This window comes from Hypanus sabinus, chromosome 16 (genome assembly GCF_030144855.1).
Source record: "Hypanus sabinus isolate sHypSab1 chromosome 16, sHypSab1.hap1, whole genome shotgun sequence".
Taxonomy (NCBI): domain Eukaryota; kingdom Metazoa; phylum Chordata; class Chondrichthyes; order Myliobatiformes; family Dasyatidae; genus Hypanus; species Hypanus sabinus.
In genome coordinates, this window is record NC_082721.1 from 25,734,492 (window position 1) to 25,840,213 (window position 105,722).

General features: G+C 44.3%; 2 protein-coding genes and 1 long non-coding RNA gene across 9 annotated transcripts; all 3 read left to right on the plus strand.

The window, feature by feature from the left end:
• The first annotated feature begins 21,916 nt into the window (after positions 1-21,916).
• Positions 21,917-60,968, plus strand: lsm4 (LSM4 homolog, U6 small nuclear RNA and mRNA degradation associated). Of its 7 annotated transcripts, XR_009516068.1 has the most exons (8): positions 21,917-22,017; positions 41,866-41,907; positions 43,460-43,558; positions 49,280-49,475; positions 50,622-50,727; positions 53,378-53,509; positions 60,440-60,499; positions 60,594-60,968. XR_009516068.1 is itself a non-coding variant. In XM_059991349.1 (6 exons), exons 1-5 carry the CDS (start codon positions 22,015-22,017, stop codon positions 50,711-50,713), a joined length of 432 nt encoding a protein of 143 aa, XP_059847332.1. In that variant the 5' UTR covers positions 21,917-22,014; the 3' UTR covers positions 50,714-50,727; positions 60,594-60,964. The 7 variants fall into 7 exon arrangements, 5 of the variants coding, with proteins under 5 accessions (XP_059847332.1, XP_059847331.1, XP_059847333.1 ...); XR_009516067.1 differs by lacking the exon at positions 60,440-60,499 and having other exon boundaries at positions 60,594-60,966; XM_059991349.1 differs by lacking the exons at positions 53,378-53,509; positions 60,440-60,499 and having other exon boundaries at positions 60,594-60,964.
• A 14,489-nt stretch (positions 60,969-75,457) lies between these two features.
• LOC132406120 (uncharacterized) lies at positions 75,458-78,061 on the plus strand. Its single transcript, XR_009516069.1, has 2 exons — positions 75,458-75,645; positions 77,093-78,061. It is a non-coding gene; the product is annotated as an uncharacterized LOC132406120 (long non-coding RNA).
• Positions 78,062-78,756: 695 nt separating this feature from the next.
• LOC132406118 (transcription factor JunD-like) lies at positions 78,757-80,575 on the plus strand. The gene has a single exon (XM_059991346.1). The coding sequence runs from the start codon at positions 78,891-78,893 to the stop codon at positions 79,767-79,769; it is 879 nt and encodes a 292-aa protein (XP_059847329.1). The 5' UTR covers positions 78,757-78,890; the 3' UTR covers positions 79,770-80,575.
• The last annotated feature ends 25,147 nt before the right edge of the window (positions 80,576-105,722 follow it).

A 105,722-nucleotide genomic window follows, 5' to 3' on the forward strand; every position in this document is an offset into this window, starting at 1 on the left:
GGGTGAGATGGGACAGATAGGGAGAGTGAGGGGAGAGAGGAAGGGAGGGGAGGAGGGTTGAGAGGGGGAAGGAGTATGGGGAGGGAGAAGGAGGGGGAAGGAGGGGAGGAGAGGGAGAGATGAGGAGGGAGTGGGAGAGAGAGGACAGAGGGGATAGAGTAGGGGAGAGATAGTTGAGTCAAGGGTTGGGGACAGTGATGGGAACAGAGAAGAGTGTGGAAGGAGGGAGGAATGGAAAAGGGGAGAATGAAGGGGACAGTGTTGGAGAGGGGGAGAGCAGAGAGAGCATTTCAGGTCAGTGGGTGTTGGGAGAGGGATGGTTAAAGCACAAGAGAAAGGAAAGTGGAGGCAGAGGTTAGGCAAAGAGGGCAGGGGGCAAGAGAAGGGGAGAGTGAGACAAGGTGGGAGATTGACAGAAGGAAGGGGGAGAGAGAGAGCATGAGAGAGGGAGTGGGGTGAGAGAGATGGGGAGAGTTGGGGAAGAGGTAGAGAGGGGAGGGGGAGAAGTGTGGAAGAGTGAGAGAGACGGAAGAGTGGGAAAGTGAGAGAGGGGGTGAGTGAGAGAGAGGGGGAAATGGGGAGAGGGAAGATATGGGAGAGTGAGTGGGGAGAGAGACAGTGAGAGATAGGGAGAGAGTTGGGGAAGTGGTAGAGAGGGGGAGGGAAGAAATGTGGAAGAGTGGAAGAGAGAGTGAGTGAGGGAGGGGAGAATGGGTGGAGATGCAGGAGAGACTGAGGGGCAAAAGTGAGAGGGGGAGAGTGAGCTAGATGGGGAGGGGGAGTGGGGGCGAGGGAGAGAGGGGGAAATATGGGGAGAGATGGGGAAGAGTGAGAGTGGGGGGAGTGAGAGGGGGTAGTGAGGGGAGAGGGAGAGTGAGAGGGGGAGATTGAGAGAAGGGGAGAGAGTGAGGAGAAGGGAGAGAAAGGGAGTGAGGAGAGAGCATGAGATGGGGAGAGGGAGAGAGGGGGAGAGATGGGGAAGAGTGAGGGGGGAGAGAAATGGGGAATGAAAGAGGGTGAAAGAGGGAGAGTGGGTGAGAGAGCAGCAGAGAGTGAGAGAAAGAGAGAGGGGGAGTGAAAGGAAAGGGTCAGAGACAGTGAGAAGGGGTGAAAGTGAGAGAGAAAGAGAGTGGGGGCAGGGTGAGTGAGGGAGAGGAGAATGGGCAGGGAAGTGGGGTGGAGAGGGGTCAGGGAGAGGGGGAGAGAGTGGGGGTGAGTGGGAGGGAGAGAGATGGGAAGGTTGGGGGGAGAGAGAGGGTGAGAGAGTGGGGGAGAGGGAGGGGAGATGGGGAGAGTGAGGGAGATGGGGTGAGAAAGGGGAAGAGAGAGGGAAGATAAGGGAGAGTGAGTGGGGAAGAGAGACAATGAGAAAGATAAGGAGAGGAATGGAGGAGAGAGTGAGAGGGAGATAGCAAAAGAGAGGGGCAAGAGTGGGGGGAGAGACTGAGAGATGGGTGAGAGTGAGAGAGGGCAAGATTGAGAGGAGGAGAGAGTGAGATAGATGGGGAGAGTGAGCAAGAGAGAGTGGGGGGGGTGAGAGGGGAGAGTGAAGACAAGGGGGAGATTGAGATAAAGAGGGGGTGTGAGAGAAGAGGAGGGAGAGCATGAGAGAGAGGGAAAGTGGGAAACAGAGAGAGAAAGGGAGTGAGGAAATGGGAGAGAGTGATGGGGAGGTTTGGGGAGAGAGGGTTTGGGGTGAGAGGATTGGAGAGGGGAGAAAGTGAGAGAAATGGGGTGTAAGTGGGGGAGGGAAAGAGGGGCAAGAAGAGAGAGGGAGGGAGATGGGGAAGAGTGAGAGTGAGTGAAAGAGGCAGGAGAGAGAGGGCAGAGAGTGAGAGAAGGAGGGAGAGGGGAGTTGCAGTCAAGGGGGAGATTAGAGTTAGGGAGAGAGAGTGTGAGCGAGATAGGGCGAGAGGAAGAGGGAGAGAGGGGAAGGGGAGGGAGAGAGCACGAGAGAGGAGAGAGAGAGATGGGGAAGGGTGAGAGTGAGATATGGGAGTGAGAGGAGAAAGAGTGAGTGAGGGGGGAACGAGTGAGATAGATAGGGAGAGAGTGGGTGAGTGAGTTAGATGGGGAGAGAGTGGGGAGTGGGAGCAAGGGAGAGAGGGGTATATGGGGGAGAGGAGAAATGGGGAAGAGTGAGAGGGGTAGTGAGAAGCACAGAGAGGGGAGGGGGATAGAGAAGGAGAGTGAGGGAAGAGATTGAGAGAGGGAGACTGAGAAGAGAAGGGAGAGTGGGAGAGAAAGGGATTGAGAGAAAGGGAGGAGAGAGCATGAGATGGGGAGACAGAGAGAGGGGAGAGGGAGATGGAGGAGTGAGAGTGAGAGAAATGGGGGAGTGAGGGAGAGGGTGAGAGAAGGAAGAGTGAGAGAAGAGAAGGGAGAGTGAGTGTGGGGGAGAGAGACAGTGAGAGGGATAGAGTGATAGAGAGGGGCATGGATGAGGGGGGGAGACTGAAAGAGGGTGAGAGTGAAGGGGAGAGTGAGATAAATGGGGAGAGTGGGCAAGACAGAGAGGGAGAGGGGAGAGTGAAGACCATATAACCATATAACAATCACAGCACGGAAACAGGCCATCTCGGCCCTCCTAGTCCATGCCGAACTCTTAATCTCACCTAGTCCCACCTACCCGCACAGCCCATAACCCTCCACTCCTTTCCTGTCCATATACCTATCCAATTTTACCTTAAATGACACAACTGAACTGGCCTCTACTACTTCTACAGGCAGCTCATTCCACACAGCTATCACTCTCTGAGTAAAGAAATACCCCTTCGTGTTTCCCTTAAACTTCTGCCCCCTAACTCAAATCATGTCCTCTCGTTTGAATCTCCCCTACTCTCAGTGGAAACAGCCTATTCACGTCAACTCTATCTATCCCTCTCAAAATTTTAAATACCTCGATCAAATCCCCCCTCAACCTTCTACGCTCCAATGAATAGAGACCTAACTTGTTCAACCTTTCTCTGTAACTTAAGTGCTGAAACCCAGGTAACATCCTAGTAAATCGTCTACACTCTCTCTAATTTATTGATATCTTTCCTATAATTCGGTGACCAGAACTGTACACAATATTCCAAATTTGGCCTTACCAATGCCTTGTACAATTTTAACATTAAATCCTAACTCCTGTACTCAATGCTCTGATTTATAAAGGCCAGTGTTCCAAAAACCTTCTTCACCACCCTATCTATGTGAGACTCCACCTTCAGGGAACTATGCACTGTTATTCCTAGATCCCTCTGTTCCACTGCATTCCTCAATGCCCTACCATTTACCCTGTATGTTCTATTTGGATTATTCCTGCCAAAATGTAGAACCTCACACTTCTCAGCATTAAACTCCATCTGCCAACGTTCAGCCCATTCTTCTAACCGGCATAAATCTCCCTGCAAGCTTTGAAAACCCACCTCATTATCCACAATACCTCCTACCTTAGTATCATCGGCATACTTACTAATCCAATTTACCACCCCATCATCCAGATCATTTATGTATATTACAAACAACATTGGGTCCAAAACAGATCCCTGAGGCACCCCGCTAGTCACCGGCCTCCATCCCGATAAACAATTATCCACCACTACTCTCTGGCATCTCCCATCTCGCCACTGTTGAATCCATTTTATTATTTCAGCATTAATACCTAACGACTGAACCTTCTTAACTAACCTTCCATGTGGAACTTTGTCAAAGGCTTTGCTGAAGTCCATATAGACTACATCCACTGCCATACCCTCGTCAACATTCCTCGTAACTTCTTCAAAAAATTCAATAAGGTTTGCCAAACATGACCTTCCACGCACAAATCCATGCTGGCTACTCCTAATCAGATCCTGTCTATCCAGATAATTATTAATACTATGTCTAAGAATACTTTCCATTAATTTACCCACCACTGATGTCAAACTGACAGGTCTATAATTGCTAGGCTTACTTCTAGAACCCTTTTTAAACAATGGAACCACATGAGCAATACGCCAATCCTCCGGCACAATCCCCATTCCTAATGACATCTTAAAGATCTCCGTCAGAGCTCCTACTATTTCTACACAAACTTCCCTCAAGGTCCTGGGGAATATCCTGTCAGGACCCGGAGATTTATCCACTTTTAAATTTCTTAAAAGCGCCAGTACTTCCACCTCTTTAATTGTCATAGGTTCCATAACTTCCTTACTTGTTTCCCACATCTTACACAATTCAATATCCTTCTCCTTAGTGAATACCGAAGAGAAGAAATCGTTCAAAAACTCTCCCATCTCCCTCGGCTCCACACATAGCTGACCACTCTGATTCTCTAAGGGGCCAATTTTATCCCTCACTATCCTCTTGCTTTTAATATAACTGTAGAAACCTTTTGGATTTACTTTCAACTTATTTGCCAAACCAACCTCGTATCTTCTTTTAGCTTTTCTAATCTCTTTCTTAAGATTCCTTTTACATTCTTTATATTCCTCGAGCAATTCCTTTACTCCATGCTGCCTATATCTATTGTAGACATCCCTCTTTTTCCGAACCAAATTTCTAATATCCCTTGAAAACCATGGTGCTTTCAAACCTTTAACCTTTCCTTTCAACCTAACAGGAACATAAAGATTCTGTACCCTCATAATTTCACCCTTAAATGACCTCCATTTCTCTATTACATCCTTCCTATAAAACAACTTGACCCAATCCACTCTCTCTAAATCCCTTCGCATCTCCTCAAAGTTAGCCTTTCTCCAATGAAAAATCTCAACTCTAGGTCCTGTCCTGTCCTTCTCCATAATTATATTGTAGCTAATGCTATTGTGATCACTGGACCTGAAGTGCTCCACAACACATACATCTGTCAGCTGACCTATCGCATTCCCTACAGGAGATCCAACACTGCCCCATCTCTAGTCGGTACTTCTATGTATTGTTGCAAAAAACTATCCTGCACACATTTCACAAACTCTAAACTATCCAGCCCTTTTACAGAATGAGCTTCCCAGTCTACATGTGGAAAATTAAAATCTCCCACAATCACCACCTTGTGTTTACTACAAATATCTGCTATCTCCTTACACATTTGCTCTTCCAACTCATGCTCCCCATTAGGTGGTCTATAATACACTCCTATCAGTGTTACTACACCTTTCCCATTTCTCAATTCCACCCAAATAGCCTCCCTAGAGGAGCTCTCTAATCTATCCTTCCAAATCACCACCATAAGATTTTCTCGGACAAGCAATGCAACACCTCCTCCTCTGGCCCCTCCTACTCTATCACACCTGAAGCAACTAAATCCAGGAATATTTAGTTGCCAATCACACCCTTCCTGCAACCATGTTTCACTAATAGCTACAACATCATAATTCCAGGTATCAATCCACGCTTTAAGCTCATCCACCTTTCTTACAATGCTCTTAGCATTAAAATAGATACTCTCCACCTCCTCCTCTCTTTTCATCCCTAACAATGCATTCAAATTTATTATCCTTTTCTTTCTTCTCCCCTACATCTTCAGGCTGAGCGCATCCCTTCTCCATCACCTGCCTTTCCTCCCTTACACACTGTCTACTTACTTGCTCTACTGGTGAACTAACCTCCTCTCCCATAGTTTCCTCAAATTGATTCCCGCCCCCCCCCCCATCTTACTAGTTTAAAGTCTGCCCTGTAGCCCTAGCAAACCTCCCCGCTAGGATATTGGTTCCGCCAGGATTCAAGTGTAACCCGTCCTTCTTGAACAGGTTACGCATGCCCCAGAAGAGGTCCCAATGATCCAGAAACTTGAATCCCTGCCCCCTGCTCCAATCCCACAGCCACGCATTCATCCTCCACCTAATTCCATTCCTACTCTCACTGTCACGTGGCACAGGCAGTAATTCCGAGATTACTACCTTTGCGGTCCTTCTTCTTAACTGCCTTCCTAACTCCCTATACTCTCGTTTCAGGACCTCTTCCCCTTTCCTACCTATGTCATTGGTACCTACATGTACCACGACCTCTGGCTCCTCACCCTCCCACTTCAGGATATCTTGGACGCTATCAGAAACGCCCCGAACCCTGGCACCAGGGAGGCAAATTACCATCCAGGACTCCCGATCACCTCCACAGAACCGCCTGTCTGAACCCCTGACTATTGAGTCCCCTATTACTATTGTCCTCTTTCTTCTATCCCTACCCTTCTGAGCTACAGGGCCATCCTCTGTGCCGGAGACCCGGCCACTGTCACTTCCACCAGGTAGGCTGTCCCCCCCAACAGTACTCAAACATGAGTACTTATTGTCAAGGGGTACAGCCACTGGGGTACTCTCTAGTACCTGCCTCTTCCCCTTCGTAACCGTGACCCACCTATCTGCCTCCCGTGGCCCCAGAGTGACCACCTGCCAGTAACTCCTCTCTGTCACCTCCTCACTCTCCCTGACCAGGCGAAGGTCATCGAGCTGCAGCTCCAGTTCCCTAACTCGGTCCCTCAGCAGCTGCAGTTCAGCGCAACTGGCGCAGATGTAGACGTCCGGGAGGCTCGGAGACTCCAGGATCTCTCACATCCGACACCGAGAATAACAAGCTGCCCTCACACTCGTACTTCCCGAATAACTGAAAATAACAAGAACTAAAAGATAAGCCTACTGTGCCCTCTTCTGCCTAAGCCCCCTGAGCCCAAGCCCTACACTCTGCGCCCGGCTCACTCCGCTGCCCGCTGCTTAAGGCTGCATTCTTTTTATATCTTCCCTCCTTCCCAGGCCTCCTTCACGCGCCTGCGCAGTCCCGCCTCTCAGAACTCCAATCTGAGACACAATTGGACAATTTGAAAATGAAAAAGACAAGGGGGGAGATTGAGATAAAGAGGGAGAGAGTGAGACAAGAGAAGGGAGAGAAAGTGGGAAACTAAAAGAAAGGAAGTGGGGAGTGATGGGGAGGTTTGGGATGAGAGGAGAGAGTGGGGGATAGAGAGTAATAGGGAGAGAGAGACAGAGGGGAGGAGAGAGAGTGAGAGAAATGGGGGAGGGAGAGAAGGGAGGGGGATGAGTGAGGGGGAAGTGAGTGAAAGAGGCAGGAGAGAGAAGGAAAGAAAGAGGGAGAGAGGAGTGAGTGACAGGAAAGGGGGAGATTGAGAGTAGGAGAGAGTGTGAGTAGAGAAGGGAGAGTAAGAGAGGGGAAGAGAGATAGGGTGAGAGGAAGGGGGAGAGAGAGGGGAGGGGAGGAAGAGAGCACAAGAGAGGGGAGAGGTAAAGAGAGGGGTGATGGGAAGAGTGAGAGTGGGAGTGAGGGGGAAGTGGGAATGAGAGAGAGATAGGGGAGAGGAGGAGAGATTGAGTGGGAGAGAGAGGGGAGAGTGAAAGAGAGAGGATGGAGGGAGAGAAAAGAAAGGAGAGAGAGAAAGGAAGGGAGCGTGAAATGGGGGGAGATGGTGAGAGGGGAAAGAGAGGGAGAGGAATGGGAGAGAGAGGGATTGGGAAAGAGAGGGTGTAGGAGAGATAGAGTAGTGAGTGAGTGCAATGAGTGAGAGGGGAGAGAGGGAAAGGGAGTGAGAGAGTGAGGGTGAGTGAGGGGGAGTTTGAGAGAGGAGAGTGAGAGACAAAGGTAGGAGAGAGAGAAAGAGATGGGGAGAGGGAGGGGAGAGGGAGGGGAGAGAGATTGAGAGAGGAGGAAGGAGAAGAGCTGAGTGAGGGAGGGGAGAGTGAGAGAGAGGGATTGGATAAGCGAGGAGAATAAGAGGAGGTAAAGAAGGAGTAGAGGTAAAGGGGAGGGTAAGGTGGGAGTAAAAGGAAAGGGGTAAAGGGGGAGTGAGGAGAGGATGGGGTTAGGGGGAGTAGGTAAGGGATAAGATAATTGGGAGGGTAAGAGGTGGAGGTAAAGGGGGAATGGGGAAAGGGTAGGGGTAAAGTGGGGAGGGTTAGGGATGGAAACAAAGGAGGGAGTGTGTAAAGGATGGGAGTAAAGGGAGAGTGGGTAAGAAAATAGAGTAAAGGGGGAGTAAGTAAGAAATTGGGTAAACTGGGAGAGTGGGGTAAGGATTCAGGGTAAAGAGGAATGGGGCAAAGGGGAGAGTGGATAGGGGATGGGATAAAAAAGGAGTGGGTAAGAAGTGGGGGTAAAGGGATGGATATGAAAATGGTGGAAAGGGGTGTGAGTAAGAAATGGGCTAATGGGAAAGTGGGGTAAGGGGTTGGAGTAAAGGGGAATGGAGTGGGATAAGGGGTGAGGGTAAAGTGGGCTGGTGAGTAAGGGATAGAGGGTAAAATGGGGAGTGGGGTAAGAGATGGGGTAAAAGGGGAGTGGGCAATGGATGGGGTAATGGATAAAGGGATGGGGCAAATGGGGAGGGATGGGGTAAAGGGGATGGGAAGGGGTGGGGTAAAGGGGTGAGAGTAAAGTGGGCTGGTGGGTATGGGTTAAAATCAGAAGTTGGGTAAGAGATAGGGATAAAGGGGTGTGGATAGGGGATGGGGTAAAGTGGGAAGTGGAATAGGGATGGGGTAAAGAGGGAGTGGGGTAACGGAGAGGGGTAAAGGGGGAGTGGGGATGAGATGGGGCTAATGGGGGAGTGAGTGAGGAATAAGCTAAGTTGGAGGGTAAGAGGTGGAGGTAAAGGGGAGGGTAAGGTGTGGGGTAAATGGGGAATGGGGTGATGGGGTGGAGGAAGGGAAGAGGGAGGGGAGGGGTGAGGGTAAAGGGGGAATGGGGTGGGGTTAAAGGGGTAATGGGTAAGGAATGGGATGAAGGGTTAGTGGGTAAGGGATGGGATAAGGGGAGGGTAAGAGGTGGAGGGAGAGGGAGAGGAGTGGGGTAAATAGGGAGGGGATAAAGGATGGAAGTAAAGGAGAGAATAGGCAAGGGATGGCAGTAAAAGGGGGTGGGTAAGAAATGGGGATAAATGGGATAGTGGGGTAATGGGTGGGGTAAAGTGGGGGAATGGGTAAGGGATGGGGTAAATGAGGAATGGGGTGAGAGATGGGGCTAAATGGGGAATGGGGTAAGGGATGGGGCTAAAGGGGGATTGGGGTAAGAGATAATGTAAAGGGAAGAGTGGGTAGGGATGGGGTAAAAGGGGAGTTGGGTAAGTGTTGGGGTAAAGGATAGTGGGTGTAAAGGAAACAATGGGTAGGGGTGGGGAAAATGGAGAGTGAGGTAAGGGATGGGGTAAATGGGGAGTAGGTAATTGATGGAGGTAAACAGGGAGTGGGTAAGGTGTGGATGTAAAGGGGGAATGGGTTAAGGGATGGGGTGGAGTGGGCTATGGGATGGGGTAAAGGGGGTAGTGAAATAAGGGATGGGGTTAAAGGGTGAGTGGCTTAAGGAATGGCATTAAGGGGGAGTGAGTCAGGAGTGGGGTAACAGATGGGGTTAAAGTGGGGAGGGTGGGTAAGAGATGATGTAAAGTGTGTGAGTGGGGTTAAGGATGGAGGTAAAGGGAGGAGTGGGTAGAGGGTAGGGGTAAAGGGGAGTAGATAAGGATTGGGGTTAAAGGGGAAGTGGGTGAGGGATGTGTGTAAAAGGGGGAGTGTGGTAAGGGATGGGGGTAAAGGGGAGAGTGGGTAGGGGGTGGGGTAAAGGGGAGAGTGGGTGGGGATGGAGTAAAGTCGGGGAGTGGGTAAGGGGTGGGGTAAAGGGTAGTGTGTAAGTGATAGGGTAAAGTGGGGAATGAGTTAAAGGATGGGGTAAAGTGAGAGTGAGGTAAGTAATGGGGTAAAGGGGTTGGGTAAGGGATGTGGTAAATGGGGGATGTGGTAATAGATGGGGTAAAGTGGGGTGAGAAAGGGATGATGTAAAGTAGGGGAGTGGGGTAAGGGATGGGGTAAAGGAGAAGGGGTAAGGGATGGGGTAAATGGGGAGTGGGTAAGGGATGGGGTAACTGGGGAGTGGGTTAACAGGATAGAGGGTAAGAGCTGGTGGTAAAGGGGGAGTGGGTAGGGGATAGAGGTAAAGGGGAGTGGGTAAGGGATGGAGGTAAAAGGGGGAGTGGGGTAAAGGATGGTGGTAAAGTGGGGGAGTGGTATGTGGTGAGGGTAAAGTGGGAAGTGGAAATAAATGGAATAAAGTAGGGAATGGGTAAGGGATGGCTGTAAAGGGAGAGTGGGTAAGAGATGGGCTAAGGGGAGTGGGTAAAGGATGGGGGTAAAGTGGAGGAGTGGGTCAGTGGTAAAGGAGGGGAGGGTAAGGGTGGGAGTAAAGGATTGGGTAAGGGATAGTGGTAATGTTGGGGAGTGGGGTAGGAGATGGAGGAAAAGTGGGGGAGTGGAGTAAGGGATGGGGTAAATGGGAAGTGCGTAAAGGATGGGATAAAGGGGAGTGAAGAGGTGGGATTAAAGTGATAGCGTGGGGTGAGGGATGGGGTAATGCAGGGGTGGGATAAGCAATGGGGTAAAGTGGGAAGGGGTGGAAAGTGGGTAGAGGAAGGTGGGGTAGAGGTAAAGTAGGAGATAGTGGGAGAAGGGAAGAGAGTAGGCTGGGAGAGTGGGAGGACAGTAGGAGATGATGGAGGGAGTGAGGTGAGGGACAGGGAAAGTGGAGGTGGGTGTGTTAAGAGGAGGGTAATGTGGGAAAGAAGCAGAAAGATGGAGTGTACAGGGAGGGTAGAGGAAGGAGGAGAGTCAGTGAAGAGTGGGGGAAGAGGATAAGGGGTTTAATTGGGGAGTGTGGCTTGGAGGGAAAAGTGTAGGGGAGACAGTGAATAGGAAGGGAAGGGTGGGAGAAAAAGAAAAATGGATGGGGATGGTGTACAAAGCGTGCTGGGGGACAGTGCCTGAATAAAAGGTGGGCTGTTGGTGGGGGAGAGGAGTGTAGGAACAGTACAGAGGAAGTGTGATAGGAGGGAGAGAGGAGGTAGTGTAAAGAGAAGGGTAATTGAGGGAGAGTGGGAGAAGAGGTAGGTGGAGTGGATAAGGGGGAAGGGAAGGGAAAGGGGAAAGTGAATTATGGAGTGACGGGATGAGGAGAATAGAGAGTGGGGTGAGGGGAGCATGTGCAAGGGGAGACGGCAAGCGCAACGTTGGAGCACAGGGGTGGAGAAGGAAGAGGGAGAGACTGGGTGGGGCCAGGAGTAGAGTGGGAGGGGAGAGGGACGGAGTGGGGTTGTGTTTATGTTGTAGCTTTATCCAGCTCTGTTGGGCCATTTCTGGATTACTCAGTTCTGATCACTCCATTGTGGGCAGAGTGTCGAGGCATCAAAGAGGATGCAGGCGGTTTGCCAGGATGCTGCCTGGATCAGAGGGTATGTGCTGTGAGGAGAGTTTGGACAAGCTTGGGTTGTTTCCTCTGGAGCTGCGGAGGCTAAGGGGAGATCCCATGGAGGTGTGTGGGATTGTGGGAGGCATAGGTGGAGGAGAGCCAGTTTCTTTCCCCTTGAGTTGAAATATCTAATACTAGAGGGCATGCATTGAAGGTGAGGGGTGTGGGGAGTAAGCTCTGTGGAGATGTGTGAGGCAAGTTGTTTTTTCCATAGAGAGTGTTGGGTGCCTAGAATGGCAGTAGAGGCAAATGCAACAAAATTGTTCAAGAGGCTCTTAAATTGGAAGCTGAATGTGTAGAAAAGATGAATGGTAGTGTGGAGGAGCAGAGGGATCTGGGGGTACATGTCCACAGATCCCTGATAGTTGCCTCACAGGTAGATAGGGTAGTTAAGAAAGCTTATGGGGTGTTAGTTTTCATAAGTCGAGGGATAGAGTTTAAGAGTCGCGGGGTAATGATACAGCTCCATAAAATTCTGGTTAGGCCACACTTGGAGTTCTGTGTCCAGTTCTGGTCGCCTCACTATAGGAAGGATGTGGAAGCATTGGAAAGGGTACAGAGGAGATTTACCAGGATGCTGCCTGGTTTAGAGAGTATGCATTATTATCAGAGATTAAGGGAGCTAGGGCTTTACTCTCTGGAGAGGAGGATGAGAGGAGACATGAAAGAGGTATACAAGATATTAAGAGGAATAGAGTGGATAGCCAGCGCCTCTTCCCTAGGGCACCACTGCTCAGTACATGGACATGGCTTTAAGGTAAGGGGAGGGAAGTTCAAGGGGGATATTAGAGGAAGGTTTTTCATTCAGAGAGTGGTTGGTGCGTGGAATGCACTGCCTGAGTCAGTGGTGGAGGCAGACACACCAGTGAAATTTAAGAGACTACTAGACAGGTACATGGAGGAATTTAAGGTGGGGGGTTATATGGGAGGCAGGGTTTGAGGGTCAGCACAACATTGTGGGCCAAAGGGCCTGTAATGTGCTGTACTATTCTATGTTCTATGTTCTAAAATGGAAGGATATGGACATTGCGTAGGTAGAAAGGATCATTTTAATTGAGAATTTATTTACTGATTTAATTAGTTTGGCATAGTACTGCCAGCTGAAGAGTTGGTTCCTGTGCTGTATTTCTCTATGGAAGTGGGACAGGAGGTTGGGACAGTGCAGAGGAAGGACAAGGGAACAGAAGGGGACGTAGAGGGAGTGAACATGTGGGGAATAGGAACGCAGCAGAGAGAGAGGGAGGCGTGCTGAGTGAGGAAGGGAGGCAAAAATGGAAGAGCTGGGTAAGGGAGAGAGTGAGGGAAGAAACAAGTGGGAGGGACGACGGAGAGAAATAATGGTGGGGAATGAGGAAAAGGAGGTGTGGAGAGGAAGACTGAAAGACAGCTGAAAAAATTGGGGTCTGGTGGGAGAGGGAGAGAGTGGTAAGAGAGGGAAGAGTGATTGGAGAGGGGGCCAGGGTGAGTGAGGAGAGAAGATATGGGGGGGGGAGGAATGAGAAAGGAAGAAAGGGGGAGGTATAAGGTGTTGGGGAGGAAAGTGAAGGAGAGGGGAGGGAAGACTAGAGGTGGGAAAGGAGGGATGGTGAGGGAAGAGGTGAGATTAGAGGAGAGAAGCAGTGGGAAAGGGAGAGGGAGGAGAAATGAGAGGGAGAGATGAATACTTTGCTTCAGTATTCACTACGGAAAAGGAACTTAGCAATTGTAGGGGTGACTTGCAGTGGTCTGACAAGCTTGAGCATGTAGATATTGAGAAAGAGGATGCACTGGAGCTTTTGGAAAGCATCAAGTTGGATAAGTCACCGGGACCGGACGGGATGTACCCCAGGCTACTGTGGGAGGTGAAGGAGGAGATTGCTGAGCCTCTGGCGATGATCTTTGCATCATCAATGAGGACAGGGAGGTTCTGGAGGATTGGAGTGTTGCAGATGTTGTTCCCTTATTCAAGAAAGGGAGTAGAGGTAGCCCAGGAAATTATAGACCAGTGAGTCTTACTTCAGTGTTTGGCAAGTGGTTGGAGAAGATCCTGAGAAGCAGGATTTATGAACATTTAGAGAGGCATAATATGATTAGGAATAGTCAGCATGACTTTGTCAAAGGCAGGTCGTGCCTTACGAGCCTGATTGAATTTTTTGAGGATGTGACTAAAGACATTGATGAGGGTAGAGTTACAGATGTAGTGTATATGGATTTCAGCAAGGCATTTGATAAGGTACCCCATGCAAGGCTTATGGAGAACGTAAGGAGGCATGAGATCCAAGGTGACATTGCTTTGTGGATCCAGAACTGGCTTGCCTACAGAAGGCAAAGAGTGGTTGTAAGTGTGTCATATTCTGCATGGAGGCCTATGACCACTGGTGTACCTCAGGGATCTGTTCTGGGACCCCTACTCTGTGATTTTTATAAATGACCTGGATGAGGAAGTGGAGGGATGGGTTAGTAAATTTGCTGATGACACAAAAGTTGGGGGTGTTGTGGATAGTGTGGAGGGCTGTCAGAGTTTACAGTGGAACATTGATAGGATGCAAAACTGGGCTGAGAAGCAGCATATGAAGTTCAATCTAGATAAGTGTGAGGTGGTTCATTTTGGTAGGTCCAATATGATTGCAGAATACAGCATTAATGGTAAGACTCTTGGCAGTGTGGAGGATCAGAGGGATCTTGGGGTCCGAGTCCACAGGACACTCAAAGTGAGGTGGGGGAAGGAGAGACAATGGGGGTGCAGTAAAGACAGAGGTGCTGAGGGAGGGCAGAGAGGAAGAAGGTAAGAGGAAGGGAAGGGAATGGTGAGAAGGAAGAGGGAGATGCAATAGTACAGAGAGGGAGTGTGAGTGAAAGATAGGAGTGGGGAGGGTGATAAGACTATAAATCATAGAGGCAGAATTAGGCCATCTGAACCATCCAGCCTGCTCCACCATTCAATCATGGCTGATCCTTTTCTTTTTCTCCTCCTCGACCCCAGCTCCCGGCCTTCACTCTGTAACCTTTGATGCCATGTCCAATCAAGAACCTATCAACCTCTGTCTTAAATACATCCAACAGCCTGGCCTCCACAGCTGCACGTGGCAATAAATTAAACAAATTCAACACCCTTTGGCTAAAGAAATTTCTCCGCATCTCTGTTTTCAAAGGGCGCCCCTCTATCCTGAGGCTGTGCCCTCTTGTCCTAGACTCTCCCACCAACTCTGTCTAGGTCTTTCAACATTCGAAAGGTTTCAATGAGATCCAGCGAGTACAGACCCAGAGCAATCAAACGTTTCTCGTATGACAACCCTTTCATTCCTAATAGGAGAGGGCAGAGGCAGAGTACAGAGAAGGTGGAGTGGAATGGGAGATGGAAAGGGAGAGGAATGGGAGAAAGAGAATGATGGAGGAAAGGGAAGGACTAGAGAGGGATCAGACAGAGAGTGAGGAGAGAGGGAAAAGGAGGGAAGGGATTGAGATTGGAGGAAATAGTGGGGAGGGGATGGAGAAGGAGAGGTGAGAAGGCAAGGGAGAAAAAGTGGGAAGATCTCTTCCACTCTCTTCCCCCACCTTCTCTCTCTTCAGTTGGGAGTTGCACAGAGAAGATGGGAAAATGAAGGTGAGATTAGAATTAAGAGGGAGAGTCATTGGGGGAGCGTTTGAGCCAGGGGAGAGAAGAGAAGTTAAATTGTGAAGAGGGAGGAATATGGAGAGGGGGAAGGAAGTGAATGAGAAGGAGAGTGGAGTGAAGGGGCAGGGGTGAGAGTGGGGAAATGCCAGAAGGACAGGTGCTGAGGAAGGACTGAGTGGTGAGATATGAGGAGGAGGGGAGAGAAAGAAAGTGAAAGGGGAAAGAGGTAGGTTAAGTGGCTAAATGGGATGAATGGAAGGAGAGAGAATCGGTTTAAGGAGAGTAGCACAGGTTATGAGAGGGAAGGTGAAAGAGGTGGGCCATGAGGAAAGCAGGAAGGATAAGGGAGAGGGAAGCTGAATGGTGATTGCTTGGAAGGAAGTGGGAGGGAAGTGTAGGGCATGTGAAGACAGGGTAGAAGATAGAGAAGATTGGAGCAAGGGAATAGTGAGAAGATTGGGAGAAAGGAAGGGGTGGGGAGTTGGCCATAAATATAATCTCCCAGGATGGTAATACCAGGTATCAGTAATGGAAAGACCAATCACCCCTAATCCAAACTACCACCTCCATCCTGTCTGGTCCCTAAACAACAATGACAATAGAAACACTGATTCAGGAAAATCTAATTGAAAGACTCAAAGACCCCACAAAGAAAACTTTGTTCTGGCAGCATCTCACAACCTGGCAATTCCCAGCCGATAGTAGTTTTCAAGTCTGCCTAGAAGATCACTATGAGTAAAACTTTGACTTGTCCTCCTCCCATTGGCTACAGGAAAACACTAAAAAGGGATAAACTAAGAAATTGCAAATAGTTTAAATTCAGTTATGGGCAAATTATTGAAATCAATTTTGAAGTACAGAATTCATATGTCATAGAGAGGAGCACAGAATTACAGTGTACATGTATAGAAAAGGTCTGGAGGATTCTGGGCCAAATACATGCTCAGAAAGACATCCTGATTGGCATGGACAAATTGGGCTAAAGGACCTTTTATTGTGCTCAATAACTCTATAACTCAACAATAAATTAATTAACAACTGTCACCCTGGAGTTTTGACAAATGATGATGACTCACTAATTTGATAGAAATGTTTCAATGAGGGAAGAAGGAATGTCAATGAGGACAGTATGTTTGAAAGAGTCTACACTTGGTAAGAATTTTAATACATGTCAGGCTGTTCATAAAAATTAAAGACCACGGTGTCCAAACCATTTTGGATCCAAAATTGGTTAATATCAAGAAGCAAAGGCTTGTGATTGAAGATGATTTTACCAGAGGAAGCCCATCACCAACAGGGTTCCATAGGACTCAGTACTCAGCTTTTTGTAGTATATATTAATGATTTAGAATTTAATCGCTCTGTCATTGGCAGTTGTGTCTTCCATCTCCTGAAGTCTTAAATGCTGGAATTTCCTCTTTCTGCTTCTCTATTTTTTTCCTCATCACAGAATCTCATGGCAATATCTTTGCCCTTGAGTTAGCTTACATTTTTATTTGATGCAGTTTCTCTCACAATTTGATGGGGAAAGCAACTGAACAATGCAGACAGAGCAAACAGTTTTCAACTGTCCATAAGACAATAAGACATAGGAGCAAAATTAGGCCATTCAGCTCATTGACACTGCTTCACCATTCCACGATGGTGATTTATTATCTCTCTTAAATCGATTTTCCTGCTTCTCCCCATAACCTTTGATGCCCTGACTAATCATGAACCTATCAACCTTCACTTTAAACATACCCAATGATTTGGCCTCCATAGCCGTCCGTGGCAATGAATTCCACAGATTCATGACCCTCTGGTTAAAGAAATTCCTCTTTATCTCTCTTCTTAATGGAAGTCCCTCTACTCTGAGGCTGTGCCCTCTGGTCCTAGACTCCCCCACGAAAAGGAACATCCTTTCCACATCCACTCTATCTAGGTCTTTCAATAATCAATGAGCTTCAATGAGATCCCCACCTCATTCTTCTAAACTCCAGTGAGTATAAGCCCAGAGTAATCAAACAGTCCTCTCTTTCAGTCTTTATATTGTGTATCTGAAAAAACAGTATCCTCTCTTATAGAACTGGTGAGCTTATCTTCAAATTTAATCGCTTCTCTCCTTATCACATTTTAGTTGCCTTCTATTGTTTTTAAAAGCTTTCTAACCCTCTAACTTCCCACTTATTTTGGCTATACTATATGCCATCCCTTTTGTTTTTGCGTTTGACTTCTCTTGTCAGCCATTGTTGCATCATCCTCCCTTTGAAGTGCTTCTTCATCTTTGGGATGTATCTCTACTGTATCTTCCAAATTACTCCCAGAAGCTCCGACCAGTGCTGTTCTGTTATCATCCCTGCTAGTGTCTCCTTCCAATCAACTTTGGCCAGTTCCTTTCTCATGCCTCTGTAATTCCCTTTACTCCACTGTCACTCCATCTGACTTTAGCTCCTCCCCCTCAAACTGCAGGATGAATCCTGTCACATTATGATCACAGTCTGCAAGTGGTTCCTTTGCCCTAAGGTCCCTAATCAAATATGGTTTGTTAAACAACATCCCATCCAGAATGTCCTTTCCACTGGTGGACTCATCCAGCAACTGCTCTAAAAAGCCATCTTGTAGGCAGTCTACAAATTCCATCCCTAGGGATACAGCAGCAACATGATTTCCCCCATCAACTTGCATATTGAAATCCCCCATGACTATCATAACATGCCTTTGCTATCTCCCGTTGTAATTTGCATCCCACTTCCTGACTACTTTTTGGAGGCCTGTATATTACTCCCAGTCTTTTTACCCTTGTAGTATCTTAACTCTGCCCACAAGGATTCTATGTCTTTGTCACCTCTTTCTAATGATTTGATTGCATTGTTTTACCAACAGAGCCACTCCACCCACTCTGCCTACCTAACTGTCCTTTCAATACAATGTGTATCCTTGGATGTTAAGATTCAAAGAACATTTGTTTTCAAAGAATCTATAAATTATACACCTTGAAATTTGTCTGCTTATAGGCAGCCGCAAAGCAAGAAACTCGAATAACCCAATTTTTAAAAAGACCAAATCCCACTGTGCGGTGAAAGAGAAAGAAACACACATCTTGTGAACAATAGAAGCAAGCATCATGAACCAGATAGAGTCTCAGATCCGTTCCCAGAATAGGCCCAAGGCAAGTCTCGGTCCCCAGTTTTCGCATCAATAGGGCAGGAATACACTGCAGCTGGCTCAATTCACAGCCTCAACTTTGTGGAGAAAGGAATGAACATTCGCAGGAGAGCGAACAACATCAGCCCAACCCCACCTCCATTCCCGACTCTTCCCGATGTTTAAATTGTTTAAGCACTGAGTAGTGCCCCATTCCAGGCATTCCGATATGCCCGGGCTGCCCGCCTGAAGCCATTCACGATCGCTCGGGGTGATCCAACCTCACACTCAGGTTAGGTGGACGGGTATCGAAGCTCTTCCACACCGACTCCTCCCCAAATCGCTCACTCCGCCTCCGGCAGCGATACAAATCCGTCTGCTTCCCCGGTGGCTCGAACACGTAGGGCCTCGCGATGCCCCGGCATGGCTCATCCCTCCAACCAGCCTCGCCTCCGCCTGCCTCCTCACTGTCTGCGGTGATAGTTCACCACAATTTGCTTCAGGAAAGACGTCATAAGTACTGTTTTGAGTCGATTCTCTCGCTTTGTGATCTATCAGTAAGCTGCTGCACATCTTTGGCAGGGCCACTTAAACTGGATCCCAACTATGAGCTTCTTTCAGTTATCACTCAGCAATGCCCACAACTTAATACCTACCAATGTCTAACAGTGCTGCATCATCTACCTTATTCCGCATACTACGTGCATTCAAATATATCACCTACAATCCTGTATTCATCACCCTTTTTGATTTTGCTCCCATATTACATTTCAACTCATCCTACTGTCTGCAATTTTGCCCTATTGTCTGCCTGTCTTTCCTCACAGTCTTACTACACACTGCTTGTGTACCAACTGGCCCATCCTCAGCCTTATCACTCCAGTTACTACCCCCTTGCCAAATTGGTTTAAATCAGGTACATACACTCATGAGGAGGAACCAGGAAATGCCCTGGATGGAGGTGAGGAAGGTTTGCCCTTTAAGGCCCCACCTCCACTGTTAGCTGGTCTGGAGGCTCTAATTGTGCTTCTTTATATGGAAGATGTCGAGATTTACTGGTACCTACCACATTTCATCCTCTTCAACTTAATGCCACACTGATGCTATGGACTGTTCGTAGGGACATTTGCTGAGACTTGATGAAAGAAATGTTGTGGTCCATCCCAAACCTACTGGTCTTCCAGTAAAAAGGAACTGTTTGTGCCTGAATATTGCTGATGAGCACAATTCAAGACCCCAGATACATGGTGTGTGATACATTAAAATGAAACTCAAACTGTGTATAGGTCCTATGGGGCAAAAGTATTGGGTGATGCCCTCTATCACCATCAGCACCAAACATCCTTCATGAGGTGTACAGGGAACCAGAGAAAAGAGCAAAATAAAATTGTTGACAGTAATATGGGAATGTATTGTGTCATGTGTATGACTTAAATGTGTATGTATTTTAGTTACGTGGTGTGTCATATTCCGTGGGCAATCATGGTCTTTCCATGACTGTCCTCGGCAAATTTTTCTACAGAAGTGCTTGGCTTTGGTTTCTTCTGGGCTGTCTCTTTACAAGATTGGTGACTCCAGCCATTATCAATACTCTTGAGAGATTGTCTGCCTGGCATCAGTAATCACATAATCAGGATGTGGATAGGCTTTTCCCATTGAGAACAGGGGAGATTCAAACAAGAGGACATGAGTTGAGAGTTAGGGGGCAAAAGTTTAGGGGTAACACGAGGGGGAAATTTCTTTACTCAGAGAGTGGTAGCTGTGTGGAACGAGCTTCCAGTAGAAGTGGTAGAGGCAGGTTTGGTATTATCATTTAAAGTAAAATTGGATAGATATATGGACAGGAAAGGAATGGAAGGTTATGGGCTGAGTGCAGGTCGGTGGGACTAGGTGAGAGTAAGCGTTTGGCATGGACTAGAAGGGCCGAGATGGCCTGTTTCCATGCTGTAATTGTTATATGGTTATATGCACCAGCTGCTCATACAACCACCAACCACCTGCTCCCATAGGTGCAATCAATTGGGGGGGTGGGCTAAGCAGGTGCTACACCTTGCCCAGGGGTGACCTGCAGGCTAGCGAAGGGAAGGAGCGCCTTACACCTCCTTTGGTAGAGACGTAGTGCTACCCCGCCACCCACAGCATTACACTAACCACTTCAGTACTGATCGGTCCCTTTATCTAAAAAGGCTTTAGTAGCATTGGAGACCACTAAAGAAGATTCACAAGGCCAATTCTTGAGTTGAGAGAATGGATCTATTAAGAAGCTAGGCAGTTTGAGTCTGTATTCCTAGTAATGCAGAAAAACAAAGGGTTTTCTTATTCAAACATATTGGATGGTAGTGCAGGGCAGGCTGGAAGGGCCTGATGACTCATGTCAAGGTTACTGATTTTACAGCAACTTTACAAGTTTTTTTTCGTATTTTATTTCTTCCATCAGCTGCATGTGGCCAGGCTAAACGAGATCAGTTTAATTCACTGGACTTACAGCCATCATTGTTACCTGCTGAAGCCATTTTCACCAAATTTCCACATCTGTAATTAAATCTATGAACTTAAATAGCACAGAGGCACTCAAAGTAAGTTTAATATCAAAGTATATATGCAACTCTATCCAACCCCAAGATTCATTTTCCTGTGGGCATACACAATAAATCCAAGAAACATGAAAGAATCACTGAAAGACCTCACCCAACAGGACGGGCAAACAACCCATGTGCAAAAGACAACAAACTGTGCAAAGTATGAAAGAAAAAGAAATGCACTAAGTGAAGAACAGGAGATAAAGAATCCTCGAAAGTGAGTCCTTAGGTTGAGGCAAAAGTCCAGTGATGGAGTGAGTGAAATTACTTCCTCTGGTTCAAGAGCCTGATGGCCGAGGGGTAATAATTTTTCCTAAACCTGGTGACGTGGGTCCTGAGGCACCTGTACCTTCTTCCTCATAGCCGCGAGTAGAGAGCATGTCCTTGATCCTTGATGATGGATGCTGCTTTCCTTTGACAACACTTCACGTAGATGTGATTGATAGCAGGGAGGTCTTTACCCAATGGACTGGGTAAGATTTTGTATGATTTTCCATTCAAGGGCATTGGTGTTTCCATGACAGTCCATGATGCAACCAGTCAATATACTCTTCACCACACATCTATTGAAGTTTGTCAAAGTTTTGGATGTCATACTGAACCTTCACACACATTTGAGAAAGTTGAGGTGCTGCGGTACTTTCCTGTGTTTGTAACCCCTTCCATCTCTGATACCTTGATGGATTGGTGGGATTTGAACTTGTGTCTCAAGTGATCGTTCTAAAACTTTAGCTGTCCTTAATATGCACTTAAAACCGTAAGCCAGGCAACGTACACAAAATGCTGGTGGAACACAGAGGGCCAGGCAGCATCTATAGGGAGAAGCGCTGTCGACGTTTCGGGCCGAGACCCAAGGAAAGAACAGGAGATGAAGAAACCTCGAAAGTGAGTCCAAGCCCACGGGTCTCGGCCGAAACGTCGACAGCGCTTCTCCCTATAGATGCTGCCTGGCCTGCTGTGTTCCACCAGCATTTTGTGTGTGTTGTTTGAATTTCCAGCATCTGCAGATTTCCTCGTGTTAGCCAGACAACGTAGATTGCTTTAAACTTAATTAGCTTTATCTCTTGTGTTGCCAGAATTCGTGCACAAAGTTGGCTTCTACGTAAGTTTAACCCAGAGATTAAAATAATATCCGGATTCTAGGCTCTCACCATCTTTATATGCTAAACCAACAAGAACACATCTCCCTTTCAGCTGATTCCATTAATCCTATAAAAATAAAATTCAGGCTTTTCCCCTTCCAGTAGGCCTTACATTACGACAACTCCACTTTCCCGCCACCGAAGCAACCACAAATACAATCTACGGCGCTGCTCAACCAACCAACCAAACATGTTCCGTTCGCTGATTGGCTCCTGTCTTAAGCGTATCATCGATGAGGCGATACGGCGAGCGCATTCGCTGATTGGTGCATTCGGCTGTCACTCAGGGAGAAGGTGGACTGAGCAAGTTTGGTTGGATCCGGTCCGGGATCACAGAAAGAAAGAGAAAGAGAAAGAGAAAAGCGGCAGGAAAATGGTGAGAAAAGCAGAAGAGAAAGAGGGGAAGAAAGTAAAAGGAGGAGGGTGGAAAGAGAACGTGGAGGATCGGATGGGGTTGTTGCCGTGGTTGTGAGAAAGGATAGATCGTACTAGTGGGATGCTCTGCTGCTTAAGTTGTACTTGCGTTGTTATTTTACAGCCCAATGCCTTACATTTAATTACATTTGTCTCGTCTCTGTGCTAGCAGTGGAGTGAGGGTAATAAGAGTGGGAAGATTAGACGATGGAAGGGGGTGCTAACAACCTCCACGTGATTATGGTTGGGTTAGTGCTCCATGATCTTGCTTGAGGGAGAAAAGTGAAATATGGGAGCAAGAACAGGCCATTCAATCTTTTGAGTTGAGTCCGAGCCTCTATTAATGGTTGCTTGTCTTTTACAGTGGCATTATTAACACACCTATACAAATGTTTTATTGCATACTTTTACCAGCAGTTCTTCAGAGTACAGGTTCCTGCAAATGTTTGCTGAGTGTTCAGTGCTTGCAAGTACTTAATTGCTACAAGTAATGTTCATCGTTGTTGGCAGTGAGATTTGAACTTTGCTTTAAGATTGATAGCCCTGTGCTCTGCTTACTGGACCAGTATCTCATAACCGTACCGTGTCCATTGTGTCTTTTGTTGTCCTCAGTACAAAACCTGAAGTTGCTGTTGGCAGGTAGGTGGGTAAGGTACATTGCCATATCAGTGGGTGCAAATCCAAAACTGAGATGGTTTGGTGGAGGTGGAAGACTCGGCCGTTATTCTAGCACAGGTGGAATTTACCTAATGTACTGTGCGGCAAAAGAAAGTTGGACCATTCCCACTAGGGTTCTGCTAGCTGCTGTTATTGATAGAGTTCAAAGAAAATTATTATCAAAGTGTATAAATAACACCATATGCAACCCCGAGCAAAGGAAAATCTGTAGATGCTGGAAATCCGAGCAACACACACAAAATGCTGCAGGAACTCAGCAGGCCAGGCAGCATCTATGAGGGATAAAAAAGTATGTTTTGGGCCAAAACCCTTCAGCAGGACTGAGATTAATTTAATTGCGGGCATACTCAGCAAATCTATAGAATGGTAACTATAACAGGATCAATGAAGGAACAACCAGAGTGCAGAGACAACAAACTGTGCAAATGCAAATATAAATAAATAGCAATAAATAATGAGAACATGAGATAAAGCGTACTTAAAGTGAGATCACTGGTTGTGAAAACATTTCAATGATGAGTGCAATTGTCCCCTTTTATTCAAGGGCCTGATGGTTGAAGGGTAGTAACTGTTCTTGAACCTGGTGGTTCGAGTCCTGAGGCTGCTGTACCTTCTACCTAGCAAGAAGAGAACGTGACCTGGGTAGTGGGGATCTCTGATGATGGATGCTGCTTTTCTACATTTCATGTAGATGTAGAGGCATTGGAGCAGAAAACTGCACCACGGCCATTTGATGACCCAGTCCAAGGTTGTGTCTTTGGACTATCTGTGTATTTTTAAGGATGATGACCTTCATTATTCCATTCCCTTGGCTCACATCTGGACCAGAACCAGCTAACTCACAGCCACCACTAGTGCCAAAATAATTCATGCTTAAGCTCGGTTTTGAGCCCAAGTTATCCTTCAGTGTCATCTGCTGTCTTCTCCAATGCAAGTAACTAGCATAACTAGCAAGTAACAAGTAACCCAACTGCTCAGCTCCAAGTATAGTGCGAGTGTAATGTACATAATAGTAGCAGCAGCAATCACAAAAGGGAAGCACAAAGGTGAATATTTACTGTCATATGTTTGAACTATATCTATTGCTGAAGATTTAATTGCTTTGTTCAAAATTTTTTCTTGTCATGCCAGAAGGGTACTAATAGGGTAACTAATAGGAAGTCAAAATGGGAACCAAGTTGGTTTAGGAAAATTTGGCTTTGTTTATTATGAGTGAGGTGCCTTGGCTATTGTAGAGAGGTTTCATTGTGTTCTTTGAGTGCTTTCCCATAATGCTACAAAGGAACACTCTTCCAAATTTCCTACTGTGCTTGCATTGCATGATGCATCAACATCACTTCAACAAACTAGTGTTTAAGTAATTTCAGTTTCTCCACATGAGTTTGTTTTTAAGTTGAAGGCCCCTTTGCTAATGTAAAGTTATCTGTAATTAGAAAGCTAACCCTGAGGGTTAAATTATAAGGATAGGTCACACATACTTGGCTTGTTCAAGGGATTGAAATGTGATCCAGTTGATGTATTTAAAGTGATTCGAGGATTTGATGGAGTGAATGGAGAAGCTGTTTGATTCAAAGGGAATCTTAATTTTATGCTTAGTGGAAGAACATTTGGGAATGAAATCAGGAAGCACTTTATGTACAGTCAAGTTTATTGTCACTCAACGATATACTGTACTTGTATGCCACTAAACGAGATGCCGTTTCTTCAGACCAGGGTGTAGTACACAGTGTGTAAGCACAGTCGTACACATAACACAGAATAATTTAGGAAAATAAGAATTAAATCTACAAATGAGTTATGCATAAGTAAAGTGCATGTATTAAATATTGTAGGGTACAGTACAGATTGTCCGGTGACAATTCAAATGTGATATGGCAGCGAGTTCAGAGGCCTAATGGCTTGTGGGAAGAAACTGTTTCCCACCTGATTGTTCTTGTCTTTATGCATCGGAGTCTCCTGCCTAATGGTAGAAAGTCAGAGAGGATGCTGGATGGTTGGGTGGGATCATTGATAATACTAAGAGCCTTGTGTACACAGCGCTCCTGATAAATGTTTCTGATGGACAATAGGGAGACCCCTATGATCCTCGACCATTCTCATAGTCCTTTGTAGGACTTCCTGTCCGACGCTTTGCTGATCTCGTACCAGATTGGCGGGGGGGGGGTGTGTAGGACACTCTCAGTGGTGTTCCTGTAAACTCAGTTAAGGTGGTCGATGATTAGAAGATGCTATTTGGGTAACCACTGACCCACACTACTGTGCAGGGTAGGTGATGTAGATATGTTTGTGCTGTTCTGGGATTAAGGACAAACACTTGGGATAAGGGTTTACAACAAAATAATTTTGAGGCTGGCTCTGTTATTTGATAAGATCATGGCTGATCTGTTATCATCTCAGCTTTCGTCCTCTTAAATGGAAGGTGTCTTTTACTTGTGTCTTAAAAATATTCATTTGTTTCTGTTTCCACAACCCTTTAAGGAGAGTACCATTAGATAAATCAATTTACTCCATCTGTCTCAAAAAGAGCAAACCTTTTATTTTTGAGAGTGATCTCTGTTCTGGAATAACATCTCCACATCTGACAGCAATACCCCTTAGGATTTTGTGTTTCTATCAAGTTCATTCTCACTTTTCTAGACTCCAGTAGATATGTTTTATCCCTCCACTCCTTCCTCATAAGACAACCTTCCCTTTCCATGTATTAATCTAGTTAGCTTATTGAGATGGGTGTGGGAAGGGGGGGATACTGATTTTTGTTTGTTGAGGAATGTGAATTTTCCAGAAGTTCACTCTCTTGTGTCACTAAGTAGATTCAAAGCTGAGTAAGATAGATTCTTGAGGAATCAAAGCAAGATGATCAGACAGGATAATGAAGTTTTAACTAATATTCAGCCAAGAAGTCTATTGGATGACCGATCAGGCTTCAGTGTCCTGTGAAAATGTTTCTCTCCTCCCCCCATTTTTTTGTGAACATGGTATTAAGTGTAACATGGGCATTTAGGGTTAATTTTAAAGATGTAGTCAGAACATTACTTATAATGACATTGAAGTGTGATAGCAGTAATGTATTGTTTGAGGAATAGTGTAGTGAAACTTGCATTTATTTGTAGAAAGATGAGTTTAAAGCACAGTATGAGTAAAAACTGGACAGCATACTTGTAAAATGCAGATGCAGGAAGATTTCCAGCTTCTCTACAACCTCTTGTCTTCGAGGTAAGAATCACATTTAAGCTAATAACGAGGTATTTACATAATACTTCTGTTTGGGGGGGGGGAAATGATCATAAATGCATAGCGAGTCTAAAAAGGTGCAAGGCTCTTCCACTGAAATCAAGTGCAGGTCCTCCCCAGCTAATAAGCCCATGACGTGTTTGCAGCCCGTACATGTGAACGATTAGGTGACCAGTGAGATGAATTTGCTGGCTCTTGTGGGGCTGCTGGCATCTTCTGCCTTGTAACTCGGATCATGGCTATATTTCTAACTTGCAAACCTTTCTTGGGAATGGATCGCTGTCGTAACCTGGGCGGGATGTGTAACTGCACAACTGAAAGTGAACGAATCACAAGTAATCAAATGCAAAATAACTGATGGCTTTCACAATTTTTGGATTACCTGCTGGAATGGATCATAAAAGGGAGCCCAAAGGAAATGCCCAGTATTCTGAAGGCATTGCATTTCCTTGAAGTATTGTGTGGATCTTCATGAAAGCAATTGAACTGCAATGTTGATAGTCATTAAAATAAGCTTGCAGAAGAATAAAGAACAAATGGTCTGACCAGGATTGTTAATAGCAATATGGTTGCTTGCAGCCAGCTGAGGTGCCCGATGCAAACCACAATGGTAGTGTAGGAGTTCTGCCCCTTTCCTCACTCCCTATACCCCCTTCCACCCTTTGCCTGTCCGAGCTTGCATTGTGCAAAGCTTACATTGAGCCAAGACTCCATTATCGCAATACTGGAAGCAGTACAAGAACTAGCCAACCATATTATGTATATTAATCAGTACAGATCCTGATAAACAAATAGTAGATTTAGCATAGCTGCTGGAAATTTAAATCTGTCACCGGAACTCCATCCTTGACTCCACAACAAACCACAGCCTGTGCTGTATCTTATTAAATCTTGTGTTGGATTGGCAGGGAGGGACAGGAGAAGGATGTATGCCTATCACAGGCTTATGATATTAGCATAATAAGATTGTACAAGGGATGAGTCACAGTAAAAACTCACATTGTGTCCCTGTATGAAATTCTCTTGGCTCTTACCCATCTATTCTTTCTTCAAATGCCCTATCAATATGAATCCATGTTTGTTCACCATACTCAGAAATGGCTTCAAGAGTTTTCCCACTGCCATGTTGTTTTTAGTGTCTCCATCAAAGCAGGATCTTAAAACAGACTAGCAATCTACTTACCACAACTGAAGTTCTGGCTCTGCAAAAGTTTCCATCCAAGGTGGAAGGTGGACATTTCCATTTTCCCTCATCATCTCGAGAACCTGTTAAATAAGCTAGAAAGCTGGGTTGAATGTTTTGTTGGTGCAGGCACAGAGTTGGCATAATTGTTCAATCTGGATGTTGCTTTGGGTCAACTCTTATAGAGCTGAAAGAGTTGGGGTGGGGAAAGACAGCGTATTTTAATTTCAGAGTGGGGGTAAGAATAAAGAGAACAACTGTTGAAACAGAGCTGATCTGTCTGAACGAGTATGAATGAGGGAATTAGCAAAGGAATATTAAACATCAACGTGTTGAAGTTGTCTGCACATCGGTTCCTGGAAATAAATGCTCATGATCACCAGGTCAAGTAGCATTTGTAGAGAAAAACCCAATTACTATTATAGGTGTATGATCTTTTATTAGAACTGGCAAATTCTGATATAAACAGGAATGAGTAGTTATTTGAAATTTCTGTATTCAGTATTGAGTACCAAGGACTGCAGAATGCCTGGATAAAAGGCAAGAGGCTGTTTCTTAAGCTTTCTTAGAAGGCAGGAGTTGGGGGTGAAGAGCTGCAGTAACCAGCATCTGGAAGGTCAAGTCACCTTGTGGACTGAATGAAGATGTGCTACAAAGTGTTCACCCCAGTCAGACGGTGGGTTCTTCAGTGTAGTAGAAGTTGTTGAGAGCAATGAAAGCAAACACTTGGAAGTATCAAAGGATTGCTGCTTCACCTGGAAAGATTGGATTCCTGGATATTGGGAAGGGTAAAAGCCTTGATACTGTTTTCTTGTTGCATCGGTAAATCCCACAAGGAAATGAGTAGTGATGGAAGAACAAACCAGAGAATCTCAGAGGGAGAGGTGAAGCTGTATCTAGTGGTGGAATCTCGCTGAATCTATACTGAAATGTTGGACAAATTATGATTAAATTTTTGTTGAATGCGGAGCCAAGAACAAGAGGAAGGAGTAAGAGCTGGATTGTAGGAAGTAGAGGCAACATTACTGTGAGCTTTCTTAATCGTGACAGGCTCCTCAGAAGTTCCCCTTTATTTTCAAAGAGGCCTTGAGTTGTTTTACATGCAACTAAAATGGCAGATAGGACACATCCTGAAAATGGTATCTCAGATTGTGCAAATACTCTTTCTGCACTGAGCTAAAGTATCAGCCTGGATTTTATGGTCAAGCCACTAAAAGAGGGCTCAAATCAGTGATCCTCTCTGTGATACTGTTCACATTGCTTTAGCACAGTCAGTTGCTGTATTGTTCCTGCCAGGGCTTTGTCAATCTGCACCGTTGAAGTTAATTGGACTGCCATATTTGATATCTCCATTTTAAACTGCACCCAACTTTTTCTTTGACACCAGAGATTTTTTTTGGAAACCTTTATAATGTGCTCTGTCCATTTTAAATATCCTGGGCTGTTATGCATCCTCTGCCAGTGGTGGCACTATTTAGCTATGAAAGAGTTTGTGTTGTGAAAGTGAGCTGTGAGAATAAGGTTGTAATGTTTTTGACAGGTCCTGGGTTTGTAGCAGGCAAAATGTTTTCCATTTGTTTGAAGTGTGTTTTTATCTTGACTGGACTGACAGTAATTCCAAGGCCGGTACTCCTAAATGTTATTCAATGATTGATGGTTGTAGCTTATTTCCAAATTGCTGCATCGTTATGTTACGCATTGGTTTGGAGAAATTTATGGCTCTGCAGAATGGGTTAAGGAGCACCTCAAAATATTTGGGTGATGTTACCTGAAATGTTTTAATTCAGACAAAGATAAATTATGCACACTTATTTTAGTGCTAAGCTACTGTAGCCAAAAATAACTGCTGATTTATGCAAACTTTAATTGTAAATACTTTCATTTCTGTTAAAGGTTACAAGAATTTCTGGTTATTTATCTGGAGGTGTGGAGTAGAAAATCAGGGAGGTTACTGAAATATTTAAGTATTTAGCAGGCCTGAGGTTGGGAGGATTGTGTATGATGTTATGGACTGTACAGAAAGACTAGCAAATAATAGGAATGATGTTTGCCAGGAGGTGTTGATTAAAGTGAGGAATGCAAACTTAGGGCCTTCAATTTGTGATTACAAGGTGATGGAGTGACAAGAGAATTGTGTTTGATTATGGCAAGTTACGACCAGGTATCAATCTAATGCTTCAGTGGTTAAATAGCACAAATTTAAATCTTTCTACTAAATAAGGAGGAAGATGGAAATTTTACTTTATCTTGAAGGTGGGTGGAATGTAAATTTCAGTGCCAGCGACTACACAGACTGAGTACTGATTAAAAGTGAGTGGAAAAGCTAAAAAGTGGGGCATGTAAAGGAACAAAGCTTAGGACGTGGGTGAATAAACAATTCAACCACTTGAGTACATTCAACTATTCAGTTAGATCATATACTGTTTCTTAACTCCATCCACGTTACACTCAGCGGCCACTTTATGGGGTTTTTCCAGTACCTAATGAAGTGGCCACTGAGTGTATATTTGTGGTCTTTTGCTGCTGTTCCCCTTCCACTTCAAGCTTTGTCATGTTGTGCATTCAGAGATGCTCTTCTACACACCACTGTTGTAACCTGTGGTTATGTGAGGTACTGTCACCTTTCTTTTAGCTTGAACCAGTCTGGCCATTCTCCTCTGACCTCTCATTTACAAGGTGTTTTCGTCCACAGAACTACAACACACTGGATGCTTTTTAGCTTTCACACCATCCTTTGAAAATCCTAAAGACTTGTTCATGAAAGTCCCAAGAGATCAGCAGTTTCTGAGGTGCTCAAAGCACTCCATCTAGCCCCAACAATTGCTCCGTTGGCGAAGTCACTTGGTTCACATTTCTTTCCCAATTCTGATGTCTGTCTGAACAGCAACTGAACCTCTCCATCATGTCTGCATGTTTTTATGTACCGAGTTGCTGCCTCCTGATTGGCTGATCAGATATTTGCACTAATGAACATGTGTACTTAATAAAATGGCCACTGGGTAAATATCCTTTCTATAGCCCTTTGCCCTCTCCAATAAAAATCTGCGCACAATACCAGAGGAGCTCAGCAAGTCGGGCAGCCTCTACGGAGGGGAATAAACAATTGATGTTTCCCTGGTATCAGCCCAAAACAGCAGCTATTTATTCCCTTCCATAGATATAGGCTGAGTCAACAAAAATTCATTACTTGCTTTGGAACTTCCTGGCCAACCCTACAAGATTAGGGATAGGTGGCAGCACCTCTGCCATGATTATTATCAACATCGGTGCTCCGCGAGGATGCGTCCTGATACCTGTAATCTACTCCTTGTACACTCATGACTGAGTGGCCAGATTCTACTGTAACTCCATCTATCTATAACAATTGGTTTGTTGATCATTGTTGTACTTCTTGCTGTCTCAGTCAAACAGGCAGCATAATCAAAGACTGCCCACCACTAATTCCAAGGGCTGCTCATTTTCTGCTGTTGTCATAGACTATTGAATGGTTCCCTACTTCTATCTCCCAGCGTACGGTACTCTGCGAAAGTCTTTGGCACCTATATATAGTTAGAGTGCCTAGGATTTGCACAGCATTGTATTTGTTAATGTGGGAGCAGAGAGCGAGTTTGTAAACCTGGCATGAGAAAAGGAATGTTGAGAATGGCGAGGGTGGAGCGATGTGGGACAGGTGATACAAGGACTACCAGGGCTGGGGGTGGTGGTGCAGTTGCAGATGCACCCACCCCTGAGACACTAGGCAAGGTCATTTGATTCCAACCAATTGTTTTATTGATCATTACAGAATGTCTCTCTGGTGCTTCCTGCTCCCTTCCCTCCCCACTTCCCCTTTTCCCAATCATGATTCCCCTCTCCCTGCCCTCTTCCCACTCAGCCCACAACAGAGACCCATATCAAAATCAGATTTATCATCAATCATGTGTCATGAAATTTGTTTGTTTTTTGCAGCAGCAGTACAGTGCAATATATACAATTACTGTAGTACTGTGCAAAAGTCACCCTAGCTCGGGGGTCGGCAACCCGCGGCTCTGGAGCCACATGTGGCTCTTTTACGTCTGTGCTGCGGCTCCCTGTTACTTTGGGAAATAATTGGTTGTGGCGACCCTTTTCCTGGCACATCCGAACCGACTCACAATTAGATAGCCTACGGAGGTTTGCGAGCACAGAGCTTTGGAGCCTCTGCGCCATGGGGGGCAGGTTGAGGGAGGCTTAAAAGTGAGGCTGAAGATTTCGAATAAGGTTTTTTCCTTCGACTGCAGTTACCGACTCCGTGTCGTAATTTTAGCGCTGCGTGTAGCACACCGCTACATGGTCAGTATTTAATTAAAATGTATTTTATGTTAGTTTGTTAGTTTTTGAAATGTAAATCTAAATTTGAAGATTATGGTGATCTTGTACAATCTAAATAAGATGTTGTGGCGACCCATTTCCTGACACATCCGAACCGGCTCACAATTAGCCAGCGTTCAGGCTAAGGGATATAGCCTACGGGGGTTTGTGAGTACGTGTCTTTTGCAACATCCGCGCCCATGGGGGGCGGGTTGAGGGAGGCTTAAAAGCAAGGCTGTTTAGTTCGAATAAAGCTATCTTTGACTGCAGTTTACTGACTGCGTGTAGCAACCGCTACGTGTTTTTATCGCTGGCTGTCCAGAGGGGAGGTGCTGAAACGCTTTGTCGCGTGTCTGGAAGAAGTGAAAACTTTCCTGGGCAGCAAAGGGCTCAACTTTCCTGAGCTGGAACAGCCAGAGTGGCTGGAAAAGCTACACTTCATGGTAGACATGACAGCGCACCTGAACACGCTGAACACAGCTCTTCAACGGGGTAAGGACGTACAGCCCTGCACATGTTGGAGGATGTTTTGGCATTCGAGCGCAAGTTGACGTTGCTTGCCAGAGATTTACAGAAAGGCACATTGTCTCACTTGCCCAATTTGAGAGAGTTCAAACAATGTCACGACATGATAAATTCGGAGTATTTACATTCTGCAATCATCGCAATGCAAACATCGTTTGGGAAACGCTTCTGTGAGTTCAGAGAGGAAAAAAACACATTATCCTTCCCGGTCACTCCCCTAAGCATCGATCCATCCCTACTGAATACGACTGCATTGTCAGGTGTGAGTCAACCTGAACAAGTATGATAAATATTTTAATTGCCTATTATTTTACGTATATTCATATGTTTTCATTGTTCAGTGAAATAGTCCTTTTATTTTTCAGGCTGACAGCTGGCTGATGTTATTTTTGATTTGCTGCTGGCGGCAAATTTAAGTTTGGCGTTTTTCATAAATACAAGGACTCAAATAGACGTTGAGTATTTTACTTAAAAGTAACCTTTAACCTAACGTCTTTTTTTCGGAGTTCAAAATGTTTCTGTTGCATGCAGAAATGTAATTTTGTTTTCTCTGCAGGAGTTCATCAATTTCATAAATGCAACACATTATAGTTTGTTTATACATAGCATAAAGGCAAAACAAAACGTTGTATGCAGTGTTATTTCATTTTAAATGTCAAACGGGTTTTGCGGCTCCCAGTGTTTTCTTTTCTGTGGGAAACGGGTCCAAGTGGCTCTTTCAGTGGTAAAGGTTGCTGACCCCTGCCCTAGCTATATATATATGACTTTTGCACAGTACTGTACCTTGTTATGATGTTGAATCTTATTGTCTATCTTCACTGCGCATTCCCTATAGCTGTTACACTTCACTCTGCATTCTGTACCTCACACTACCTTAAAATACACTGGGTAATGAATTGATCTGTATTAACAGTATGTAAGACAAGTTTTTCACTGTTCTTTGGTACATGTAACAATAATAAACCAACTCCAATTCTTTAGGTTGATCCCACCCCCTTGAGCTTCAGCAGTCCTTTGGGAAGAGAGAAAAAGAGATTGGTGCATTTTAGTGTGAAGATGTGCATTCCCAACTTGCTTTGGTTTTAAGATGATCATTTGTGTGTCATCTTCCCCCTCTTGATTTTATCTCTTTTAACTGACAGTTTGTTTACAGGAAGAACAGAAGGGTTACATTGCTAATTTGTTTGCTGTATGATGATTTTTTTTCCCGCAAGTGTGTCAAAAGTTTCAGTGTACCTGGTTTGAAACTATCCATATTATTGACTTGGGTGAGGGACTGGAGTGTAATAAGTTTGCTGCTACTACAAACCCCGATGGTTTATAGTAGACATAAGATATTGTAGTAAGCAGGAATAAGGTATAATGAGGTTTTTAACAACATCTTTCAAGCCTTACGTAAAAGGACAGAACAGCAGGTTCATGGGAATACCATGAACTCCCAACATGTCACACATTATCCTCACAATGGGATATGGAGAAGTGAGCAACTGGCAATGTGAATGTTGTGTTGACTTTCAGAATCCAGGAGTAATGAAGTTGTTAACTCTAGTACTAGTTGGTAGTGAGACAATAACTGGAGAGTTGTGAGCAGCTCTAATTTAATAGAAGAAGGATTAAATTTGTCTAAGATTCTCCAGGTTAATTCATGGGTTCAGCTGGCTGTCTCATGGTGTGAGATTAAGTCAGACAGGTTTATAATTCCTTTTTATCAATCTTTTTATTAATTAAAGAAACTGCATGTATATAAACAAGGAGAATTATTTCAAGTATCTACATTTTTAATCATATAAAAGAAAATAAGCATTATCGAGATCATATATAGTATTAATCAGATAGTATATAATAAAAATAAGATAATCAATTCCCCTCATCATTCCATAAAAAGATAAAGAAACTTTTATAATTTTTATATACATAAAAAACCCCGCTAAACAAAAAAAAAACAGAAAAGGAGGGGGGAAAGCCCATACTGAGAGTAAAAGCAAGAAAAGAGAAACCTTATGATCAAATCCAAAGTTTCGAGAAAGTAACTGGAAGATCAATAAATCAAACCACATGAAAATATTGAATAAAAAGTTGCCAGGTTTCTTCAAATTTGAAGGATGTATCAAATGTCCGACTTATTTTCTCTAAACTTAGACAGGACATAATGGAGGTAAGTCAATAAAAAACAGTAGGTGGATTTGAATCCTTCCATTTAAGCAAAATGGCTCTCCTAGCCAATGAAGTTGTAAAAGCTATCATCCATTGAGCGGAAACAGGAATATATCCTGCTTCCAGTGGAGTGATCCCAAAAATTGCTGTAAAAATAATTTGGTTGCAGGTCCAAATTCAAGACTTTTGATAAAGTTTTAAAGACATCTTTCCAAAAATTATCTCTCTTGATACAAGACCAAAACATATGAGTTAAAGTAGCCAGCTCAATATTACATCTGTTACAAATAGGATTAATATTGGGAAAGATAGGGGTTAATTTATCCTTTGACATATGTGCCCGATGTACTACCTTGAATTGTATCAAGGAATGACAGGCACAAATAGATGAAGTATTTACCAGATGAAAAAATTTATCCCATTGCTTATCTGAAAGTGACTCTCGACATTCCAATTCCCACGCAGCTTTAATTTTATCGTTAGATACAATTGGCAAATTCAATAACCATTTATAAATTATAGCTAACAGTCCTTTTTGAAATGGTTTAACCTGGAAAAAGAGTATCTATCATATTGGGTGAATAAGCAGAAGGAAAATTTGGAAGTAAACTACGTAAAAAATTCCTAATTTGTAAATATCTAAAAGAACTGTGCATTAGATAAGTCATATTTGTTCACTAACTAAGTGAAAGACATTAAATAATCCCCCATAAACAAGTCTAGAAAGTTATTATTCCTTTGGTTTTCCAAATTAAAAAGGTCTGATCAAAAACTGATGGTTTAAAAAAAAAATTAAGATGGATTTTATTAGAAAGAACAAAGTTATTAAACTCAAAAAATCTACGAAACTGAAACCAAATTTGTAATGTATGTTTAATAATGGGATTGAGGTCTCGACTACCAATCGTAGAAAGCAAAAAAGGAAGAGGAGCTCCCAGTAAAGAGGCCAAAGAATACCCCTTCACCAAGTTTTTCTCCAAATCCACCCATAAAGTACAGTCATGTATGTCTGAGTAATGAATCCAAAATGAAATATATCAAATATTAATTGCCCAGTAATACATTCTAAATTTTGGCAAAGCCATACCACCATGCTTTTTTAATTTCTGTAATAGAGGTTTACTCAATTTAGGAATTTTATTATTCCAAATATAAGATAGAATTTTAGAATCTGTTCTATCAAAAAAAATTTGGGAACCAAAGAAGGGATTGCTTGGAATGCTTACAAGAATTTTGGTAACTCTTATCATTTTAATAGCATTAATTTGACCAATTAATGATGATGTCATGGGAGACCATTTAGAAAGTATTTGTTGTGTATATTCAATTAATGGAAGGAAGTTATATTTATACAGGTTCTTAATTTTTTTGGTAATTTTAATACCAAGATAAGTAAAGTTATTTTTAGTAATGCTAAAAGGAATTTGATCATATTGATCCGTAGTTATTAATAGGAAATAACTCACTTTTGTGCAAATTTAATTTTAATCCAGAAAAACTACTAAATTCAGAAAATATAGATAACATAGAAGGAATAGATTTCTTAGGATCTGAAATATAAACTAACAAGTCATCTGCATACAACGAAACCTTATGCACTTTATCTCCTCTCTTAATACCTTGAACATTGTTGGAGTCCTGAAGAGCAATAGCAAGAGGTTCTAAAGCCAGGTTGAATAACAGTGGACTAAGAGGACAACCCTGCAGGGTACCTCTGAATAGCCTAAAATAAGGAGATTTTTGATTGTTAGTTATAACTGCCGCCATAGGAGCCTGATAGATCAGCTTAATCCAGGAAATAAAACCTGGACCAAAATTAAGTCTTTCTAAAACCTCGAATAATTAAGACCATTCTACCCTATCAAAGGCTTTCTCTGCATCGAGGGAAACAACACATTTGGATTCTTTAGATGGAGAGGAATGAATAATGGTCAATAATCTCTGAATATTAAATATCTATTCTTAATAAATCCAGTTTGATCCTTAGAAATAACCTTAGGTAAAATATAATCAAGACTGTTAGCCAAAATCTTAGAAAGAATTTTAGAATCCACATTTAATAAGGAAATTGGTCTGTAAGAGGCACATTCAGATAAGTCTTTTTCTTTTTTGAGTATTAATGAAATTGATGCCTCTTCGAAAGTTTTCAGGAGGGTCCCAGAAGATACAGAATCAGTGAAAATTTGGCATAAATGAGGTGTAAGTATTTTAGTAAATGTCTTTAAAAAATTCTACTGTAAATCTGGTCCCGGAGCTTTACCTGATTGAAAAGAGGATATAGCCCTTGCTATTTCCTCTCGTTTAATAGGCTCATCTAATATATTCATATCTTGAATAGAAATTTTGAGTATATTTTGGCAAGAATCTATTCATAAAAGTAGTGTTGTCTGGAAAATCAGATTTATAAAGGTTAGAGTGAAAATCCAAAAATACCTCATTAATTTCCTGACAATCTGATGTTTCAGTTCTATCAGTTCCTCGTATTTTCAAAATCTGCCATCTAGCCGTAGTTGCTTTAAGTTGACAAGCCAACGATTTACCTGACTTATCTCCATGTATATAAAATTGACTTCTAGATTTCAAAAGTTCCTGCTCAATGGGAAAAGTTAAAAGCAGATCATGCTGCGTTTGAAGTTTCACCCTTATATAAATCTTCACTAGCTGTTACTGAATCTTTATCTATTTCTTTAATCCTGTTAGTAATCACTAAAAGCTCCACTTTAGTTTTCCTCCTTAAAGCTACTGAATATGAGATTATCAGTCCCCTAAGAAAAGATTACATTGTATCCCAAATAACCAAATTTGACATACCCTCAGTTGTATTTAATTTTAAAAATAGAGAAATTTGCTCTTTAATAAAAATTACAAATGCTGAATCATGCAGCAGGTTAACATTAAATCTCCACTGAGATGCATTTCGTATATTATCAGGGAACTTCAGTATTAGTTTCGTGGGCACATGATCCGACAACGCAATAGCGTCATATGCACAGTCAGCGATAAAAGGCACCAATCGCATATCCAACAAAAAATAATCAATTCTTGAATATTTATGATGTATACGTGGGGGGAAAAAATAAATATCCTTGTCTTTAGGTTGGAGAAATCTCCAAATATCGACCAAACTGTATTCTAGTAAAAAAGAATTAATACAGGTCACAGCCTTATTAGGAAGCTACAGATTGGTTGATGACCTATTAATTGAAGGATTGAGACAACAGTTAAAGTCACTGCCCATGATCAACTTATATTCATTTAAATTTGGCAATGCAGAAAATAACCTCTTTAAAAAACTCAGGAATGTACGTTAGGTGAATACACACACACACACACACACACACACACACACACACACACACACACACACACACACACACACACACACACACACACACACACACACACACACACACACACACACACACACACACACACACACTCACACACTCACACTCACACTCACACTCACACTCACACTCACACTCACACTCACACTCACACTCACACTCACACTCACACTCCTTCCTTCCTTCCTTCCTGTAGCAATTAAGTATCTTCCACTTGAATCAGTGATGTATTACAATGTACAAAAGGGATTTTAAAATTAATAAAAATAGATACCCCTCTAATTTTAGTTACTGATGAAGAATGAAACTGAGAGCCCCTCAAAAATTAAAAAAAACGGTTTTCATCTTCCCTAAGGATATGGGTCTCTTGTGCAAAAATAATATCAGCTTGGAATGTTTTTAATTTCTTAAAGATCGTTATACGCTTAATAGGTTGGTTCAAGCCATTCAGGTTCCAAGAGATTATATTAATTTTATTAACATCCAAAATAAGGGTTTAAGTTGAGATTTTATAAAATAAGTTAGTGCACTGACACAGACCAACTCCGCAGGGAAGAACAAATTATGGATTCGATCAGAGAGAAAATAAACATGATTGACAAGAAAACCTCTCAAGACTGCCCAGTCGAAAAAGCCTAAACTAATAGCCCTGCCCCTCTCCCCACAAAGCCCAAAAACCCCAATAGGTGGACAGCATGCTAAACTAAACTCCCTAAACCCCTTGTCTCCAATAGGCAGACTCTTTTTAAAAAGTTATATGCTGACACCACTGACTAAAGACACAACAACAGATAGATAAAGAGATAAACAAATTCCAAATATTTTGATATTGTGTATAATAGAGGTTAGAATGTAGTTAACAGCGGCTATCTTAAATTCATTTAATAAAAATTCATCATATATTCACAAGAAAGATAGATTCAACCAAATAATATGTTACTACTGCTAGTGGTAAACTCTCACAAATCCTAAAGGAAAAAATAAAACAGCGAAAGCAATGTCTGGACAGACATAGAACGTAGATTGAACTTTCAATGATCCAGCTACAAATGACTCTCGGCTAAGGATTAAGTGTTTGAGTTGCTTGCAAGACAGGGTTAAGCTCCTTTATAAATTTCCAAGCCTCTTCTGGGGAGTCAAACTGTTTTGAGCGAGCATTAGGCGGGGAGATTCTCAGATGAGCTGGATAACTCAGAGGGCTGACAGTTCTTAGAAAGTTCAGCCATCACATCCTGATTTTTAATTCTTTCTGCATAAACCTCAGGGGCAAAATCTTCAACTGTACGAATCTCTACTCCATTATAAATTAGCTTCCCCCACTTCCTAGCATCTCGAAGAATTGCTTCTTTAGTAGCAAAGTAATGCAAACATAAAATCACCGGGTAAGGTTTCATCTCCACCGAAGGCTTCAGGCGGGAGATTCGGTGAGCTCTGTCTATCAACGGAGGAGCTTCGAGTATCTCACTAAAAAGTGAGTGTAGCATATTCATAAAAAACTTCAGTGGCTCACTGGTTTCCATGTTTTCAGACAAACCCAGTATGCGTAAATTTATCCTACGACTTCTGCTTTCAGGATCAATCATTTTCTTCTTAATTATTAATAATTCCGAAGAAACCTCAACAATTTTCTTTTCCATAGTAGATATCTTTAACCACTTGATTCATTGTCTCCTGTTCTGATTCTATTAGTGTCCTTTTTAAGTGTCTGATACTGAAATTCCAGATTCCTCAAACATTACTGGAGAGCAGAGACAGTTTTTTCAAGCTTTTCATTAGAGTTCGTCAGTTTATCAATCTTAGTGTCCAGCTTTCCGATCTTGGTGTTAATATTTTGCATCAAAAAAAACATTCTTTCTGAAGTAGAGACTTCCACTGCCTGCTTAGTTTGTTCAGTTTCAGAAACAATTTTGCCATCTCTTAATTCGATTGCAGTTTGGGTTCCAGCCATCGTAATTAAATTGTAAATCCTTCACTAAAAGTAGTAAATCTTCAAAGTTTAAACAAAACTAGCAGTGGAAAGTAAGTTGTAATGGGTATTTTACCTTTCACCCTTAACCTATGACTTCTAGCTCTAGTCTCACCCAACCTCGGTAGTAAAAGTCTGCTTGCATCTACATTCCTCATAATTTTGTATACCTCTATCAAATCTCTTCCCATTGTCCTTTGCTTGAGGGAATAAAGTCCTAACCTGCTCAACCTTTCCCTGTATCACAGGACCTTGAGTTCCAGCAACATCCTTATAGATTTTCTCTGTATTCTTTCAATCTTAGTGATATTTTTCCCATAGGTTGGTGACTAGAACCACACAATACTCCAAATTTGGCCTCATTAGCATCTTAGAAGACTTCAAAATAATGTCCCAACTCCTGTACTCAGTAATTTGATTTATGAAGGCCAATGTGCAAAAAGCTTTCTTTATGTCCCTCTACCTGAGACGCCACTTAAAGGAATTGCGGATCTGTATACCCAGATTGCTCTGTTGTTCCACACTCCTCAGTAGAGTTATAGAGGAAGAGCTCAATGAAAGAAGCTATTCTTTAAGGGGCTTGAAAATACTGATACTGAGTCAAGAATTAAGAAGTCAGCCATTTAGGAGCAAGATGAAGAATTTCTTCACTCGTGTTTTAGACACAGTTCTTAAGGCAGATTGATTTGTGGAATATTGTTATGGACAAGAAATTGGTGTTAGGGTTGAGGATCTGCTGTAATGTCATTAAATGGTGAAGCAGGCTTAAGGGACAGAATGGCCTGTTAGAGATCTATTTCATTATCATTCACTTCTGCTAGATTAGCTACCCCCAAACACCACCAGATTAAATCAGAGTAAAAAAGTACATCAGAATCATTCTGTGGAGTCCATTTGGCCTATTGTGCCTATCTGGGTGTTCCTTTGAAAGAGCTCTCCATTGGTTTAAATTGATCACAAAATCCTGTAACCTTTTAACAACTTCAGTTAGATCACCTTTAATTTTCTAAATTCAAAGAAATCAAAATTGATCTGTGAAACGTGTCTCATGGAGATTAAATGGACCAAGTTTTATAATTCCTGGAATTAAGAAGAATGATCTCAATGAAAGAACTGATTCTTAAGGGCTTGAAAAGATTGATTCGGTTAGGAAGCAAGAACCTGTGTGGGTCTCAGTGTTGTTATTGATGGATCTCTATCTGCATGTATGGGGTGTCTAAGGAGGAGTAGCACCTCTGGTGGGGGGGCCTGCCGTGCCCTTTTCAGGGCAGCACGTCCACCTTTGGTCACCACCTGGCGCTCAGCTCTCACCAGTGGCTCCAAGTAGCTGTAACACGCCACATCCCCGGTAAACTGTCACAGCAGACGGGCTAAACCAGGTGAGGGTAGCTGACAGGTCTTCGACCCTCAGTTAAGTAGGGCATCTGTCTATCCCAGCGTTTGAAGTCTGTCCCTGGCAGATTGAGTGGAGGAGACCGATTAATGGTCCAACGGTCAAGAAGGCAGGCCAGCAGGTGTTGTGGAGCGCTAAGAGCACGACAAGACACTTAGACGTCCTGGTCATCCACTGCAGCAGGAGAGGTGTCCAGCCGTAACGGTTGTCTGTACCATTGGATCGAGAACTCTTCTGCTGAGAGAGTGGGATTGCCCCTGTGCAATGGCTGTTCCACTTAAAACTCCATCACGCGTAGGTTTCTGTGTCTTCTTCGAATCCGAAGGACTACCACTACTGTCTGTGCTCCATGGCTATTTTTTTCACTTCCCTCTACTCACTGCCCAGAACTGAATGCAGTAACTTCAGGTGGCTTCTAACTAACTAATATAAATTATAGCACAAAATTAAACCTTTTTGTATTGCGGAGGAGCAAAACCTATTTATGTGTAACCTCTTTGCATTATCAGATAACCACCATTTCTTAACACCGGCTTCGAGTTTCTGGGAAACTGACAGGCAGTTGTTTCTGTTGCACTAGTATCAATTATACTCCATTAAGAAATGTAACACCTACTGATACTTCAAGACCATCAAAACCAGCCATTGTGCTAGGGACATCCTGATTCTTCGCTGCTACGCTCCAAAAACAATAAATATACTTGTGTTAATTGGCCATCTTTCTGTGGAGATATGGTTAACGTATTGATTTTTTTGTGTGTGTGTGTATTTTCCAACTTGCAGATGCATGTAAAGACAGCTTGTTTGTACTCAGCGGCGGTTTCTGTACTATTTTGGGTGGGATCTGCACTGGTTATCAGAGCTTGCCTTGTTATTAGTTACCCTTTAATTAGGGGAGCTGCTGAGTTTTCGGGGGAAATTTTGTGGGAGGTTGTATTTCAGTTGCAAATTTTGATTATGTGAAGCAGATCCTTCTGTAAGATTTAATTTTGTTCTTGTTTCAGCTACCCCTCTCATTACTGAAGACAGCACAGAATCATCCCATGGTGAGTCTGGTTAAAGCCATTAACAGGTATTGATAATTTTGTATGCTAGTCATGCCCCTTCACCCACTTGCAGTGGCATCTGGAGAACGTCCTGTGGAACCCACCAACAAGCGGCTTGGTATAATTTTTGACTAGGTTTCTGAGAAGTCGCCTTGCACTTTTTTTAGTGAAATCCAGATGCTGTAGAAAAGTAAGTTGTTCAAAGAAAATAGAACACTTTTTTAATGCCTTAAGATCCTCCCCAAGTACTTGCTCATGTTATTCAGGGGTTTAAATTTTAATTTCTGAGAACTCTGGCATTGATGACCTTGTAAGGTTTACCAACTGAGTAACTTGGGGATTGAGAGCTCAGGAGCTGACTCCATCATCTGCCTGGTATTAAACGGCTTTGTGTAGATGGCAAGCTGTGCTGGTCAAAAATGGTTTCGAATTTGTAGAAAGCTTTAATTCAGGCACTAAAACACCTCAGACCAATCTCCCAATTCCTGTTTCTACCAGACTGTCAGGCTCTTTGATTGCACTCAGACAGCTGTCTGCACGTTCCAGTTTTCTATAGCATGTCTCAGTATCCACACCCTTGGTGATATGTGGTAGGGTTTGACGTTGCCGAGCCTGTCTGGAGAGCTTCTGTTGACAAATGTTTGTTTGTGGAACAGACGCAGTCAGGCCGCCTGGTGCCTGTCTAGGTTGAGTTAATGCACAATTTCAGGAGCTAACATTGCTGAGACTACTTTGCATTCCATGGAACCTCTTTATCTATTTACACCTCTGTTTTATTTCTGATGCGTATCAGAAAAGAAAAAGGGAGAGAAGCAGAGAAATAAAGGAAAAACAGCAATGGGGAAAATTGGGATCCTTTTGAGATCTGCAACTGTAAAATGTTGAAACACTTCACTCCCTCGCTAATTTTGCTTAAGCTTTCCCAATCCCTGAATATTCTGTGCTCTGGTCTTTGCTATATGTGATGGGAAAACCTCTTGGGAAATCCAGGAAGGGATTTTTGAGTCATTGTATCATCTTTCACAACCTTGACTTTGCAGTGCCCAATGCAGCCAGATTTGTTCTCTCACCAGTCGCCCATTCCCAGCTGCTGCAGACTGGATGCATTTAGAGCTTCACCGTCCTGAGAATTGCTGGATGCTAAAAGTGCTCTTTTATTATTTCAATGATTTGTTCGTGGGGCAAGGCTTTGATGTGGAGCTCTTCATCCCACTCTTAGCTTGCCTTTGAGTAACAAATGTTCAGTGCTTTCCAGGCAGTCTCAAATTGAGGTTGCTGGCTACACATTCTCTCAGGGACCCAGTTTGTTGCACTCCAGCATCAATGTTGGGCTACCCTTAACACTCCAGTTATAATAGCCCGTAACACTGCTAGTGTCATGAGAAAGGGCAGACCTTGACAGGAGCTGATTACGGGATTAAATTCACCTAAAACAGTGGAATTAATCTCTTGGAATGCAGGCTGAGGACTATCTAAAGAATGCCAGAGCAAGGTCATGGCAATATTTCAGAAATTATGTTCCATTGAATAAGATGTGTATTTTGTTTGACAGCTGGTGGAGTTGAAGAATGGGGAGACGTACAATGGTCATCTGGTCAGCTGTGACAACTGGATGAACATCAACCTGCGGGAGGTCATTTGCACATCTCGGGTATGTGGCTGTCAATCAGCATAGCTTTTTAAAGTTATTCAGGCTGTTCACTGAACATTTGAAAGCAAGACCTCAAGGTATAGGGAACATATAAATTGTGGTATGGAGTGAGGTTTCAGTGACGTGATTTGTAGACGGAGGAGGGGGTTGAGTAAAACAGGGCAATGGAAATATGATTCTTTCCATTCCAAGGATTTGGTCCTGGGGGTTGGATGAACTGAGAAACTCAAAATGGGTGCTTCTTTTGTGGGGTAAATATCTCAAGGGGAATGAAGTTGAAATTAACACTGGCCATTACGTGATTGAATGGGGAAGGCCTTCTCCTGTTTGTGTTGTTAACAAGATTGTGTACGAAAATGATCTTTGAGAATCAGTTTAGTGAAACCCATGATTTGTGGAACATGAGCAGGTAATAAAATATTTTGAGCACAATTATTTTGTGGCAGATCACAAAGTCTATCAGCGTTGCCACAAAATACTACTGGCATCAGGTTCTGTATGAATACTAATGGTGTCCTGTCACTGAAGCATTAGGCTACGGGGAACACTAACCACTACTGGCTTTGATGATTTTCCATTCGACTTGTTTGCTTTGATTTTTGTCGAGGTTATAAAGGAGACTCTGTTGATTCTAAGTAAGAATGAGGAAATGTGCTGCTTAGACTGTGGATAGGAACTGGGTAGTCACTCCACTAAGCCTCTTAGATTGATTATTTCAAAATAAAGATGTTGTGTAAAAATATTTCCTTAATGACTAGTGTGCCCAATTTAATGTCATTTAATCTAAATTTTACAAATTCCTCTTCAGTGTTTGGCACCTTTGATCAGATTCTTTCACAGGCTTCATTCACAGTACAGAAATAGACCATTCAACAGACATGTTTCACTGATTCTCCTTTACCCTATCATCTTGCTCTCACTATGTTCTTTAGAGAACAAAATCTTCAACCTTACCTTGTCTGGGCCACATGTCACCGTAGACCCACCAGTGATATAGTGGGTATGGTAGTTAAAAAACAGATCTGCCAGTGACCTCCACATCCCATGAATAAATAATTAAAACCTGTACGTTAGCTTGATTCAAACACATTTCTGCCAATTATCTTGATGGTGAGTTCTACTCTCAATGCAAGAACACTGCACTTCCTAATGCATTTATTAGTGACCATTTTCTAGTTTTGGATTCTTCCACAAGTGGAAACATATTCCTTGTCTATGTGCCAAGGTTCCCACCTCGTGGCTGCTTAGTGAGGGACCTTCATTGTCTCCAGTTCTCCACCCTCCTTAGATTCTAGAGATTGCAGTTTCAGTCTGTTATGAAAGTGAGACTTTCAATAATAGTAATGTTTTCCGTGAGGACTGTTACTGGAACTCTGGGCTGCTTGGGGGTGTAAGCTTATCTCCCTCTTATGCAAAACCTTTGCTTCTCATACACAGTCATTGATACGGGTGCAGACTCCGAGCCCATCTGGCCACTCGTGCCCAGCTTGTCTCCTAGCTAAAACCCTGAATTTCCTCAATTTGTTTCCTGTTCAGTCAGAAAATTATACACCACCTAAGGAGATCCACAGATTTTTATTGTTAAGTCATTGTTCCAATTCCTTTTTGAAAAGTTTCATTGAAAGTGCTTCTGCCACCCTTTGGGCAGCTTATTCTGGATGACGGCTCTCTGCAGGAAGAGAGTTTCTCCTCTTCCCTTCTCTGGTTTCTTTGCTTTCTTCCATTATCTCCTCTAATGTAGTTATTTAATCAACTGTAAAATATCACAGCTGATTTTTGATGAGGTGATAATTAGAACAATTAATTGATAATCTTTTGTTTGTATGCCAATGACTGCAAGAACCATGACATCAGGTTTAATTGTTACCTGGAAAACCACCAGCAGCGAAGAGTCTGTAGATGTACCCACTTTGCTGTGATTGACTCCCATAATGGAGGCACATTCAACTATCTCAGTGCAGGAAGTTTAGGCTACATCCACACTACGCTGGATAAATCCATAACCGAAGCTTTTTTTCTTCATTTTTACCCTCCATCCATACTAAAATGGCATTTTACTCCCCTGAAACCAGAGCTTTTCAGAAACGCTTTCCAGGGTGGGTATTTTTGAAAATGCTGCTTGGGCAGATCAGTGTGGACAGGGTAACCGGAGACTTTTGAAAACACTTATCAGATGGCAGTGCACTATTTCGTTATTTTCTTGAACGCAACCTAACAATTTCAGAACAGACGGCAAAGAGACTGAAGCCAGAAGGGTTAGAAATGTACTCACCAAATACTTTGACCCATAACTTACTGAATAAATAAGTATACTCACTTTGCCCTGTTTTCTGTCCTTGCATGTATAAAGGTGGTTTACTTATTTATGCAAGTACTTCTCTGACAATAGATGCGTAACAGCCTAATGTAACATTGTATGGAAATACAAGATAACACTGATGCAGACATGTTTTATACATTTAACAAGGTGCTTTATTAATGCAACAGAGTTAGTCAGTTTTTCAATGTTCGTCATCAGCCGGGTCAGTCTGTCCGTGAACTTCCTGTTGGTTGCCACCGTACGCTCCAGTATTTGTTTTTTTAGTTTTAAGTTCGCTTGCACGAGAGCCAACAGCTGTCCATTGTTTTAAGTTTTTCTAGTCTGTAACTACACAAATGCGCACTTTTACGGCAAGATTTGACATCGGTAGATGTGTCCTGCGCATGCGCAAGAGGAGGAGATTTGCCGAAATCCCCATTTCAGTGTGGATAGAGATATTTTCAAAAACGCATAGTGTGGACGCCTATCGTTTTTACACAAAACAGGTGTTTTCAAAATTATCCGGTCTAGTGTGGATGTAGCCTTAGTCTATATTATCTGGAGTATAAAATAATTACAGGAAAGGTGGTCATTTGGATCCCAAAACCAAAAGGGTCATGCAAGCCCTTTAATCCCACTGCCCCAGGGAATCTGCCTCCGCACTTAGCATTGCAATGGATTCCTGACTCTATCTGCTGACAACACACACAAAATGCTGGTGGAACACAGCAGGCCAGGCAGCATCTATAGGGAGAAGCACTGTCGACGTTTCGGGCCGAGACCCTTTGTCAGGACTAACTGAAAGGAGATATCTCTTAGTATTTTTCCTTTCAGTTAGTCCTGGCGAAGGGTCTTGGCCCGAAACGTCAGCAGTGTGTCCTGACAAAAGGTCTCAGTCTGAAATGTCAACAGTGCTTCTCCCTATAGATGCTGCCTGGCCTGCTGTGTTCCACCAGCACTTTGTGTGTGTTGTTTGAATTTCCAGCATCTGCAGATTTCCTCGTGTTTGCTCTAACTGCTGACTATTTTTTTAAATAGACTTTCCTCTTTTCACTTTTTTGTGCATTCATTCTGTGTTGTATGGTTTTGAACTCTTCTGCCAATAACAACTTCTCTTTATCTGTTCTCTTCTTGATTTGTTTTTTTAAAAAATAACTTTTGTTACTTCTTCTCAAAACCTGCCCTGGTCTAAGAAGAAAACCACAACTTCTCCAGTTAATCTGCATTACTAAAGATCTTCATCTCTGGAATAATTTTAATTTCTTTTGTGACCTTGTAAACCCTTTTCATCTTTCTTGTAAAGTATTGAATGTAGGACTCCACTTCATTTGTAACCATGATTTGTAATCATGATTTATTTGTTCTGGAAGCTCATCCCTCTATTATAAACATTTGCTTAACTGGATGCATGTATAAGAAAGGTTTGCAGGAATATGTGCCAAACACAGGTAAATGGGACTAGCTTAGCTAGACAGCCTTGTCTACATGGATGAGTTGGGCTGTGCTGTATAACTATGACTCTCAAGCACAGGATAATTTGTGCTTTCCCAATCTGCCCTACTATTTTCAAAGAACTTTTGCACATATGCCCTTAGACCTTTCTGTTCTTGTACCCTTTTTAAAAATGTATCTTTCTAATTCATTTCTTTGTTCTTTCTACCAAAATGCAAGAAAACATGACATACATTCACCATTAAATCTCCTCTGCTAATTATTCCCCATTCTGCAGTCTTGTCTGCATTTCCTTGAAGAATGTAACTATCTTTCTCAGAATCTACATGGTTTTTTTTTAATTCATTGAGAGACTTGTACGAAAATTCACCCTGCAAAACCAGCTTCCTTTTTGGTTGCTAAGGCAATGCACAGGAACTTAGGATTTGTGAGATGCTTTGGAGTGTTTGTGAACAGTGTGTATTGGGTCACAGTAACTTACCACAATAAGTCATCTGCAGGCATATCTCAGAGGGCAGGTTAATGTACCATGTGGATTGTGAACTTGTGGGAAGGCTGCCAATAGCTGGAGCTCTGCCATGTCCATGAGCACCCATCTCTTAGTCTGCATTACTTGGGTACTTCCTTGAACACGACTTCTTTGTGTCGGTTATGCTCTGAGATATTACTACCTCCTGGTGTAACCACTGGGTGGCAGAACAGGCTTTGCTCTTGCTGTGGAACCAGTCAGATGTATTTCTTTTCAGCAGCGCTGTGGCCTGTTGACTTGGCATCAGTATGCTCCATTGGACTGGACGCAATTTATGACTTCGTCATAGGCTCACAGCCTTTTGCAATATCCTGAGAATGTAAAAGGTAACATTGTAAATCCTAAGCCAAAGTTAATTTTATTTCTCATTTTAGCTATTTCTTTCCCACATTACGCCAGTGTATAACACTGTTTTAGTGCTGATGGGTCTGACACTATTATCGCACTGGGATCAAAGATTCAAAGTACATTTATTATCAAAGTATGTACAAATTATACAACGTTGAGATTCGTCTGCTTACAGGCAGCCACAAAAAAACAGAAACCTGAAAGAACCCAGTTTAAAAAAAGATCAATGCGCAGGGTTGGGGGCGGGGGGGGGAGTATTTATATTTTTTAAAAAAACACAATAAAAGCAAGCAACAGCATTCAGAATGAAATGCAGTCCATAGACCCAGATCCTGGAGCAGCTGGAGTAGGTCCATAGCGGTCTCAGTTCATCACACAGTGGGGCAAATCGCCACAAAGCTCGCTGATACAGAGCCTGGTACAGCCTCAGCATTGTGGGGAGAGAGAGAGCATTAAATGTCGTGGAGGAGTGAGCGGAATAAGCCCTACCCTTGCCTCCCATCCTGACAACCTGCCTTTTCAGTCCAAACGCTAGGTCATCCCCCGGCATGAGGACCTGGGCCCCACTGCAGCCATACACTCCAGGCCTGGACCTTGCTACTCAAACTGTGGCCGGCCCATATGCAAACTGTCCAAATTGGCTTGGTGCTTAGATCAATCCAACCTCACTCTTGTACTGGTGGAAACGGGTCAGGCAATACATGAGACTGAAGAACATTATTAGGCAGAGATGTATCTGTGCTGAGTATCATAAAAATTCAGCATTGGTGGGCACAGAAATGCTTTTCTTCCCTCAGTTAGTTATGGCTATGTGTTGCAAAAGAACTAGCGACACCACGTAAAGTTCTAGAATTTCCACCCATTAGTTTGGTGACATGCTGTGTAATAACTGTACTGTGTTGGTGTAGCTCCTTTATATTCTTAGTTGATTATGTTCCTGTATGTGGAGTGAAATGCTGACTCATGAAGATGCATCATAGCCCCCATCCCCTGATCAAAAAGATTGCCGTTCCCCAGCACACACACCCCATACCATCACCCACCTCTCCACTGGTCTGATTTGTTTTATTTTCCTCTCTCCCCTGCTCCACAGGATGGTGATAAGTTCTGGAAGATGCCAGAATGCTACATCCGTGGCAGCACCATCAAATACCTCCGGATCCCTGATGAGATCATTGACATGGTAAAAGAGGAGGTGCTTTCAAAGGGTAGAGGTCGAGGTGGCCTCCAGCAGCAGAAGCAGCAACAGCAGCAGAAGGGGCGAGGCGTTGGTGGCGGGGCTGGGCGAGGTAAGTTCTCAGCTTGATATATAATGGCAGTGGCAGACCTGATCATAGCCAAGGTCATGGACTAATGGTTAGATCAAAAGCAGTGTTACGCAGTATAGTACTGCTCTTCACTGTTATTAACTCCAGCCACCTGTGACGAAAGACCATCCCCCGGCTGGGAAGCATCAGTCAGACCCCACTCTGGGCTCAGAGTGAAGGGGGAAAAAATCCTCATTCAGCCAGAGCTTGGGTTCTCCACTCAAAAGGCCTAATTGGTTTATCATTGCTATTAAGGGTAGATTTGAACTCTTATTGCTGTTGGGTTGGGGGAAGCACAGAAATTATAGAGCACCCAGTATTCCTGATCACTTTCCAATACCCCCCCCCCCCCCCCCAGGTTTTACAGTCTTAGAATGTATCATAACACCTCATAACCAATGCCATCATTATCATCAAAATACATAAAATATGCAGTCGCTTCCCACAAACCCCAATGAACAGTTTACATTTTTAGTAATGTTCTTGGAAGGATAGGGATTGGCTTCCAATATAGCCAAGCTAAGCCACTTGCTGTTTACAATAGTACCATAAGCTGTTTGATGTTACCTGAGAGACAAGGCCTCAGCTTAATATCAAAACAGAAAATGGTAGAAATATTCAGCATGTTGGACAGCATCTCTGAAGAAACAAACACTTGTTACTCTTTATCTCTCCCAGCTGTCTGGCCTAGTTATTCATAGAATTTTTTTTTGTTTCACTATTTCAACATCTGCAATTTTATTTTTGCCTTTCAGCTCTGTTTAATGTCCTGAAGTTGTATTGCCTTAATAACTGATATGTCATCCTGGATTACTGTCCTGATTCTTTGAATTGGAGAGGATATGGGATTTTCTGATTCCTATAAGTTTTATGACTAATACTCAACTAAAACTTGGGCTGGCTGGGACTAATTCCTCAGAGAGAGAGAGAGAGAGAGTGGGGGAAATCAGGGGTCAGTAGGGCCAGTTTATCATCTAACCTGTTGTGGGGGGGGGGGGGACCCAGCACCCCAAATCTGCTGTAGGTTTTAGTGGGATCCACTCCTCTGGCTGAATTTGTTTTTACTCTGGGTGTTTTGAAGGTTGCAGATTGAGCTCAGTGTAACCCAGTACTTTTCGCTGTCAACAGGAGTGTTTGGTGGCCGTGGTCGAGGGGTGGGAGGAACAAACCGAGGACAAGAGAAGAAACCGGGAAAACTATCGGGAGTGAAGAAGCAGTGAGGAGAACAACAAGTGTGCGTGCTTACGTGTGTGTGTGTGAGAGTGTGTGGGTGTGTGTGCGTGCGCCCATCCACTAGCTTCTGACGGTATTTGCTTTCTGTATAAATTGTGTAAATGAGTAACAAATCCACGACTGGAGATTGGTTACCTGGGTTTTGTAAATTATAAATAAATTGTGTTTGAAGGAAGTCTAAGGAGCAGACTTCTTTACCAGCAGTTTGCAGCTTAACCAGCAGTAACACTTCTTTGAATTTGAGAGACTGGAAAATAGTTTTATGTAGTCCAAGGATGGAGGCTGGTAGTCTCTCTCTGAGCAATGGGGCATTTGATTTGAAGTTCTGATATGTGTGCAGGGAGAGCTTGAAAATGTTCTGGTGTCTGGGTGGCCCACTGGGAGTGTTAATCCAATAGCAAAGCTGTCAGTTGTTGCTCTGTTATTATAGCCTCTCCCATGGATCAAGCTGCACCTCAGCCCACTGTCACTATACATGCTCTGTTTATTCAGAGAATTTTTAGTCAGGAGCAGTTGCCAGGCCATGATTCATCTGGGTGTGTTCTTGTATTTATTCTCCGAGATATGTCAGCTTGGAATTGCTGTTCTGCTTCGGATTGAAAGCAGGAGCTTGCATTTCTGAACCCCCACCCCAAGCCTGCCAATCACAATGATGTGTCACCTGCCAGCTGCTTCCCATCACACTCACTGTCCCCAGTATGCACTCTTCATGGACGTAACACCCCCCTGCTTAGCCATTTTCCAAACTCTTAATCCATGCTCTGACCTTTGCCCTTGCAATTGGTGACACAAACGGGAGTAAGTATGGAGTTTGGTGTTGGGGGCAGATTGGGGGGTTTGGAATTGTTTTCGTGGGACAGTTAAGCTTATTTTCCCCCTCCACCCACTTCTGAGATGCTGAACGTCCACCCCTATCTCTCCCACTCGTCGGGGTAATTCATGGCTCATGTAGACACTCAACAGCTGCCTTTATTTACTGTCAGTATTTGATTTATTGAATCTTATCCCTTGTGTTCTGTAAACACTAAGCAGTGAGCAAAGAGGGAAACCCTCAAAAGTGACATTTCTTTAAACAAAATAATCAAACAGTGAAATGCTCCGCATTTATGAGTTGGTTTTGCACAATTTCTGCACAGGCTTTGGACATATACTACCTGGAATGGTAGGGTTTCCTGGAGACTGGACTATCCAGTTCCAATTGGTTATCACTGCTTTTGGTTAAGTATCTGCGAGCTTGGTGTGGATGGGAGCAGAGTTTGTCAAATCATTCTTGGTTAATAAGGAATTTCAAACCTGTAGCTAGACTTTTGTGTGAGGTACGTATAAATTCATATTGCACCTACCAATCCAAGTTGTTTTTTTGGTCAAACAGTATATTCCACCCATTAAACAGATAAAGGAAAAGCTGTCGCCAAGTAACTTGAACACCACAGCAACACAATATCAACAAGATTGCTTTGGAGGATCCTGGAAGGGAAGGATGTATGGTCTCTGAGGACTCTGTTTGAATGGGAGGTGGATCACTGAAAATGGGAAAATATCAAAATGAGGCAACTTGTCTGGCAAGCAGTTCAACAAAGTAGCAACCATGCCCCAAGGTAGACCAGAGATCCTCATCTTGGAATGCTGCCTGTATCGCTGTTCCCTGGACTCGAAATACTGTGTGCAAACCCTACTAGAACAACCTGAAAGACTGACAACTCCTTTCTCCCCCACAGATGCTGTTTGACCTGCTGAGTTCCTCCAGCAGATAGTTTGTTGCTCCAGATTCCAGCATTTGCAGCCTCTTGTCTTCAGCTGGGGAATTTAAATTAATTAAATAAGTCTGAAATTTAATTATACTAAATCACAATAGCTATGAAACCTCTAACATACTTTGAATGGGGGAATGGGGGTGGAATCTGTTAACTTAACCTAGCCATATGCAACTCCAAATCTCTCAAAGTGGTTTGTTCATGATTGCTGCTGCTTTTAATGGATAATTACGGATGAACAATAAATGCCAACGTGCAAACCCCTTGAATGGATAAATAATAATGATAAGAAAGACAGAGTTCTTCACTGTGCTTATATTGTTTAGATTTGGATTAGTAGACAGTGTGTCACTATGTCACACAATGACAGAGCCAGTGGTCTTTTGGATGCCAGGGACCCCACCTTCACTGTGCCCATGTTAAACAGTGATGAGCTTGTACCCAGCAATCTTGTATCTTAATCTCACAAACGATAGTATTATAGAGGAAGAGCATTGACTTGGTTTTTCTCCTTCTAAGTTTGCTGCCTAGCCTGATCGCTTAGAATTTTCTTCTTTCCAATTTCCAAAAGCTGTGGGGGGGGTTTTTTGGCATATAGTCCATCCTGTCCTCACTAGTCCCTTATCCCAGGAGTTAGCAGGACAGGTCTGTACCACAAGTATTGAGCCCCTGTGTTGCACGTGATAGATCTGTACTTGCCTGGATTGGACCCTAGTGTTATAGTAATCCAACTTTGCACAGTGACATGATTACACTAATACTGATCCAAGCCTTACACATCATGAATTGAACTGGGCAGGACAAGATTACATAGGTAAATGATGTTTCTCCATGTTCTCTTCCCTGTAACCCTGTTTCTCATTTTGAAGTAAATTTGCATTTTGCATTTCTCACCAGTTGGGTTTGTCAAGTGAAATAATGTGTTGATGGTAGTCACACCCCAGACATCAGCTTCCGGGCAATTTATCTTCCATTTCTGCTCCAGATAAACCAGTTGGGGCAGATTGTTCATGCCCGGAGAAGTCGGAGGTGGGTAATGACTAATAATAAGAGTCTCAATGTTTAGTATGATGATATGAGTCTGATCAGCACTTTCTGTCTCTGGTTGAAATGATTGGTGTGTAATTTAGTGTCTGATAAAGAGAATAAGTTCAGCTTTAAAGACTTACTGGGTCTAGACTTCTAAAGGCCAAAGACCACCTGTACTTTCAGATGCAGATGGAGCTTTGAATGTTTCACTCAGTGCCCAATTCAGGCTGTGTGAGAAGATGTGTCCATTTGTCAAAATCGGGTTATTTCACATGCTGGGCTGATGTTTCTGACATTTACTCAGTTCAGTCAGAGCCAAGTAATTTCCCTTTTCTTTTTAAACTGTTCCGGTTTTTTTTGGAAAGAGGAAGTGAGAATTTTAAAGTTTGTAATGTGATCCTGGTTGCTTCCCTTAACTTCGTGTACTTTCCAACCCACTTTGAATTTTCTCACATCCTGATGTGTGCACTTCTTTGCCAGGTTAATCCATTCCTTTAGGTGTCAGTTAGGATACATTTATAAACAGTTTAGTAATCCAAGGCATAGACAAGAAGTTGGCTCTTGTACAGCTCCATCCCTGGTATGGGACAGGAGGATGACTGCTAAGGTTGAATAGAGTGATATTACTCTGGTGACACTAACAGGTGCAAAACAGCCAGCTGGGTAAACGTGTCTCATTAAGAATTGTCATGATAGAATCTCTGTCTTGATCTTACCTTAGAAACTTTTGAATTAAAAAAAATGTGCATTTATAGAGTGCTTTTCACCACAAAAACACTTCACTAGAGGTTATGTTTTGTGGAAGGTTATAAAAACTGCAGCAGCTAGTTTGTACACAGCAAAATACCATAAAGACCAAAAACAACAAACTGGTCAATCACAGAAGATGATTTACATGTGAATTTTATAACAAATTTCCAGGTGAGAATTATGCTGTACCTGATGAATTTACATTAGGCAGGAAACTAGAATTGAGTGACGATTTTATTCAGGTTTAGCAGTGCTTTCTGAACAACCAATTGCTTTACCAACCAATGATTAGCTCAATCTTGCTGCTGTCCTTCCAAATATACACTGGCCTGTAATACTTTTCTCTCCAATATGGCAGCATGTGTACTGGCACTGGACAGTGCCAACTGATGTCTTTAAAAACAAATACTGGAAACACTTGGCAGTTTAGGAAGCAACTACAGAAAGCGAGTCAGTTTATTCAGTGTCTGGGCCAGGAATCTACATCAGAACTGGAAAAGAGAGAAATCAGGTTGGGTTTAGGAAGACTAGAAGGGAAACTAGAAGCCACCAAAGGTGAATAAAAGAAAAGGAAAGACAAGACCCACTGGAGATCAGAGGAAAACTTATTCAAAGTTAGTATTCCTGAAAGCGAAGTTGACAGTAAATGAAAATAAAACAAGTACGATTGCTAGAAATACTAAGCAAACCAGGCAGCTTCGGGGGGGGAGGAAAGAAAGTTAATTTTTGGTTTCAGGTCCAGGATTCTTCATTAGAGAGAGAATGAGTTAGTTTTCAGGTTTACAGCAACTACAGTTTGTTCTGTATCACAAACCCCTGACCAGGATTGGCTGCAAAATCATCACTGCTGCAGGATTTCAGCATGTGGGGAGTTGATAAAGGTAGAAAACAAAGACCCTGCATTCCAGCTTCAAACTGTCCATCCAGTCTAATTCCTCACATTTTTCTCCCTCCACATCTTCCTCATTCACAGCAATATCCTAGAGATTTACTGTATCAATAATCCCTATTCAATTGGTAACTGCAGTTCTACATCTGTCATGCCTGTACAGGGAAAGGGAAGGAAGAGGGAGGAGTATGAGGGGAATGTTGGCTTAAGTTTTATTTTACCATCCACATACTAATCAAATCCAAGGATATGCAGTTCGTGCAGAAATGGCATTTAGATGAAATATCAGCCTTGATCTTGTTGTTGGAGCTGGCTGGCCTAATGCTTCTGTTCTTGATGTGTTCACACAGTTTTCAGTTCCAATCTGTGCTTCTCTTTAGCTGCCTTACTGAGTGGGATTTCCAGCCTCTCTCAACCCCTGCTGCAGACAACGCAGTCATCAAAAGATGTCAGTGTTGCCATGGTGTTAGATGCTGGCTTTTCTGTCATAGGCTGCTGCTGATGCAGGCAGAGCTCTAAGGTAATAGTCTCCAGGCCCAGATTATTTTTAGCTTTTGTTCAGAAATGGCTCTTTGTCAGATGACGTCTGAGTCTGACGCACTTGATGACGTCTGAGCCTGATCCATTCCTAGGACGTGTCTGGAGAATGATGTGGAGATCAGGGCACAAACGATCAGCCATGTCTTTATTCATGTAACTTCTTTACTATGAAAACTGGCTGACTCAAAGTTCAGCCTGACATTCTCCATTTTTGCCACTGAAAGTGATTATTGGAAGGGGGGGGGGGGCAATAAGAATCATGAGGTTTTAATGTGAAGTCAGAGGGCTGGCCGGGAAGTAGCAGAGGCATTATGTTCCACTGGAAAAGTGAGGGTACGGGTTGTTCTTTTGTAGGGAGAATAGAAAAGCAGGAAATCCTCTAAATGGTATGAGAGGAATGAATGTTCGGAAATACCAGGCTGTCCTTGATCAAAAAGCACAAAATTAGTGTGTCTGTACATCTTGTACAAAGGGAAGCAAATAGCATGTTTGGTCTTAATTGCAAGATGAATAAAGTACAAAGACTTGCTACAACAGGGCCAGAGTGAACTCACAAATGGAGCACTGGTAATAGCTTTGATCTCCTTGCTTGAAGTGGCTGGTTCATCTGGAAAGACTGAACAAATTGAGGCAATACCCTCTGGAGACCAGAAGAGCAGCAGGATGCTTTTTGAAAATGATTTTGAGAGGGTTTAACAGGGTAACACTGTATTTATTTTTTTTAAAAAAATAAATAAATAAATGAACCCCCGGTGCATTAGACAAGACATAATTTTAAAGGAAAGAGCTGAGGAAGGAATTGCTTTCTGAGTTTGAAATTTTGGAGTTCTCCACCCCAGAGAGCTGTGAAGGATGAATCACAATGCTTTCAATCCGGTCTCAATATAGATGACTGCCAAAAAAGGCCGAGTCAGTGTCCCAACACTGTGCTTGATCTTTCTCACCCTGCTGCTATATACTTCACCTCCTAGCCTGCTTCCTACTGGTGCGGGACTGTACTACAGAACAAAAGGAGAAACTTCAAACAAGTCACTTCCACTCCACCTCAACTTAGGCTGTACTGTGCGGGCAATGCATGAACATACACATATTTGGACCCATCACTGGCTCATCCATTGATCCAAACAAGTGCAGATCTCATGGTCTATCGAGCAACAATGATCCCTGCACTCGTTTCAGTGGCTTGTGGAGACCCCTGTTCTAAAAAGGGATGAGGAACATTCTGGGAGGCAATAAATTTTTGAGTTGGAAGAATACACAAACCAATTATAAATGGCTATGGGAGCACCCACCTTCCAAGCTACCCATCCTGCCAAGATTTCTTTCTCCAGCTGTGGAAGAGTCTTTGTGCCAAACTGGCCTTATCAGTCACCTCAGAACTAATTAAATCAGACTAGAAGGGAGCTCTTTGATCCTGAAGTACTGCCTAAGAAGATATAAAAGGGTCAGTTGTTGTCAATGGAATTGGTGCTCTACTAAGAATTGAAAGTTTGTGCAACCTAAATCTTAACAAGAGTCTTTAATGCGGGGGTTCCCAATGTTGTTATGCCATTAGCCAAGGGGTCTGTGGACCCCATGTTGGGAACCCCTGCTTTAGTGAGAGTGTAAATTAAATAGGGACCCTTCTACCACACAGTGAGAGCCCATATCCCCGAAAGAGTCTCTAAGACCATAAGGTACAGGAGCAGAATTAGGCTGTTTGGCCCATCTAGTTTGCTGTGCCATTTTATCATGGCTGACCCAATTATCCTCTCTCCCCGTATCCCGCCATGCCTGACCAATCAAGAAACTATCAACCTCTGCCTTAAATTTACATAAAGATTTGACCTCCCCAGTTGCCTGCACACAAAATCCCACAGATTCACCACTCTCTGGCTAAGAAATTCTCACCTCCGCTCTAAAAGTATGGCCCTCTATTCTAAAACCGTCTCTGGTCTTAGACTCTTCCACCATAGGAAACATCTCCTCCACATCCACTTTATCAAGGCCTTTCACCATTCGATAAGGTTTCAATGGGATCGCCCATAATTCTTCTGAATTCCAATGAATACAGGCCCAGAGCCATCACTCTTCATGTCCTGAAAGTTTTGTGAGCCTCCTTTAAACCTGCTCCAGTTTCAGTACATCCTTTCTAAGATGAGGGGTCCAAAACCTCACTCAATACTCCAATTGAGGCCTCAGCAGTGCCTTATAAAATCTCAACATTACATCCCTGCTAGCCCCCTATTCTGCTGGGGAATATTCTAGTCCCCTTGAATGCTAACATTGCATTTGCCTTCCTCATCACAGACTCAACCTGCAAATTAAACTTTAGGGAATCCTGCACAAGGACTCCCAAGTCTCATTGTGCCTCACTTTTTTGCATTTTCTCTCCATTTAGAAAATAGTCAACCCTTTCATTTTTTTTCTACCAAAGTGCAAGACCATACTGACTTCCTGACACTATTCCACTTCTGTATTCTGCTATTTCTTTGCCCATTCTCCTAATCTGTCTTGTCCTTCTGTAGCCTCTGTACTTCCTCAAAATTATCTGCCCTTCCACTGATCTTCATATCATCTGCAAACTTTGCAACAAAGCCATCAATTCCATCGTCTAAATCATTGACATATAACTTAAAAAGAATTGGTCCCAACAGAGATCCCTGTGGAACACCTCTCACCGGCAGCCAACCAGAAAAGGCTCCCTTCATCCCCACTCTTTGGCTCCTGCCAATCAGCCTCTGCTTTATCCATGCTAGAATCTTTCCTGTAATAGTATGGGCCTGTGTCTTGTTAAGCAGCCTCATGTGTGGCATCTTGTCAAAGGCCTTCTGAAACCCAAGTACACAACATCAACTGATTCCCCTTTATCTATCTTGCTAGTTATTTCTTCAAAGAATTCCAACAGATTTGTCAAGCAAGATTTTTCCCTTGAGGAAACCATGCTGACTACAGCCTATTTTATCCTTCCTCATGTGCCTCCAAGTATCCTGACACTTTATCCTTAATAATCGACTCCAGCATCTTCCCAGCTACTGAGGTCAGACTAAGTGGCCTATAGTTTCCTTTCTTCTGCCTCTTTCCCTTGAAGAGTGGAGTGACATTTGCAATTTTCTGGTCTTCCGTAACCATTCCAGAATCTAGTGATTTCTTGAAAGATCATTATTAATGCCTCCACAATTCTTCAGCCACCTCTTTCAGAACCCTGGGGTGTATACCATCTTGTCCAGGTGATCTACCTACCTTCAGATCCTTTAGGTTCCCAAGAGCCTTCCCTCAAGTTATGGTAACTTCACACACTTCATGACCCTTGATACCTGGAACTTCCACCATACTGTTAGTGTCTTCTACATTGAAGACTGATGCAAAGTAATTATTCAGTTCATTTGCCATTTCATTGTTCCCCCATTACTACCTCCCCAGCATTATTTTCCAGTGGTCTAATATCCACTCTTGTCTCGCTTTTACACTTTATGTATCTCAAGAAACTTTTGGTATCCTCTTTAATATTATTGGCTACCTTACTTTCATACTCCATTTTTACCTTCTTAGTGACTTTATTGCTTTTTTTTTAACCTCTAACTTCCTACAAATTTTTGCTCTTATTATATGCCCTCTCTTTGGCTTTAATGTTGGCTTTGACTTCTCTTGTTAGCCATGGTTGTATTACCTTTAGAATACTTCTTCCTCTTTGGGATGTATATATCCTGTGCCTTCTGAATTGCTTCCAGAAATTTCAGCCATTACTGCTCTGCCGTCATCCATGCCAGAGTTTTTTTCCATTCATTTCTGGCCAACTCCTCTCTCATGCTTCTGTAATTCCCTTTACTCCACTGTAATACTGATACATCTGACTTTAGCTTCTCCTTCTCAAATTTTAGAGTGAATTTGATCATATTATGTCTCCTCTTTCTAATGACTTGATTTAATTCTTTTTACCAACAGAGCAACACCATCCCCCTCTGCCTTCCTGCCTGTCCTTTTGATACAATCTGCATCCTTGGACATTAAGCTCCCAACTATAATCTTCTTTCAACCATGAGTCTGTGATGCCTACAGTATCATGCCTGTCAATCTGCAACTGTACTGCAAGTTCATCAACCTTATTCTGTATACTGCGCGCATTCAAATACAACACCTTCAGTCCTGTATTCACCTTTTTTGATTTTGTCCACCTTTTACATTGCAGCTCATCCTGTTAACTGCAATTTTGCCCTGTAGTTAGGGCCTCTCCCTTGCTACACATTGCCTCTATTTGTAAACCAGCTACCTCATCTTCTGCACTATTATGCCTCCATGACCTCTCCACTAACTGTTCTGACACTCTGGTTCCCATGCCCCTGCAACTCTTAAGTTTCATACTGAACTGAGACCACTGGACAACAAAGATTTTGCTTCCTGAATACCTTTAGGTGTATCTTATAAATTTTGGGCTACTGACCATGAAAATCACCATGAAGTTTCCCTATCACGCACCTTTTTTTAAATAAACTTACGTTTATTATTTCAATTTGTAATTCAAGTCAATTAAAATATTGCCTACAATGTAAGCTGGAGAGTTTCCTATCTTGTCCAGGCATGCTTGGGCAGTATGGCTGCTGCATGGCAGGACAGGTTTTAGTAATAATTATTCAGGACTGTAAGGATGGAATCTGCTATCATCAGGCACAAAAATTTCTATGAAGGATTTTGATATTTGAGACAGATTGCTTCCCAGAATAACTGATGCCAAGATTAAGGAAAGCATTTTTGTTGGTTCACAAATCAAACAGGTCATCAATGACAGGCAATTTGAAGAATTTCTAGTTGGACTGGAGAAAATCACATGGAAGGTATTCATGCAGCTGGTTGAAAGCATGCTTCAAGCTTATGTTTCAAGCAAATCCAACATGTCACTAAAGATTCATTTTCTGCATTCCCATTTAGACTTCTTCCCTGCAAATCTTGGTGCTGTCAGTGACAAGCATGGTGAAAGGTTTCACCAGGACATTGTGGTCATGGAGAAAAGATACCAGAGCAACTGGAATCCATCAATGCTGACAAATTATTGTTGGACATTTAAGCAAGAAGCCTCAGACACTGAGTACAAGTGAAAATCATTAACAAAATATTTTTCACTTAGTTGAACTATTGCAAAGCATCAGCACCATTATGCAATTAAATGCATTATATTCAATAAAAGTTAATTTGCTGTTTCTCTAAATTTCCACGTGATACAAGTATTCTGAAATTATATTTGTGTTCATCTTCAAGCAGTCTATCATAAACAAAATAAAAATTCTCAAAGCAACACTTATGAGAAAATTTGTTGTCCAGTGGAATTAGTGTTTATGGGGCCTGCATCTCAGTGAGTGCATCTACGGCAGGGTGATTGGTCAATCCACATTCTGACAAACTACTTCTGAGAAGAACTTATTAAAACTTCTGCGCTGTTTAAATATATTCAATTTTGCTTATTGTGTGGTTTTGCTAATAGCTTGGTTAATTAGTCAGTTTGAATGGTCTTATGATTGGTAATTAAATTTGGCAATTAACTCAAAAATGTGCACTTGTACCCAAAATGCATAAACCATTTACTGCCATTGTGGAAGTCACTGACTGCTTTACTGTAACCACATACATCAGTAGAGTGTGAAGTCAATTTCCTTTTTAACCCCTTTCTGACCACAGTTAGTTAGGAAATTAAATTAAATCCTTGTCAGAGCCAGTCAGGTACCACAATTTAGTAGATATCTTGATGAATTAAAGAGGGAACTTGATTTTGAATCCCGTGGAAGCAATATGCCAATAAAAGTCAACATGTACGGAACCAGAAGACAGTGAAAATATAGTTAAGGTAATAGCATTTTGTATTACCACAAATCTCTATTTGAATGCAAGTTCAGTAATAAAAGGGTTAAACAAGATTGTAATATGCTGCGCCCATCAGGCCTGCCCAGTGAATAAATATCACTCCACCCCCAGTCTCTGAGTGGAAATATATCAGAATGTGAAACAGATGTTTGGGAATCCCCAAGCCAATTAGCATGGAAACACAGATAATGTCAAGCCTTCTTGAAACTTTGCCACAAGGTCCCATGTTAGGGTGTGTGACAAACAAACTATCCTTCCCACAACTACGTCAGTTTTCTGTACCGCAAGGTTGTGAAATCTCTCAGTTCCAAGCATGGGTCACAACAACATTTGAAGAATTAAACTGCACGGAAGTAACAATGGAGCACGCAACACCATAATTTGAAATGATCTCTCTGCTGATCTAAAATTACCTGAGAATTTAATGACTGTTCTGTCCATTCACAGTGATTAAAAGAAAACTGCAAATGTGCTATTAATGAAAAATGTATAGTTTAGAGCAACAGTGCATCAGAAAGCATTTAGGAGGTTAGGCTCTGAATTAGTATTTGCTTTCACTGAGCTAACACAATAGATGCTGCCACTGTAAACTAATGCACTGTTTTTTGGGATTTGTATTTTATTGTTATATTTATGACTCTGATAAAATTTTTGGGATCATATTACATTTCCCTTAAGTTATAAGCTCTCTTTCCTGGGCTGGTTTAGGGTGGGGATTCCCAACTTGGGGTCAACTTTCCTGTTGCATTAGACTCATTCTTTGCTGCTGTGTACTAGTACTCTGCCACCCAATGGTAATACTTAGAGTTAGTATTCTTGCCTGGGATTAGTGTTCTGAACATCCGAGGTGGTGCTCTTTTGCTCTTAGCGTACACTGTTTTGCCTCAAGCTCATTTTTAATTGCTATGGGTTTGTATTCTGCTTGCCCTGTAACCCCAATGTTTTCTGTGCAGTATTGGAAAAAGTACCTAAATTACTTGTGGGTTTCAGTCACACACCCATATACATCTGCGTTACTGTTGTGTTTCCACAGGTCTAAGAACAAAGCAGGGTTCCCATGCAGTTTATCAGTGAAGATTATGAGGGTGGGGGAGAGACACACAAGGCAAGGAACAACAACATCATCATTTTTTTTACAGCAACTTTAAGTTGTGGAGAGAAGCACTACAAGGGTTTTACACAGGAGTGTATTCAAACAAGAAATTAATTCCCTGTCACTTAAGGCAATAATATGACATTTATGATCAAAAGACTGATTAATGTGGTGTTTAAGGATCATTTTCAGAAAGAGGGGAAAAAAGGGGGAACTGAAGACCAAGTCAGATGAAGACATCGGCACTAGTCAAGGAAGAATTAAATTTGGGTCTGATTCAAAGTGAGGGGTTTGGAGATCTTTAGGAGTTGTAAGAGTAGAGCAACTTGCAAGGGACGGGCACAAGACAATTGAAAAAAAGAAGAGAATTGTAAACTTAACTAATCAGGAAGTTCAGGGATGGTGGGTGAATGGGACTTGACACAACTTGGGACATAGCAACAGTTTAAAATTACCTTACATTTACTGAGAATAATATCAAGACAGCTGCAATACATAGACAAGCCTGGAGATAACAATGCCGGAGTTAAGGCTTTCAGCAACAGGTGAGAAAATAATACTGGGAAGGAAAATCAAAGGAACTGTAGATGCTGGAGATACTTGGCAGGTGAGACTGCCTTTGTGGGAAGTGGGACAGGGTTAAAGTTTCAGATCATAGACACTTCATTGGAACGTTTTGATGAGGATCTTTGACCTGAAACACTGGCTCTATTTCTCTTCCTGCAGATGTGGCCTAATTTGTTGAGTATTTCCAGCATTTTCTATTTTTGTCTGAGGGCTGTACCAGCTTGGGTGGTGAGTGATCAAAGTGAAAGAAAATAATGGTGACAAAGGCAGGAGTAGATGCAGCTATACAATCAATAAAAATGTGTTAAATGGAGTGAATGTTTTGAAAGAGTTGTAAGAAATGACTGTATATCATTTAAGGAAGACGAGACAGGGCTGGCTGGAGGTAAGGGGAAGACTGAAACAAGAAAAATAATATAAGAAATAGGAGTGGAAGGAAGCAGTTTGGTCTTGTGAGCCTGAAATGCCATTCAGCAAGATTGCAGCTGACCTTTCACCTTAAATCCATTTTCCTATCCAAAACAGATGTCAAAATAGCATCTGTTATCCATAAATCTAATGATACTTGTGATAATATGGTCACAGAGAGAGAACCCATACAGTACTGTTGGATAAAAAAATTCCAAACATCCTCAGACCTCCTGAGTGAAGAAATTTATCTTCATTGTTCAAGAAAGGGAGTAGAGATAACCCAGGAAAGCCCGGCGAGTCTTACTTCAGTGGCGGACAGTTATTGGAGACAATCCTGAGAGGCAGCATTTGGAGAGATATAATCTGATTAGGTATAGTCAACATGGCTTTGTCAAGGGCAGGTCATGCCTTTCGAGCTTGATTGATTTCTTTTAGGATGTAACAACATGCATTGATGAAGGTAGAGCAGTGCATGTAGTGTAAATGGATTTCAGTAAGATATGGTTTCCCACACGAGGCTCATTCAGAAAGTAATGAGGCATGGGATCCAAGGAGACCTTGCTTTGTGGATCCAGAACTGGCTTGCTCCCAGAAGGCAAATGGTGGTTGTAGATTGTTCGTATTCTGCATGGAAGATGGTGACCAGTGGTATTCCACAGGAATCTGTTCTGGGACCCCTCTTCTTTGTGATTTTTATAAATGACCTGTATGAAGAAGTGGAGGGGTGGGTTAGTAAGCTTGCTGATGAAACAAAAGTTCAGGATGTTGTGGATGGTCTGGGGGTTGTCAGAGGGACATTGATAGTATGCAGAACTGGGCTGGAAGTGGCAGATGGGAGTTCAACCCAGATAAGTATGAAGTGGTTCATCTTGGTAGGTCAAATTTGAAGACAGAGTATAATAATGGTAAGACTCTTGGCACTGTGGAGGATCAGTGTGATCTTGGGGGTCCATGTCCATGGGACACTTAAAGCTGCTGCACAGTTTGACAGTGGTGTTGAGAAGGCATATGGTGAGTTGGCCTTCATCAACTATGGAATTGAGTTCAAGAGCCGTGAGGTAATGTTACAGCTATATAAGACCTTAATTAGACCCCACATGAAGTTCTGGTCACCTCACTACAGAAAGGATGTGGATATTAGAGTGTAGAGGAGATTTATAAGGATTGGAGAGCATCCCTTATGAGAATAGATTGAGTGAACTTGACCTTTTCTCCTTAGAATGACGGAAGATGAGAGGTGACCTGATAGAGGTGTATAAGATGATGAGAGGCATTGATTGTGTGGATAGCCAGAGGCTTTCTCCCAGGGCTGAAATGGCTAACACAAGGGGGCATAGTTTTAAGGTGCTTGGAAGTAGGTACAAGGGGGATGGGGGACGCCAGAGGTAAGTTTTTCAAGCAGAGAGTGGTGGGTGCACTGCCAGCGATGGAGGTGGAGGCAGATACAATAGGGTCTTTAAAGAGACTCATGTTCATGGAGCTTAGAAAATGTAGAGGACAATGGGGTAGGGAAATTCTGGGCAGTTTCTAGGATAGGTTACATGGTCGGCACAACATTGTGGCCAATGGGCCTGTAATGTGATGTAGATTTCTATGTTCTATTTCAATCCTAAATGGCTCACCCCTCTGATTAGGATTGTAATGATCAGGAAGGCCATATACAGTTGCAAGGAAAAGTTTGTGAATCCTTTGCAATTACCTAGTTTCTGCATTAATTACTAATAAAATGTGGTCTGTTCTTCATCTGTCATAATAATAGACAAATACAATCTGCCTAAACTAATAACACACAAACAATTGTACTTATCATGACTTTATTGAATATACTGTTTAATCATTCACAGTACAGGCTGGAAAAAGTATGTGAAACCTTGTATTTAATAACTGGTAGAACTTCCTTTAGCAGCAATAACCTGAACCGAATGTTTCCTGTAGCTGCTGATTAAACTTGTACAATGGCAAGGAGGAATTTTAGACCATTACTCCATACAAAACTCTTTTAGTTCATTGATATTTCTGAGATACCTTGAATGAACAACTGCCTTCAGGTCACACCATAGTATTTCAATTGGGTTAAGATCTGGATTCTGACATAGCCATTTCAAAACATGAATTTTCTTATTTTTAAGTCATTCTGTTGTTGAATTATTCTTGTGTTCCAGGTAAGTGTCTTGTTGCATCATCAAGCTATATTAAGCTTCAGGTGACAACAGACCACTACCCTGACATTCTCCTGTAAAATGTCTTGAAACAATTTTGAATTCATTGTTCCCTTGATGATGGCAAGCTGTCCAGGCCCAGAGGCAGCAAAGCAGCCCCACACCATGCTTCACAGTTGTGATGAGGTTTTGGTGTTGGTGGGCAGTGCCCTTTTTGATCCAAACTGTGGTGTGCACTTCTGCCAAAAAGTTTAACTTTAGTTTCATCTGTCCACAGCGTATTGTCCCAGAAGTGTTGTGAGACATCCAGCTAGTCCCTTGTGAACTTGAGACATGCAGCAATATATTTTTTTTCACAGGTCAGTGATTTCCTCCATGGTGTCCTTCCATGAACACCGTTCTTGTTCAGTGTTTTTCTTATAGTAGACACATGAACAGATACTTCAGCCAGTTCTAGAGATTTCTGCAAGCCTTTTGCTGTTACCCTTGGGTTCTTTTTCACCATCTTCAGCATTGCACATTGTGCTCTTGGTGTGATCTTTGCCCACTCTGAGGGAGAGTAGAATTTCTTCCATTTGTAAACAATTTATTTTACTGTGGACTGATAAACACTGAGGTCTTAAGAAATGCTTTTATAGCTTTTTCCAGCTTCATGCATCTCTGCAATTCTTCAAAGGCCCTCTGGGAGTTGTTTTGATGGAGGCATGGTACACATAAACAGATCTTTCTTGAGAAGAGCAAGCTCTGTCAATAACCTGATTCTGTGTGTCTTTTTGTTTACATAGGGCAGGGCACCTCTACAACCCCACCTCCAACCTCATCTCATTAATTGGAACACCTGACTCCAAACAGCTTTGTAGAAGGCTATTTGGTTTGCATACCTTTTTGAAGCTAGACTGTGACTATTTAAATGGTGTACTCAGTATTGACGAGAAGTACAACTGTTTGTGTGTTATTAGTTTAGGCAGATTGTGTTTGTCTATTATTGTGACTTAGATGAAGATCAGTCTACATCTTATGAGCAACGAATGCAGAAAACCAGGTAATTGCAAAGGGTTCACAAACTTTTACAATTGTAGTTGGGACGATGGGATTCACAATGCCAAGATGGCAGATGTAGAAAGATGACTAATGGAGAGAGAACCAACCCGTGTAAATATGCAAAAGTTAATGACTCTAGAATTCTCTGCCGCAAGTGGAGGCTAGTGCAGTGGGAAGTATTTTTGGGGAGCTGATGCAGAAATCAAATTTGGATAGATCAGCCATGATCATAGAATGGTGGGACAGACTTGAAGAGCAAGGTGGGCTACTCATTCTCCTATTTCCTTGTGTTTCTGCAGAAACTCAGTGCGAAACAGTGAAGATTGTCTTCATCAATCATCACCCAAAATAATCACTTGGATAACTTTGTTTAGAAATGAGTGATAGACAAATGATTGAAGAGGATAAGCACTAATCGTTGTATCAGAGTTTGATGTCTTAAGTGAAAATGGCTGTGCTCCATGCCACAATTCATAACACAGATAATGAGAAAGACACTAATCTTATACAACCACTCTCAATAAACTATTTTATCATTCTGATGGCTCATAGCAACACACCCACAGCCCATTGACACACCAACATTGGGTCAAAAAAACTCCCCAAGTCAGCAACGTGCCAATCCTCCTACCTCTTGTCATTTGAAGAGTCCAGTGACAATACTCTCCTCCCACTCAACTATCACCCATGTGTCAGAGCAGAGTTAATGATAAGTAAGGCTCCACAGAGTAGGGCCAGGGAGAAATATCAACAAAATAGGGGAAATGCTGAAAAGTGTAATTAGTGAAAGATTATATCAGCTCGAGTGGATCACTTAGCAGAATACTGGATAGCATTTCAAATGTGGACTCATCAACACTAATCTAGCCACATCAAAACTAAATAGTGCATTAAGAAGAATAATGAACAGAGCTGCAAGGACCGGCTTGGAACTGTAATGTGATGTGACATTTGCAGCTTTCAAGGTATTGATCCTTAAATTGCAAAATGGCTCAAAATCCATTTAGAAATCAAACATAATCAATATGGTTTTATTAAAGTGAAACCGTTTGATAGATTTGCTAGCATAGAGAGATGGATGACTGTAGATAAAGGAAGACCAGAGGATTTATGTGTAAGAGGTCATGAGGCTGGAGAAAATGGCATCGATAGGGCAGTGACCTATTAACAGAAAACAGGAATCATGATAAATGGGCTATTTTCGTATTATCAGTTAATAATTAGTGAGGTGCCAAGGGGATCAATGGTAGGACCTCAACAATTTACACTAATACATTTTGTTGAACTCAATAGTGTAGTTGTGACGGCCCATCCCATCTGGAATACTAGGTAATTTTTATCTCTGTTATTAAGGGTTGATGCACCTGTAGGCGCTGCAGAATGCACGGGCTGATTCATGATGGGACTGATGAATGCAAAAATGCTGATGAGACTGCGACTGTGTACGTTGGAGAATAGAAGAACGAGAGAGGTGTCTTTACTGAACATGTAAGGTTCTGAGGGAATTGACATGTGAATGCTGAAAGAATAGTTTCTCTTGTGGGGACTTCTGAAACCAGATCGACATTTGGGACAAAGACAGGGGGGAATTTCCTCTTTAAGAGTTATGGCTCTGGAATATTCTACCCCAGGAGCTGTGGAGGAATCTGTTCAAGGTGAAAACTGACCAAAGCGTTTCAACTACAAGGAAGTCAAAGAGCATGGGAGAAAGCCGAGAAGTGGTTACGAGGCCCATAATATCTCAGTCCATTATTTTACTGAATGGCACAGCAGGTTTGCGAGGCCAACTCGCCTACTCCTGGCTCATGTTCTTATCGAATACAGTATTAGTGGAGAAAGGACGCGGAGGAAGAGTACAGAGACAGACTGGGGGAAGAGTACAATAAATGAAAATGGAGGTAGAAGGAAGAGGTATAGAACGTGAGGTAGGAGAGTGAACGGAGAAGGTAGGAGAAGAGAAGGATACACTGAGTAAGACTGGGTGGAGGGTGGAAGTTCAGAGGGACTACTAGTGTAAGGGAAAGAGAGACTGGGCGGGGGAGGGATAGCGAGTGGGAGAGAGCAGGAAGCGGGGATGGGCTGAGATCAGTACACAATGAGCCGTTCTGTACATTGACGAAGAGTTGGGAAGGCCGTCGGGGGTTGAAAGAGCAGAGAGTCGGGTAGGGCATATCAGTTGGATCTTGACAAACTCGTTCTCCGACCTTTTTCACTGTACTTCCTTATTCAAACTCATTGCAAAATCTCAAATCTTAATACAGGGCGTGTGATTTCTTGGCACGCATTCATTTCGTCCTAAATATAGGCGTGTGCTGATTGAAGTGCGCTGCAGCAGCGTAAACCAAATAGGGTCTGGGCGAAACATGAACTGAGTACCGCAGAGATTAGCTCCACTGCCCAATGCTTAAATAAGAGGCGTAAACATATCTGATTTCACCGTCTGTCGGCTTCAAGGAAACTTTCCTTTCGATGTCTTCGGAAAGGCGAATTACTTATCGATTCACCCACTCTCAACCCACACCGATTGCAAATGTCTGATCTGACGTGCGCCTCTGCACTCACTTCCCGCCAAGCGCACAGGCACCCAGGCATCTGTGTGTGTGTTTACACGCTCAGAGCACGTATACACATTCACGTAGACTCACGCATTCTTTATTTCATTTAGAAAGACCTGGGAATGGCCTCATACTTTCTCCAGGCGTCGTGTGGTAGCAGCAACGGGACAAAAGGGAATGGTCAGATTAAAAAATGAATCCTGTAAACGACCAGACCTCACATAACTGTGTACAACACGAGGTAAAGACAGTGTTGCCGCTTATTAAATATTCCAATCTCTTTGTGTAACAGCGGGTCATTCTATTTTACTCCAGACCACAATATAATACAGTATATTCAAACGGAGAGATCACTTATCTGTGGTGACTGGGATACAGATGTTATATTCTGATTACTGTGTGAACAGTAAATGTTGCCGCCCAGTCTGAGAGAAAAAGTGAAATCAAATCCCGAGAAAGAGGTGACATGGGATCTGAAGATGCAGAATCATTGTGAGTAGATTTAAGAAAGTGCAAGGGTAAAAAGACCCTGATAGGAGTAACATACAGGCCTCTGAACAGTAGCCAGGAAGTGGGGTACAAATTACATCGGGAGATAGAAAAGGCATGTCAAAAGGGCAATGTTATGATAGTCATGGGGGATTTCAAAATGCAGGTAGATTAGGAAAATCAGGTTGGTGCTGATTTTAGACCCCAAGAGAGAGATTTGTACAAGGCCTACAAGATTGCTTTTTAGTGCAGCTTGTGGTTGAGCACACTCGGGAATCAGCTATTCCAGATTGGGTATTGTGTAAAGAACCTGATTTGATTAGGGATAAAGGGGTAAAGGGACCCTTGAAAAGCAGTGATCATAACATGATAGAATTCACCCTGCAATTTGAGAGGGAGAAGCTAAAGTTGGATGTATCAGTATTACAGTGGAGGGAAGGGAATTACAACGGCATCAGAGAGGAACAGGCCAAAGATTGGAAGGGGACACTAGGCAGGATGACAGTGGAGCAGCAATGGCTGGAGTTTCTGGGAGAAATTTAAAAGGCGGATAGATACATCCCAAAGAAGAAGTATTCTAAAGAAGTAAAAGAAAGAGTGCATATAATGGAGCAAAAATTAGTGGGAAGCTTCTAAAAACCAACAGAAGGCAATTTTAAAAAGCCATAAGGAAGGAAAAGCTGAAATATTAAGGTAAACTAGCCAAAGAGGATGCCAGGTGTTTTTTTTTTCAGATATATAAAGAGTAAAAGAGGTGAGAGTGGATATCAGACCACCTGAAAATGACACTGGAGAGGTAGTAAGGGGGACAAGGAAATGGCAGATGATCTGAACAAGTATTTTGCATCAGTTTTCAGTACAAGTGCTGCAGGCTTGAGAGCGTCAGAAGGCATAAGTGAGTGCAGTTGCTACTACTAGGGAGAAGGTGCTTGGGAAGCTGAAAGAACTGAAGGTAGATAAGTTGCCTAGACCAAATGGACTGCACCCAAGGGTTCTGAAAAATGTAGCTAAAGAGATTGTGAAGGCATTTGTAATGATCTTTCAAGAATAATTAGATTCTGGCATGGTTCCAGAGGACTGGAAAATGGCAAATGTCACTCCACTCTTCAAGAAGAGAGGGAGGCAGAAGTAAATAAATTATAGGCCAGTTATCCTAACCTCAGATGTTGGGAAGATGTTGGACTCTATTGTTAAGGATGGGGTTTGGGGGTACTTTGAGACACATGATAAAGTAGGCCAAAGTCAGCATGGTTTCCTTAAAGGAAAATCTTGTTTGACAAATCTGTTGGAATTATTTGAGTAAATAACAAGCAGGATAGCTAAAGGAAAACTGGTGGATGTTGTGTGCTTCGATTTTCAAAAGGCTTTCGACAAGGTGCCATACATGAGGCTGCTTAGCAGAATAAGAGTCCATAGTATCACAGGGAAGATACTAGCATGGTGGATTGGTGAATGGTGAATCACCTATGGTGAATCCACCATAGAGTATTGGTGGATTGGCAGGAGGCAAAGAATGGAAATAAAGGGAGCCTTTTCTCATTGCCTGCTGGTGACTAGTGGTGTTCCACAGGGGTCAGTGTTGGGACAGATTCTTTTTATGTTGTATGTCAATAATTAGGATGACGGATTGATGACTTTGTGGCCAGTTTTGCGGATGGTACAAAGATAGGTGGAGGGGCAGGTAATGTCGAGGAAGCAGGCAATCTGCAAAAGGATTTAAACAGATTTGGAGAATGGGCAAAGAAGTGGTAGATGTAATACAGTGTTGGGAAGTGTATGGTCATGCACTTTAGTAGAAGGACTAAAAGTGAAGACTATTTTCTAATTGGGCAGAAAATTCAAAAATCTGAGGTGCAAAGGAACTTGAAGTCCTCGTGCAAGCTTCCCTAAAGGTTAACTTGCAGGTTCAGGCGGTGGTGAGGAAGGCAATGTAATGGTAGCATTCATTTTGAGAGGACTAGAATATAAAAAAAACAAGTGTGTAATGCTGAGGCTGTATAAAGCACTGGCGAGGCCTCACTTGGAGTATTGTGAGCAGGCTTGGGCCCCTTATCTAAAAAAGTATGTGCTGACATTGGAGACGGTTCAGAGGAGATTCATTAAATTATTCCAGGACTGAAAGTCTTATCAAATGAGGAGCGTTAATGACTCGCTGGAATTTAGAAGAATGGGGGGGGGGGGGGGTAAAATCTATTGAATATTGAAAGGCTTAGATAGAGTGAATGTGGAGAGGATGTTTCCTATAGTGGTGGGAGTCTAGGACCTGAAGGCACAAACTTAGAATAGAGGGACATCCATTTAGAACAGCAATGAAGAAGTATTTCTTTAGCCAGAGAGTGGTGAATCTGTGGAATTTGTCGCCACAGGCGGCTGTGGGGGCCAAGTCATCGAGTCTGTTTAAGGTGGAGGTTGATAGATTCTTGATAAGTCAGGGCATGAAAGGTTATAGGGAGACGGCAGGAGACTGAGGCTGAGAGGGAAATAGATCAGCCATGATCAAATGGCAGAACAGACTCGATGGGCTGAATGGCCTAATTCTGTTCCAATGTCTTATGTTCTAAGCATCTGGAAGAGTAATTTAAGAATGATGTTGGTGGAGGGAGCATGAGTTAAGGAGGGAAGCTTCTGCAGTCAGCCTGCCCATTAAGAAACAGAGAGTCCATTCCAACAGTTTTTTTAACCCAAATCACCGCTTGTACCCACCGCACACCAAGTATCATTTAGCACAATCAACAGCATGTAGTGCTGTCCAAAACACCCAGCATTATACAGCCTAGTGTACCCAGAGGAACCCAGGTCAGCCAGTAGCCGTCAAGCATACCCATTACATCCCAGCAATCCTCTGCACGTCCAGCATGTGGGTCACTATTGCCAAAGGCCAGGAGTGGGTGCCATGTGCTCCATCTTAACATGTATAAACAAGCTGGATGAACTCAGCAGGTCGGGCAGCATCCGTTGACTGCTCATTTCAACGGATGCTGCCTGCCCAACTTGCTGAGTTCATCCAGCTTGTTTATATGTGTTGATTTGACCACATCATCTGCAGTGTACTTTGTGTGTGCTCCATCTTATTGTCCAGCACAGTTCATATCTCATCTCTAGCTACCTATATTCCACCTGTGTAATATCATTCTTGCAAAACCTTTAGAGGAGTTGGCAGTCCTGGCTCTGTGCAGGCAGTTGCACTGAAGCTTACTGTTATAGTTGGAATCATTCTAGACCTGGGTGCTGCGACTTTCTTCGCCTTACCATCACAGATCCCATTGGCTTGCGGAGGATATTAGAGAACTCGCTGCATGAATTAAGTAGGAGAAATGTTCTGGGCTTTTATAATCACTGCTGGAGAAGATGAGGCTACTTGCACAGAACATCGCACACCTCCTCCATCTGGAGACCTGCCTCAGCGCAGCAGAGGAGAGCTGACCAGCAAATGGCAAGTATTAGAGGTGGAAGTGTCCACTCTGCCCGAGCACTGGACAGGACCGCCTCCTTGCGTTTTCCCACAGTGCTGGTCATAAACCAACTGGTGGCCGCAGTGCTTTGCTTCCTGTTGAGTGCTTTAATCCTGTTCCTGCTTTTACTGTCATAATGCAGAATACACCTGGTGATTTTGTCTTGGGCCAGAGGAAACCAAGACTCTACACAGCTCTGAGCCTGCGAATTGAAAAGGTCATTTAGTTGTTGATGTATGTCCTATTAGATTAACTAATTTATTTATTAGATTAGGTTTATTTATTAGTCACAAGTACATCAAAACATACATTGCAACCATATCCAGATGATGACTCTCTGTCTTGGGACCCTGCAGAATTACCTGTATGTACAGCATCCTCCCAGATGGTGTGTGTTGGTGATGTATTTGAGATGTTGCTGCCTCCAAACAGAATCTGCACTTCTGGCAAAGATGGGGCCTCCGTCAGGATGGCTGGGAGTGGAGCAGAGCAGATGGTGGAGCAGCCACATACTCTCACCATTGTTTACAATTTAGCTTGAATCATTCAAGACCTGGATCCTGGAATTTCCTTGTGAAGCCAGTCCCAAATAACAAGCCATTCCTCATTCTTTCTGTCCTGTTTCACTCTGAACAAAAACTGCTCCTGTACTTTCCCCACTTCATCACCTTTGTCTGCAACTCTGAAATAGAGGGCCAACGGTGGTCCATTCAGTGAGAGTGACACAGAAAAACTTCCACGGAAGATCACCCCTTATTGATGTTGACTTTGGAAACTGGGGGTGGAGAATATTGCAAAGGGAGTTCTGTACAACAGTTTCTAACATTGGAGTCTCCCAGGCCACTTGTGATTTTTGCATCCCGAAGGAGCCCATGTCCATGAGTGTTAAGGGTGCATGAGGTCGCTGCCTTTGTTTGAATATTTATGGGGAGAGGGTCCCACGTTCTGGATGCACATCCATCCTACCCTCCTGATCAGGGGTAGATCATAAAGCAATACACCCCCCTTTAACAGTTTATCCTTAAGATCGGCCAAAGTGCCCATTGATAACTATTTATGCAGTCTACCTATCCCTTTCTCGAGTTCACACCTGCTTGGTCCCTTGTAAAGGCGTGTGAGGTATCCACTAGCTCACTGGAGCCCCTCTGAGGCTGGTCGACTCCATCAGGATATGTTGTGGGTTCAGAGAATAACATTTTTAGAATTTGTGATATTTTAACAAAGCACTTTTAAACAAAAAAAAACTACAAAAATAGAGCCTAGAAAGTAAAGCCCCCTCTACCCACACCTCATCTACACTGCCCCGTCCTTTCTCACAGCAGCATTCCGTGCTGCATCAAGAAATGATGCAGCAGCGTCTCTCTCTGAGATTGTGTGGCCCAGGCAAAAGGAATAAAGAGCAGTTTATATTTATTCCCGTCAATTTGTCCAAAACAGGACTGAGGTTGTATGCTGTGAGTTGGAAGCTCTGGAATGATATTTGTGTAGTCAATGTGTGGAACAGTTCACCCACCCACGCTCTGAATGGGGATCTGCTGCGCCCTGACTCATAATCCGCCGCTCCAAAATAAAGTAAAATCTTCACTACTCAGGGAAGGGGGTTTGTAGTTTTGTAAAATGTCAGTGATACACTGAAGGAATGATGCTTTGTAATGTAATTCCTATCATTATGCCTTCCCTGTTGAGTGGGAGGATTAGCAGGAGCTGTCCTTTAATCTCACTGTTTGTCTTTCTACACAAGTATAATCACCCCACCCATTCCTAACATTATAATGTGCTGTAGTATTGGCACAGAACTTATTAACTGTTTGAAGATTCTTCAGTTGACATGCACTCCTTAAATATGGAGTAAAATATGTATATTTTAGTTTGGGCTGCGTTATTTGAAATCACAATGTTTTCAGAATAATGTAGCTGGTTCACTGATTGTGATTCCAGTTCCTGGCACTCACCTTCCTTTGTCCATAAATAACACTGACGTGATCGCTGATGTGATTCCGACATCTCTGTTTAAGGGGGTGGGTGTGGCTATCGTCAATTATAAACAACCCCAGGCTCACAAAGGGAAATATGCTGAAATCACAGGGTGTGAACTGATCGGGTTTGATGGGTGTCCGGAAACTAGAACGAGCAGCAGCTGCCCAGAGAAGTGGTTAAAGGTGATAAAACAGCAGAGAGTTTTAAGCAGGAAGTGATGCGTTGGGAAGGGGGTGGGGGGGAAGCATGGAAGGCGTTTTTTTCAGACATGTTTTAAGGAGGTAATTAAATAGTTTTAAGGAGAGGTGCGAATGCCTCGGTCGAGATAGAAGGGGGTCAAGAGGAAATGAGATAGAACGAGGCGCGATTCAGTCACAAGAAGTGAGAAAGTTTTTTTTTAAATCTTAATTTTATCATATTTAACTATCGGGTTCAGCTTGCTGATCATATTGGGTAAACTATTTTATAATTAAGCGAGTTGGTTTAATCTCTGCTGCAGGAAATCATGTTATCCTCATCTGATCCCTCCGTTTCAAGGGAAGTGACTCCCAATCTGATTGATTTTTCCTGGTAGTTATAACCTCTCAGTTTCCATACCAATCTAGAATTTTTAAAAGATTCTCCACATTTTTTTTACTCTGGTTGTTTTATTCGATTGCTGTTTGCGTTTGTTGTGTATAAATTAGCCAGTACATTTCCCAGCATTGACTAAAATTCGAAACTGCAAAGAGCGATTGTAAATCCTGAGATTATGGAAGTCGCCTTTCAATGGTAATATGTTATTTATCTAAATTTCCTCTCTTCCGTGTGGCCCTGCTTACTTCTGCACAACACTGTCACTTCAGCCCGGTTTCGTCCCGGCCAAGAGTCAAAGGTCACCCTCAGTCACTGCTTGCTACGTCCGTTTTCACCCCAGTCCCTGCATTTCAGTGCTATAGATGCACACAGCCTGTGTGATGCTGATCTCTTCCTTATGTCTGTATATAGCAGAATCTGCTATTTGTTACGGTCTGCTACACCTATGTAGAATATGCATGTTAACAAAATGGGAGGGAGCACTATCGGGAAAGGAGGAGACAAAATTGTAACTCTTAATCTTAAGGCAGGGGTTCCGAATCTTTTTGATACTATGGACCCCTAGCATTAACCAAGGACCCCGGGTTGCCTTATGGAGAAGAGTGGGGTTGTTTCCTGATGAGAATAAACACCTGAGGGGAAAGGAGGGAACCATTTTCTAGTGAGAAAGTATCAAGAGGAAACTATTCCCTACTAGTCAGTTAACAACTTCAGAAGAGAAGGAAACTGGTATCCCAGTGAAATTTTAGCACTCTCTGAAAAGATCAGGTTCCCCAGTCGGAGACAGCACCCTGGAGAATTTAATCAATCATGTTTCCACTCAGTAAAGATGCAAGGTTGCAAAAGAGATACACCAAAAAAATTTTTTTTGGGTAGATTAGAGAAACAGGAATTGCTTTACTTGCAAAAGGTTTGTGAGGGGATATGGTATTTAAATCATGAAGGGTGTAGGAAGAATAGATGGTATGATAACAGTTTTCCTTTCTCAGTGTGGTGAGAAATGATGGTAAATAAAATGATGGTGACTGGTAATTTTTTTTGAAGTGCTTGTTTACTCAAAGAGGTCAGGTGTGGAATGGCCATTTAGGGGTAGTATTATAGGCAGGTTCTATTGCAGCATCTGAAATGTTTGCAGGGCTGTGGGGAGGTGAGTTGGACTAGCTGAACTGTTTTTACATAAAGCCAGAGCAGACTCGATAGGTCAAATGACTTTCCTCCATACTGTAAGCATTCCTGTGATTTTTATTTTCAGAAGGAGCACTCCCCATTCGGGTCAGCAGCGTGAGGAAAATATTCCAGTCAGAGACAGTGCCTTCTCTCTGAAAGGAGAGGGGGACCTCTTAAGGAGAGGGAATGCACTTAACCTGGAAATGCTCTTCCTTGGAGAGAGGTTGAAGCTGGGTCACTGACAGCATTCAGGAAGAAGCTAGATTAGGACTTTTCTTCCTGAGACACAAAAGGCCTGGTGCTGGGAGACAGGATTAGTACAAAAGGGTTCTCACTGGTCTGCAACGGCAAATCAGAGGTGGAGAGAGTCAACAATGTCAAATTTCTGTGTTACCATTTCAGAGGATCTGTCCTGGAAAACAAATCACAGCAGTGCCTTTAGAAGTCTGCAAAGATTCAGTATGTCATCAAACTCGTATAGATGTGTGGCGAATATATTTTCTGGATGATCACAGCGTGGTATGGAACCCCAACGCTCTTGTATGGAAAAACCTACAAAAAGTAGTGGATATGGCTCAGTACATTATCAGCAAAGCCCTCCCCACCATTGAGCATACCTGCATGGAGCACTGACACAGGAAAGCAGCAACTATCTTTGAGGACCCCCACCAACCAGTCACTGTTCTGTTCTGTTCTCACTGCTGCCGTCAGGAAGAAGGTACAGGAGCCTCAAGACCCACACAACAGATTCAGAGTTACTCCTTCACACCCTATCACTGAACTATTCCCACAATCTATGGACTCACTTTCAAGGACTCTTTGTTTCATGTTCTGGATATTTATTGCTTATTTATTAGTAGTATTAATTTTTCTTTCGTTTTGTATTTGCACAGTTTATTGTTTATCTTTGCACCTTTGTCCTGTCGAGTGCAGACTTTAATCGATTCTATTGCGTTTCTTGTAGATACCGTGACTGCCCACAAGAAAATGAATTTCAGGGTTGTATTAGGGGCCACGTATGTAATTTACAAATAAATTTACTTTTCACTCGGAACATGGACGAGTTGGGCCAAATGACCTGCTTCCATAATATGAAGCCGATGAGGTCATATGCCAAGCAGGAATAAGCAATACAGCAAACCCCCAGATCCCAGAAAAACAGTAAATAAATTACGAACTTTTCAAAATATGTAGATTGCTCCAGTTGTTTGGCTGAAAGAGAATTGAGGCTGGTGTTGTGAAGGAAGTTCCGTAGCTTTGTTGAACAGCCTCTGCGCAATGCATGAGCACGCAGAGCAGGAGCCGCCGAGTTGTGTGTGTTCCTCATCTGCCTTGTTGTGGAGGATCACACACAGTAACTCTCAGCAAATGTTCTCATTTCAAGGTGAAGGTCGGCCACTTGTTGTTTTAACCTTACTCCTCCTCCCAGCCATCTCACTTTACCTCTACTTCAGTTAACGCCCCCGGAACACTGAGCTGAAATTTGTTGGGAGCCGAGAGACCAGCTCCACAGATCCACCTTAAATAAGGCAGCCACGTGCCTCAAGTCGCCACACCCCGAAACCATTACGTCACCCCACAACACACCGCGCTATTTGGAGTACACAATCCGTTTCCGTGACAACGATTGGCCAATGGTCGAGCCACATGCAAAATAACTGTGGAGGAAGACGTCACTGGCGGCCAATCGGAGGACAAACATATGACATAATGCAATCAGGTGAACACGTGGACGAGGGGATATAAAGGGGCAGGTGGGAAGCGAGCGGTAGTGAGCTACTTGTCTGCAGGAGGAGTCGTATCTGTGTTGTCGGAGCTCGGTGTAAACCAGACGCGGAGACCGAGGTCCGGGCGTCCTTTCCCAGCGGCTGTCTGGACCCGGCATGGAAACGCCCTTCTACCATGACGATACCCTGAGCACGGTCAGCAGCATGAAGAAGAGCCTCAGCTTGCCTGTGTCCGACAACGGCCTCAAGAACCAACGCGACTCCGAGGCCCCTCTCAGCTCGCCCGACCTGGGCTTCCTCAAACTCGCATCTCCCGATCTCGAGCGCCTCATCATTCAGTCGAGTGGCCTAGTGACCACCAGCCCCGGGCCGGCGCAGAACCTCTTCCCCCGCAGTGTGACCGACGAGCAGAACTCGTTCGCCGAGGGTTTCGTCAAGGCGCTGGAGGACCTCCACAAGCAGAACCAGCTGAACGGCCTGGCAGGCCCGCAGGCTCCGCTCCCTGCCCCCGGCCCGGTCTCGGGAGCTGGCGGAAGCTCCGGCGGCTTACAACACTCCGAGCCTCCTGTCTACACCAACCTCAGCCCGTACAGCGGGACGCCGGGCCCGGCGCCGGCAGTCACCTATAGCCCCGAGACCTCGACCACTGCCGCCACCTACCCACCACTCGGGCACTCTCTCTGTCCGCAGGGCCGTCTTCAAGTCCCCAAGGACGAGCCGCAAACCGTGCCGGACGTGTCGGGTCTCGGCGATAGCCCGCCTGTCTCGCCTATCGATATGGACACTCAGGAGCGTATCAAAGCTGAGAGGAAGCGACTGCGGAACCGCATCGCCGCCTCTAAGTGCAGGAAGCGCAAGCTGGAGCGCATCTCCCGGCTGGAGGACAAGGTGAAGAGCCTTAAGTGCCAAAACTCGGAGCTGGCCTCCACAGCCAGCCTGCTCCGGGAACAAGTGGCTCAGCTCAAGCAAAAGGTGCTGACCCACGTCAACAGCGGCTGCCAGCTGATGATCAGTCCGCAGGTGCAAGCTTACTAGCGCCGGGCTTGCGCACATCTACCCCCATGGACCATATGAGGACCCTGCGGGCTTTACCCTGAAACCTGGGGCAGGACACCACCCACAGGCCATCAGAGGAACCATCGCTTTGAAGCCTTCCAGACGCCCGGGGGAGCATCCAGTCCGTGATCATCTGTTTACACACCAGGTGCGAACCCATTAGACTTGTGGACCTGTGCAGGCCATTATAATACTCCGGCTACATTCGTCTTTCAGCACCTAGCCTCCTGAGGCTTGTCCATCCACCTCTCTCCCACAGAGCATCCTCCAAAATATCCTTCCCAGGCTCGTGGACCATGTTTAAGATTGCCCTTCCAGCAGTGAAGTCGAGTTTGAAGAACTCTTGAGAACTCTGCCCAGAAGGGCAGACCAACAGTGACTTTGAGATAATAACTTGACAGTTCTATTGACCAAAAGCCAATAGCTATGTCTGGCACTGCATGTCTGAGTCCGTGTTGACGTGCGCTCAGTGTACTGGTCTCTGCTGTTTGTAGAAAGCTGATGCATGGACTAGCTGTGGTCTTAAAAACCACCGACGGACTAACATCGGATGCCTGCTCGTTTTGTGCAGTGTTTGTGTTTGCATCCAGGTGCAAACTTTTAAATAATTGTAAATAAGTGTCTGATTCTGTTACAATATTGTTGGAATGTTTGTTTTTACCATTTGAAAGATGCTCTATTTATATACAGTAATGGGAATGGTCTGACTAGATTCCAGGTTGCTATACATTCCAATGTGTATTGCTACTATGTGATTTTTGAATAAAAGTATTTTATGTCTAAGATGTTAGATGTATTTTGCATTTAATTGCAAATGGCGAGTAACCCACATCCCAAGCCTGCTTAAGTGGAAATATTTTGCATGGGGAAAGACTGGGGTGGTTCTTTGTTCAGAGTTGGCCCATTTTAAGGGGAATTCTGTAACACAGTAATCTCTGGTATTCCATACTTGTGGATGTTTTTGGAGTTTGAACAAATATTTTAAGCATCTTTGCTGATGTAATGCAGAATGAGGAATAGGACACAGTTATTCATGTTGCCCTATTCCGCAGCAGGTCAGTGACAACACTTAATTATCTTTGTACAGTATTGCACTGGTGTATTAAGGGTGCAAGAATTGAAGAGGCTGCTATGTTGCTGTTTCATTAACAAACTAATCTTTTTTTCCCCCTGAATCGGAAGCAGGTTCACTGTCACCAAGTTTCAGGACGGTGACAATGAACCTGATTCTGAGGAAATAAGATCAAATTAAACAGTCAACTAGCAGCCTGGTTGATTCTCTCACCCACACGGCGGCAATATATTTTTGCTGCTGCTTGCTTCTCTGTGAAAACACCAGTCAGGCTGGTCATTAACTGGTTATCAGCCACTCAGCAGGGGCCGATAAGGTTTATTACGCAACACGGAACAGCCCTGAGTTGTTCAGTCAGCACTGTTATCTCACCTGAGTTCCCTGGAGTCACCAGGGAAGAATGCTAGAATTTAGATGAGGTTGGGAATCATAAGTTTGTTATTTGTACTAAAAAAAAATCTGACTTCTCTACTGTTTCCTGTAGTCCTATAACTGACTATGTATTCAGCTTCAACTAGAACTACTTACTGGCACTTGAGGTAGCACAAAAATGTCTTTTAAAGGAAAATTCAGCCAATTTCAGAAATATTATGAAGTTGTGGGGGTGAGTTACACAATATCCAAAGATTGACAGTGATGGGTTGATTTGGAGTGTGGGATTATTTTTACCAATCCAGTCTTGGGATGGGTGTGGGCAATGTGTAATTACTGTTTGGGTGGTATCCATTCACAGCGGTTATGGATATGAAATGTACTACTTCAGTATTGTACTAGCTAACTCTGTTTCGATTGCATTCCCCCACTGAATGACGCTGCTTCCTAGCGCAGATTAGGGACGGGGAAGTGACATGTGGGACTGCAAAAAAAACCCACAAACACAATGGGGATTGGGCAATATTCTGATCAGCCTGCCAGACTTGGTTTCCCTATCACTGGAGCAAGATGACTGTCTGGATCGGTGACCCTTGGTCCACCACACACTGGAGATTAAAGTTGCTTTGTACTCAGTGCTGGGGGGGTCGGGGCGGGGGGGCCTCAGCTGGCAATGGTTGGATTTGATGCCATCGGAGATGGTGAAATTCACACTGTAAAAGCTTGAGGCGAATGCTCTGTATCATGTCTGGAGCGTGCTCTTGTATGGCAGAACCATGTATTGACCTCCATCCAGGCATGATATAAGGGGTACCATCCACAGCCTGGTGAATCCTGCCTGTGGATATTTGTCCAACTGGAAACCTGGGATGATTGAAGTGGGCTTGCTTCTGTTGGGATGTGATCACTAATTCAATAAGGTACACTGATTAAGATGGGTTAATTACATTGCATCTCCTTTCCCTTGAATGTTATCTCCAAAAAGATTTGGAAACTAAGTACCTCAGGTGATGAACTTAGTAATGAACTGAGAGAAAGAAGAACTATGGAATGTTGCAATGTGAAATTATTGACTTGAATGTAGTAAAACAATTTAAAAAAAGCAAGCCACGTGATAGACCAAAGGTTTCATAAGCAGTAGATTTTAAGGCACATCTCGAAAGAGAAGCAGAGAGATTTAGTGTGTGTATGGCAGTAGCGTGAGGTGACTGAAAGTATGAAGAGCATTTTGACAGCCCAAGGAGTTATTCAGTGGAGTTTTAGAAGAATGAGTTTGGGGGGGGGGGGGTGTCTCATTAAAACCTACAGAGTCTTGAAAAGGTCAAGGTAGAGTGGATTTGGAGAGAATGTTTCCTGTAATGGGGGAGCCTAGGACCAGAGGCCACAGATTCAGAATACAAGGGTGACCCTTTAGGACAGAGGTGAGGAGGAATTTTAGTCAGAGGGTGGTGAATCTATGGAGTTGATTGCCACTGACAGCTATGGAGGCCAAGTCATTGAATGTATTTAAAATGGAGGTTGATGTCTTCTATGTTAAAGATTATAGGGATAAGGCAGGATAATGGGATTGAGAGGGATAATAAATCATGGAATGGTGAAGCAGACTCAATGGCCTGATTCTGCTCCTATGTTTTGGATCAACTGCTAAAAGTAACAAAACAATTAAATTCAGGAATGCTCAGGGAGCCAGAACTGGAGAGCTATAAGAGTTTAGTGAGATGGGGAGAGATTATCATGAAATGATTTGGAAACCAGTTTTAAATCCGCAATGTTGATTAATGGGGTAGCAACGATGAGGAGTAATGATGAACAAACCTTGATGCAAGTTAGGACACAGTGAAGTTAAGCTCACGTGGAACGGTGAAATCTGGTGAGGACAATGGATGTGAGGATATTATTCCCACCAACACTGATTCTCATTTGGGTCAAGTCCCACAGACCCTGGTGGACCCAAAGATGCTAATTTGTACTGGGATATGAATTCCACAGATGTTTTTGAGAAAAGAGGGAAAAAAAAGCTGACCAAGAATAACATAGAAGATTAAAGACACGGTTCTGGGTTGGAACTCAAATACTAGGTGCACCATGAGAAAATTCATCTTGCCCCACTGATATAAATACTATCTGACATCACAAAAGCGACCCCTTTTGCATCAATTTTTCTGTTGGTATTACTGACATTAAGTTGGGAGTCCTGATATTTACTGTCATGGGTGTGCCCTGCTGCCTTCATTAACATTTCTCTAATGTCCCTGGTTCTAATAAGGTGGGAGAGTGAAAACCCGATTGGACGAGGACTAACCAATCAGGAGGGACAGACTATGGGGTTATAAATACCACTGGACTAGATGTAGTCAGGCATCATCACTGATGAAGACAGCGAAGTTTGTCATCGAAGCATCGGTTATAATCGATACCTGTACCTGGCTGGAAGCCCGAGAAAAGTTTATTCATCGTATATGACAGGAAAGCACTAGATCCTCTATCACTAGTTCTGTTCTGTTACACCACTAACACTTCCACACTGATATCACTGAGGGAATGTCATTGATGATGCCAATCAAAGTCACATGAGTGGTGCTCTTTATGATGTCACAACAATTTAGAATCTGAACCAGCCAATGAAAAGTCGGTGCTGAGTGATTGCATAGAATGGCTTTCAGTTAAACAGCTTGAAGCTTTGAAAAGCTGTGGCAGACTGTTGGCAATCCCAGGAGGTGACGGTGAGTGAGCCCACATCGAAACGCAGAAACTGATGTGTACCACCAATATTACATATAGCAATGTGTAAACAAGTCTGAGTTGAGAACTGAATTCTGGGCACTAAACTTTAAGCATGTTAAGGCCTTTGGGTCAAGAGATTTTCCAGGATATTCCGAGAGCTGGTGGGTCTTCAATTATCAAGGAGGTGGTAGAAGCTGTGGGTGGTTGGGGGGGGGGGGGTTGAGTCGGAGTAGGGTAGAAATTCTTTTGCTACACCCCCATTTATACTTCCTCTGCCTTTCAAAGTCTTTTAAAACATTGAATGACTTGGTTCAAAACATGACATGTTTTGGAAGGGAAAGTGGCAGGGAGGTTAATATCTAACTGGCGCAGGGATCAGCGGAAAACATAAGGAGATATACCATTGAAATAAGAATCTAAGACAGCAGATTAATTAGTGAAAGTCAGCACAGATTTATAAAAGGCAAATCATTTTTAACTAGCCTGATTGAGTGTTTTTGATGAGGCGAGATGGCTGTGGAAAGAAATGCAGTTGATGTGGTTTATATGGACCACATGAGAGAGAAAGGCCATTTGAGGAAGACCGCAAAGTAGGCTTGTTTGCAAGGCGACAGCCGACAGTGTAAAATGGGCAGTGGCAACAAATGACAGAGCACAGTGGGGTAGACGGTAATGTTCACCAGGCGCCAATGCTAGGACCAGGGCTTTTCCTGACTTATTTCATTGATAGTGCTACAAAGGGATTCATTTAATCTGTAGATGACAAACATATTTAGAGGAAGTCTAGGAGAATTGAGGAAAATAACAAATTGACAAAACATTAAAAGCTGCCAGAAGATGGAAAACCTGTGAGCAGTGGCTGATACTAAAACATTTTATAATTAAAGAGAAGCCAAAGGACACTTGCCTCTTTAAAGGCAGATAATTGTAAAGAAAACAAGGATGTGGTGGACAATGCGGCCGGTAGATGAAGAACATAAAGTAAAAGATAAGAGTAACAAAATTAATTCAAGAGAAGCAATTAGCTGAGTTCAACATTCTTGAAAATTAGCAATGGTGAAAATAATGGGACTTTGGGGAGGTAAATTGCCAGCACCCCCGGCCATAAAGTTACAGGTGATGAACAATACTTTTTGAAGTATCATCTGGAAATTGGCCTATTAGATTGGAGATATGCCAATGTCATTCCATTATCAAAGGAAGGTGGATCAGAAAAATCATGACTTTCAATATAAACAATATTCTTCAGTGAAATCTAGAATCAGTCACAAGGGTCCAAGTTCATGTTCCAGGCCTTCACTGGGAATGCTTCTCAACCTTTCTCTGCTAGATTGACCATTGCATTGGTGCTGCTTCATGCACTCATGCTGAGCTCATTAACCTTGCCTCTAACCTCCACCCTGCCCTTAAATTCACTTGATCCATTTATTACACATCTCTCCTCTTTCTCAGTCTCTCTGTCTCCATCTTTGGAAACAAACTGCTGAAATCTTTTATAAACCTACCGATTCCCATGGCTATCTTCTATACCTCTTCCCACTGTGCTTTCTGTAAAAATGTTATTCCCTTTTCTCAGTTCCTTCATCTCTTCCACATCTATTCCCAAGATGAGGCTTTTCTTTCAGAACATCAGGGATGACCTCCTTAAAGAACAGTGTTTTGCCCCACTATTGATGGAACCCTCAACTGCATCTCCTCCATTTCCCAGACATCTGCCCTCACCCCATCTCCGTGCCACCTTTAATAGGGATAGAGTTCCTCTTGTCCTCACCCACCATTCCATGAGCCTCCACATCCAACACATCTTTCTCCACAACTTCTGCCATTTTCAGTGGAATCTTACTACCAAATACATCTTTACTGCCCACACCCTCCACTTTCCATAGGGATCACACCCTCTGTGGTCCCTTGTCCATTCATCCCTCTCCACTGATCTCCCTCCTGGCACATATCTCTGCAAATGGAAGAAGTGCTACACCCACCCCTTTGACGTCCTCCCTCGCCTCCATCCAGGGTGCCAAACCGTCCTTCCCCGTGAGGAAACACCTCACCTGCAAATCTGTTAGCATCATCTACTGAATCCAGTGCTCCTGATACAGTCCCCTCTACGTTGTTATGACCAGGCGTAGATTGGGGGACTTCTTTGTCGAGCACCTTTGCTCCATCTGCAAAAAGCAGGATTTCCTGGTAGCCAAGCCACTCTAGGATTAAAGGAGCAACACCCCACATTCTGTCTGAGTAGCCTCCAACATCAATGTAGCATGGACATCAATTATCCTAACCTTTGGTAATTCACCCCCTCTCCCTTGGTCCTGCTCCTATTCCCCACTCTGAATCCCTCCTTTTCCTCTTCTCACCTGCTTACCACATTCCCCTGGTGCCCCTCCTTTTTTCCTTTCTCCCATGGTCCACTCTCCTCTCCTATCAGATTCCTCCTTCTCCAGCCCTATACCTTTTCCACCTATTAACTCTTGGCTTCCTACTCCATCCCTCTCCCACCCATCTGGCTTCATTCACCCATCAAAGTTCAAAGTAAATTTGTTATCAAAGTACCTATATGTCACCACACACAAACCTGAGATTAATTTCCTTGCAGGCATACTCAATAAATCCACAGAATAATAACCATAACAGAATCAGTGGAAAGACCACACCAACTTGGGCGTTCAACCAGTGTGCAAAAGACAACAAACTGTGCAAATACAAGAAGAAGGAAATAATAAGTAAATATGTAATAACTATCAAGAACATGAGATGCAGAGTCCTTGAAAGTGAGTCCATAGGTTCTGTGAACATTTCAATGATGGTGTGAGTGAAGTTATCCCCTTTGATTCTAGAACCTGATGGCTGAGGGGTGATAACTGTTCCTGAACCTGGTGATGTAGGTCCTGAGGTTCCTGTACCACCTTCCCAATTACAGCAGTGAGAGGAGAGCATGTCCTGGGTGGTGGGTTCCCTGATGATATATGTTGCTTTCCTGTTACAGCGTTTCGTGTAGTTGTGCTCAAAGTTAGGGAGGCTTTATCTGAGATGGACTGGACCATATCCGCTACTTTTTGGAAGATTTTCTGTTCAAGGACATTGGTGTTTCCATCCAAGGTTGTGATGCAGCCAGTCAATATAATCTCCACTACACATCTATAGAATTTGTCAAAGTTTTGATGTCATGCAGAATCTTCACAAACTCCTAAGGAAGTAGAGGCACTGCCGTGCTTTCTTTGTAATTGCATTTACATGCTGGGCCCAGGACAGATCCTCTGAAATAATAACAAAGATGAATTTAAAATTACTGACTCTGTCCACCTCTGATCCTCCAATGAGGACAGGCTTGTGGACCTCTGGTTTCCTCCTCTTAGAGTCAATAATCTTAATTGAGTAAGAGGTCCTGACGAAGGGTCTGGGCCCGAAATGTCGACTGTACTTCTTCCTATGGATGCTGCCTGGCCTGCTGCATTCCACCAGCATTTGTGTGTGTTGCTTGAATTTCCAGCATCTGCAGATTTCCTCGTGTTTGAGTAAGAGGTTGTTGTTATCGGACCACTCAGCCAGATTTCCTATCTCCCTCCTATAAGCTGATTCATCACCACCTGTGATTCGGCCAAAGATAGTGGTGTTGTCAGCAAACTTGAATATGGTTTTAGAGCTGTTTAGCCACACAGTCATAAGTGTAAAGTGAGTCGAGCAGGGAGCTAAGCACACAGCCTTGTGATGCACCTGTGCTATTGGAGATTGTGGAGGATTTGCTGTTACTGATCCAAACTGACTGGGGTGTGAAAGTGAGGAAATTGAGGATCCAATTGCACAAGGAGGTATTGAGGCCAAAGTCTTGGTGCTTATTGATGAGTTTTGAGGGGACATTGGCATTGAATGCTGAACTGTAGTCAACAAAGAGCATCCTGATGTATGCATCTTTGCTGTCCAGATGTTACATGGTTGAGTGAAGAGCCAATGAGATGGCATCTACTGTGGACTTGTTGCTCTGGTAGGCAAATTGGAGCAGATCCAAGTTGCTTCTCAGACAGGAGTTGATATGTTTCATCACCAACCTCTCAAAGCATTTCATCACTGTGGATGTAGGTGCTACTGGACAGTAGTCATTGAGGCAAGTCAATACATTCTTCTTAGGCACCGGTACAAATGAAGCCTGCTTGGAGCAGGTGGTCCCCTCAAACTGCTGAAGCGAAAGGTTAAAGATCTCAGTAAAAACTCCAGCTAGCTGATCAGAACAGGTTTTTAGTACTTGTCCAGATACCCCCATATGGGCCAGACGTTTTTCATGGGTGCACCCTCCTGAAGGTTGGTCAGCCTCAGAGACTGAAATCATAGGATCATTGGGAGCTGTGGGAGTTTGTGATGGTTCCTCCATCTTTTGACGGTCAAAGTGAGCACAGAAGGCATTGAGCTCATCTTGGAACCAAAGCCCCGCCTATGACACTTGATTTATAAGAGTATTGAAGCCCTGCCACAAAGGACGAGCACCCTTCATTGATTCAACTTCAGTCCAAAATTGCTACTTTGCCTGTGAGGTGGCTTTCCAGAGATTGTAGCTGGCCCTCTTGTAACTTTCTTCTACACCAGGTTTGAATGCCTTTGATCTGGCTCTCAGCACTCTGGGGCTCTCATGTTTCATGCAGGACTTTGGACTGGAGAGAACTTTGAAGGACTATTGTGTGGATGCATTTGCCTTCCATAAAGTCCATAGCAACCATGGTGTATCCACTCAGATCCACAGATGAGTTCTTCCGGCTTGTTCTCCTCCTCCAGCTCCCACCTTCTTATTCCAGCTTCTTCCCTTCCCCTTTTCCAGTCCTGATGAAGGGTTTCGGCCCAAACTGTTGACTGTTTATTCATTTCTTAGATGCTGTGTGTTCTGCTGAGGAACAAGGAGTTGGCAATTTCCTCCCTCCTGACTGCTGTGCCATTCAATACGATCTTTTCCCTCGGTTCCACTTTTCTGCACTGACCCCTTATCCCTTAATATTCAAATATCTTGTTTGCCCTTTTGAATCAGTGACTCTGCCACCACAGTTTCATTGCCCTCGAAGTGAAGAGTGTTCTTCTCCTCACATTCCTAAATTGCCATCTGTTATTCTCAGCCAGGGTGATCATCACTCCTCCACCTACCCTGCCTCACCCCACGACAATTCTGTATCTTTGAATGAGATCGCCTCATTCTTCTAAACTCCAGCAGAGAATCTGTGGTCTCTTGTGCCGCCAATGACCATAATGGAGACACAACAGACTGCAGATTCTTTCATCTAGAGCGATGAACGATGCACGGTTTCGTTCCACAATTCCTTTCCGCCTATAGATGCTAGGTTCAGCGGCAAATTTATTTTTTATTTTATTGAGATACATCACGGAACAGGCCCTTCCTTTTGAGTCGCCCTGCCCAGCAACACCCCCCCCCCAACCCCGCACCCAGTATAATCCCAGCCTCGTCAGGGGACAATTTACAATCACCAATTAACCTACCATTTGGTACATCTTTGGACTGGGGGAGGAACCTGAAGAAACCCACGCAGTCACAGACAGCCGTGGGAATTGAACCTGGGTCACTGGTACTTTAATGCGCTGTGCTAACCACTACACTACCGTCCTGATCCATAATGGTTGGTTGATTCAAGGACCTTGTTTGCTTAATCTCCCCTAGTAGGACAATTCACTGAAATCTGACATTTCCCCAGCCCTTAGTTTACCACCTGTTTTTGGTACATTATAAACCCTTTAATCTAAATGTGCTTTTGATTTCTCTTGATTCTTTAAATATTAATAAGACTTTAATAAGGCTTTTGAATATATTTCACTTAAGGTATTAATGAGTAACGTTGGAGTGCATGGGATTTAGAATGTGAACCGTGGATTAGCTGATGGACAGAAAGCAGAGAGTAAGGATAAAAGTGAAGGGTCCTGCCCAAGGGTCTCAGCCCAAAATGTCGACTGTACTCCTTTCCATCGATGCTGCCTGGCCTGCCGAGCTCCTCCAGCATTTTGTGTGTGTTGCCTTGGATTGCCAGCATCTGCAAATTTTCTCTTGTTTGAGTACGATGAAGAGTCTTGTTTTGATTTGAGATTCTGGTAGGGTGGCTTGCTGCCAAATGCCCTGCAGTTCGTGTCAGTGATTTAGTTGAGGTATCAGTCCGAGTCTGGTGGTTGATACAAAGGCAAAGAGAGTGCAGGCTTTGATGGGGATGCTGAGAAGCTTCAGAAGCATGTAGACAGGATGACGGAAATCATGCCCCCTTGCTCCCCAGTATTTAGATTTAAAGTCCTCCCTACAGGCCTTGCTATTTGGTTTGCTGAGACGCTGGTCCCAGATTGATTCAAGCGAAGCCGATTAAAGTGGAAAAGGTCACCCTTTCCCCAGCAGTGATATGAGGTGCAGCCTATTTCTCTGTCCCAAACTTTGAGCTATGTATTCAGCTCTGGTCTTACCGACCCTCTACCAATGTGCACATGGTTCAGGTAGTAACCCAGGGGTCATTATCTATGTAGCTCTGATTTTTAATTTAAACTGTAGCTGCTCATTTTCTATCAGCAGTATCTCCTCCTTTGTTGTGTCTTTGTTAATGGTTACCACATGCACAAGAACAACTGGATCTTCCCTATATCCCTACAAGTTCCTTTCTCAGTTTCAAGGAGGCACAAGGCACTAATGCAAATTTAAGAGTTCTTGCTTTTAGCTGTAGAGAATAATATTTATCCTCTCAAGTATATTCTTGCCATTCACTTGAGGCCCTCCTTTGGTCAGGGTTGGCTGTGGATATTACGTGCCAGCTGTCTATGTGATACACACACCGGGGCAGTACGATACGGAGAGCAAGCTGTTGCCCTTGTAGCAGGCTCCCCCTCTCCACGCAGCTGATGAATCCAAAGGAATGGCAGAAACTGATACAGTTTGGCACCAGCGGCATCACAGAAGTTGCCAGTCAGTGTTGATCCCAACGTAGGACTCCTTTAGGGACTCCAGCTCCAGATTTTTCCTCAGGGTTTACTTCCAAAGCCTCCCCCATGGGATTTCAGCTCATCAAATCTGAACTAATGCTCCTTTAAGTTGCAGACCCTTAATAAAGATGTGGTCACCATGATTTACCACATCCTGTACTTCCATTTTAATCTAAATTATTTGTTTAATATTTTAATCAATTTCACTCCTTCACCTTTGATTTTAGAACATAGAACATAATGTTCTATGCCCATAATAGAACTATTATAATATTCTATGCTCCATAATGCTCACAATGTTGTGCTGACCATGTAACCTACTCTAGAAACTGCCGAGAATTTCCCTACCACATAACTCTCTATTTTTCTAAGCTCCATGTACCTGTCTGAGAGGCTCTTAAAAGACCCTGTTGTATCCACCTCCACCACCGTCGCTGGCACTGCATTCCATGCACCCACCACTCTCTGTGTTTAAAACTTACCCCTGACCTCTCAGTACCTATTTCCAAGCACCTTAAAACTATGCCCCCTCATGTTAGCCATTTCAGCCCTGGGAAAAAAAGCCTCTGACTATCCACACGATCAATGCCTCTCATCATCTTATACACCTCTATCAGGTCACCTCTCATCCTCCGTCAGGTCCAAGGAATAAAGACCAAGTTCACTCAACCTATTCTCATAAGGCATGTTCCCCAATCCAGGCAACATCCTTGTAAATCTCTTCTGCACTCTCATTTACCAAAGTGTTCCCTCTAAAGCCTCTTTACCAAATGAGCACTGCAGCCATGCTCTTCAACAAGATGATCAGAATGAGTCAGCATTGGCTCTGCTAAACTCTTACCTCAATAACTGAGTTGTAATCCATCTCGAAAAGAATTCTATAAAGGTAGATAAAGTATTCTAGAAAATATTCCATCAGGTTTGACTCCAAAGATTATTGGTGGGAGGGGGCCTTATAATAGAAGCAGTAAAGGAATATGGATTGGGATCCAAGGTGCCGCTCAGGCACCATCTAATCGTATGAAGAAGTCGATTCATGAGGCTGTACGTCTCGTCCCAAAGTGTCGTGAGGAGTTGACATCTGACTATTGGGATTCATTTCTCAAGGTCACATGTACCAAGATACAGTGAAAAGTTTGTCTTGCATACTGTTCATGCAGGTAAAATCATTACACGGGGCACTGAGTTAGAATATGGCAAAACAATGACAGTGCAGATTAAAGCATAAAAACTGGTGAAAAAGTGTGGTGCGGGTGAATGATAAAGTGCAAGATCAAAATGAGTTAGGCTGTGAAGTCCAGAGTCCATTTAATCATATAAGAGGACTGCTCAAGAGTAATTGGTATGAATTGCTAGGGATTTGCTGAATCGCTTTGGCGTCCTGAGGATGTAGAGGCCTTGGTGAGACTTCTTGGCCAGGACATCAACACATTGTGTTGTATTGGCTGTTAGGAGTCCTGTGTCCAATAGTGATGTGAGGTTGATTCGCCTACGGTTGAGAAACTGCTCAGCTGTGAACTTCCTCCCTCTAATCTACACTTAACCTTTCCAATTTCTCTGCTGACATTGCTTCTCTAAAACTGGAGAACATTAATGAAGTGCCCATTAAGTAAATCAGATATCTTCACCTTCATGTGCCAATTCCTTTATTAAAGTTATTAATCTTTATCTTTCTTCTATTCTATCTATAAAAATTGAATTCTCCTTTATGTTATCTATCAAATTTATATCTCCCTTTGCACCGCCCCCCACTTACGAGGTGTGATTGATAAGTTCATGGCCTAAGGTAGAAGGAGATGAGTTATTAACTTCAAACTTTCTGCATAATCACTCAAAGAGTTGAACTGCACGTGCATGTAACGAGAGCTGTATAACTCATCTCCTTCGACTGTAGGCCACGAACTTATCAATCACCCCTGCTGTGGACACTTTCTGGAGGTCCAAGATCCGTATGCTCCATGACCATTGGACTAAGTGTGTACATGTAGGAGGGGACTATGTTGAAGAATAAATGTGCTAGGTTTTCTAAAATTGACTCCTTCTATCTTAGGCCACGAACTTATCAATCACCCCTCATATTTCCATTTCCCCTTGTATATTCCATTTTCAGTTTGGCCTTGGACTTGATGAATCTGGCATCCAGTATATGATAGAACAAAAGGACATCCCATATCTGAACAGAACATGGTGAAAAGATTCAGCAGGCCAGATAACGGCAGAGAAATGTATTGAAATGAAAGACCATCTATCTTGATCTCAGTTTCTCCCTCCAGAGATGCTGCCTGACCTGCTGAGCAGTTCCAGATTTAACTACGAACCCTTTTGCACTATGCTCTATTTGCAGCAGGAGTTACGGACGTTCTCCAAACTCCGTCATCTCTGAAGGCCTCATCACTGGACTACTGTCTTATCTGCCAGCATCTTGAATCCAGTCTCCTTAGACCATGTCCGTTTTCATTCACTGAGATTAGTTCACTTCAGTTTGACTCCTTTCACTTTACACTTTTCCATAACTACTCAATCTGGATTCTATTGTTATTGTTGTTATATATTCTCCACTGAATGTTTCCTCCATTTTATTCACCAGAATGACAAAACAGCGCTGCCTTCTTCATTGGCTGGAGAACAGCAAAGCTCTCTGCGTGCATTTTAGGGTCTTTTTCTTCTCAATCCCAGTCTGAATATTAATTAAATTACCTGTTGTCACTGCATGTCAGTTCTTTCCTCCCTTCTCTATCTTCTTTGTGTGATTTGATGGCCTTTAGTACGTAACCACTAATCTGCATAATAATAATTATTTCTCAGCTCTAACCATGGTTAACTACTTTCTACCTATTATTATAACCATTTCACAATAATAATTTTCATCAATGGAGCCACCATGAACATAACTTCATGATTTGGTTACAATAGAACGCTGTTTTTAAATCAGTTCTCTGTGATTGCCACTGTATCCCAGTCTCTGTGATTGCCACTGTATCCCGGTCTCTGTGATTGCCACTGTCTCCCGGTCTCTGTGATTGCCACTGTATCCCGGTTTCTGTGATTGCCACTGTCTCCCGGTCTCTGTGATTGCCACTATATCCCAGTCTCTGTGATTGCCACTATATCCCAGTCTCTGTGATTGCCACTGTCTCCCGGTCTCTGTGATTGCCACTGTCTCCCGGTCTCTGTGATTGCCACTGTCTCCCGGTCTCTGTGATTGCCACTGTATCCCGGTCTCTGTGATTGCCACTGTATCCCAGTCTCTGTGATTGCCACTGTCTCCCGGTCTCTGTGATTGCCACTGTCTCCCGGTCTCTGTGATTGCCACAGTATCCCAGTCTCTGTGATTGCCACTGTCTCCCAGTCTCTGTGATTGCCACTGTCTCCCGGTCTCTGTGATTGCCACTGTATCCCAGTCTCTGTGATTGCCACTGTCTCCCAGTCTCTGTGATTGCCACTGTCTCCCGGTCTCTGTGATTGCCACTGTATCCCAGTCTCTGTGATTGCCACTGTATCCCAGTCTCTGTGATTGCCACTGTCTCCCGGTCTCTGTGATTGCCACTGTCTCCCAGTCTCTGTGATTGCCACTGTATCCCGGTCTCTGTGATTGCCACTGTCTCCCGGTCTCTGTGATTGCCACAGTATCCCAGTCTCTGTGATTGCCACTGTCTCCCAGTCTCTGTGATTGCCACTGTATCCCGGTCTCTGTGATTGCCACTGTCTCCCGGTCTCTGTGATTGCCACTGTCTCCCAGTCTCTGTGATTGCCACTGTCTCCCGGTCTCTGTGATTGCCACTGTCTCCCAGTCTCTGTGATTGCCACTGTCTCCCGGTCTCTGTGATTGCCACTGTCTCCCAGTCTCTGTGATTGCCACTGTCTCCCAGTCTCTGTGATTGCCACTGTCTCCCAGTCTCTGTGATTGCCACTGTCTCCCGGTCTCTGTGATTGCCACTGTCTCCCGGTCTCTGTGATTGCCACTGTATCCCGGTCTCTGTGATTGCCACTGTATCCCGGTCTCTGTGATTGCCACTGTCTCCCGGTCTCTGTGATTGCCACTGTATCCCAGTCTCTGTGATTGCCACTGTCTCCCGGTCTCTGTGATTGCCACTGTATCCCAGTCTCTGTGATTGCCACTGTCTCCCGGTCTCTGTGATTGCCACTGTCTCCCGGTCTCTGTGATTGCCACTGTCTCCCGGTCTCTGTGATTGCCACTGTCTCCCGGTCTCTGTGATTGCCACTGTATCCCGGTCTCTGTGATTGCCACTGTATCCCAGTCTCTGTGATTGCCACTGTCTCCCAGTCTCTGTGATTGCCACTGTCTCCCAGTCTTGCAGCAGCTTACCAGTTTTATTTATCACACTCTGTGTTTGCGTACATAAGCTCCCAACCCTACTCCTTCTCCTTTCTCTGATTCCGTTTATCAAGTCAAGTCGTCAAGTCACTTTTATTGTCATTTCAACCATAACTGCTGGTACAGTACACAGTAAAAATGAGACAACATTTTTTCAGGACCATGGTGTTACATGACACAGTATAAAAACTAGACTGAACTATGTAAAAAAAACACAGAAAAACTACACTAGACTGCAGACCTACCCAGGACTGCATAAAGTGCACAAAACAGTACAGGCATTACAATAAATAATAAACAGGACAGTAGGGCAAGGTGTCAGTCCAGGCTTTGGGTATTGAGGAGTCTGATAGCTTGGGGGAAGAAACTGTTACATAGTCTGGCTGTGAGAGCCCGAATGCTTTGGTGCCTTTTCCCAGATGGCAGGAGGGAGAAGAGTTTGTATGAGGGGTTCGTGGGGTCCTTCATAATGCTGTTTCCTTTGCGGATGCAGCGTGTAGTGTAAATGTCTGTGATGGCAGGAAGAGAGACCCCAGTGATCTTCTCAGCTGACCTCACTATCCGCTGCAGGGTCTTGCAATCTGAGATGGTGCAATTTCCGAACCAGGCAATGATGCAGCTGCTCAGGATGCTCTCAATACAACCCCTGTAGAATGTGATGAGGATGGGGGGTGGGAGATGGACTTTCCTCAGCCTTCGCAGAAAGTAGAGACGCTGCTGGGCTTTCTTTGCTATGGAGCTGGTGTTGAGGTGTTGAGGGACCAGGTGAGATTCTCCGCCAGGTGAACACCAAGAAATTTGGTGCTCTTTACGATCTCTACTGAGGAGCCGTCGATGTTCAGTGGGGAGTGGTCGCTCTGTGCCCTCCTGAAGTCAACAACCATCTGTTTTGTTTTGTTCACATTCAGAGACAGGTTGTTGGCTCTGCACCAGTCTGTTAGCCGCTGCACCTCCTCTCTGTAAGCTGCCTCGTCGTTCTTGCTGATGAGACCCACCACGGTTGTTTCATGGGCGAACTTGATGATGTGGTTCGAGCTGTGTGTTGCAGCACAGTCGTGGGTCAGCAGAGTAAACAGCAGTGGACTGAGCACACAGCCCTGGGGGGCCCCCGTGCTCAGTGTGATGGTGTTGGAGATGCTGCTCCCGATCCGGACTGACTGAGGTCTCCCAGTCAGGAAGTCTAGGATCCAGTTGCAGAGGGAGGTGTTCAGGCCCAGTAGGCTCAGCTTTCCAATCAGTTTCTGAGGGATGATTGTGTTGAATGCTGAACTGAAATCTATGAACAGCATCTGAATGTATGTGCCTTTTTTGTCCAGGTGGAGGGTGGTGGCAATGGTGTCGTCTGTTGAGCGGTTGGGATGATTCGCAAACTGCTTTCTTCTGTTACCCTTCCTTCTACTCCAAAACACCTAACAAATTAGTTTAAATTGTTGTAATAATTTTCGAGAAGGATTCTGAGTCAGTTCTGTGGAAAAGCAGCCTGTTTATCCAGTTTGCAGCTGTGCTCTGCCCCAAAGCACTCTCAGGAATTCAGGAACTTGAAGCCCTCCTCCTCCACACTTCTACAGCCAGCATTGCCTTACGCTCTTTTACTGTACGACAAGCAGAAAATGCTGGAAATGCCCAGCAGGTCAGGCAGCATCTGTGGAAGATTAAACAGTCAATGTTTCTGGCTTTCATTGGAACTGAGAGAGAGAGAAGTGCAAGTAGGAAGGAAGGGAAGGTGGGGGAGTGATACATGAAAAAAAAGGAGCATCAAGAACTCATTGGATTGGTTTACTGCGGACAATTCTTAGTAATTCTCTGTAATCAGTTGAGTAAAGGCCCCATGGGGCCACCTACATGGAATCTTGGTACAATGGAGCCTCACTCTTTTCCAGTTCTGACGAATGCATCTTTTTGTTAAACATACCCCCCCCCCCCACCAACCTTCCCTCCTCCGCTCCTGCCTACATCTCTGATGAAGGGTTGTGGATCAGAAGCATTGACTCTCTCATTCTACAGGTGCTGCCTGACTGGCTGGGGATTTTCAGCATTAACTGCTCTTCTCCCTCCACGGATGCTGGCTGGCCTACTGAGTTCCTCCAGCATTTTATGCGTCAGACCCTACTGTTCCTCATTTTAATCTGGCCTCTCGAGCTGCCACCCAACAACGTAATCCCAGCCTAATCATGGGATGATTTACAATGACCAATTAACCTACTAACCAGTCCGTCTCTGGACCGTGGGAGGAAACACACACAACAAGGGAAGGAACAGACAAACTTGCTTACAGATGACCGGAATTGAACTCCACTAGGCCAGATGCCCGGACTGTAATGACATTGCACTGACCTTTATAGTATCATGGTGCCCCCAATGCCCTGGCCTCCACAGCCATCTGTGGCAATGAATTCCACAAATTCACCACCCTCTGACTAAAGAAGTTCTTCTTCATCTCTGTTCTAAAGGGGCGTCTTACTATTCCGAGGCTGTGCCCTCTGGTCCTAGAATTTGCCACCATTTGAAACATCTGCAGCATGTCCATTCAATCTAGAACTTTCAGCATTCAGTAGGTTTCAATTAGATTCTCCCCTCATTCCTCTAAATTCCAGGGTGCACAGGCCCAGATGATCAAACTCTCCAGCTATGCTAACCTCTTCATTCCCAGTATCATTCCCGTAAACCTCCACTGGACCCTCTTCAATGCCAGAATATTTTTTTTTAGATATGGGTCCCCAAACTGTTCACAATACTCCAAATATGACCTGACCAATGTCTTAGATTTAGTATTACATCCTTGTTTTTATTTTTTAGTCCTCTCGAAATTCATCTGAACATTGCTATGCTGACAGGCCACGCCAGCGGTCCGCCTTTCAACCTATCGAAGCCCTTGCTGGTGGAGGCTGCCCCCCTCTCCCATTTGCGCACTCAGCTCCCGCCCCCCATCCGTTGTTCGCTCCAGCCCGCGGAGTGCCTCTAGTTTTCAGACCGGGTTTGAGCGACTTGTTCTTGCCTTGCTGGTACCCGCTCCTCCGTTAGGCCTTACGGAGGTTCCAGCCGCTCTTACCTCCCGGGAGTCCCCATCTCCCCCGCGGGCACGGCATCTGCCCCCTTTCGCCGAAGGCATTGTGGCGGCGCTACTTCCACCGCCCACCAGGTGGCAGAGCGCACCCTGTGAGGCGTGAATCGGGGAACGAAGCACTTGGTGCTGACTTCATTCTCAGATTTCTGCGTCGCCTCTCTCCGTACTGCGGCAGCATTAGGCGCTGAGCGAGCGCCTTGGAGATTAAGAGCCACTGCATGCCTTGTGTGTACAGGGTGTAAAGCGGTGCGTGAGAGCGCATGCCTTGCGTTAGACTGGTTGCTCTGCGAGTTCTAGCGTGGATGCGTTCCGTGCGTGTGTGAGGATGCATGCCGGTGTGTAAGGGTGTCGTGTAAGTGTAGCTGTGGATGACTGTGTGAGCGCAGCGACCAACGGTGCCTGTCGGCCCGCGAGAGCCCCGGCTCTGGCGGGTCCAGGTTCGCAAAGTGAGGCCAGGCATGGAGAGAAATGGTCAGGGTCCTCTGTTCTCAGACTGATGATCCCTGGTGTGCCTTGCAGTTCGTCTCCACCAGCCGTCCCTCGGGAGGATGAGAGTGAGTGTGAGGGTCGCAGGCGTTTGAACTGTTTGGAGGGGAGACGGGGAGACGATGTACTCCCTCCGCTGCTTAACCCGGGGTGCTTCCATTGCACGGCCTTCCCGGTCTCAGGTACATCCCGAACGCTCCTTCTCCGCAGTGTGCGGTTCCCCGGAGATGGTGCGCTCCTTCAATGTCCTTTTACCAAGGCGAATGTATTGTTATGCGTACCTCTTGGAGCTGAAGGGATAACTTCACTCGCCCCACCACTGAACTGTTCCCACAACCTATGAGCTCACTTTCAAGGACATCTCGTCTCGTTTTCTCGATATTTATCATTTCTTCTCTTTCCTTGTGTAAACAACAGCTTCTTGCCTTTTGCGCACTGGTTGTCCGCCCTGTTGGCTGCGGTCTTTCACTGACCCTGTTATGGGTTTTGGATTTATTAAGTATGCCCGCCAGAAAATGAAACTCGGGCAACACCTGTAACATGGTGGAGGGACGCAGCAGGTCAGGTAGCATCAATGGGAACGATGTCCGGGGCCGACTGAATCTCAGGATTGTATGTGAAGACCTGTATGTACTTTGATAATATATTTACTTTGAACTTTGTACAAGTATGGCGAGGTGCAATGAAAAACCTGTTCACAACAGCATTACAGACACGCAGGCAACAGGCAGAACATGAAATAAGCATCTATTCTACAAGACTGTGAAGTCGGAGAGAAAAGAAACTGCAAAGTACAAAAAAGCGAATCGGAATCGCCGACATGTCGTAAAATGTGTTGTTTTGCAGTAGCAGTGCAGTGCAATAGATAAAATATAGTACAAATTGCAATAAGAAATGTATATGTAAATTAAATAAGTAGCGCAAATATAGAGAGGTTTAGTGTTCATGGGTTACTAGTCCGTTCAGAAGTCTTGAACGCACATAATCTGTAAGGGTGGTGTACATTCACAACCACGAGAAAGTCCGCAGAAATACAAAGGGAGTCACACAAAACGCTGGGGGAATTCAGCGGGCCGGGCAGCATCCATGGAGAAGAGTCCTGGTGAAAGGTCCCAGCCTGAAACGTTGACTGTTCCCTCTTTTCCATCGATGCTGCCTGGCCGGTTGAATTCCTTCAGCGTGGTGTCTGCAGTCCTTGTGTTGTCTGTCTGACGTGGAGTCAGTTCGCTACAGGTCGGTTCAGGAACCTAACGGCTATCGGAAAGTAGCTGTTCCTGAACTTGGCGGTGTGGGACTTCACCTCCTCCACATCCTTCTCTGTACGCGCCGACGTTCACTCACCTGTGCGACTGTGTTCTGTTTTGCAGATTCTAATTCCCGTGTTAACCGTCGGATCTTTGACGAAACCCCGCAATGGAACCCGTACGAACAATTCCCGTCGCCGTCAACCGGAGGCGGAGGGTGAACAGACCCGATGCCTGGCCGGAGCAGTGTGGCCGGCAGACACTGCACAGGAGAGCCCTCAGATGTAGCAAGGAGGAGGAGAATATCATGGCCGATGAGTTCATGCAAGCCATGCACTGTGCAGCGTCGAAGATCCAGGCGCTGTGGCGGGGGTATTGCACCCGGAAGCAGCTGTGCATCGAGCAGGGCGCCGCGATTCTCCTGCAGGCCTTCTGGCGGGGCTGCCTGGTGAGGCGGCTCCTGCGGGAACCGATGGCCAGACCGCTCCGCATCCACGGCCAGCACCTGGTCTGGGACGGGAGGGAGACTCAGTCGCCTCGCTCCCCCAGGCGAAGAGCCGACCCCATGCCCAGAGGTGCCAAGCAGGTGCAGGAGGACTGCGACCACCCAGCGATCATAGAGCTAAACATTTGGCCGGATCCCTGCGAGAACCGGCGCCCCGAAAAGCAGATCTGCCGCCTGGTCTGCAAGGACCAGCTCCCCACCGGACAGAGCCGCAGCCGGGCGGCGGACAACTGGTTCGCCATCAGGCAAAAATACGATCGAGCTGCCACCGACATCCAGGCGTTTTGGAGGGGGTACCTGGCACGGAGGAATCTGGCGGTCAAAATGGGAGCCGCAGTTTACATCCAGTCATTCTACCGTGGGTATCGAGTCCGCAAGGCTCTCAACCCGACTCCCGAGCCCCAGTCGGAGCCGGAAGATGAGGAGTTGGAGATGGTCTCCTTTAACAATTCTTTCAGCCGACTCCACTACCGTGAGCACGGGCCTGCCCCCGGGGGCTCCCGGAACGTCGGGACCTTCTGTATCAACAACCGCAACTGCTGGCCCCGCTCCTTCTCACGGCCCGAGGCACCGGGCTCGCAGTCGGCCAAAGGCGACACCCGCCAGGCGTCCAGAACGGGCTACGTACGGAGATATAGCCTGGCGTACGGGGAGCAGAGCTCTCCCTTGGACCAGCTCTCCACCCACGGCGGCAACCCCAAGGCGGACCGTTTGGTTCTCGGCTGCTTTTCAAAAGGGGCAGGCGATACCCGGTGCAGCGTGAATGTGGTCTCCTGCCCGGCCCCTCTTCCCTTGGAGTGTGCCAGGCCCCTGAAAGAGCGGCAGGTGGACGGGCCGAACCTGGAGGGTGGGCTCCCATGCGAGGAGGCGGTGGCCCGGCTTGTGAAGTGCGCCTACCGCGCACAGGCATGTCCGGCGCTGGGGGTTGAGATACAGGAGCCGTTACCCGTCTCTCAGTATCTGGCGCCGTCTACCCCAGCCCGGAAACTCGTTCGCTACCGGGACCAGCTGACCCGGGACAGCCAGCAGACCGATTTCCACTTGTCTGACCTGGAGGTGCGGAAAGACGCGGTGGACTGCCCGTCCGAGCCGCCGCCCCGCCGCTCACTGAAGCGGCTGCAGGAGGAGAGCGCGGCGGCCGGTACCATCCAGGCGGCCTGGAAGGGGCTCTGTGCTCGCAGGGCTCTTCAGGAGCAAGCCATGGCCGCCACTAAAATCCAGGCCCTGTTCAGGAGCTACCAGACCAGGAGAGAGTTCGAGAGCAAAGGCATTTACCCGTTGGTCCGCGGTAAGGCCGTGAGCGGGAGTCGCTCGTGTCCGCCCTGTCCCGGGATTGTCCCGGCGGCTCAGCAGCGGGCAGCGAGCGGTAACGTCAAACAGACCCTTCCGCCCACAGTTATCTGCGAACGGGAGACGCCAGTGTTCGCGCCGCCCTGCAGCTCCGGGGTACAGGTTCAGGAATCGGCCGGGTGCCGGGACACTCGCCCCGACCACCTCGAGCACAGGGCTCCGCGCTGCGTGTCAACCAGGCAGCGGCCCGAGGTGAAAACACGGGCCGCCACTGTCATCCAGGCGGCGTGGAGGGGTCACCAGGCTCGGCGTGAGCTTGCCGGTATGGCGCGGGCGGCGGCAAAGATCCAGGCTTTGTACCGGGGTTACCAAGTCAGGAAGTTCCTGCATAGCGCTGGCAAACATCCAGAGAGAGCGGGGGGAAGCGGAGGCTGCGGCGGCCGGGAGCCAGGGGAGAAGGCGGGAGACTTCGCCGAACATCCGCAGCCACACCAAACGGCGAAGTGGGAGCAAGGAGTTGACGAGGCAACGAGCGGCTGCCGACAGGAGGGGACCAGCCGGAGAGCGCAACTCAAACTCAGGGTCCCGGCGATTCTTGTCAAACGCAACGCCTGCTACAACCCCCGCAGGGTGACGATACACGTGAAGGCGTCCGCCACCGACAGCTGCTGAAATCGGCACCGCCACTGTCACCAGTCAAAGATAAACCGGGAGATCGACACTGTCCCTATAATCATAACAATAAAATAATAGCCTAGAAACAGAGCGGGTCGGTCGCTGGTTATTGATGAGGTTTAACACCCGGTACACGCGGTTTCCCGGAGACACGGGAGACTGCAGGGGCTGGAATCTGAAGATGCTGGAGAAACTCAGCGGGTCAGGCAGCATCTGTGTGGAAGGAACTCGCTAAATTCCTCCAGCATCCTTCTGGTGGCTCCTGTGGTTGGTTCTCTGCCGCTTTTTAGGCGCCCCGCCCTCTTCGGAGGCTCCCTGAGAATCGGACATCGACCGTTCCCACTCTACGCACACGCCCCCAACTCGCCAAACCTGCCATCTTCTCGTCGGGTTACAGATAGATGCCATCTACAACATGCCCTCGTTTCTTCTCCACGCTATCCTCGAACTCTTTACCATCTCCCCTCAACACGGCCTCTTCATTCACCAGTTTCCCATCTCCCCACCCCCCCCCCCATCCTTCCTTTCCCCCTCCTGTGTGGATACCGATCGCTCAAAGCCCTTTATCTGCCAGCCCTCCCCCGGGGAGAATGAGATCCATCTTCTCCTCGTTCTCTGGGGAAATACTCCCCCCCCCCAATTTTTCTGCCATTCGTTATGCAATTTCAGCTTTGGAACTGCCACCCCTCCCGCGATCATGTCCTGGAATTAACGACCCTGGAATCATCCAATTGAATCATGGACATCCCCTGCCTTTCATTAGGTTTGATGTGGGTGCGAGAGATCCTAGACAGACGAGCAAGGTTAGAGATCACGCAATTTGGCGGTGGGGGGGGGGGGGGGTGACGGCAAACTCTTCTAAGAGGGGAGTTGCTTCAACCTCCTCTGTGGTCACTGTAACCTCTGGTCCAAAAAAATAAAATAATGTCAATGAAGAAAATCTGAAATATAAGCCCGAGGACGTTAGGAATACTGGAGAGGCCAAGCAGCTTCTGCCGGAGCTGTTTGGACTACAGTAGGTTGGGGAAATTGTAATGAGGCCCAGAATATCTTGCATTTCCCATTTTCTCCTTACAACGGTGAAAGACATTTGGCCCATCAAGTCTAGTTCTCAGAGCATCCCCATCAATCCCACTTACAGTAACCCACCTGCCCCACTCCATTCATTTCTCTCACACATACCTACTAATTCCAACCTAGTTCTCTGATTACCCAAACCCAGGCAGTTATCCTACCAACCTTTGGGATGTGGGAGACAGCTGGCTGTGGGAGAAGCTGACGGAGCAGCCCAGGACGTGGCCATGCACCATTGTGCCTCCTGTCTGCTATCAGCACCTTTCCCAGACTCAGACCCCAGGTGATGAAAGATTGTTGAAATGACGGGTGCTTGGCACAAGAATCCCTTGGATAGCATTGTGAAGAAACAACTTCAAGGGCTTTCTTGCCCTCCCTTAACAGTCATGGGGGAGCTCTATAGAAATGACTAGATCTGAGTCCTTTGGTATTTTATGGAAATCACCATGGTTCTGGAGAATCTGGTGGAACTGAGGTCACTGCAGACCATGAGATCTGCACCATAACCTTTACAGGTCATGCTCACTGATACTAGTGCGAGACTGTCACCTGACACTCTGAAATGGAACAGGGTTGTGCAGGAGGGTGAAGGAAGGAATGGTGGCAGGGCAGCAATCAGAGGAATGGATGCAAAAACAAAAGGGGTGGGAGTGGATCAGGGAGTAGGAGATTACAGTAAATCTCCAATGATCGCTATCCAACATTCCCAACATCCCAACGGATCGGCGACTAGGTTGCCAGCTGGTGCTTGCTCCAGTCCTTCTCACTGACTGGAGTAACGGCTTTGGGCTCCTCAGGGCCTCAGTTCTGTTTATTATCGGAGAAGGAACTCCGTGTACAACCTGAAACACTTAGACTTTGCAGACATCCACAAAAAACAAAACCCCGAAAGACTGAAGGACAGAGAAACGTTAGGACACCCAAACACCGTCTTCCCTCTCCCCCATGCAGGCATCGACTTCCTCCCCACTCACTTCAGCAAAATAAGCATCAGCACCCACCACCCACCAAGCACCCAGCGAGACCGTGATCTGCAGTCAGTAAAAACTATTGTTCATCCAACAGCTTGACATGCTACAGACTCTCTGTCTGTCTATCTGTCTGTCTCTCTCTCTCTCACTCATTCACTCACAAGGGACAGAGTGACGTCACCCACTTCAGTGCAAAAGGGGAGATTAACAGTAGGCATGGCATCTAATAATCTGGAAAGATCAGCAAGGTCTCAAGCCTGCCAGGTTATCAGTTTTGCTACATTAATCATGGGGTCAGAGAGGAGCAGAAGAGGGCAGGAGAGTGAAAGCAGAAAGGAAAGCACAAAACCAACATGCCCACCACTGAGGCTGAAAGTTAGAAACAGGTTGGCAACTGAAGGCTCATCTACCCATAGCAGAGTGTTGGAAATCTGAATTACAATCAGCCCTGGAAACTGCGGTCACTTCAGTGAGTTGTGTGCTTGGGTGAGGTCTAGGAGCAGAGGAGCTAGGAGCATCATCATGATAAACGACGGAACCTAATTTCTCTGATCTGATTATTTGAAAAGATATCCATTAACATGAGTTTACAGGATTAAATTGGGAAGACAGTTTGCGACATTGGATACTGTATTTCCCCTGAGTTTATGATGATCGGAGCCCCTCTGCTCTTTGTGACGTCTATAAATAACTTAAATGAAGAAGTAGATAGGCGGGTTAGTAAGTCTGCAGGTGGCATGAAGATTGGTGATGTTGTGGATAGTGTAGAAGATTGTCATAGGTTACAGTGGGACATAGGTAGGATGCGGAGCTGGGCTAAGAAATGGCGGACGGGGTTCAATCTGGAAAATTATGAAGTGATACAGTGCAGTGGAATAGAGGGATCTTGGGGTCCAAGTCCACAGAACCCACAAAGTTGGCACACACGTTGGTAGGGTGGTTCAAAAGGCATATGATGCATTGGCTTTCATTAGTCAGAGGAATGAGTTGAAGAGCCATGAAGTAATGTTGCCGCTCTATAAAACAATGGTTAGACTACACTTGGAGCATCATTGTGTTCAGTTCTGGTTGCCTCATTATAGGCAAAATGTGAAAACATTAAAGAGGGGCAGAGCAGATTTACCAGGATGCTGCCTGGATTATGGAACATGTCTTATGAGGAAAGGTTGAGCAA

What these genes read in the sequence shown, in the direction of transcription:
- lsm4 (XM_059991349.1), top strand. An exon ending in CAGCACAGAATCATCCCATG is followed by an intron (nt 41,908 to 43,459) that starts GTGAGTCTGGTT and finishes TTTGTTTGACAG; the next exon opens with CTGGTGGAGTTGAAGAATGG. An exon ending in AGGTCATTTGCACATCTCGG is followed by an intron (nt 43,559 to 49,279) that starts GTATGTGGCTGT and finishes CCTGCTCCACAG; the next exon opens with GATGGTGATAAGTTCTGGAA.
- LOC132406118 (XM_059991346.1), top strand. Translation starts at nt 78,891, where the DNA reads ATGGAAACGCCCTTCTACCATGACGATACCCTGAGCACGGTCAGCAGC.